The 144,179-nt window shown below is 43.6% G+C and overlaps 2 protein-coding genes, 2 long non-coding RNA genes and 1 pseudogene across 14 annotated transcripts; 3 read left to right on the top strand and 2 right to left on the bottom strand.

Annotated features, from left to right (window-relative positions):
* The first annotated feature begins 44,163 nt into the window (after positions 1-44,163).
* On the top strand, positions 44,164-44,874 carry LOC125754017 (basic salivary proline-rich protein 1-like). The gene has a single exon (XM_049103993.1). The coding sequence runs from the start codon at positions 44,164-44,166 to the stop codon at positions 44,872-44,874; it is 711 nt and encodes a 236-aa protein (XP_048959950.1).
* A 194-nt stretch (positions 44,875-45,068) lies between these two features.
* Positions 45,069-63,567, top strand: LOC112675816 (uncharacterized). Its single transcript, XR_003146088.3, has 3 exons — positions 45,069-45,232; positions 45,759-45,842; positions 56,311-63,567. It is a non-coding gene; the product is annotated as an uncharacterized LOC112675816 (long non-coding RNA).
* A 10,405-nt stretch (positions 63,568-73,972) lies between these two features.
* LOC112676232 (U6 spliceosomal RNA) lies at positions 73,973-74,070 on the bottom strand (annotated as a pseudogene).
* Positions 74,071-78,440: 4,370 nt separating this feature from the next.
* On the top strand, positions 78,441-143,417 carry C2CD4B (C2 calcium dependent domain containing 4B). 11 transcript variants are annotated; one of them, XM_049104458.1, is made up of 10 exons: positions 102,563-103,919; positions 104,705-104,791; positions 111,306-111,387; positions 111,802-112,201; positions 112,595-112,699; positions 118,404-119,814; positions 120,037-120,310; positions 128,119-128,232; positions 129,085-129,179; positions 140,607-143,417. In XM_049104458.1, exon 1 carries the CDS (start codon positions 102,563-102,565, stop codon positions 103,658-103,660), a length of 1,098 nt encoding a protein of 365 aa, XP_048960415.1. In that variant the 3' UTR covers positions 103,661-103,919; positions 104,705-104,791; positions 111,306-111,387; positions 111,802-112,201; positions 112,595-112,699; positions 118,404-119,814; positions 120,037-120,310; positions 128,119-128,232; positions 129,085-129,179; positions 140,607-143,417. The 11 variants fall into 11 exon arrangements, 10 of the variants coding, with proteins under 10 accessions (XP_048960415.1, XP_048960422.1, XP_048960421.1 ...); XR_007407481.1 differs by lacking the exons at positions 102,563-103,919; positions 104,705-104,791 and adding exons at positions 78,441-82,619; positions 86,217-86,287 and having other exon boundaries at positions 111,802-112,699; XM_049104465.1 differs by lacking the exons at positions 111,802-112,201; positions 112,595-112,699; positions 118,404-119,814 and adding an exon at positions 105,848-106,265.
* Positions 92,383-102,634, bottom strand: LOC112675819 (uncharacterized). The gene is made up of 4 exons (XR_003146091.3): positions 102,505-102,634; positions 93,436-93,538; positions 93,265-93,332; positions 92,383-93,155 (listed from the first exon to the last, which is right to left on the bottom strand). It is a non-coding gene; the product is annotated as an uncharacterized LOC112675819 (long non-coding RNA).
* Positions 143,418-144,179: the final 762 nt, after the last annotated feature.

Raw genomic sequence — 144,179 nt, 5'->3', positions numbered from 1 at the left:
GTTAGAAACACTTTTGTTCTCAGTTTTGTTGAATTTAACCGAGGATTGGATATTTAAAAACAAAGTCACCATCTGTTTTGTGATTTTTCTGAAGCCCGCTCACGGTATAAGCCTCTGCAGCTGGCTCCCATTTGCAGCACAGTTATAGGGTCTCCTCCACCCCAGTGTTTTCTTTGGCAGGCACTAGAATCACCCGGGGTATTTATTGAACATGTGTATACCTGGGCTGCTCCCCACACCTACTGAATCAAAATCTCCGGGTAGGAAGTGGGTATATATATATTTTTTAACAAGCTGCCCAGGGGGTTCTGTTGTAAAACAAGCTCAAGGGCACCTGGGTGGCTCAGTGGTTGAGTGTCTACCTTTGGTTCAGGTCATGATCCCGGGATCCTGGGATCCAGTCCCACATCAGGCTCCCTGCATGGAGCCTGCTTCTCCCTCTGCCTGTGTCTCTGCCTCTCTGTGTCTCTCATGAATAATAAAAAAAAGGGCAGCCCAGGTGGCTCAGCAGTTTAGCGCCGCCTTCAGCCCAGGGCGTGATCCTAGAGACCTGGGATCGAGTCCCTCATCAGGCTCCCTGCATGGAGCCTGCTTCTCCCTCTGCCTGTGTCTCTGCCTCTCTCTGTGTGTGTGTCTCTCATGAATAAATAAATAAATAAAAGCTTAAAAAAAAAAAAAAAAAAACAAGCTCAAACCAGTGACCTATAATAGAACGTGGGCTCTGGGTGAGAGGCTGAGGCTGTGGGCCTACCTTTGCTGAGTGACTTTGAGAGAGTTACTTAACCACTCTGTGCTCCAGTTTTCTCATCTTAAATTGGGGCTGATAGAACTTCTGCGAGGGATTGTTGTAAGGAATGAACAAAGAAATGTGTGCAATCTCTCCTAAAACATTGCCTTTAGGCAACAGATGCTTTATAAAGTAATTCTCAAGGCCTCAGCTGGTAAAGTGGGAGCTCCCAGGGTCCTGCCGGCTGTGATTAGGGGGTTTCATTTCCCGGAACAGGGTCTTTGTGACTGTGGCTGAGCTGGACTGGAAACAGAAGGTGGTGAAAAACCCTGCTTTACCTATATTTTTAAGTTTTCAAAACTACATATTTTTTCTTCCCACCCATGGGCAGCCCCCCTAGCAGGGTCTTGCTCTGCTCCTGTCCAGCCCTTTGACCCCTAGCAGAGGACACAGGAGAGTGATGGAACATAAGAGAGCTAGCTCAGTAGCCCTGGCGTTCTCCTCCTAGCCAGCTGAGGCCAAAACATGCCTCCCCTGGAATTTGAATACTTCCTGAAATAGCAACACCAACCCCAAAGCTCCTGTGCTCCTACCTCCTCCTGGTGGAGACACAGCTTGTGCTTGCTTTATCCTACAGTAAACTCCCCAGACCTGTGTTTGACCATATGGTGGTGACCCTGTGCCTACAACAGGCTAAGCCCTTCATATACGACCTACCTAGCAACTCCACGAAACAGGTAATGTCATTATGCCCGTTTTTTAGCCAAGAGAACTAAGGTTTTGTGAAGTCCTGTCCCTTTTGCCTAAGTCCACACAGCTAACAGAGGGTGGGGGAGGATTTGAACCCAGGTCTCTGACCCTAGAATCTACTCTTACCCACTACAGTCTGCCTGGCAGGCATTTGCCTCTGTGTCCCCTTGCAGCATGTGGCCAATGAGTGATGCTGCAGGATGTTCCCTGCTTGTACTTTCTTTTTTTTTTAAAGATTTATTTATTTACTTATTCATGAGAGACAGACAGAGAGGCAGAGACACAGGCAGAAGGAGATGCAGGCTCTTCAAAGGGAGCCTGATGCGGGACCTGATCCCACATCTGGGGATCACGCCCTGAGCCCTCAACCACTGAGCCACTCAGGGGTCCCCTTGCTTGTACTTTCCATCCTTTCCCGTCACCTCACGGAGGCACCACAGGCTTGTCGGTTACACAAAGCACCATGGTTTGACACAGCCTCTGGGTGGGCCTGAATCTCTTGCTAGCTGGGTGACCTTGGGCAAGTTAGTTAGCCTCTCTGGGCCTCAGTTTCTTCATCTATAAAATCAGATTCATAAGACAGGTCATCATGGGGCTACCATGAGGATTGTTATCCGGTTTAGCTCAGTGCCAGCACTAGGTATAAATAATATCACTTATATGTGTAGTAATTTATAACTATCCTACATCTTCATCTTTTAAGGCAGAGGTTGATAAACCACAGTCAGTGGGCCAAATTGAACCCCTCATGTTTGCATTATGGCCTGTGAGATAGGAACAGTTTTCACATTTTTAAATGGTTGAAAAACAATCAAAAGAATAATAATGTGGGTGGCCCGGGTGGGTCCGTGGTTTAGCACCGCCTTCAGCCCAGGGCGTGATCCTGGAGACCTGGGATCGAGTCCCGCGTCAGGCTCCCTGCATGGAGCCTGCTTCTCCCTCTGCCTATGTCTCTGCCTCCCTCTCTCTCTGGGTGTCTGCAATGATTTAAAAAAAAAAAAAAAAAAAGAATAATAATGTTTCATGACATGTGACAACATTATGTAATTTAAATTTCAGTGTCAGGGCGCCTGGGTGGCTCAGTTGGTTAAGCGGCTGACTCTTGATTTCATCTCAGGTCACGATCTCAGAGTCCTGGGTTCTGCATCTGGCTTCATATTCAACGGGGACTCAGCTTGAGATTCTCTCCCTCTCCCTCTCCCTCTCCCTCTGCCTATCCCCTGGCTCCCATGCTCTCGCTCTCTCTAAAATAAATAAGTAAATCTTTTTTTAAAAATAAATAAAAAATAAATTTCAGTGTCCAAAAACAAGGTCTTATTGAAATGTACCATGCTCAGTCATTTGCATACGGCCTGTGGTTACTTTCGCTCTACAGTGCAGACTTACAGCTGTAATGGAGAATATATGGCAGCAAAACCAAAAATATTTACTATCTGATCCTTTACAGGACATGTTTGCCAATCCTTGTTGGGGGGCGGAGCATAAGGGCTTATGCTAAAAGCTTCTGCGTAGTCCTGGCCAGGGCTGTCAGTAAGGACGAACCCTCTGACCCTGAGCCCCTGCCAGTACATGAAGACTGGCAAGGCTTCCATGGAGCTGCAGACCACAGTGGAAGGGGTAGGTTGTGGAGTATTGGACAATGTAGGTTTTGGACACAATGAAGCAGCTGACAGAGGGAGTTGGGGCAGAAAAAATAAGAAGATAAAGTTATCAGCTGGGATTCCAAGAGACCCGTCGTCTTCTCCCAGCAAACACACTTCATCGCTTCATTCCAAAACTTTCCAGCCTGCCTTCATCTAATGAGATGATGTCATTAAGTCCTGGACAAGGACCTGTAAGCCAAAGAGCAGGACCAGCTTCCAGAATACTTCCTTAAAAACACGTAGCAGGTGTTCTTCACCCCGCCTTGGCTCTCTACTCTCCCCTGTGCCTGGGAGATAGCTGGAGTTCTAGAACCTATTTTGGATCATGAAGATATGAACCACTTCCTAGGGTTGGCAAACAGTGATCTGCAAGTAGGCTGGATCCCTAGGACTTTGAGGAAAGGAGCCACCACTCTTGGCCTAAATTGCTTACCTCTGGACATTAGCGTAAGAAAGAAAAAACAAGGGGCGCCTTTGGCTCAGGTCATGATCCTGGGGTCCTGGGATCAAGTCCCGCATTAGGCCCCCCGCAGGGAGCCTGCTTCTCCCTCTGCCTATGTTTCTGCCTCTCTGTGTGTCTCTCATGAATAAATAAATAAAATCTTAAAAAAAAAAAAAAGAAAAAACAAAACAAACACAGGAAACCCTTTTGTCATTTGAAGCCACTGTTGTGTTGGAATTCTCATTCTAAGCCAGACTTCATCCTAACCAATACACTTCTCTTCTGGAGATGTCTTTCCGTGATAACTTCCTGTTTTCTTTCCTTTCTGGTTGTCCTTGACCTTCACTTTAATAGATTTTCCCTGTATCAACGTGTGGGGGAAGCTGTGTCCTGAGTGGACAGTGAGGAGCACAGGCATGCAGTTTCTGGACTTGTGTCCCTCAGCTTGGCCAAGAATGATGCAGTACCTTCCTTCAGTTTCGCCCTGAGCCTGGCACATACGGAGAAGTTTTCATTGGTTTTTTATTTTTATTTCTTAAGCTAGCTACTTGCATTATCAGCATCATTTATCTTACAATAGTTACCCAAATACTTAAGTCGAGCCTTGTCTATAAAATTGAGAACTGGTCATTTCCTCCACTACTCGAAAATATTTGTTAACCGAACAAATATCTGATCTGAGCAACAAAGAGCAATGTCCTTAGACTACCCACAAACTCCTTTGCAATGTGGCTGAAGCCAACTTCTTCATTTCATCTCCTACCTCTCTCAGAAAACCAAGTGCAGCCATGGCAAGGTGCCTCCAAAAGTCAGCCTTCCAGGGGCATCCTATTTGCACACGGGGTACTGCAGAGGTCGGCCACTAGAGGATACGTTCTCAAAGTTAAATACTAGAACGAGGGTGGGAGGAGGCTTCAAGGCTTGATGAGCAGCTTCCTTACCCGAGAGCAGGTGGTAGGAGATGCTGACCTGGATTGCGGCCTTGGGTGTTTATTCAGGCAGCTTGGATCAGGCCTGCGGAAACAGCAGGAGAATAGGGGTGGAAATGGAAGAGGGAACTCTGGAAAATCTGGTCCAGAGCTCCCTTGCTCTCCTAACACTGTACAAATTCAGGGACTGACTAGGCTTATCTTTTGCATTGGGCTCAAATTCTTTGCTATTCTAACTCAGAAATGCAGGAATTAAGTAGATTTAGCTATCATAGCATGCCTCTCCATCTAAACTCACTTCCAGACTCAGGGATCAAATGGATCAGAATGCAGGGGTAGTTATACCTTATATTTTAGGAGGAAAAAACATATCGAGATGTAAGATAAAATATAGTTTTTAAAGATCTTCTTTACTTATATGAGAGAGTGAGCACAGCCAGGGGGAGCAGTAGGCAGAGGGAGAGAGAGAAGCAGGCTCCTCGCTGAGCAGGGAGCCTGATGTGGGGCTTGATCAAACAGCTCTGAGATCATGACCTGAGCCAAAGGCAGACGTTTACCCAATGAGCCACCCAGGCACCCAAAATACTTCTAATCGAATACCTCATTTTATAGAGATGTAATTATTAGGCTTATAGGACTACAATTAGTACTTTAGAGCTGCATTTATTGAAATATTACATCTTTCAGGCTGCTTGTATGTTTTGTTCTATAAAATCAGAATGATGATATGATTTATAATCTTCGTTGTTTCCATGGCCACGTTTTGGCAACTCTAGAATCAAGTTCAATTTCCTCAAGCTGATGTTCAAGATCCTCAGTAATAGGACTTGTATTTTCCGCTGCAGTGAAGCAATCTCACCGCCCACCCACCAGTGTGTCTGTGCCTTTCTTTCCTTTGCTTTCTCAGCTCTCGGCACTCACCTCTTCCTCTTCCTTGCCTTCCATAATACCATCCCTTCTTTAGAGAGAAACTTTCCTGACCTGGGATCCTCAGTGTGGACCACAGAGTATCACACCGTGGAATAGACTCCATCAATTTGCTTTCTTTCTTTTCCCCCACATCTATTTGTTTTCTGAAGTTGTAGGTACGTAGTCTCATGTTTTAACAAAACTGTAACACAACTAAACATGAGGTCATTTTTTCTTTCCTTTTCTTTTTAAATTCTTGATTCTTTAATTCCTTATCCGGTGTCAGGCCAGTAGCAGACGTAGCAGACTTCCAATAAATATCTCTGAATCATTGCTAAATTTGCCACTTGCTCAAAGACAGACATTTGACTTAGAAGAGCACCAGGAGCAAATGGGAACCAGAGATAATAAAACTCTACGAAATGCAATTTCCTGTTTTATGTAATGCCAGAGTGAAACATTTCTACCATATCTCCTAGGAAATATAGAGTGACTCAAAATTGAAAAAATGGAAGGAAGCAAAAAGGAAGAAAAAAGAAAAAGAAAAAAAAATGGAAGGAAGCCACACTGAATGGCTGCTACAGAAATGAAACGAAAGCCTAGCATTTCCCGGCTATGGATGCCTACAGATGACACGTCCCCGAGCAAGGCCAGCCTTTCCATGCACAGAGCACCTATGGGGCCAGAGCCTGCCCACACCTGCGCAGGTGTGGCTTCTGTTAACATTTACACCCTCTGCAGGTGACAGGCTGCCTGACTGTTCTCTTAGCCGCTCAGGCAAGAGGCCGGGGCCCAGATGGCAGGTCCTACATCTGGAGGGGTCCAGTGTGGCTCTGCGTGGGGCCCTCAGCTCCAATCCTGCCCTTCCTGGAGCACCTGGCCTGGCAGAGCTGGGGACGCCAGCGATCGGGGTGGGGGAGGCTAGTGTTCAGACTACATTTCCCAGACTCTCCTCCAAGCTGCTTCTGGTGAGAGTCTGTCTCTGAGAGTCACAGTGGAGCCCAGAGCAGAAGCAAGTGGCCGACACCGTCTCCTGCCCATGCGAGGGCCTCTGGAAGCAACAGCAGCTGCAGGAGTGTAGGCTGCATGGCCTACAGCCCTGTTAGCAGCAGTGGTGAAGCTTCCAGTGGTCCAGCAGCCAGGGCATGTGGGCTCCAGCATCCTGACAGCTGGGCCATCCCCTTTTCCTGGTATCTCCCATTCCCCTCAAGACTGTCGCCATTGGATGGCTGCATGAAATTCCTCTCTGCACAAAACATGTGGACGAGGTGCTGACTTCTTGACTGGACTCTACTAACATGGATGCAAGTTAAACTGTCCAAAAGCTGGATGCTGTGGGTAGGACAAAGGGCCCAGGTATAGCATGGGCAGCATGCAACCTGGGCAGCAAAGTGAGGAAGTGCAGGGTGGAAGAAATATCAGACCAGGAGGAGGGCCACCTGCGGGAAGCTTCCTCCACTGTTCACAGACCAATGGGTGAGGACCTGAGGGCCAACGAGGGGCCCAGCTGGGTGTCAGGTCACCCCAGTGCACCTCAGAGCCTATCTCAAGAAGACTTTCAGAAGGAGAACGGAGGCATGGAGGGGATACAGAGGCAAGGAGTGGAAGAGAGAGGCCAGCTAAGGAAGAAAAGTGGTGGCCAGATTATCAAACACATTTGCCATTTCACTGCATGGCATAGGACTGGCCTTGTAGCACAGTCATGAGAAAATCGGATTTCATGCTCTAGCTTAAGAGCACACACTGGAGTCGAGGTAGATTCGACTAATGCACTCTAACTTGATAAGATGAATTTGATAAGTTTTAAAAATTCAAATTTTGTTTGGACTAGAAGTTTGGTGTTACCTGAATAGAAATTACTTTCTTTATTTTTGTCATGAAGCTGGGCTTACTTCTCACAACTAGCATGCTATAAAGATGCCTCTTCCAAGGATAGGTTACAAAAGGCGATGACTTCCATCTTGCTAGTACCCTCTCTGTCTGGCTCATCTCACTTGCTGGCTATGATGACACTAGCTACCACTTGTAATCTGCCCTATGGTCTGTGTGGCAGGAAACTAAATCTGGCCACTGGCCAATAGCCCACGAGTAACTGAATCTTGCCAACAGCCTTATTATGAATGAGCTTTGAAGCAGACACCTTCCCAGCTGAGTCTTGAGACATCTGCTGCTCTGGTTGACCCCTTGATTATAGAAGACCGAGCTAAGGCACACTTGAATTCCTGATGTATATACAAACTGTGAAATAATAGGTATTGTAAGCCTCTGAGTTTGGGGGTAACTTGTTACACAGCATAGATAGCTAATACAGACACCTTGAGGGCTTCTTTCCCCTTCTACTTTGTCTGCAGATCCAGAGCATGGGCTCCATTCAGCAATGGATGGACAGAGATAGACGACCAATGACCCACCCAGTGACTGACCGTAAGGAGAAGCAGGATTCTTTGAAAGGAGGAGGAGCACAGGAGATAAATAAACCAAGAGGAAGCTGTAGGGAAGGGAGGAGAAAGTAGGGGAGTGGTTTCAAGAGAAAAGGTCCTTGAGAGCAGAGAGCTAGGTTCACATCTGTTAGAGGAGCTGGGGTAGGGAGAGAGTGTCCACCAGGCCTGAATCTCAGCTACAAACTCAGGCGTAGGAGAAATATTACAATCCTTTGCTTTTCTTAAATAAACTTACTTCTACTTCAAAGTCTACTTCCTGCTGACCAGTCGTTCCTAGGGCTGTGCCACTTTTCCAGGGTAGGACGAAGGTTCTGGGTCATTCTTGGGGTGAGGTCCTCCCCACCTCGCCTCCACCAGGTATAGTCAGCAGGCTCCTGCTGTTCTAGTCTGTATCATGTCTTCAGGTCTGTCTGCCCTGCCGGTCCCTCCCCTACTTGGATGTGGGGAGTCTTTGACAAGCCCAGGGCACAGGCCTGGGAGTCAGCCTCCTTGGGCACCATGCAATGCTTCCCTCTGAGCTCCTGCCATGCTCTAGAATCTTCCACGGAGCAGGACACTGGTTCTGTCTCTTTATTGGGAATCTCAAACCCTTCTATCCTGAGTTTTCTATGAGTCTAAGGCAAGTCCTTCTGTCTTTTTTGCCTCTTCCTTCAAATTTCCCCATTTCTTCTCAATGAACACATGATTTTGGAAATAAAAAATGGGAAGGGGTGCCTAGAGATTACTACCACTTCCTGCCCTGCCTCACATCTCCCTGCAGTAAGGCTCAGAGTCTCCTACCTGTTCAAATGGGGGAAGAGGAACTATAGGAAGAAAATATAATTTCTCCAAAACTACTCCTGTCAGTGTTAAGCACGTTGAGAAGCTCCGTCACTTCTGGAGAATTCCTGCCAACTTGCCCTAAGCTGAATCTAACCATAAAATATCAGACAAACACAAATTGAGGAACAGTCTACAAAACAACTGCCTGTGCTCTTCAAAAAATGTTACTGTCATGAAAGAAAAAGACCAAGAACTGCTCTGGAATACCGAAAACTCAGAAAGACACACATATAAATGTGATGAGGACCTTAAATTGGAACCAACCAGGATCAGGAAAAAATGCTACAAAGGACATTACTGAGACAATCAATAACATTTGAATATCCTCCATATGTTAAACAATGGTATTTATATTGATAATAAACTTCTTCAATTTGTTAATTATATTATGCTTATAAGAAAACATCCTTGTTAAGATACTCTCTGGTGTATTCCAAAGTAAAGGTGTAAGATGTCTTTAACTGACTCTCCAGTGGTTCAGCAAAATGTTCATATATATGTAGAAAGCAGAATGAGACAAAATTTTAGCAATTGGTGACTCTAGGCAAAGGGCATATGGGAAAGTTGGATTAGTTTTAGCGGGGGAGGCAGATCCACAAGCAAGGTGATGGAACCGATAGGAGAACCAAAGTGGACAAAAGCTACAGTGGCAGCCACTTCTGAGGTGCTATGATGAGAGTCAGAGCAGGTGATGGGCACATCAGATGCTTCCAGGAAAGAGAAGCTTTTGTGGGATGCAGAGGTGGAGTGGGGAGTGAAGTGAGGAGGTGGCAGGAGTTAGATTCATTTAAGGAAAAGTTACAGAGACAGAATGCGTCTGAGGACTCTGGAAAATTCACAGGATTCTGCTGAATGGTGAGTGAGTTCATTGACTTATTGTGTGTCTGGGGTTGGCTTTGGATGGCATTTTTCAGAGGATAAAGAGCGAAACAGGGTCCCAAGTTCTTGACCAATTGACGAGTAGTGGGTGAAGCAATTTCTACTCATTTAATGAGATTTGAACAATCAAAACAAGGAACAAGGGGATCTTAGAGTGGAAACTGGTTGTGGTGTACACAGCATTGGCAGGAGGCCTGTCCAGGTAACTCAGTGGCATCCCTTCCAATGGAATCTTCTTCGTCAAGGCAGCTAGCTAAGATGGAGGATGATAAAATTCATTCTAGCTGCTCTTGGACCTGGAATCACATATCTAAAGCCAATCAGAGGAAGCTGTAATCAGACAAAGTATTGGCCATATGCTAAGGCAGCAGGGCTCATGAAGATCCAGGCCAAACTCACAGGCTTCTTTAACCTTCTGTGTGAATGTGAGCAGGATAAGCAGGTGACAGTCCATGGCTGCCTTCCGATAAAAGCCTCTGTGGTGCTGGGGGAGATGCAGGTCTGCAGGGCACTGGTGGGGAAAGAGTCTGGGGTCCACAGGCACCAGTAGGTTCAAACCCTGAGAGGCAGCTCTGGGCTCTCACCCCAGCCAAGCGTGCAAGGTTACCCAAGTGTTAGCTTGTCACTGGATCCAGCAGGCCGAGAGCACTATCGCATAACATTCATAACCTGAGTCAGGCATGCTGGTGCTCTAGGCTCCAGGAGGCTCAGACAGGCAGCTTCAGATCTCCACTAACCTGGTAGGGAGGAGTCAGAGAATCAGGTCTACAAAGCTTAAATCCAGAGCTTCTCCAGAACCAAGGAGTAGAGGGAGAGTTGAAAAGGATACCAATAAGGTAGCTCTAAGGTGCCTTGGAGTTACATCAGGTAAGTATTTGACTCAACAAATTCAATCCCTGTGCAGAAGGCTGCAGGAGAGGGCTGAGGGAGAAAGAGGAGTAGAAAGAAAGGAGAATGAGAGCAAGAAGCAGTATGAAAGAAAAATAAAGCCCTGCACCACCACCACTACCCTCACCATTCTCCCTGTAGCCTGGCCACACCTTTGAAGACAGCTCTTTCGCTAAACACATTTATTTACCTGTGGCACATGCCTTTTCTTCCTCACCAGGACCTTGATCTAGACAGTGGTAAGGCTTATTGGGAGCATATGTGACACTGGCACCCAATATATTTAGAGGAAAATATTATCCCAAAATTCCTACTTGGGCTCTGCAGACAAATGAACCTGTAGACTTAGTGAGCATTGGCTTTTATTAGTGGAACAGGAAAGCCAAAACCTGGCCCCACGCTGGTGACTGATGGCTTTCCTCCCAGTATCCAGGCATGCCCACTTGCCAGACATGCTGTGTGTGTGATATGTGTGTATGTGTGTGCAGTCTCCTAGGTTTATGGGTTCCCTCCTCACACCCAGGGCTCTCACACATAGTTCTGGATGCTGCATATGTGCTTAATGCCCAGCACTAAGCCTATGGCTGCAGACTAAACAAACCCCTCCCACGATACTAGCCACAGAACACGGAGTTTATGGGCATATTTGTATAGACAGAAAAAAGTCTAAAAGAGCATGTGCCATTCTCTTAACAGTGGTTACCTCTGGCACATGGATTTAGAGAGGACTTTTTCTTTCTACTTTGTATATTTTCTATCTTGGCTAATGCTTTTTAAAATGCTTACACTGCTTTTAATCATAAAAAATACGATATTACCACATACTGTAGGAACCCCTTGAAATTTTGATTCGGGTTGCATTAAATGTCTACATTTATTTGATCAAGAGTTGTCATCTCTAGAATAATTTATCTCCTTTTCCTGTACACAGAACGCTTCATTTATTCAATGTTCCTTTTTGTACTTTCCACTAGCATTTGGTTATCCTGGTGTGTGTGTGTGTGTGTGTGTGTGTGTGTGTGTGTGTGATTAAATACATCCAGTGACTTCTCTGTGTTAGCCACTGTTTATTCATAGGTCTCACTTGTAATACTATGAAGTGTTTATAAAGGAAGAAACACTCTCTGGGAGGATGGAATTGAGCTCCCAGTCCGGATCCAGATGATACAAAGCTTGAGCTCTACCAGATTCCCCATATTCTAGACTATATGAACTGGGTGTGGACTAGATAAGCTGCATGATATGCATTACATATTTCACAAAGATATTTCCCCTGTAGACTACTAATTACAACCTGGAATATTCTACAGATACATTCGTTCATATGAAATTATGAATTATCTCTTAAAATATGGAAATTCAACTTCATTCTGTTGATGGTGCTAGCCTAGATAAAGTACTCTTACTTCAAGGATCCAGGACTTTAATTAGCACTAAAAGTAATCACCCTCAGACACTTTTGGAATGTACCATAAATTTTTCCATTTCACACACCAGTAGTCATTTTGTCCTTAAAGTTATTTGTTTTTCATGGGTACAAAGACATTTTTCACTTTTTGAAAGAGGAGTTCTTAAAATTCAGGCCAGGTAAGTCTCTCTTCTCTCAGAGGCCTACGCCCGCTACCACGAAGCTCTTAGGAGGTAGGGAGAGTGGGCCTTCCAGAGTCAGACGGAGTTAGGTTTGGGTCCCAAGTCTGCCACTTCCTGCAGCATGTCCTTGAGGAATTATTTAATTTATTTGTCAGGAAAATAGAAACCCACTGGCTATCTTACCAGAGAGAATTTAAGACAGGGAATTGGCTGCATCAGTGTGGGAGGACGGTAAATGCCAGAAGGCAATGCAGAATAACCCCAGAGTAGAAGTGCAAGGGCAGCTACCGCCCCACCCCCTCCCCTGACCCCCATCCCCAACCTTGCATTGGGCTAGGGAGAGAGGGAGCTGCAGTTCTCAGGATCTAGAAGCTGGAAGGAAGGAACTCACAGAGCAGGAACCCAGATTCCTGAAGTGAAGGGCCATTGCCTGGAGGATGCTGACGAGGCTGGAGGCAACAAGAAGGGCACCCCCAGGCAGAGCCTGTCAGGGCAAAGCAGAAAGGAACTTTGCAGGGTCCCAGCCCCAGAGTCAAGGAAGCAGGGCAGAGGATGGGCATGTGGCCTGCACCTTCTCTAAGCTTCTGCTTCCTCAACAATAGATTAGAAACTTGGGCAGCCCAGGTGGCTCCGCGGTTTAGCACCACCTTCAGCCAGAGGTGTGATCCTGGAGACCAGGGATCGAATCCCACATTGGTCTCCCTGCATACAGCCTGCTTCTCCCTCTGCCTGTGTCTCCGTCTCTCTGTGTGTATGTGTGTGTCTCATGAATAAATAAAATAAAATCTTTAAAAAAAAACCCAATAGATTAGAAATGATTAGAGTACTTACCTCAAAAACTTGTGGGAAGACAAAGAGATAATTACTCTAAAGCACTCCATTTTTGGTGGCGTACTGTTGGTAAATCACATGAAGGTCAAGACGTATGCCAGTGAAACCCGTGTCAGAGAATAGCTGAGAGGCATTCCTCTTGCATGCAGATTGTTTACTCACATGTGGGAGGTGGTTGGTAGTCAGTTGTAGGGTGAGGAGTGATGGGAGGGGAGAGGAGAGCAGGAAAACCTGCCAGAAGTCTGGAAGCAGTGATGCTTCCCCATGTGCCTACTTTGGGTACACTGATTACCTGGCGGTGAGCAGAGGCCACGCGTGGGCTTTCTTCTTTGAGTGGGTATCAGTGTTTGGATTCTCCAGCGTACCCCGAGAGCTTGGCAGTGAGCACACCTGGCACACTGGTGGGCCAGCATCCTTTCAGCTGGGTCTCACCCAGCGATCCTCAGCCTGGTCTGACCTTGGAATTGTTCAGGGACCTTTGAGAAGCTGACACTTCAGCCCACCACCTGCCCCAGAAATTCTGATAGAATTGAAGGGAGGTAGGTAGAGCCGGGCATCAGGATTTCTAAAAGCCTTCCAGGTGATTCTGAGGTGCAACCAGGTCTGAGAACTGCTGCTGTAAGCAAACAAATCAGTTTGAACTGGTGTTGTCTGAGTTAATACCCAATTTTTTAAAAATGGTCAGTTTAATAAATAAATCATTGGTAATGGTCAGTTTTGCTTAACTTAAGAAAAAGAAAGAAAAATGGAAGAAAAAGCATGCAACACCTCCCTAAAGCAGTTCAAAATGAGAAATAAGTAAATACTAAATGCCCTTGCCCAGATCTATTCCCAGGTCTGTAGAATCTTAACAATATGGCTGGAGTTTTAAAAAAGTATGTCAGGTGATTCTGGTGGTCAGCCAGAGTGGGAAATGCTGCAGGGAAAGCACAGTTCCTAACTTTTTAAACATTCCTCTTGATATTAGTATCAGTCTTGGCTTAACAGGTCCTGGTGTTGCATTTGGGCTTCATTCGAATACATCTCCACACACCCTGCGTCTTTGTAGCACATCGTTCCCGGGCTGTCCCAACGTCCCCCTGACTTTTTTGCCATTGCAGGCTCTGCACACTTCACTAAGGGAAACATTTCTGTGGTGGCTTTTCCCCCCATAACCTGAGGCTGAAGCAGTTAGGGCAGATTTCAGCTCCTGGGGGACCCAATTTCTCCCCAACTGCAAGTGCTGATAAGTTGAACAATCAACAGCGCAGTCTTGGAAATGACCCAGTGTGGGTGTGTGGAGGGGGAGCCAAGGAGGTAAGGCTGAGGAGGGGAAGGATGAGGTAGCCCTTGCCCTTTGATTCTGAATCCAAGAGGCCAACATCCCATGTGTCTTTATTCACTGCTGGGGGGATGGTATGAAAAGCAGTGTTTCCTGAAGTGAGCCAGTGAACTAAATCAGGGCCAATTCCAAGGCCAGAAGCTGCTACAGATCCATTAGTTGGTCCCAGGGGCCCAGGCAGAGGCCCATCTACAGTGTCCAGATCACCTCTACGTACATGTCTAGGGTGTAGAGCAGAGCAACCATTAGCCATTAGCCATTTCGAAAAGCAACGTCTATGAACACACTTAGCTAAGTGTAGAGCAATTCTTGGATGAAATATGATTGGCATGTGTTATCAGAACCATCTCAACACCCACCTCAGTCAGAACAGAGTTGTTTTCTTCTCATCCTACAGAGCGGTGTTGTGGAAAAGCAAAGAGGGGGAAGAAACAAAATAGAAAAGAGTGCGAACTGTAAGAGTTGACTGTGTAGAAAAGTATGTGGCGAGGAAAAGGCTGGAAGGGTAGATTAAATAATGAAAGGCTAATAGCAGTTTCTTTGAGTGTGAGACTTATGAATAATTTAAAATTTCCTCTTTGCTAATCTACATTTTCTAAAGTTTCTACCAAATATATTTAGTCATCAAATTAAAACTCAAAGGTACAAGGACTGTCTTAGTCCTATTGGAGCACTGTAACAATACCGCAGCCTGCATGGCTTATAAACAACAGACATTTATTTTTCATGGTTCTTGAGGCCAGGAAGTCCAAAATCAAGGTGCTGGAAGATTCGGTGTCTGTTGAGAACCAGCTTTCTGGTTCATAGATGGCTGTCTTCTCACCGTGTCCTCACACAGTGGAAGGGGTAAGGGAACTCTCTGGAGTCTGTTTTATGAGGACACTTCCTTTCTGAGGGCTCTGTCTTCATGATCTCATCAACTTCCACCTCCTAACACCATTACCTTTGGGGACTAGGTTTTGATGTATGAATTCTGGGGATGGCAGAGATATTCAGGCATAGATGGGATGGCACAGCCTAGAGCAGTGACCTTTCTAAAAAGAAGTGAAAAGCTGTAGAGAAGTAGAGTTTCATGGCAGGTGAGGGACAAGGATATTGGCAAGCTAACATGTCTTTGTACAGACATAAATTCGCACAATTTATCAACATCAATTTGTTGGTTGACTTGTTTAAATCTACAAGAAAAAAATCAAATGGGGAGATGTCTGAGTGAACATAAGGAAACCATCCTTGAGTTTTTTCCTTCATTTTCCATGCAGAGTACTTCATAGGTCTCTGTACATAGTCTTAGATAAACACCTCTTTGATGTGTTTACCCAATGAGGGAAAGAGAAAAATTTTAAGTGGCAGCCCTACAAAGAGAAGGCTAATAAAATGCAGTATAAGTTAAATATTTGCATCCTGGCAGGAGCTTTTATTTTCTGAAAGAAAAGAAAGAAGAACAGAGCAAATCTTGTTCACTGTGACACTCCCCAAATGAATTTTGATCTTCATTCCTCCAAAGAGAAAATTTCCACAGTTTAGTTCTCTCTCCATTACATTTTGAGGTCCTTTGATCTCGCCAAATCCATCCTTTAGGAATAGCCAACTAATTAATCTTCTCCCAGAAGCAGATGCTTTGGAAAAATGATAATTAGGAGGTGAGTGAAAAAAGCTTTCATCTCAAATATTTACTAATGAGTAAGATGTTCATCCTACCTCAAAGACCCGAGACAGGTCCCAGAAGACCACAGAATTCTGTCCACCCAAAGTCTGATTTCACACAGCTCATCTTTATTTTTTTCTTTTTCATCTCAGTTTCTCATATGGCACCATGTTTTTGGTAGGCACTGGATTTTTGAAGTGGTCTTTGTTTGGATTCATGATTTGCGATCCTTATTGTAGCAATCAAGCCGGGCAATGACCACATCTTCTTTCATACCTAATTAGATAGCATCTGCTAACCAGTCGGGTGGCCATGGGAGAAGCCCCCACCCCCAAGGCCAAAGATGGGATGGGGGTGGGATGGGGTTGCATTGAGGTGGAAAGCATAGAAAATTATGTAAGCCTTATGTGTAGGAACTCCTCCAGCCTTCTGCACTCTTTCTAGATCAATTATTATTTTAATAGATAACACATGCTTCAGACACAAAATTCAAAAGGTACAAAAGGGTATACAGTGGTGCTTAGTTTATTTCATGCAGGCACATTACATCTGGGTATGAAACCCCATTCCCATGGTTCAAAATTTTTATGTATTTATATTTTCAAGATAAACTTTTTTCTTATTATATAAATGATGTATCTTCTTAGGGAAAGTGTGGAAAATATTGAAAAATCCAAAGTGTACAAAAATAAACCATAATCCCAGCCAACTAGCGATAACATCTGCCTACATTTGGATGTAGCTCCTTTCAGTTCTTTTAAAAACACATATATTTGCTAAGTGCATTAAATAACACAATTGCATTAACTAATTGCATTTCTACTCCCATCTGCTAGCCCCTTCAGCCTCCTCCTAAAGCCCAGCAGTAGCCAAGGCCCAAAGAAGGCTTTGTTTCACACAAATAAAACAATATTTGCATTGGGGATGCCTGGGGTAGTAAATCCAACCTTTCTGCTGTCATATCCTATTACAGCTTCTCAACTAACATTTCCATCAGCCAGAGGAGGTCAGGGAATGGAGGTGGGGCTTTGGGTCTGGTCAGCAAACCTCAGGACTTTCTGGCAACTTTAAGCAACTTCTAGACAAAACCTATTTCCTTAGCCTTCTAGGGTTTTGAGAGAGAGTGGTTACCAAATAGCACAGGTCTGTGAAGAGGTTTTATCTATTCATACTGAAGTAAAAAAAAAAAGAAAAAAAAGACAGTGCAATATTTTCAAAGAGTCAAATTTATTCAATATAAAAGGATTATCTTTCATAATGTCCTACTTTATGGTATTAAAATAGATTTTTCTTTTAGGAAATGAAGAGAGCCATTTTCTTAAAAATAGCAAAAAAAAAAAAAGTTGGCAATCCTTTATCAATGTCCTAAATTATTTTTGAAATTTTAATGACCTGTGAAATCTAGAACTCTCAGAATCACTGAACTCAGTAGGAATCTCTTATTGGATGAAGCCATCCCAGGGAAGGCTCTGTCACTCATTTATTTGCCTGGCTTACCCAAGGTGCTCAATGTATATTTGTCAAGCCGCTGGTCACCAAGCTGGGGAGGTTGGGAGGGAATAGGGTAGGATCGCGGGGATGTGGAGGACTGATTGGGCTGAGACTCCCTGGAACACTAGGCCTGAGAAAGGTATTCACATTGGCTCCCCCAAAGGAGGTGCTTTCAAGTCTTGATATCTCTCAACTACTCCTGAGGATATTATAAGTATCAGTGCTCTCATTTTATGAAAGAGGAAATGAGGACTTTCAGAGATTAAAACCATTACGTGTCTAAAACCACATAGCTGGAAACTGCAGAATCTAGACTAGAACCCAGGCTACTTGGATGCTGAAGACCTGACATCTCCTGATACACCAGATCCAGGTCACAGACCACCAGCTGAGGACCCCTGACCTGGGAAATTTGGAAATTTCTTTGTCCATCTCCCTCTTCCCCCACAAAAAACCCCAAGAAAAATGTTAAAGGAGAGGTGCCTTCTTAGTTCTTAGCACACTTTGGTTGATGACTCGGAGCCCCTTAGATCAGAGTCATAATGGTTCCATTTAAAAATCAAATTGAAGAAAAATCATAAAGAGTAATCCAATTCTACATAGAAGGAACAGATGAATTATCTCTGCTCACCCTCAGGGTCTCTTTCTGCATTCCCCCCACCTCTCTAAATTCACTGGCTTGCACCCTAACCAGCCTCAATTTGATTTAACAGAATCCCTTAAGACTGAGTAATGAATATTTATTCACAATTGTATGTGCAAAGCACACAGTTAGATCCAGGCTCTTTGAACTTTAAGGTGCAAAAAAATCTCCCATGAATCTGGTGAAAGTAGAGCCTGAGTCAGTAGTAAGTCTGGGGTGGGACCTGACAGTCTGCATTTCCCCCAAGCTCCCAGGAGAGGCTGATGCTGTTGGTTCTTGGTTGACCTACTGAGTGCTGAGTTTAGATGAATACTGTGTTAACTTTTCTAAGCTAGGTCCTACAACAAAACCTTAGGAACACTGTCTTTCAGGCATTTCACCATACCGTCAGCTCCATCCTGAGCTCTGTGAGATGAGAGCACTGTGCTCTGGGAAAGGAGCTTGAGGCCTCAGCAAACAATTGTGCAATATCATTTTATTTTATGAAAGGAGTCCTTGCTGGTTTTTGAAGTCACAAGAAGATACTGGGGAAAGCAAATTGCCTTAAGATAGAAGCAACCTCCAAAAATTTTTTAGCCCTTAGGTTGTTACTATCAGTTACATAATTAAGCGACTACAGTATACAAGATAAATACCATGCCTTCCTTCCTTTCTTCCTTCTTTCCCATCTACCCATCCACCCATCTGTCTATCTCTAGGAAATTTGGAATTGTCTGGAAATACAACTATGCTATATAGTGAACATTAACCTATATAACTTGCATGGAGCTATAATTTTTAGAGAATTAGAATTTTTTTTAAAGATTTGTTTATTTGAAGAAAAAAATAAAGATTTGTTTATTTGAGAGAGAGAGAAACCCTAAGCTGGAGGGGCAGATGGAGAGGGAGAATCTCACACTGAGCCTGACCCCGGGCTCCATCTCACAGCCCTGAGATCATGACCTGAGCCGAAATCAAGAGTCAGACGCTTAATCGACTGGGCCACCCAGGTGCTCTAAGGATTAAAATTTAACAAAACAGCTTTTCTCAAAGTATGTCCCATGGAACACGGCTTTCATAGAATAGACTGGTAAAACCAACTAACCAAAAGAAGAAGTTCTACACTCTTATTTAATGGGGGGAAATGTCCTAAATGTTGCACTTGGAATCTACCTCTTAGATATTGACAATGCTCATTAATATATTAAAATGTCTGAGAAGTACTTCAGTAACAAAACTTTAAATTTTGTTTAAACTTGAACAGGGTCTATAGAGTTGGTCTGCTGACTGTTGCTTGTTGGGTTGTTTTCTTACTGGCCTATAATAAATCCTGAAATGAACTGCGTAAGCATTTAGAAACTTTAGAGAAATTTGACAGAGTAATGTAATGCTTGTTGACCCTAATTATTAAAGAGTGTCTTTTTGTGTGCCTTTTTATTTCATTTACTTGGTAATTTGTTTTTCTTGTATTTTATTAAAAAAAAATGGTCTGAGACAAATTGGAAATCAAAGAAAAATTGGTCCTTCATCACAGAGAGTTTGAGAAGCCTTGACTTACATCAATTCTATTCTACATCTATTTGACCAAAGAAACCCTAATATAGGCTACCCTGTTAAATAGCTTAAAGAATTAGAGTTTTGCACACTGTATGTTTTTAAAATTTATTTATTTATTTATTTATTTATTTATTTATTTGAGAGAGAGAGAGAGAAAGAGAGAGAGAGAGCACAGCAGGGAGGGAGAGGGAAAAGCAGGTTCCCTGTGAGCGGGGAGCCTGACATGGGGCTGGATCCCAGGACCCTGAGATCATGACCTGAGCAGAAGGCAGCTAGTTAACTGAACTACCCACGCACCCCTTGCACAGTGTATTTTGAGAAATGTTATGCAAAAATTTAACCAGACCTAATTCTATCTTTAATCATTTCTTTTTTTTTTTTAATTTTTTTATTTATTTATGATAGTCACAGAGAGAGAGAGAGAGAGGCAGAGACACAGGCAGAGGGAGAAGCAGGCTCCATGCACCGGGAGCCTGATGTGGGATTCGATCCTGGGTCTCCAGGATCGCGCCCTGGGCCAAAGGCAGGCGCCAAACCGCTGCGCCACCCAGGGATCCCTCTTTAATCATTTCAAAAGCACTTCAGGATTTCCAGCATCTCAAATTCCTTATCCAGATCAACAATTTTTACTGTTATGTACAGTTGAGTTGTAACCTCAATTCCTAACACATACACCACACAAGCAACCAGGCTAAGTGTTTGCTGTGTGAAGAGCCAACCTCTGGTGCATACTAATGGCAGAGACAGTCTCTGACAGCATGAACAACAGAGAAAATTTGCAAAAAAAAAAAAAAAAAAAAGCAAAACCGCTTCAAAAAGGAGAAACGTGAAGTACTTAGTGCCAATTAAAATTTCATGCTTAGTCAAATCGAGTACTCATATTTTAAAGAAATTTAAGATTGTAATATAAGTTATGAAATTTTTATTTCATTTTATCATTCCTTTAAATCTGAGTCGAAAGGATTTTCTTTGTTAAAAACGTCCTTGGGATCCCTGGGTGGCTCAGCGGTTTAGCACCTGCCTTTGGCCCAGGGGCGATCCCGGAGTCCCGGGATCGAGTCCCACGTCGGGCTCCCTGCATGGAGCCTGCTTCTCCCTCCTCCTGTGTCTCTGCCTCTTTCTCTCTCTGTGTGTTTATCATAAAAAAAAAAAAAAACCAAACAACAAGAACAACAACAACAACAACAACAACAAAAAACGTCCTTAAGGGACGCCCGGGCGGCTCAGCAGCTGAGTGTCTGCCTTCGGCCTAGGGCATGATCCTGGGGTGCCAGGATCGAATCCCACGTCGGGCTCCCTGCATGGAGCCTGCTTCTCCCTCTGCCTCTGTCTCTGCCTCTCTCTGTCTCTCTCATGAATAAATAAATAAAATCTTTAAAAAAAAAAAAAGTCCTTATTTCCTCCCACATCACCTGACTTTAGTGCTAATTTCATCTCTTCATTATTAATTCAAATTTGCAGAGTTAAAAGAACCCAGTTTCTCTGTTGATCATGCGAAGGAGAAGGAAGGGCTTTATTTAAAAATACACCCACATGATTGCTTTCTAAATGCCTCGGTAAGTGGGCTGGTCCTTCGCAGTCTCCAGCTCCTGTCCTCTGCGGTTACTGCTGTGCCTCTGGGGAGGTTCATTTCCCAAACTGTCCCCTCGGGTGGCTCTCGGTTGGGCCCTGTCCCCAGAAGAGAGGCCCGGAGGCCAGAGCGCGAGGGGAGCCGCTCCCCCCGGGCCTCTGGTCCTGGGCCCTGGCTCCTGCGGCGGGGACCCCAACCCTCATGCTCAGCCCTCGGGCCACGTCCTGTAAGCTTTTAGCACCTGCCGGGAGCATCCTGGACTTGGCAGTTCCGTTTTTCCCCCTGGGTCCCTCCCTGGCGGCCCCCACGCTCCAGGGCACCCCCATCCCCCCAACACCGTTGATAATCCCTCCTGGGGCTTTGACTCCCCTGCACAAGGAGCACCTGACACTTGCCTTATGTCGTCTTTCCCTTTCCTTAGTTGTTCAGCACTTTTTAAAAAAAGATTATTTATTTTTGATAGACATAGAGAGAGAGAGGCAGAGGCACAGGGAGAAGCAGGCCCATGCCGGGAGCCCCACGCGGGACTCGATCTCGGGACTCCAGGATCACACCCTGGGCCAAAAGCAGGTGCTAAACCGCTGAGCCACCCAGGGATCCCCTGTTCAGCACTTTCAAGCATTTAGCAACCAGTTGCCCTTATTAAATCGTCTCTGAAATATCTAGCAAGTTGCTCATCAGAAAACCATTATAAAGAACAGATGATATTGGCACCCTATTTACCTATGGATACAGAGTGTGTGTATATACATATAAATGTATACATATGTATAATAATTATACAGTATAATGCATTATCTATATATACACACATATTTTATGTTTAATTATCCAATACACTGTCCTTGAAAATATATCTTAAAATCCCTCTACCAAACATTGTACAAAACTGCAGTTGATGATAAACTAATGAAATAGAATAAAGATAGCTAATATTAAATCGGAGTGAAAATCTGAATTTCATAGAATGTATAGAACAGATACTAATTAAAAAAAAGATTTTATTTATTTATGAGAGACAGAGAGACACAGGCAGGGGGAGAAGCAGGCTCCCTGCCAGGACCCTGATGTGGGACTCTTGCACCCCAGGATCACGCCCTGAGCTGGAGGCAGATGCTCAAATGCTAAGCCATCCAGGCGCCCCAACAGATATTAACTTTTAAAATGTATTACTTAATATCTTTCCCTATAGTTTCACTTCTGAATGGGTTGGATAATAGTTTCCTGGTCTTTATGTAGAAAAAAGAAGGCATTCTAGGTTAATGTAAGTCTGGGATTGAGAGCATATTAAACTTCTCCTTTCCAAGATTCACAATGTGTATTAGTGCCTTAATCTCTCTGGGATGCTATATAAAGTATCACTGGCTAGTTTATAAACAGTAGAAATTCCCTTTCACAGTTCTGGAGGCTGGAAGTCCAATTGGAAGGTGCCAGCAGGGTTGCATTCTGGCTAAGGCCCCCTGCTGGGTCGCAGCCTGCCAACTTCTCAATGTGTCCTCACTGGGCAGAAAGGGCTAGGGAGCTCTGCTGGGCTTCTTTTGTAAGAACACTAATCTCATGCATGAGGGCAGCAACCTCATGACCCAATCACCTCCCGAAGACCCCATCTCCTAACATTATCACATCGGGCACTAGGATTCCAGCATGTGCATTTGGGGAGGATACAGACATTCAGACCATAGCAATTCATGTATAAATAGCTCTGAGACATCAGAGCTATATAAAAATACTTGCTTAGGGCAGCTCGGGTGGCTCAGTGGGTTAGCGCCGCCTTCAGCCCAGAGTATGATCCTGGAGGCCCGGGGACAGGCTCGCTGCATGGAGCCTGCTTCTCTCTCTGCCTGTCTCTCTCTCTCTCTCTTGCTCTGTGTCTCTCATGAATAAATTTTTAAAAATCTTAGAAAAAATACTTGCTTAGGTTTGTTTCCATAAAATTTTTCAAAGTTTAATTGACCATGGCAGTTTTTTCTATTTATCAATAGTAAACTACCATATTTTAGAACTTATGATGGGCCAGGCATTTTGCAAGAATTGTTTTCTTTAGGGGAGCCTGAGTGGCTCAGTCAGACAAATGTCCAACTCTTGATTTTGTCTGGAGTCATGATCTCAGAGTCCTGAGATCAAGCCCTGCATCTGGCTTCATCCTCAGCACAGAGTCTGCTTGTTCCTCTTCCTCTGCTCCTCCCCCACTCACTCTCTCTCTTTTTCTCTCAAACAAATAAAATCTAATAAAAATTATTTTAATAATTCTTCCACTGCTTCAAACACACACATACATGCATGCACACATGCATACACCATGCACAATTTTTAAAAATTGAAATATAATTGACATATAACATTGTTTAAGTTTAAGGTGTACGACATGATTTGATCTATATTGCAAAATGATTACCACAGTAGGCTTAGCTAACATCTCCATCACCACATGTAATTACCTTTTTTCTCTTTTAGTGGCAAGCACATTCAAGATTTACTCTCTTAGCAACTTTCAAGTATATAATACAGTATTGTTAACTAAAATCACCATGCTGTCCATCAGATCCCCCGAATTCATTCATCTTTAAAAGTTTGTACCCTTTGACCAACTCTTCCCTACATCCCCACCTCCCAGTCCTCAGCAACCATCGTTCTACTCTTTCTATGATTTCCATTTTTTTAGACTTCATGTACAAGTGGGATCATATTTGTCTTTCACTGTCTGACTAATTTTACTTAGCATAATGCCTTCAAGTTTCATTTGCGTTGTTGCAAATGGCAGGATTTCCTTCTTTCTCGTGGCCAAATAATATCCCTTTGCATACATATAACACATTTTCTTTATCCATTCATCCACTTGTGGACACTTAGGCTGTTTCCATGTCTTGGCTATTGTGAATTATGGTGCCCTGAACATGGGAGTACAGATACCTCTTTGAGATAGTGATTTCATTTCCTTTGGATAAATACCCAAAAGTGATACTGCTGGATTTATTTATTTTTTTAAAGATTTATTTATTTATTTATTTATTCAGAGAGAGAGGAAGAGAGAGAGGCAGAGACACAGGCAGAGGAAGAAGCAGGCTCCATGCAGAGAGCTGGGACATGGCACTTGATCCCGGGTCTCTAGGAGCACACCCCAGGCTGCACGCGGCGTTAAACAACTGCACCACCGGGGCTGCCCTACTGTGGATTTATATGGTAGTTCTGTTTCTAGTTTTTTGAGGAGCCTCTCTATTGTCTTCCACAGTGGCTGCACTAATTTACATTCCCATCAACAGTGTACAGGGTTCTCTTTTCTCCACATCCTTAGCAACACCAGTTATGTCTTGCCTTTTTAGATAATCGTCATTCTAATTGGTGTGAGGTGATATATCCTCATGGTTTTGATTTGCATTTTTCTTTTCTTTTAAGATTTTATTTATTTATTCATGAGAGACAGAGAGAGAGAGACAGAGAGAGAGAGAGAGAGGCAGAGACACAGGCAGAGGGAGAAGCAGGCTCCCTGCAGGAAGCCCGATGTGGGACTCAATCCCAGGTCTGCAGGATCAGGCCCTGGGTCGAAGGTGGCACTAAACCGCTGAGCCACCCAGGCTGCCCTTGATTTGCATTTTTCTGATGATGAGTGATGTTGAACAACGACCTGCTCGCCATTTGGATGTCTTCTTTCGAAAAAATGTCTATTCAGGTCTTCGGATCATTTATTTGTGAATCAGATTATTGTTTTGTTGCTGTTGTTGTTCTTGAGTTGTATGAGCTCCTTGTATATCAGATATACAGCACCTTGTATATCAGGTTTGCCAATACTTTTCCCCCTGCTCTGTCGAATGCCTTCTCATTCTGTTAATTGTTTCTTTTGCTGTACAGAAGCTTTCCAGCTTGACACAGTAGTTTTGCTTTTGTTGCTTGTGCTCTGGCGTCATATTTTAAAAAAATCATTGTAAAGATCTAAGTCAAGGAAGCTTACCCCTATGTTTTCTTCTTTCAAGACAGTTTTAGGTCTTACATTTAAGTCTTTAGCCAATTTTGAGTTCATTTTTGTGAGTAGTGTAAGGTAGGGGTCCAATTCCATTCTTTTGCAGGGGATCATCCAGTTTTCCTGATGCCATTTATTAAAGAGATTATCCTTTCTCTACTGAGTTTTCCTGGCTCCCTGGCCAAATATTAGTTGACTGTATGTGTGTGCACACACACAATTTTGTCACGGTCTCTGAATAATCTGTTGATGGTTCTTTAGATCAAAGGAAATGTTAGGTTAAAAGATGAAGATTTCATCACATATTATGCTTACTCCTTATACATTTTACTTCATAGTGAATTTGACTTCTTGGTATTTTAATTATAAACATTGTCTTGTTCAATATAAATTGCACACATAGCAAATATATTATTTCCTTTAGTCAAGGCTGGCAGCATAATATGATTGACGATAGTTACCCAGAAGCCGATTTCTTCACAAAATATCCTGGGATTTAGTCAGAGAATGATGTAGGCACAAAGATTTCTTTGGTGGTTTCCACATTCCTGTTTAAATGTAACACTCTTCTTAACATGATAAATAAAAATAATCAAAGTCCTCAAGGGAATAAGAGAAAAGCACAGCTTAACATCCTTGTGCTTTAAGCTGCAGGATAATAATCGGAGTAGTACAACATCCTGTGCGCCAACTGGCCTCCCATGTTTGGAGCAAACCTGAACCAGACCCCGTTCAGATTGCGGGAAGCTGTCAGGTTTCCAGGTCAAGGTAGAGAACCACCGCAGCAGCACCAACCACAGGGCAAAGGGGTCTCTTCTTTTTATGTTAAAAGTGAATCAAATGTTGGAAAGTAGATTTTTCAAATGTGCTCATGTACAAACAAACTTCAGTACGTCCTGTGGCTCTGGAGATGTAAACACAAGTTGGGATTTAAATCTGGATGGTTCCTAATAAGATCCGTGATGTGGATTGGGCTGAGAATTGCCAATTTGGTTGTCCAGGACAGGCCAACGATGGCTGCTGCCGGGTGTCCGGGACAGGCCAATGACACCTCTGCTGGGTGTCCGGGATAGGCCAACAACGGCTGCTGCCGGGTGTCCGGGACAGGCCAATGACACCTCTGCTGGGTGTCCGGGACAGGCCAACGACGGCTGCTGCTGGGTGTCCGGGACAGGCCAATGACGCCTCTGCTGGGTGTCCAGGATAGGCCAATGACACCTCTGCTGGGTGTCCGGGTCAGGCCAACGACGGCTGCTGCTGGTGTCCGGGACAGGCCAACGACGGCAGCTGCTGGTGTCCGGGACAGGCCAACGACGGCTGCTGCTGGTGTCCGGGACAGGCCAACGACGGCTGCTGGCCAGCACTCAGGCCTGGCCTGGCAAAGGCCGCTCTCTCGGGTCCTGCGTCCCTCCGTTTGCTCGGCCTCCGAGATGCCCGCTGGGTGACAGCTGCCGGAGGGCAGGAAGGCCTGGCAGGGACAGGTGGCCCCACCGGAAGAGTGGTGCCAGCTCCCACAACTGGCCACCGGGTCGGGAGAAGGGCAGTGGGGCCGAAAGACAAACCCGGGGATGAGGGGAGGGGCACAGAGCTGGAGGGGTTAGAGGCGCCGGTGTTCAGGGCTTGGCTGCCCCCGGGGGTTTGCTGGCATCACTTAGCATCTGTGAATCAACACTTCTCGCTGGAAAACAAGGCCAGCGAGGCAGTCTTGTTGAATCCTCTGCTCCCGCGGTCCAGAGCCGAGTTTGAACCCCGCAGCTCCGTGGACTCCGGCAAGAGGCAGACAGCAAGGCGCTGCCCGGCTCGGGCGAGCTCCCTCTGGGCGCCGTGTGCAGAGGCCCAACCGCCCAGCAGGCTCTGGGCCTCCCCGGGGTGGGGGGACCCCGAGAGCCCGGGCGGCAGATGTAAGGGACAGTCCCAGCAGACTCTGGCTCCCGAAGCGCCAGGCAGGATGGAACACTCTGGAGCTCGCTGTGATCAGTTTATGCCACCTGCCACCACGCAGCCCAGCTCGGGTGAGCTGGCACTTCAGGGACGTGTGACTCCTTTGGGGGGACTGCCCTGGGCTACTGGACACGTTCGGCCACCTGCGCAGAGAGCCCAGAAGGCCTGGGAGGTTCCCGTGCCCTTAGCCAGCCTCGGGGCCCCGGTTCCCTTGCTACGCTCAGGCCTGACTCAGAGGCACAACTTACCCTCCAGGGCCGTCCTGCAGTCGGTATCAGATCGAAGCCAACTGAGATCACTCCTGTGGGGGTGGGGGGTGGGGGCCAAGAGAAATTTCCCCTCTATCACTCTAGATTCTTGGCAGGGACCCCCTGTGATAAACGGCAGATCAGTAAGAGAGCAATTTTAGTTGCATATCCACGTGAATATTTACGGGAGGCCCGCAAAGACGTGAGACTCAAAGAAATGACCAGAGCAGGAAACTTTTGTACCTTCTAGTTGGTAGAACAATACATTTGTGAACAATTGACAAGGCAAAGGGGGTTTAGGGCAGGGGTAGTAACGGGGTAAAAAAGAACAAGGTTAGTTTGTACAACCTTTTGGGCCTAAATTTCCTGTCTCTGCTAATAGGGAAGTCTCCCTCCCTCTTGGCCCAGGGGGATGCCTTTCGCATCAGAGATTTATCTCCTGCTCCCAGGGGTGCAAGGGCAGAAGCATTTTCCTGTTTCTGCTAGTTTCTCCAACTCCTGCTTAAGATACGCAGGATGCCTAAGTGCCATATTTGGGGTACGTGTTCTGAACTTCATCACACCTTTCCCTACCTGCCTCCCCCTCTCCTTCCCAGTACCCCCTGGAGGCACTTTGTTACGAATTCGTCTGCACCGGATCTCTCCTCTCCGCGTCTGCTTCTGGAGAAACCAACTCAAACCATGCACTGTGTAAAATCCAGGCGTTCCCGAGAGGAGGAGTGCTTTGAGGAGTAGTGGTTTTAAGGCCTGAGTGGGCTGGCTCTGATGGTTTAGTAAGAACAGTCCCACTGAAGAGCTGCCTTTGGCAAAACTGAGCTTGACACAGTTGAGTTGCAGCTTTCTTTCACCTGGAAAAAGTCTTAGGGTAGGGGGATAGCCAAAGGCTCTCCTGTGTTTGTGGATTGGAGGTCAAAAGAAGACCTTTGCCTAGGGCTGCCTCTGCCCAGGGGGGTGTTGAACTCTGTGCAGGGGTCCTGACGCAGGCGAGGGGCTCAGCAGCAATCTGGGGATAACTAGGCTGGCCAGTCAGGCTTCTAGGCTAGGATATCTTTCTTTCTTTCTTTCTTTTTTTTTTTTAAGATTTTATTTATTTATTCATGAGAAACAGAGAGAGAGAGAGGCAGAGACACAGGCAGAGGGAGAAGCAGGCTCCATGTAGGGAGCCCGACATGGGATTCGATCCCTGGTCTCCAGAATCAGGCCTTGGGCCGAAGGCAGCACTAAACCGCTCAGCCACCCGGGCTGCCCCATAGGCTAGGATTTCAAAGCAACATTTGCTACCTATATTTCTGGCAACTTTTTATCACTACTCCAATTCTCTATATAATGAGAAGGCAGATTAGGAGAAAAATCGGGCTGTATTAATGATTTTAGCAATGTTTTCCATTATCTGAAAAGCATAGCCTATAGCAATAATGAAAAAATTCCTTTCAGGTGCATCTGGGTGGCTCAGTGGTTGAGCGTCTGCCTTTGGCTCAGGTCATGATCCCAGGGTCCTGGGATCGAATTCCGCATCGGGCTCCCTGCAGGGATCCTGCTTCTCCCTCTGCCTCTGTCTCTACCTCTCTCTCTGTGTCTCTCATGACTAAGTAAATTTTTAAAAATCTTTCAAAAATTCCTTTCAAATGATCTTTTCCTCTAGGCATACAGGTACTCTGTTCTTAACTATATATATTGCTGCATTACGTATTTTGAAAAGCTATGTGTACACAGATACCATTTACTGGATATAGAGAGGAACCATTTGATGGAGCAGGGCAGGAAATGTAAACAATATGCACCTTCAGGCATAAATGAGAAAATATGATAGAATTGAAAAGTCTAAATAAATGGAATCAATTTACATTTATGTTAAATAATCTGGGACCAATGTACCAAGAACGTGGCATTAAGTTCTTAGGGCTGAAAATATAGGGTTTTTAAAAAAATTTTTTTAAATTATTTATTCATGAGAAACACACAGAGAGAGAGAGAAAGAGAGAGAGAGAGAGATAGGCAGAGGGAGAGAAGCAGACTCCACGCAGGGAGCTCGACGTGGGACTCGACCCCGGGTCCCCAGGATCAGGTCCTTGGCTGAAGGCGGTGCTAAACTGCTGAGCCACCCGGGCTGCCCAGGTTTTTTGTTTTGTTTTGTTTTTTTAATATGAGGAAATCTAGCCTCAGTTTATCTGAAAGTCCTAAATGTACATGATTACTCACACTTTTTTGCTTAATAGGAGGCTGGGAAAGAACATGGGTATTAACAGTATGTGAAATCTTTGTAGAAACTATATTCTACAATTGTCGTTGTGTAAGTATAGTAGAGCAGAGAAGGTGATGCATGTGTTCAGTGTGAAGAATTAATGACCCGTACACCCAGTGCACTGTGTACACTGCCTTCAGCGTTAGCAATGGGATGTACTAACACTTTCGAAGACTCCATGAATCCTCCCCTCTCCTCCACTGCATCTTTTCCTTTAAGACATAATAGGCATCCTAAAATTTGTATCAATCATTCCTTTGTTTTCCTTTACAGCTTTACAAATAGGCATGGAAACTTCAATAATACGTTAAGCTTTGCATGTTGTAGACCTTTATTATAAATGGCATCACAGTGTTTTTCTGTTACCAGCTTTTGTTTTCTTTCCTCTTTGCCTTTGAGATATGTTAGCTGCAGTTCATTCATTTTCGTTGTAGTGCACTATTTTATTCCATTGTGATTATACCATCAATTTTAATTCATCCTACTCTTGACAGATTTACGTTGTTTCCAATTTAGTGAAATCGTAAAATTGGCTCTTATGAGTTTTCCTGGTGCACATTTTTAGCTTCTCTAGGGGACACATAGGAGTAGAAATACTGGGTCCCAGGTGTGTGCATCTTTATAGACGATATGTGGGTTCCAGCCAGCTTATGACGAGTGAAACAGACAGTGTGAGCCTCAGGACTGTGGCACTACCTCTTACCTCCTTTCTTGGATGCTTCCCTTGGAAATGTGGGGGAGGCACCACCTTCTGGGGCAAGCCATCCGACTTCTGCTGGTGGCTGAAGCCAATGGAAAAATGCTTCCTCCTTTCTCTTCACCTGTATAATCAGAGATACATTTCATACAGCTTTTCCAGCGAGGACCCAGAGCACCTCTAGTAGCAGCACAGAATGTATCCTTACCCATTCTAACTCCTTTCCTGCTTCCATTACCCCCCTCCCTCTCCCCCTCCCCGACCCCCACCACCCTCTCCATTGAATGCTCTGTTTAAGCAACCCGTATTCTCTGGGAAACCCAGGCTAAGACACTTTTATTCCACTATAAACTTTTACAGCTATAAATTTTCTTCTGAGTACCCTCATTAGTTGGATCTCAACATGTTTTGGTGTTTTTTGTCTTTTGGGTTTTTTTTTTTTTTTTTTTTTTTTGAGAGATAGAGGGAGAAAGAGAGCACACACTTATGATAAGGGAGGAACAGAGTGGGAGGGAGGATCCCAAGCAGACTCTGCCTGTGATTGCAGAGCCCCTTGTCACCCTGAGATCTGCCCTGAGTGGAAACCAAGAGTCGGGCACTTAACCTACTGAACTACCCAGGTGCCCTTCAACATGTTTTAATATGCAGATCTTTTTTAGATGAACAAGGGAATTCTAAGACTTCCCCAGTTTTCACTATGATTTTGTCATTGACCTGTGAATTATTTATAAACGTGTCTTTATATTTTCAGTTGTACAGTTTAAAAAGTTATCTTTTTGTTATTAATCTCTAGCTCAGGCACATTGTGTTTTAACGGATCTGTTCTGTTAGACATTGATTCTTTGAAGTTTATTGAGACTTGCTTTATGGCTCACTGCGGGGTTAATTTTTATAAGTGTTTCACTGGTACTTAAAGCCATTTCTTCAGTTTCGTTTTTTCAGTGTTCTATGTTATTGTTCTTTCTAAATCTTCTGTATACTTGCTGATGGTTTTTCTGCATGGCTATTCTTTCAATTAGGGGAGAAGGATGTTAATGTCTCCTACTATGGTGGCAAGTTTGTCATTTTTTCTTGGGCAGCAAATTTTTGCTATATGTATTTTTGCTTTATACAGTCAGGAAAGATTAGTCAGGTCTAAAGAATGTAGTGGAGGTTAAGAAAATGACTGCTTCAGCTTTTCAAATTCTCCTAGGCTGTTTGAAAAGGACAGAACAGGGTAAACCTGGCTGAGCTAGTTGGGGTTCTTTTGTTTTGTTTTGTTTAGTGTTCAACAATTTATCAGTTGCATATCACACCCAGTGTTCATCACATCACATGCCCTCCTTTATGCCCATCACCCAGTTACCCCATCCCCCCACGCCCTTCCCCTCCCGCAACCCTCAGTTTGTTTCCTGTAGTTAAGAGTCTCTCTTGATTTTTCTCCCTCTCTGCTGACTTCCCATTCAATTTTCCCTCTCTTCCCTTATGATCCTCTGTGCTGTTTCTTATATTCCACATATGAGTGAAGCCATATGATAATTGTCTTTCCTGACTTGTTTCACTCAGCATAATACCTTCCAGTTTCATCCACATTGATGCAAATGATAGATTATCCTTTCTGATGAGCTAGTTCTTTTTAAAGAAAGTAATCGGTGAACAGGTAAGGAAAACTTCATTTGTCTGTAATAAGTTGTTCTATATGAATATCTGGAGTTTCGACAGAACTGAAGTTCGGGCCAATTAAATGTCTAAACCTCCTGAAAAATTCATTATTTTCCCTCCCCATCTTTTCATCTTGAAAAATTTCAAATCTATGTAAATTTGAAAACACAGCATAATGAAAGCACATAAAGCATGTACACCCTTCTTCTAAATTCACCAGTTATTAATGTTTTGTCATATCTGCCTCCCCCTCACCCCACATTTATTCTTTGAGTTGAGCCATTAGAAATTAAATTGCAGACCTCATAACTCTTCACCTCTATATATTTTGCATGTGTCTCCCAAGAACAAAGATATTCTCCTAAAGAACCACAATACCATTATGACATCTAAAATTTTAATATAATCAATTGAACCATCTAATATATAGTCATATTCACATTTCTCAAATTAAACCCCCAAATGACATTTGTACTTAGTTTTTATTTTGAAAACCTGAGTATTTAGTTAAAGTCCTCATTGCATTTGGTTGCCATATTTCCTTGGTCTCCTCTGATGAAGACAGCTCCCTTCTCCAACCCTCTTTTTGGTCTTTTAAGACATCAACATTTTAAGAATCTTATAGCATGTCCTGTTGGCTGGATTTGTCAGAATGTTTCTCCATGCTAGATGTAGGATATTTTTAGCAAGAATACCACAGAGGTAATACTTCCCATATTTGATATTTGGGAGCACATGATGTCTTTTTCTGCCATTACTAGCGATGCTAATTCTTTGATTAGGCTTATTAAGGTAAATTTACATCTTAGTGTACATAGTTACATGAGTTCTGGATAAATGTCTACAGTTATATAATCACCATTTCAATCTAGATAGAATATTTCCATCATTTTCCAAAGTTGCCTTATGCCTTTTTGTCCTCCGTCTCTTCCCCTACCCCCAAAATCCTGGGAGCCACAGATCTGATTTCTGTTCCTATAGTTTTGCCTTTTCATTAATGTAATAGAAATGGAATCATACACTCTATAGCCTTTTGTGTTTGGCCTCATTCATTTAGTGTAATGCTTTTAGGATTTAACCCTGTTTTTTAAAATAATTTTTAAAAAGGTTTTATTTATTTATTCATGAGACACACACACACAGAAAGAGAGAGAGAGAGAGAGGCAGAGACACAGGCAGAGGGAGAAGCAGGCTCCATGCAGGGAGCCCGACATGGGACTTGATCCCGGGACTTCAGGACCATGCCCTGGGCCGAAGGCAGGCTCTAAACTGCTGAGCTACCCAGGGATCCCCTTAACCCTGTTGTTGCAACTATCAATAGTTCATTTCTTTTTATTGTTGATTAGCTTTTCATTGTATGGATATAACAAAAGCTATTATGGACATTGGGTTATTTCTAGCTTTTAGCTATTATGCATAAAGCTGCTGTGAACATTCTTGTGGACTTGTTTATAATTCTCTCCAGTAAATACCCAGGAATGGGACTGCTGGATTATATGGTTAAGTGTATGCTTAACTTTATATGAATCTCTCAAATTGTTTTCCAAAGTGACTATATCATTTTGTACGTCTGCCAACAATGTATAAGAATTCTAGTTGCATTACATATGGGAAGCACTTAATATTGTCAGCCTTTGTAATTTTAGCTGTTCTAGTCGATGTACAGTAAAATCTCATGATAGGGTGACGCTAGGTGTAATTATGTAGTAAGACAGTGCCCATCCCATCTGTCCATTGTAAATATTCTTTTTGGTTTCTCTGTCATGAATACATGATTTTTACATGATGCTTTGAGTTCTTGCATGTATTTTCTTTCCTTCGATTGTTTTGGCATCTAGTGATAAAATTTTCTTGAATAAATTTTAAGATGGTAATTGCAAAATAATGACTTAAGAAAAAATTGTTTTTCTACATTAGCTGACCCTCTTTGGAAGAAAGATTTTCTCCCCTTTTCCTCCCACCCCTTAAGTTTCAGTATCTACACACAGATTCTTTGTTATGTAGTCCATTTTAATTCATTACTGATGCTATTTTGATGCCCGCATTGTCCTGGATTTGACCATAAGAGCCTCTTCAAGTTGGCTCCTGTGTCCTTTTGACATGTCTCCATCCAGTTTTTGAGCATGCCCTTCCTTTCTAGAACAATAAGCCTTCCAGACTCATCTTCTTTCCTGGAACTAGCTATTTCTCTAAGGAGCCCTGGTTTCTTTTAGTGAGGAATCCTATTTAAAAAAATTCTGGATATCCTAGTTATGGAAGTATCATTGTTTCTAAGGCTGTTCAGTGGACGGGTCTGTGGAATATATACTGTATTTTAAAAAACAGGGCCACCCAGATGATTCAGTCAGGTAAGCATTGGACTCTGATTTCAGCTCAAGTCATGATCTTGGAGTCCTGAGATGGAACCCCACGTCTGACTCCATGCTCAGCACAGAGTCTGCTTGGGATTCTCTCCCTCTGGTCCTCTCCCACTCCACTTTCTCTCTCCCTCTCTCTCAAATAAATAAATAAATAAATAAACAAATAAATAAAACCTTTAAAAATAGTAATAATATTGAGTATATATTGATACCTTTAATTCAAATCTAATACCATAGGGGTCTTTTTCACCTTCTTGCATTTCTAATTCTCCCACAGTGAGAATTTTGGTTCCCAAAAATATCAATAGATTTACTTATTTTTCTATCCTACAGTTATACACAAAATAGTTTCACAATTCTCACACTGATTGTTTCACTAACAACAAAGTTATTAAGTAAATTCGCGACTTTCTTTTTTCTTTCTTTTTTTTTTTTTTTTTTTTGCAATTTTGTTGCCCTCAGGATGTTTTCAACTCAGTCAGATTATATTGTTTTCAAAAATCATTTGAATTACTTTTTCTCTAGCATTATGCTAGCAATTTGATATACGGTTAAATTGATTTATGTCTAAATTTAATTTTAGAGTTTGATTCGTTTGTCCTTTTAAATTTTATTTTAGTTTTGAATGTGGAAAGACATTGTCTTGGTTTAATAATATAGGCCTTGTTTTCAACATAACAGCTGCTAAATTTCTCTTGGTAACTTCAGAGACAATTTTTTGTAAAGATTTTATTCATTTATTTGAGAGAGAGATGTGCCTGCAGGAGCAAGGGGAGGGGGAAGGGCAGAGGAGAAACAGACTCCCCGCTGAGCAGGGAGTCTGATAGAAGCAGGGCTTGGTCCCAGGACCCCAAGATCCTGACCTGAGCCTAAGGCAGCCACTTAACCATATGAGCCACCCAGGTGCCCCAGAGAGAGTTTCATCTATAGGGCCATTGCAACCAAATAATGTTGGAGTGTACGTTAATGTAATCTTATTTTATTTTATTTTTAAAATATTTTTATTTATTCATGAGAGATTGAGAGAGAGAGGCAGAGACCTAGACAGAGGGAGAAGTAGGCTCCATGCAGGAAGCCTGATGTGGGACTCGATCTGGAGACTCCAGGATCATACCCTGGGCCAAAGGCAGACGCTCAACCACTGAGCCAACCTGGTATCTGGGTTAATGTAATTTTAGAGGAAGGTTTCTAGTGACAACCATAGGACCCTGTGACATTATGAAAATAGTTATCAGTTCCCTCTCATTAAATGGTAAGCTTCTTTGGAACACGGACAATGTCTCTGAATTCCCAGAACCTAACAAATGATAGACACATAAAAGTTGTTCAGTAAATTTTTGCCATATGAGTGGAGGGATGAACAAACAGCTGAGTAGAAGGAAAGACTATCTCAACAAACTAAAATAATGTGCTTGCTCCAAATAATTTAAATTTATTAGGACTGAATGAAGTGTGATACTTACGTTTTACAAGAGAAAACCAACACGTGTACAAATGTATAGAATATGGGATTCCTGGCTTAACAGCAATGTAAACAGCCTGAGGCTATTAATGCTCAAAAAGCTCAAAACCCTGATAAATTTTTTTAAAAAGATTTTATTTGTTTATTCACGAGAGACACAGAGAGAGGCAGAGACATAGGGAGAGGGAGAAGCAGGCTCCCTGCGGGGGAACCTGATATGGGACTTGATCCCAAGACCCCAGGATCATACCCTGAGCCAAAGACAGATGCTCAACCGCTGAGCCAGCCAGGGGCCCCACCCTGATAAATTTTTAGACCTTCTTATATCTGTACAATATCCAGATAGTCCCGATGCCCATTGCCCTGGCCAGCTGATCCGTAAGTGCTAGATGCAGTTCTAAGTGACACACTTTTAAAACAGGACATTGATAAAAAGGAAGGGTTTTTAGGAGGATGACCATGATGAGCCTGAGGGGTCTGAAAACCATATCACGGTAGAAGGTGGTGGAAGTTACTGGAGAAGATTTTAAGATGAAATAACAACTCATCAAATTTGTGAAAGACTTGGAGGAAAAAGCTGAGACACTCTGAGGACTTCCGAAGAGCAGAACTAACACCAGTTCATGGACGGTGTAGAGGCTCACTTTAGCCCACTTTAAGAAAGCACTTTCTTATAGGCTTGAACAGGAAGGAATGAGTTCTCTCAAATTTGTGGGGTGCAAAGATGGTGAGGTCCAGGACATCACCCAACACTGGCTGTGATTATCTTTTAGGAAAGCTAGCGGGGCATGCCCTGCTTTGAGTTATTACAAATGTACTTGAAGGAACTGTCCATCTAAAAGATTCCACACCCTGATCCTTTGAGTCAGCGTCATCATTAAAGATTATTATTGGTGTTTTGTAATCATTAGATTCCTCTAAGATTGGAGGAATATTTCCAATATTGATAGGTGTCACTATGTCACCATGTGGCTCTCAACTGTGTATCAAATCTAGATCACAGGGATCCCTGGGTGGCTCAGCGGTTTAGCACCGCTTTCAGCCCAGGGCCTGATCCTGGAGTCCCAGGATCGAGTCCCGTGTCAGGTTCCCTGCATGGAGCCTGCTTCTCCCTCTGCCTGTGTCTCTGCCTCTCTCTCTCTGTCTCTAATGAATAAATAAAATCTTTAAAAAGATTTAGATCACAGAATGCCAATCCTTAAGATGCTTATGTAAAAAGGGATCCCTGATCAAATTAATTTCTAAAATATTGCCTCATGAGTACTCTGAGAAATTCACAATCATACAGAATGTATTAGAGGATGTGAGAAGAAAGTTGTTTTAACTTGAATTCAGAATTTCCTAAACTTATTTGCTAATGAAACACTACATTCTTTAGCCAAATAAGTATCTCATCTTCCTTGATAATGCTGCCTGCTTTCCTTGTTTTTCTGTCTCCTCCTGTGGGGGTCATTCTCATTTAATGTGGAGACTGCAGCCGCAAACATAATTTTCTAAACCAACCACAAGGTGTCTCTGCTTGTCTTACAAAAAGAAGCCTTCAAGCAACTTCCCAGCCTCTGCCACGCAAGGGTCTTGTACTGGAAGGGTTTGAGTCTGAACTACAAAGGGGGCTGAGACCCAGAAAACTGGGGTGTTAGTTGCATACGCAGGTTAAGTTAGAAATATCGACATCCGACTCAAATGGGTAGTTTGCAGAAGAATGTCGTAAGAGCTGGAATTCTCTGTCCTAGTTTTTGTTTTGAGGATAAATTTCCATGGAGTTCACTAATGGGATTCTTCTTCTAGGTCAGTGAACAGCAAAGCACCTGCAATCTGGCAAGAGATTTTTTCCTGAGAAAATAACTGTTTCCAACTAAGCATATTTTCATTTCCCTTCAGATATTTGAGAACAAAGAGATGTTGAAGCAGGAAGCCAGAGCTGTTGGCACTGAGCTCTTTTGCATCATAACCTCCGGCTTAACCCTCCATCCTGATGAATTCATTTTAATTAGCAGCAGCAGGAGCAATTGAATGGTGCTCCAATCCTGATTGCACCGTTTTTGAAGAATTGATTTTTGCAGGTGTATGCATTTCTAATGAATGGAAGAAATAATTGTCCTCAAGGCTAAGAAAGGGATATTTCTCACTGGGTTGAAAGATCCTCTGTGGGCTGTGCTGTTGGTGGGCAAGAAGGGTGAATGATTTTCAAGGGCTCTCAGTATCCTGTGGTTGCTTATTCTAAGGTCTTGTGTTTGTGAATGATAACCTCACATAGCTCCAGAAAAATCTATCTTTTCGTATCAGTTTTTTTTTCTGTGTTGCCCACTCTGTCCTTTCTTTCAAGTCCTCTCTTACTTTCAGGATTGCATTCATTCATTTATTCAAAATATTTAGCCCATATTCTATGTGCAGCACATACACTAAGTGCTATAGGATATTCGAAGATGAATTCCCTTGACATGGAGGCTGGGAGAGGTGAGATAGATAAGAGGGAGCAAGTTATGAGCTGAAGGTCCAAAAGGAGAGAACATAGATGCTGAATATGGAACTTTCAGCCTATAAATTCTAAACTAGAATCTTGCATCCTGATGTGGAAGAGATTTCTCTAAAATCCACTCCCAGAGGATTATTTGTGCTCAGTCACCATTTACCTTTTTACATTGTCTACAAGTTCTCAAATAGAGAGGGACAGGAGGATCAGGGCTTGTGTCATTGTAGATCCTCAGGGTTCCAAGAAGGATATTACTGACAAAAAGCTAATAATATCTACAAGAGGACTTAGCAAATGTAAGTGACAGAAGTGTAGGCTGCTATTTTGGTTGATCAGAGACGTTTTCTTGGTATTATTGTCCAGCAGGACAGGATGTTTGATATAGAAATATGTTGCCTTTTTCCAAATGGCATTTTCATTCCAGTTTTTGTTAGCAATTTTTTTTAAACATATAAGAATAGTACAATGAATATGTATCTCAATACCAAGCTCCAACATTTGCTAACATTTTACCATATTAGCTTTATCTCTGTGTATATTTCCAAAATGTCTTTTAAAGATGCTTCCCATCAAACTAGGATCCAATTAAATCTCATGCATTGCCTTTGCTTATGTCCCTTTAGTCTCTTTTAAGCAAGGAGAGTCTCCCTTTTTAACAACAACAACAACAAATGAGTTTTTGAAGAGAACACACCAGTTGTTTTACAGATTAGGAATATCCTGACTTCTAGATTCATCTTATGGTATCCTGTTGATGTTCTAAGACTTGCTCCACTGTTTTCCTGTATTTCCTAGAAATTTCAAAGTTAGGTGTAAAGGTGGCTCTGCATGTATTCTCTCTGGCTTACATTTTCTGGAGCATTCATCTTTGGTCCTTCCATCTTCTGTCTGGTTAGCAAAGGGAGTCTGGGATTTTGCTACACCTTAAAGACTTTTAGCCACTAATGGAAAAGACAAAACAGCAAGTGTTGGCAAGGATGTGGAGAAAGGGAAACCCTGATACATTGCTGCGGGGAATGTAAAATGGTGCCACTTTGGAAAACAGTTTGTTTCTTAAAGTGTTAAGCATAAACACACATATAACCCAGAAATTCTAGTCCTAAGTATCTACTCAAGAGAAATAAAGCACAGGTCCACACAAAGATTGTTCACTGCTGCATTACACATAATGGTCAAAAAGTAGAACCCAATGTCCATCAACTGATGGGTGGATAAACAAAATTTGGTATACCCAGACAATGGAATATTATTCAGCAATAAAAAATAATAAACTACTGCAGTTCCTCAAAAAATAAAAATAAATAGAACTATGATGATCTAGCAATCCCACTTCTGGGATTTAAAGTGGAATCTTATTCTGAATTTAAAGTGGAATCTTAAGGAGATATTTATAGATGTTTATAGCGGCATTATTCACCATGGCTAAACAGTGGAAGCAACCCAAATGTCTATCAGTGGATGAATGGATAAACAGAACGTAATGCACACACACACACACACACACACACACACTGAAATGTGTTCAGCTTTATAAAGGAAGAAATTTTGTCATGTGGTATAACATGGGGATGAGTTTTTTAAAAAGATTTTATTTATTTACTTAATGGGGAGAGAGAGAGAGCACAAGCAGGGGGAGCAGCAGAAGGAGAGGGAGAAGCAGGCTCCCTGCTGAACAAGGAGCCAGGACCCAGGGACCCAGCATCGTAGAATCAAGACCTGAGCCCAAGGCAGATGTTTAATGAACTGAGTCACCCAGGTGCCCCACCATGAATGAATTTTGAGGGCATTATGCTAAGTGGAATAAACTAGTTACAGAAAGATCCCACTAACATGAGGTAGGTAAGGTAGTCACACTCATCAATACAGGAAATAGAATGGTGACTACGTGCCTCCTCAACCTCCGGACTCTAGTTGGATTCAGCCAGTGGGAAGCTCTGGTAGGAGACTGTAGGCAGGAGGAGAGTGAAGTAGGGTATGGATTGCTGCGGACTGGATGCATCTCTCCACCAAGGTCACGGCTCCTATCCGGTGGCCCTCTCCATAACGATTCTCTCTCAAGATCCCAAGACCTGTTCCTTTGCTTTGTTCTTTCAGATCCAAGAGTAATAACTCTCCAGGGCTACTGCACTGTACCTTGCAGATTTCTTTAAACTCAGCAATCACACTTGCAAGTAGTTCATTAAATTCTATTCAAATTGCTTGGTGTGAGTGTACAGTCTGCCTCCTGCCTGGATCCTGAGTGCTTCATTGGCTCACACCCTCATCTGGTGGAACTCTACATGAGTAGCTTCCTGAGAAAAAGTGGGAGTGTGAGAAATAAAAATTTTTAGGCTTTATGGATATTGTGGTTGACTAGACAAACATCCATTCTACTCTGGATAATTAGTCCAAGCCAGTAATGCAAATTCTACCCTTGTGTCAGTGACTGGGTCAAAAATGAACATGGGACCCAAGCTAGGTAAATAAGATGTAACGAGAAGTCTTCCGGGGTGATTCTGGTGAAAGTTTTCTTGTTCCTAATAGAGAATCACAAGAAGAGACAGAGTACCAACTTCCTCTGGATACTAATGTGCCTGGAGCACCTGTGTTTATCTTGCTTCTAGATGGAAGATAAAATCAATAACAAGGATATGAGTGGAGAGATGGAAAGAACCTGTGTCCTTGATGTCATGTGGAACTAGTGAATTCGTGAATGCTGGAGCCAACCTTACTTCTACACTTTCTTTATATAGGATAATCTTTTTGAAAAGTGATTTTTGATTAATCTAGCCTGAATCAGTGTCTCTGTAAATTGTAGCCAAAGGATTCATTGCCACGTCTAAAGTCATCTTTATTTTATTCTCAAACTTCAACGAGAGTTTAGTCAGCTCTATAATTCTAGGCTGAAAATTTTCATCAGTAGAGTGTAGTAGTTCAGACAGACTCTGAAGTGAGATTTTCAAGGTTCAAATCCTGGCTCATTCATTAATCAGCTGTGTCTCTAGACAAGAACACCATGCGTCAAAGGTTCCAAGATTTAACAAATAAAAATGCAGGATGCCTAGTTACATGTAAATCATTTCTAATTGCCTATGCAGTGTACACTCAGATAAAAGAAAAATATTGCCTGCAGTGTATTGAAACTCAAAATTTTTAAAATCTACCTGAAGTATATGAAGTATCTGAATTATATACCTCTTTAATTATATTTTCCTGATGATTTGACTGTTCTCTGGTGGATCTTTTTTTTTTTTGTAGAATTTGCTTATAAGATTCCTTACAGGGGGATGCCTGGGTGGCTCAGTTGGTAAGCAGCTGCCTTCAAGGTCACGTGGTGATCCTGGAGTCCTGGAATCAAGCTCTGCCTTGAGCTCCCTGCTCTGGCTTGGTGGGGAGCCTGCTTCTCCCTCTCCCTCTGCTCTTCCCCCAACTTGTACTGTTTCAAATATATAAATAAAATCTTAAAATAATTCCTTACAGGCACAGTCTAAGTCCACTGCATTATAACATAGCTTCCTCAGTGGTCACAGTTAACTCCTGTCATTCTTTTGTCTTCTGAACATTACTGAACATTAAAGAGCAAATCCACTCTGTATGTGTTATGAGCCAGTTTACTGAGCAGATATTAGCATATAGAGTTACTAATAACTCTGAGAACTGCCCTTCAAATTTATTTTGGTGAAACACATAATACCATCCTTTCTGCCATAAATTGCTTTTCCATTCTTCAGGATTGCATCACATCTTTTGATCTGTGACCCAGGGGCACCTGGGTGGCTCAGTTAGTTAAATGTCTGCCTTTGGCTCAGGTCATAATCCCAGGGTCCTGGGATTGAGCCCCGTGTCTGACTCCCTGCTCAGTGGGAAGTCTGCTTCTTCCTCTCACTCTACTGCTCCCCCTCACCTCGTGCTGTCTCACTCTGCTGTTTCTCTCTCTCAAATAAGTAAGACTTAAACAAAAATGTTCACTGACCAAAAAAAGAGCATTGTCATCAAATTGTATTCCATTCTTCTTCAACACATGAAAATTTTACTTGCTCCCATACTGAAAGAGTATTCAGTAGCTCTATGAAAAAGAATAAAATTCTTCAAGAGATGAAATCATTTTTTAAAAGAGTTGTGGCAACTCACATAATAATTATCCACTTCGAGTAGGAATTTACCTATTCATATACACTTTTGTTCCTTCTAAGAGAAGCACTGACATTTAAATGGATTGATATTTTGCCAATATTTTCTTCAATGCGTTCAACAATGCATTCAGCAATGGGGTTTTATAATAAAGCTGTTTGCTCTTCTTTCAATATGCATAATTCTATTGCTAAAGAGATATTGAAAATTATGAGCAAGAAAAAAGTAGGCTCGGGATTTTTGGAGCCTTTAGCACTTAACTATTATTTCAGTGTTTTAAATAAACTGGTGCCTTCACAACTACATTTGTTAGGAGAGTCAATGGGGCTTTGAATCCTGGAGAACTGAAGAACACTGAATGACAAGTGTGTCAGGGGTATGCAAGACCACCCCTACTCTCAGAAACTTGTTCACAGAACTCCTGGGACTCCACATACAGTTGTATTCATTACTAAGACATATAGTGACGTACGGAGGCGACATAGCCAGATCATATGGCAAAAAAGACACCAATAGAGGCTGGAAGGATCCACACACAGACTTCCTTAGCCTCTCTTCCTTTTTTGGGGGCCACACAGAGTATATACCCTTCCCCTACCTACACAAATGCAACATTTCTGTCCAGGGAAGGCCATTGGTGTCTCAGTGCACAATGGTTTCTTTTTTTTTTTTTTTAAGTAAAATTTTAAATTTTAGAATAACTTTAGATTTACAGAAAAATTATGAAGATAGTAGAGACTCCCCACATACCTATTCTTTATTAACATCTTACCCTAGGTTGGTAAATTTGTCACAATTAATGAACCAATACTGACACACTCTTTTTAAAAATAATTTATTTATTTATTCATAAGAAACACAGACAGAGAGAGAGGCAGAGACACAGGCAGAGGGAGAAGCAGTCTCCATGCAGGGAGCCTACCGTGGGACTCGATCCTGGGTCTCCAGGATCAGACCCTGGGCCAAGGGCGGCGCTAAACCGCTGAGCCACCGGGCTGCCCCGACACACTCTTATTAACATATACTTTATTCGAATTTACCTTAATTTTTAACAAATGTCCTTTTTCTGTTCAAGGATCTCATCCAAGATGCGTTACATTTAGCTGTCATGTCTCCATAGCCCTTCTTAACTGAAAGTGTCTCAGACTTTCCTTGCGTATTGATCTGGAGTCATTTCTAATTAGCGATTACTTTCTAGACCTCGGAATTTGGTTAAAGGATAGTTTCCCCAATGAATAAGTTATGAGAATAAAAGGCACCACACAGAGAATACAGTCAATGATATTATAATAGCATTGTATATACGGTGCTTGTGAGCACAGCGCACGTATAGAGAAGCCGAATCACTATGCTGTACACCTGAAGCTAATGTAGTAACAGTGTGTGTCAACTATACTAACATTTAAAAAAGCATTTTAATAAAAATAATAGTTTTTCCCACTTGTGAATATGAAAAATAAGTTCTTTACTCATTGTTCTCCTCTTTTGGTCTTCCTTTCGCCAAAGTTGCAGGAGAACTGTAGGGTATTGTCCATATGCTCATTTGGGGGTGAGGGGGTTAGGATTTCAGCTAGTGTTACCATTTGGGGGTTGTATGCAACAATAACTGGCAGAGAAAAAAAGCTTTGCTGAAATTTTGTAATTAATTGAAAAAACTGAATACAAGACATTCAGGGCATTATGACAAGGTCAACATAGGAGATGAAATAATACAGGGAAATATCTTCATATTCAGGACATCCGGCAGCCCTCCCTTGGGGCCACGGGCCGGGGCCTTCCCCTGGCCCAGGCCAGGCTCTCGGTAACCCTGAAGACGGGGGACAGCCCGGGACGCAGGGCAGGGGGGCCCCCCGGGGCCTCCACTGACGGTGCACTTCCTCTTTTCTGGACTTTCTGGCCCTCGAGTGAACCTTGCTGGCGCCAGTGGGCTTTTAATATTTTCCACTCCTGGCCGTCCTACAATGTTTCACCTCAAAAATGCATCCTGCCCTCCCGAAGGGCGCGCCTTTGCAGGGAGGGGACGGGGCTCCGAGAGCGAGGCGGGAGGAGCGAGCTCCCGGCCACGGGGACCGGCCTCCGCCGAGCGGGGCCCCTGCCGTGACCTCCCACGGGCGCGGCCCTCGGGCTGGGGAGGACGCCGCCGGCTGCCGGGGCGCTGCGGGGCCTGGGTGCGCCCGCGGGGGTCCCAGACGCCGCCGGGACCGGGCGCGCGGGGTCCGCCTTTCCGAGCTCCGGGGGCGGCTCCCGGCGCCGCTGCACCTGCTCCCCGCCAGGCCGCCGGGTGCGGGGCCGCGCGCTGAGAAGGCAGGTGCGCCCCGGCCCGCCCCGCCCCGCCCTCGGTCCTCCCGGGGGCCCCCCGGCGGCGCATCGGCGGCCTCCCCGACCGACCCCGGCCCCGACCCCGGCCCCGACCCCGAGGGCGGGCAGCGAGCCGGAGCCCCCCTCCGCGTGTCGGGCAGGGCCGGTGGCCCGGGGCGGAGGGGGCCCCTGCTTCCCTCCCGAGGGCGCAGCGTCCGCGCAAGGCCCCGCGGCCCGGGGAGGGCGCCCCGAGAGCCGGGCGCTGGGCAGGGCGCCCCCTCGCCGCGCCCCCGGGCTCCCCCGCCGCCCAGGCCCCATCGGAGGACCGACCGGTTCCCTCCAGCCCGCAGCGCAGCCCCGCCAGGCCCCCCGCGGAGGCCAGAGCCCTGAGCGCCCCAGGCCGGAGGCTCTGCGCCGGGCCTGGCGGGGGGGGGGCGGGGGGGGGACCCCGAGTCCCCGGGGAGCAGCGGCGGCCTCGCCTCCGGCACCCCCCGGCCCGAGGAGCGGTACTTCTGGGGGGCACTCGCGGCCCGGTGTGCCTGGCTCCGGCCTGGGGGGGGGTGGAGGGAGATGGGGGGGGCCTTGAGTAGGGGCTCCCGACTCTTAGGAGGGGCTTCCAACCTTGTGGTTATGAACCCCCAAGGGATATTTTATTTCCCCTTGGAAATAGACAATTTAAGGTACGTCCTTTCCTTTGCAGTCTTTTGGGAAGAGCAGTGCTTCTGGGCAGTTCATCCACTTGCCGAGGGTAGGTATAGTCCTTTTGGGTTCCTATCTTATGGGGGGAGGGGTTGGGGTCTCATGTTAGACTTTCCACCTTGAGTGCCCTGGTCTCTTTCCTACCACCCCATCTCCATGAAGCTGTGAAGACTGAAGTTCAAGTTCACCTTCAAGACTGGGAGCTCTATCACCGTTTGGCTGACTTGATAAAATCCTTAAAAGCAATTTCGAGGCTTAGCTTGTGTCTCCAGATTCTTGGGTTTGGGGCCGGAGTCTTTCTTCTTTTCTTCCCAGCTCATCAGTGTATTTAAGAAAATTTAAAAATTTTATTCAGAATTTGTTTTCAGAAGGAAGCTTATTCAGGGTACCTGGTATGCTCAGCTTCTTATCTAGAAGTTGAGGTCCATGGACTGGAAAAGAAGGTCCTACAGTTTTGGGGATAGACTCTTGAAAATTTGAAAGAAGTTGGGTCTGGGATTGACTCTCCTTCCAGGAAAATATGCACCCCCCCCCCTCCCCATACAGCGTGTGCACATGTGTTCCCTTGATTCAAGGTTAAGAACTCAGGAGCCAGCTGTTCTCGGAGATGCCTGCCAGGGCCACCTTTCCACAGCCTTGCCGGCCGTGTTCTGCGTGGGGTGAGTGCAGAGAGTTTTCACATCTCCTTTTGATAGGTCTGAAGAGCACAGACTTTTGTTTCTGGATCAGAACTTCCAGGATCTTTAGGACCTGATAGAGAATGGAAAACAGGTCTGCTGGCTAAAGACTCACACAGAGCTGAAGCAAAACAGCTTGTTGCTCATTAAAAAAATATTTACTAAAATTGTTCTAATTATTATTTACTAAACTTGCTGCATAGCAAACTGCCCCCAAAACATAATCACTTAAAACCAGAACAATTATTTTTATCTCTCGTGGTTCTGCTGGTGACAGGGCTTAGCTAGATGGTTTTCACCTAGGATTTTTCTTGTGGTTGCAGTCACACAGTGGCTGGAGTTGTCTCGAAGACCGAGCGTGATGTGATTGATGGCTAGCGGCTGATATCATCAGCTAGAACCTTGGCTGGCGTTGTTAGCTCGAACCACTCACGTAGCAAAGGGCTCCTCGCAGCCAGGTGACTGGTTTAGGAAGTTAAGTATCCCAGGAAACAAAGCTGGGTAAAAGTTCAATTACCTCTGAAGACCTGGCTTTGGAAGATACATGACACTTCTTGATGGCAGAAAAATGAAAAAATATGCAGGCATGTTTTTAAAACTACCATATAACCCTTCTGCATGCCAGGCACTGGACAAGGCACTTGGGACAGAATGCGGAGTCCCACAGACCCTGCCCTGGTGGTACTTGGGTCTAGTGGTGAAGATAACCACTAAGAGAATATTATTACAAATAAGTACACAGTTGTGAACATTGATGCGTACAGGGAGCCAGAGAAATTATATCACACATTTGTATGACCTAGACCAGAGACCCAAGGAAGCATTTCCTCAAGAGGAGACCCCAAACTGCCAGCAACTATTGTTGTTTAGATCATAAAATATATCTCAAATCTATCCACTCCTTTCTATTTCCACTGTCACCACAGCCACCAGCATCTCTTACCCAGATGACTGCTTCAGGATCCTAAGGACCCCCACCTTCTCCTCTTATCCCCCCCAGTCCCTTCACACAGCAGCTAGACTGCACAAGAAAAACACATGAAATTAGATCGGGTTGCATTTTTATATGTCTTTATTGAATTACAGTTGGCATACAATAAACTGCACATTTTCAAGTGTAAACTTTGATGAGTATTGACCTATGGACCTACTCAGAAAGCCATCACTATGATAATGAACATATTTATATCCTCCCAAAATTGCCTCATGACCCTTTGCTCTCTAAACTTCCCTCACATCCCATGTGCAGGTAATCCCTAATCTGCTTTCTGTGGCTAATAGACTTGTTTGCATTTTCTAGAATTTTATTACATAAAATTTTATTACATAAAATTCTAGGGAAATCGCATAATCTGTACTATCTGGTAGGGTTTAACAATATTCTGCTATCAATAGTTGCTCCTTTTAATTGCTGATTAGTGTCCCTTTATATGGACATACCACACTGTGTTTATTCATTTATTTTTTGACAGACATTTGGGTTATTTCCAGTTTTTAGCTACTACACACAAAACTGCTATAGCACTCATGTAGAAGACCTGTGTGGGCATATGCTTTTATATCTTTTCAGTAAATACTGGACAGTGGAATGAATGGCAGGGTCATATTGTTGGTATATGTTTAAATTTAAAGAATTACCAAAATATTTCCCCCAATTAGTTGTACTATTTTACCTTCCCACCAGAAGTGTCTGAGCTTTTCAGTTGCTCCATCTGTTCCCCAGCAGTGAGTATAGTACGGCCAATTTTTTTCATTCTAGACTTACTAATAGGTAGGTGGTGGTATCTCACCTCTGGTCTTAATTTGCATTTTCCTGATAACTAATGATGTTGAGCATCTTTGCATGTGCTATTGTCAAGCTCACACACAGGCGACAAAGCCCAGACCTGGATGATTCAGCTTATAAAGATACAATGAGCCACTTTTCAGTTTAGACCAGTTCTCATACAATGAATACAAAAATAAGCCAAAGACGCTAGCTCCCTATGGTTCTTGCCCCACACAGCAGAAAGGATAACATGGAAACAAAAGAGGCCAGATGACTACAACACGAGATGTGGGAAACCTGGCTGAGGAGCCAAGTCTAGACTCCAGCTAGGAAGCTTTAAGCTTTATATTCTGCAGCTCCATCCTGGGGGGTAGAGGGTGGGGTGGGGGGAAGAGAGCCAGATCAGATCCCAGGAGGAGGGGAGAAGCCATCTCATGAAAGCTTCTCAGGGGAGACTGCCTTGAGCCCCTCACAAGCCTCTCACCCTCTCCTTTTCTGGGAGGATCTGCCTCTCACCCTCTCCTTTTCTGAGAGGACCATGAGGCATTTTGTCAAGATTCAGGTTGTGGTTCAAGCCTCTGTGGGGTTAGCAAGATGCCATGGCCAAGCAGCTGCTCCCCTATGCTTATTTACCACTTGTGTATCTTCTTTGATGAAGTGTCTGCTTATATCTTTTGCCCGCTTTTATTTTATTTTTTTAAGTTTTAATTCCTGCTAGTTAACATAAGTGTTATATTAGTTTCAGGTGTACAATATGGGGATTCAACACTTCCATATATCACTATCTTTTGCCCACTTTTAAAATCGGGTTGTCTTATTGAGCTGTAAAAGTACGTTACGTATTCTATACACAAGTCCTTTGTTGGATGTTATATTTCCCAAATAATATTTCCCAGTTGGTGGCTTACCTTTGCTTTGTGAGTGGTATCTTTGGAGAAGTTCAAGTTTGAAATTTTGATGAAGTCTAGTTTGTCAAGAATGTTCATGTATTGTTAGTATTCTTTGTGACGTACCTAAGGAATCTTTGCCTAGTCCAAGGTCACAAAAAATTTTTCCTATGTTTTCTTGTGGGTTTCAGAAGTGTTACAGTTTTAGCTCTTAGAGTTTTGTGATATGTTTGGAATTAATTTTTGTGTATGATGTGATATGAGTTTTTTTTTCTTTATCCACATAGATGTCTAGTTGTTTCAGCACCGTTTGTTGAAAACATTTTCCTTTCCCTATTAGATTACCTTGGGAAATCTGTTGAAAAACAGCCACATATATGTGAAACTACGTCAATTTTTTTTTTTGTATTCCATTGATCTGTAAATACCACACTGTCTTGATCACTATACTTTACACTAGATCTTGAAATCCAGCAGAGGAAGTCCTCCAATTTTATCCTTCATTTGAAAAATAATTTTAGCCATCCTAGATTCTCTGCCATTAAAATGATGCTTCTTTAAGAAAAAAAATGGTAGCTGTTCTTTTTCTAAGTTGTGGACCTATTAAAACAGTTTTCTACAGTTTGCACAGAATTTCTCTATGAAACCATCTAGGCCCAGTGTGATTTTGGAAGATAGTAGTTGCTTTCTGACAATTTCATGGAAAATTGTTCATTTTGCCCACATTTTCAAATATGTTTGCCTACAGGCAAGAAGAATCACTTGTAATTCTAGTTATTATCATTTTTTTTCCGTTGGTGGTTGATTTTATTATTTTGGATATTTGTGCCCCTCCTTTTTCTTGACCAGGTTATAGAATTTAATTTTCAAAGAGTTACTCTACTTTTCAAATAACCAGCTTTTATATTTATCCTTTTCCTGTTTTAATATAATGCTTTTTTATTGTATCTATTTATTTATTTATTTATTTATTTTTAAGATTTTATTTATTTATTCATGAGAGACACAGAGAGAGAGAGAGAGGCAGAGACACAGGCAGAGGGAGAAGCAGGCTCCAAGCAGGGAGCCCCACACCAAACTGGGTCCCGGGTCTCCAGGATCACGCCCTGGGCTGAAGGTGGCGCTAAACTGCTGACCCACCTGGGCTGCCCTGTTTTTATTTATTTTTTAAAGACTGTATTTATTTTAGTTGAGAGAGAGAATGAATGGGGTAGGAGCAGAAAGAGAGGAAGAAGCAGACTCTATGCTCAGCAGAGCCCAACGTGGGGCTCAATCCCAGGACCCTGAGACCATGACCTGAGCCCAAGGCAGACACACCCCCAGGTGGCCTTATTTATTTTTAGTAGGCTCTATGCCCAACATAGGACTGAAACCCATAACCCTAAGATCAAGAGTCACATGCTCCACCAACTTAGCCAGCAAGGCCCAATGCTTTCCCATTTTAATCTTTATTAATGAATTATCTCTTTATCTCTTTCTGCTTTCCAGATTTTTGAGCAGAACGCACTAGATAATTTTTATTTTTATTTATTTTAATTATTTTTTATTTAATAGAAAAACTTAAGGCTAGGAATTTTATTCTGAAAAAGGTTTTTGCTGAACCCCATAAGTTATGATATTTGATGTTTTCATGATTATTATTTTATGGATATGCTGCAATTTTAGTATTCATTTCCTGTTGTGCTCAAGAGGTAAGAAAGTTCAATTTTTTTCCAAGTAATAGTCTTTTTTAGTCTCTTAAGTTTTGTTAATCACACCCAGTGAATACTGTCTATAAAATTTTCAATATAACATTTCTACTTTTGGGAATTTATTGAGGTTTTCTTTTTTTTTTTTAAGATTTTATTTATTTATTCATTAGAGACAGAGAAATAGGTAGAGACATAGGCAGAGGGAGAAGCAGGCTCCTGCAGGGAGCCTGATGTGGAACTTGATCCCGGGGCCCAGGGATCACACCCTGAGCCCAAAGGCATACTCTTAACCATTTAGTCACGCAGGCGTCCCGATTTACTGAGGTTTTCTTTATGGTATTATAGATGGTCAATTTTGTTAGTGTTTCAAGGACAAAGTGGTGTGGTCTCTCTCGTTTTTCAATGAACAGAGTTATTGTATATCTATTAAAATTTACCTATCTTTAAATTTAAAAGTTGAGAAGATATTTTTGTGATTAGTAGTAATATACTAGACTTTTGCCTCACAGATCTTTAGAAATCTAGATTTCCCCCCACTTGACTGTTTTCCTCTCTCATTTATCTTCTGTCCACCTTATGTGAAATAAGAAAATTAATTCTATGTTTTTATTAAATATTTTATTTATTTATTCATGAGAGACACAGAGAGAGGGGGTGGGCAGAGACATAGGTGGAGGGAGAAGCAGGCTCCATGCAGGGAGCCTGATGTGGGATTTGATCCTGGGACTCCAGGATCACGCCCTGGGCCGAAGGCAGGCGCTAAACTGCCAAGCCACTGAGGGATCCCCAGAAAATTAATTCTATTTTTATAATTATTTTAACGACTGAAAATAAGGAAAGTTCTATGTTCTTAATTCAAAGGGCATGTGTTGAGTGGAATAGTTTATAGAGTTCTTCCTTTATAAGGGAAAAGTATGTATTGAGCAGTTGGTTTAAATTCACAGAGCTTCTCGGGTGCCTGGCTCAGAGGTTAAGTGTTTGCCTTTGGCTTAGGTCATTATCCTGGGGTCCTGGGATCAAGCTCCATGTTAGGCTTTCTGCTCAGTGAGGAGTCTGCTTCTCCCTTTCCTTCTGCCCTTCTCCCTCAGCTCATGCATTCTCTAGCTCACATAAATAAAATCTTAAAAAAAATAAAACTCACATAGCTTCCCACTCCTTCTTAAGAGATAATAGACTTGTACATGCGCAAAAAAAAAATAGACTACATAGGAGGATGGCCATTGTGTTGATTGTAATAGAGTGACAACCTAACAAACCATCAGCATGCTTATGGAATAGCATGCATCTCCCAAGAAAGAAGGAGAAAGACCCGTATATACAAACATACAGTCATCCCAAAAATATGAGTGAAAATGAAACATGTACATTCATGCATGTATGTAAAGACAAAAGAATTGAAAGATGAACAAAAGGTTTTGGCAATTGCTACTTCGAAAAGACAGGTGGGTGATAAATGGGACATTTTGCTACTCTAAATCCTTTCTATTTTCTTGGATGTTTATATGAAACCACACAAATACTGTTCTTTGTTATTTAAAAAAATGGCCAGGCCTTCAAAAGTGGAGGATAAAGGTGTTTCCTACCTCTAGTCTAGGTACAGCACATATGGCAACACTATGGAGTAGACATTCTCCTTTCTCCTTTCTTCAAAAGACCTTCCAACTTCTTTTGCATATTCCCTTTCAGAAAAGTTGTGGCCAACACACCACTCTTCCAATTGTCTTTGGCATCCAAAAATCATTGATTTTGATGTCCTATTAGTGAGGGTAAGATCCACCACTACCTCTTCTAGTAGAGTTTATCCGCCCTTATTCTATTCCCCTAAAATTTATGTCTTATTAAGTAATGATAGGTACTAATATATACCAAAGACTACCTTGAAGCTTTTCAGAAATAGTAATAATCCATGAATATTTTGTGAAAAGGTAAATAATGAAATAAGCTAGGTAACTTATTGCTACTCTTAGAAAATTCAACTGACCCAACTCAGTATGAATGAACATTTCTCAGAGGTTTCTGCATCCCTTTCACTCCAGCCTGGAGAGCTAAGATGCGTGGCAGATCCTGCAAAGGCACAAGCTCTGCTTTCTTTCCCCAGTCTCTCATCCCGCTATGTTGAGTAGTGCTCTTGGATGTAGACTTACATGAGTATTGAAGTGTTTGCAGGGATTTACTGATGCTCCACAGCTGCTCTACTGATCATGTGAGTCTGAGGACACAAGCAGGCATCTCTTGTGGTTCTGGCACCAATTGCATGGTGATGTATGAGGAGAGTCAGGGCACGAAAGGCCATGCCTTGTAGAGATGTAATCCTGACAATTTGATCGTGGAAGTCCAGTCTGGTTTAGTGGAGTTTCTTGGAGCAGTTCTTCTATTTCCTTCCCTTTGGAACTTTCTGAGCAGCAGACTCACTCTCAGAACATTATCAGGGATGAAGTCCCTGGAATCTAGAAGTCATCGGCACAAAGAACCTTTTTCTCCCAATCCTTTTTCATTTACTCAAAGGATCTAGATCTACCGTCATCTTGCTTCCTAAGAGAATTATGTTAGCGTTGTTGAGGAACTTTGGGAAACCATAGTTCATCTTCTCATTTTACAGATGAGGTCACTGAAGGTCAGTGAGGGGAAGGGGCTTTCTCAGTGTCAAACAGCTGACAATAATATAATTTTGGCCGAGTTACCGCTCTGTCTTCCTTCAACTTGCAGGCAACCAGTTAATTTTTGCCAGTGAGCACGTCACTGATTTTCTCTAATGTTTTCATTTTCAAAAACTCTATCTTACCATCAGCCAACACTGTTAAATTTGCTAGAACCTTAGACCCACTATACGAGGGTGATGATGAAATCAAAGGCTTAACTCTCAAATTCTGAATCTGAAACTTTGTAGATGTTGGAATCTCATGGGGAATCTGAATACACCTATGAATCTTCTTCCTAGAAAAATCCTACTCACACATGCAAATGCACTTTTGCATACAATTTCAAGGGTTTTATATGCCTGTCTACAAAGTACAGGTTCAGAATGTCTGATCCTACAAGTAGACATTGAGCTAATGATTGGGAAGAATGGAAGAGACAAGGGTGTGCAAGCGGCAGCTGGCAGCACTCAAGCCGGATGTACTACACCAACAAGTAACCTTACTTGCTTCACACCCCACAATGAGCCTTTTAACTTCTAACCTCCCACCACCGTGTGGTGGGTAGTAGTATACCAATTTTGTCTATGAGGAAAGAGGATCAAAAAGTTCAGGGAACTGTTCCCTTTTGCTGGGAAATGGCAGAACCAGAAACAAAACAGATCTTTGTCCCAATCTAGCACTTTCTCAGCTATACTACTTGCAGTTTTGTCTCCAGTCCCTTCCTGAACAATTGAATACCAACTGTTTTTAGATACAGATCTCTTTAAAGTCTCATTTTAAAAATCCTTGGAAGAGCAGTATCAGAAAGAGGCTTATAAAACAATCCACAGACAATAAACCTGTGGCTATCTTTCTCTAAGACTCTGGGGCAGTTCCCAGAACAGATTGTCTATGACTCAGGATGAGTTCTCATGATCACCAGGGCAGATTCCACCAAGGAGAGTGACTGAGGATCCGACTCACAATTGCACTTCCTCAAGAGTTATCCCAAGCAGTGGTGTCTGACATGCAATCATTAGAACTTTGTTACTGTGGTCCAAAGAACTGTCATTGCTTTGAAAGAAAAAGTCAGAACTTTTCTATCATATTCTGAGTTATCTCATTCTTTTCTCCAAAGGAAAAATGAGAGATGGGCTTAAAAGTGGAGAGGAGATAGAACACCTGCCACAATCTTAGAGAAGGTGAGGCAGGAGAACAAGAATATAAATTTGAATTATTTCATAGAGGGAAAGGAGTCTAAAATAGAATAGTGGACAACATAGAAGTCCATGTATTAAGTCAGAGATTTCAAAAGTGGTACCAATGACCTTTTCTAGAATACTGCTCACCCACCCCAGGCAAGTGGGAAAAGTTCAAGTCCTTTGTAAAGTTCAGGTCTCAAAGGTTTGTCCAAGTTATAATCATTGGACCTGTCACTTGTACAATAACTTGAATAGACAAAATGGGGGGCTATATGCCTTTTTCACCTTAGTGTGAATTATTCTGGCCTTATGCCAAAGGACAGCTGAGAGTTTTATCAGGAAGAAGCCAGCAGACTAAATTACTGTAAAGCTCTTGTTAGGAGAATGGAAAGCAGCACTCTATGGGGAGGTGGAAGACGCAAAGCTTCCTTATTTGGGAAAGAGATCAAGGGTGGTGCCTCAATAAAGATTCTATGCCTAGAGATTCCCCTTCCTGCACAGGGTGGCAAGTCCCAAAGTAGAGAGGGCGAGGACCCAGAAAGTTTACCCAGAGTGAGCAATTTCAGAAGTGATACATTGGTTGTATCCGGTAAAGGGGGAAAGCACAGATGCCTGTATACTTCAGGCGGGATTCTCGGTGATTGCACTCTCCATTGGCAACAGCCTGGAAAGGGAGAAAGAACAGGGATGGGGGACTTTGACAGTCTTTTTCACTTTAGTTATCCTGTCCCTTCTCTGAAAAGGGACGAGAATTGGTTTTGATAGGGGCGGAGGAGGCAGACGTGAAGGCTCTGGGCCCCCGGAAGAGGGCTGTGAAGAGTAATGCAGCATCAAAATGGGAGGTGGAGAAGCTGGAAAGCCATTAGTCAAACCTCCTCAATAGGTCTAGGGCAGGCCGCAGGAAGGCCCCACCCAGAATTCTAGAAATGCCCCCTACAAAGAATATGGCAAAGCGTTAAGCTTGCAGGACAGGATCCTATAATCCATGAATAAGTCAGGTTGTCTCAAAAATGACCCAGTTAACCGCCCCTCCTCAAGAATGGGAGAAAACACAGACCCCCCCAAGAGCCTCAGGCCATATGCTTATCATCCATCCATCCATCTCTCCGTTGGGAACCAGCTCAACGAATCACGAGTGGTCAGGGAGGGAGCTACGGTCTTCACCTTAGTGAATCCTCTGGCCTCTTAGAAAAAATAACTGGGGAGTTGATTTTGCACAGGTAGGAGAGAGAGAATATCAAGGGACTGGATGACTACACCGAGGGGGTGACTGCCAAGAAGGTGGCAGGGGGCGCATAGGCAGTAGCTGGGAGAGCAAGCGGCCAGGCTCCTGTGTTTCCTAGCAAAGTCCAGAGACAGTCATGGGACCGAAGATTCCAGCACCCCAGAAATACCTCCCACAGGGGAGAGGGTGGTGTGTTCCAAAGCAGGTGGGGAGGGGGACGCAGGACATCTGTTCTATCAGTCAGGTTTTTTGAAGGGGCGCCCCCTACCTCGCACCCAGAGAGGAGAAACCCTGGATCTGTGTAAGCCTATTGTGAACTTGAACGTGGATTTCTCCGGCGGGAGGCAGAGAGAGCTGTGTGACACCCAGGTGGCTCCCAGGGGCTAGAGCTGGATGAGTGGAGCGGAGGCCATCCCGATCCAAAGAGTGAAGAGGACCCAGGAAGGCATTTTCCCTCGGTGCAAGCGAAGGAGGAAAGAAGGCTTTTCCTGTATTCGGACAGGCCTTCTCTTTTTTTTTATTATCAAACTTTTTTTTTTTTTTTTTTTTTTAAACCAAATGACCCGATAAGGCAAAGTGGCTTTGCCTCATCAATTTTTGTTACAGTTTTCTTCCTGGATAAAAAGTTGTCAGGCCCACAGTCGTTCTATTTTTTTTTTTTTTTTTTTTATGTTTCATTTGTCCACGAACTCTGAGACCAATTGAGCTAATTCACAGCATCTTCAGCTGAATTTTAACATCACATCAGAACAAGGGTTGTGGGGATCAGGGAACATTTGACAACTTCTCCCATATCAACATGCGTCTGCCCTTCCCTTTGTTTTTCCCCTTCCGTAGGGAATGGGTTCGTGAGCCCAGGACTGGTTTGGAAGTGTCTGCTGGTCCTTCAGACACCCGGGGTGCCACCCAGGCATGGACTCACCCCACCCCTCCCCTCCCTTGCCGCAACAAACTGTACTGCGTTTCCAAATTATTCTCCTGAACCTGCCCTGTCATCATTGCTCTCTCTACAGTTCATATGTAGATGGATGCTGCTTAACATTTTTTCTCTTTTCACAGGGACAATGGGATAATTTGGAGATTGAGATAAAAAGAAACAGGAACCAAGGGGAGGAGAAGCACCAACTACCTGCAAGAATAGTTCCCTGATGCCTTGTGGAGCCCATTCCTTCCCTCCCTGGACTTGCTCCCAGGTTGAAGGGCTCATCCAGAGAGTGATCCACATCCAGCTGTGCTGGGGTGCAGGCCAGGCTCAGAGCATTGAGGTGCCTTCAAATACTGTCAACGGGAGCAGATAACATCAAGAGATTGCTAAGGAAGGAGTTACTGATGTGACTGCCTGACTTTACAACTTTATTTCTCAAAAGTGCCTCTTTAGGCACCGCCCCCTCCCCAACCCCAGTCCCTGACTGTGGCCAGTATCTGCTTCAAACCAAAATGTAACACAAAATTTGAATCTCTCAGGAGACTGACTTGTTTGAACACCTTCACAGAGTCCCAACCCATCCATGAAATTGCATGGATGTCTACAAGGGAGACTCACAATAACATTCCCATACCCCCAAATCCTTCTCTTGGAGGGGTGAAATCAAGGATAACTGACTGCCCACCACATGTTTCACCCTAATAAGAGTATTAGTAACCCCATACAAGACCCTGTGAGAGCAAAGATTCTTGACCAAGGGTCCATATATTAGGTTAGGGGCCTGGGAATAGGGCTCCAAGTGTAAATTCGTAGTTTCTTCTTTTTCTCTTTAGAGTACTACTTTCTATGAGTTTGGGTTCAACTAATCTTTATTTTCTTCTTTTTTTTGTATTCACCAGGTTTTCCAAAATTTCCCTCCCCTATTCTCCTTCATTCAGGAAAGACCAGACAGTAGAATGGCCAAAAGAGAAAGGACCAGAGGAGAAGTAGAACTTTGCAGGCCCCCTAGGAAAGAAATACAGTTGAAACAGCATAGCACCCTCCGGCCTCCATCTCAGTCTTTAGATTTGGAAGTGAGAGCAGGAGACAACCATCACCCTGTCCCCCACATGGGCCCCTAACACAACAGCCTGAAAAGTCACCCCAAGGGGAACATCAGCACCTTTAGAGGTCTGACCTTTCAATTAACACCTATTATCACTAGCCATCCTGCCCATACTCTTCTATCACCTAAGAAGATAAACACAGGCTTCATTCTAGCATGTGGTTAACCCGTAGTCCTTCTTCCACCTCTGACGCACACACACAAAAGAGGCCATCTTGGAAGAGGCCCCTCCCTCTACCACATTCTTATTCTCAATTTAGCCTGAAGCCATCCAAAAGCCAAAGATTACAGAAATAATACATTGCCCCTTTCCTGAGATGGGGGGTGGGGTGGACATCCAGCCACAATCTTGGTCAAAAAACAAACAAAAAAATAACAAAAGAAGAAGAAAAGGAAGCTGTATTCCTTTTTTTTTTTTTTTTTTTAACTTTTTTTCTAAGAGTGATATGACTGCATCCCAGAGGATGACCAAGAGCTGGTGTGAGTAAGGGCAGAGACAGAACACAAAAGCTCTGGACACCTGAGAGGATCTCAGCAAGATCCTTTGAGGGGCAGGGAGAGGGGAAGCCAGAAGACAAACACCCAAACTTCATGGAGGTCTACAGCTGACCCTGGGAAATGCTCCAGACATAGCCGTGAGAGGTGCCATCTGCCACAGAGGACAGGGGTCAAAGCAGAAAGGATGAGAACCCATAATCCACCCATAAGTCAATGGTTTTGGAAGTGACAGTTACTCCTCTCTAGGAAAAGGGAAAACATGGGGATCCCCATAGACGTCTGGTGACATTCCTAATTCCCAGGGAACTCTTACCCTGGGAAACAGGTTGTGAACAAAAATGGAAGCCTGGTGGGTCTCTCTGACCCTCGTGCTAATTATCTAGCCTCTTGGTGTACAGTAGATTTTGACAGTTTGGAGCTCTGGAGGACATCGAGACACTGGGCGTGAAGGAGGAAGCTGCTAAGAAGATGGAAAAGAGAGGTCAGAGGGAAGGAGAAAGAGCAAGAAAACAGCCTTGCACATTCCTGAAAGAGATTTAGGGAAAGTCCTGGGGGAAAGATCTAACCATACTCTACGGATATGAGACCGCATATCACAAAGCAGGCGTGATAAGAACAGTCCATCTGTGTTTCAGAGATTTCAAAAACGCATCTGTCCCGTCTCTCCGGGGAGGGGAGATGTGTGGATCCCTATAAACCCAGGCAACATTCCTCTTGGCCATGGAGCCCTCCTTCGGGCCCTAGGCTCAATGTCAGAGGAGTGACTGTGGGTCTTCTTCCCCTTGGTGTGATGACGTACCCGGTCCCTTGCAAAAGATACCCGACCTTTGGCTTTGATAGGGGAGCAGGAGACAGACTGTGAAGGCACTTGTTGACTAAAAGGAAGACTTGAAGAACGTTCCAGCATTCAAAAGTTACCCGGGAGAACTAGCAAGTAATAACCAGCCACACTTCGCACAAGCTCAAGACAAAAAGACCCTCTGTACGTGCGTAACTGGCCCCAAGATGTCAACAGCAGGAGGCGGCACATCCAAACGCAGGCAGAATGAGAACACTTCATAAGACAGTGATTCAAAGTGACGTTAGCTGCCCGTCTCCTGAGCAGGGGAAGCCACGTCCTTGTGAGGCCTACACCTCCATCTTTGGCCCTGCGCCCCCATGGGACAGTGGCTTGAAAAGGCAGCAACAAGGAAGGGTTTTGGGGTTGTTGTTGTTGTTTTTTTTTTAAATCTCATTTACTGTGAGTTATGTGGCCTCTGGCCAAGGAGAGGTAGGAGGGATTCTATAAAGATCAAGGAATGGGCTCCACAGAGGGGCCTGCTGTGGAGAATGCTGACTGCATAACAGAGGCAGAGCAGGAGCTGGAATGCAACACCCAACCTCATAGACTCCAGGGCCCTCTGGGAAAAGCTTCCAATGTAGGCCCTAGGGAACCCACTCAGAGCAGAGCAGAGCAGGCGAGCTCCAAAGAACATGGGGTGTACACCACAATTTGGTGTTGAAATGTCCTATCAAATGACAGTGACAGCACACAGGGCTCTGTGTGTGTGTGTGTGGGGGGGGGTTACTCCTCTTACTAGTTACTGATTCAGGAGAAGTGGAGGAAATCTCTTAATTTCTCCCACAACGTTATGTTTGTGAGGAGGCCACAGCCACCTGCCCAGCGCTCCTAAAATACTCAATTAACCTAACACTTTGAGGGGAGCTGGAAACTTTAAGGGTCTGAATCTTTAGCTGCCACCCACATCACTGGGTTCCCCAGTCTGCAGCACAGTCTCAACCAACAAGGCAGTTTGGGGTGATCAAAATCAATCTCTCTCTAGTATACACACAGAATGCCCTGCTCCCACCAAGCCTTGCCTTGCCCCCCACCCCTCAGCCAGCCCAACTCCAAGTACACCAGCATTACCCCCTGCCTTTTGCAGGGTACCATGTAATTCCCTAGCGGGGAATTTAAGAACAAGGAGATGGTTTCATCATCTTTCCCTCCCTTGTTTCTAGCAGGGCATTTTTGGGCTCTGCTATTTATTAAGGAATAAAGGGAAGAAGGAAGAGCTGGGAGGGCAGAGGACAGACAGAGACATGGAAATGATAAAGGGAGGGAGGGTTCGGCTAAGTGCGCTTTCCCCCTCTCTTCCCCTCTTTGACTGGGTGCCTCCTTTTTCTTTCTTTCTCACCCTTATCCTTCTTCCAGTAACAAATTCTCTTAACTTTCCATGTTGCTTAATCTCTTCCTGTGTTTGCTTTATTTCTACCCCTATTTGCATTCTAGATAGTTCTACTTTTTTTTTTAAGATTGTATTTATTTATTCATGAGAGAGGGAGAGAGAGAGAGAGAGAGAGAGAGAGGCAGAGACACAGGCAGAGGGAGAAGCAGGCTCCCTGCAGGGAGGCCGATGTGGGACTCATCATGCCCTGGGTTAAAGGCAGGTGCTAAACCGCTGAACCACCCAGGGATCCCTACTTTTCTCTTTTTTATTCTCCAGATATCTTGTCTGTTTCTCTGAATTTTTTTCTCTTTGAGCTTTTACCTTATCATCTGGTGACTTTTTCCCCCCTCTCTTTTAAATAGCAGCAGTGGGGTCCCAAGAGAGTGAAGGAGGGGAAAAGAAAGGCTCAGAGAAGGGCATCATCTAATCATTTCCCAAAGATGCAAAGCCAGTTCATCCTTCTCCCCCTGTCTCGTCCTGTTGAATCAGAAAGGACCATTCAAGGCTTGTCCCACCTCCATCTCCCTCTGGGCTCTGTGTGGCTGCCCTTGGGATCCACCAGTTACCATCAACAGGGGAGCTAACCCTTCCAGCCACAACAACCTGGCCTTCTGGCTTCTGCTGCACCGCCTCGGGGAGGCAGCCCCTTGCCCTGTTTCTGAGCAGCATGAGGACCCATATCCCACAAAAGCCAAGAGAGCTCCCTGTTTTTTCCAGTCTTCTTCTCCAGAAACTGACATCTGAGAACTTCACATCCCCACGTCTAACTTTGGTTCAGAAGTTTCTAGGCAACTTTGTCAGACTTGCGCAGAGGCTACCTCCCCCCAGGGGGTGTCTCTGAGTTCCAGCTTCCAAGTCCAGCTTCCCCCTGAGATAGCAACACTGGCTTGGAAGACCCCTGACAGAGTAATGGCTATGTCTTGTTCATCTTTGAATCCCAGCCTCACTGGGGAGTTCCTCGCCACGCTAAATTCTCTAAGAATAATAATACAATTTCCCGAAAGGTATTAACATTTAAAGTTCATTTTCTGAAGCATTATAATACAGAATGAGGCAGGGGAAGGCAGGGACAGTGGCTACTAGTCCCAGATGGAGGTAAAGGCATGGCTTTATCTGGAGGCTCCAATGACAGATTTTCAGACTGCCATCAGTGGTCGCCGGTGACACCTATGAGTCTGGGTTCCAATGACGTGGAGGAAGGTGCACAAAGGGGTCTTTTCCCCTTTCAGAACCCTGGATGTGTACCTGGGAAGAGGACCTCAGCAGATAGGAAAAATGTCACCAAGAGTCACCACCCACCTGATATTATTTACCCTCAGCCCATGACTCTTGCTGCTCAGGCTCCAACCCCATGAAAAGAGTTGACAGTTCAGCATTTTCCCAGCTCTTAAGGAGACATCTGAGTAGCTTTGTTTCCAACTGAAATGATGTTTGTGGGTTTACCTCTCGCACTGTTGTTTACATTGTCACACATTGGTTCTACTGACTTGCAGGGGGGTCCCACAGCATCCTGCAGACATAGGGTGGAATGACGCAACTATCTCTTCAGTTTCCACTCCCAGACTCTTGTGGCTTAGCTCTTGTCATTTGTTATTAGAATTTCAGCGCCTTCTGCATTTCCATCCTCTTCATAGTTGCTTCTATTTTGAAGAGACTCCAATAGTCTTCAGTCATTTTGCTCTTTGGCCCTGAACCCCAGAGCAAGGGGAGACACTGGGGCCGGGCGCACATGGGGCTCTTTTCTGATCGGTTAATAGCTCCCTTCAAGTCGGCTGGGTCTGAAACTTTTCCTGACCTTTCCTTAGATCCCTAAGGGTCTGTTCAGTCTGGGCACTGTACGGAGTGTGAGTGTGCTTTTGATGGCCAGCTCCTAGAAGGACCAACAAAGTTTCCTTTCTTCCCCCCTAAAGATCAAGGAACGGGCTCCACAGGTGAACTCTAAGGCCAAAATCCCTTATCCTATTAGAGAGTAAAGTTAGTTGCTCCACTGGACAGGGAATTCTTTGAGGCCAAAACCTTTGTTTCAGTCCTTATGCCTTGCAATGACCCCAGTAAACTTTCTGTAATTGATTGAAATGATTTCTCCAAATACATAAGAAAAAAAAAAGTTCAAAGTTTTCTATAGTGTTTTAGCTAAGTTTGGTAAGAAATTAAAGGGAAAGCATATGCTGCTGCTACGTGATCCAAAGTGTAGAATGAGTGGGGTTTGGTTAGATAGTGAGAGGAGAGAAGGGAAAACAGATGAACCCCAGACAGAAAATACTCATGCTGGCAGCAGAATGTGAGTGGACACAGATGTTCATTTTGATGACCCCAGCTGCATCTGGGAATAAAGAAATCTGTGACCTAAAGGTCCCTAAAAAAACAAGCAGTAGGTCTTCCCCAGTTACTCTTTTATGTTTAAGAGAACTCTTATTCAGGGAGAAAATGGCCTCAATATGGAATTAAACAAATCATCTGCCTTTCCTGTGACCTATAGTCAGCATCTATTAAATTCTGTTATACAGTTTTTTTTTTCTATAATAAAGTTTGAGTTTGGAGGTTACATTTGAGGCCACCATACACTGACTCCAAGCGGTTTCACAGATTTGAGCAGCTTATACTTACTCTCACCTGCAGACCACATCTGACACAGCAAAGGGTGGGGCCCGTTGCAATTCAAGGTTTCAGCTACCAACCAAGTTGGTTTCCAACTTGCTATTTTCTAGAGGATCCCCTTTATCTTTACCATCCCCTTTGAACCAAGAGAAACTGAAGTAGCAGACACGTTTCTGGAGAACACCACTCCTTAAGGTCTGACAAGGTGGGAGTCCAGAATTTTCATGATCTTTTGGCAGGTTTCCTGGCAAGAACATCAAATGTCTAAGAGGTATTGTCAAATTTTCCTTTTAGGGTCACAGGGCTTCTTGACTAGTTCTGGGCATGGTGGTTCATTCAGCAAAGACAGGCCCAGCCCCTCTAACAGTTCACCCTGTCATTCCTAAAGCTTGCTGTGTATGGGAGTACCTACGACATGCCTGTCCCTGAACTTGGCAGCAGGCATGCAAGAGGACAAAACAAAGGAGCAAATGGTTGTCACTAGCAATAGCACCCAGGGCTTTCTTCTGTCTGAGGTAGTTCCCAGAAACTGTACCTTCTAGACTTTTTGAACAACACCAAGTTCCTGCCTTGCCTAACTTTTTTTCTGCCCTGTGTTACTAGATCCTTTCTTAAAATTATGGTAAAATACACATAGTATAAAAGTGACCATCAGTGACGTATAGCACATTCCTAGTGGTATGCAACTACCACTACCATTGGGTTCCAGGCCATTTCCACCACCCCAAAAGGAACCTCTGTACTCATTAAGAGCAGTCACTCCCTATTATACGCTGCTTCTCCCTCCTCCCTACCACCTCCCTTTTGCCTGCCTCCCTTCTTCTCCTCTCCCTCCCCCTCCTCACCCCCCAGCAACCACTAATCTGCTTTGTCTCTTTGAATTTGCTTGTTCTAGATATTTCATAAAAATTAAATCATGCAATATGACCTTTTGAGTCTGGCTTCTTTCAAGGTTCATCCACGTTACAGCATTTATCACTATTGCCTTGCTTTTTATGGCAGATAGTGTTCTATTGTATGGATATACCATATTTTGTTCATTTATCCATTCACCAATTGATGGGCCTTTCAGTGTTTCTAACTTTTGACTATTATGAATAATGCTGCTATGAACATTGGTTTGCAAGTTTTTGTTTGGACACCTATTTTCATTTCTTCCAGGTAGATGTCTAGGAGTGGGATTGCTGGTTATATGGTAACTCTCTTTAACTTATTGAGAGACTTCCAAACTGTTTTTTTTTTTTTTAAAGATTATTTGTTTTGAGAGAGAGAGAGGGAGAGAGAGAGAGAGAGAGAGAGCACACACGAGCGATTGGGGGGGGGAAGGGGCAGAAAGAGAGAGAGAGAATCTTAATCAGATTCCTTGCTGGACTTGGAGCCCTGTGCAGGGCTCAGTCTCAAGACCCTAAGATCCTGACTTGAGCTGAAACCAAGAGTCAGATGATAAACTGCTTAAGCCACCCAGGCACCCCTTAAACTGTTGTTCACACAGGCTGTACTATTTTACAATCCAACCAGCAATATGTGAGGGTTCCAATTTCTCCATTCTCATCAACACTTGTTATTCTTTTTAAAATTATAGCCATCCTAAAGGGTGTGAAGTTGTACTTCATTGTGGTTTTTACTTGCATTTCCCTAATGAATGATGATGTGGAGCATTGTTTTATGTGCTTTTTGGCCATTTGTATATATCCTTTGGCTTTTGCCCATTTAAAAATTTTCTTGTCTTTTTTTTATTGAGTTATATAAGAGTTTATATATATTTTTGAATAATAGATTCTTATCAGATATATAGCTTTAAAATATTTTCTCTTATTCTATAGGTTGTGTTTTCACTTTCTTGATAGGGTCCTTCGATGCACCAAAGTTTTAATTTTTTGATGAAATCAATTTATCTATTTGTAAATTCTTTTATTGCTTGTGCTTTTGGCATCATAACTATGAAACCACTGCCAAATCTAAGGTAATTGAAATTTACCTGTGTTTTCTTCTCAGAGTTTTATGGTTTTAGCTCATTATTAGAGCATTGATCCATTTTGAGTTAATTTTTGTATAGAGTGTGAAGTAAGGGTCCAACAGCATTCTTTTGCATATGGCTATCCAGTTGCCCCACAACCATTTGTTGAAAGACTATTCTTCCCCCATTGAATGGCTGTGGCATACTTGTCAAAATCTATTAACCTTAGATTTATGGCTATATTTCTGGAACCTCGATTCTAGTTCATTGATCTATATGGGTCTTATTCCAGTAATGCATTTTTTTAAAAGTAGGTGCCACGCCCAGCATGGGGCCCAATGCAGGACTTGAACTCATGACTCTGAGGATCAAGACCTGTGCTGAGATCAAAAGTCAAACACTTAACCAACTGAGCCACACAGGTGCCCAGTCCTGCATTGTTTTGAAGTAAGTTCTGTACTAAGTTTTGAAATCAGGAAGTAAGCATTAGTATTCCAAATTTGTTCTTCTAGCTCGAGATTTTTTGGCTATTTGGAACCCTTCCAATTCCATATGAATTTTAGAATGAATTTTTCTATTTTTGCCAAAAAATATTCTTGATTTTGGATAAAATTTGTATTCAATTAGTGGATTGCTTTGGATGTAGTGCCATCTTAAGTCTTCCAATCCATGCACATGGGATGTCTTTTCATTTATTGATGTCTTCTTTTATACTAGCAATGTTTTGTAGTTTTCTGGGTACAAGTCCTGTACCATATCTTGGTTAACTTTATTTCCAAGTATTTTATTTTTCTTAATACTATGTAAATTAAATTGTATTCTTAAATCCTGTTTGGATTGTTCATTGCTAGTGTATAGAAATACACCTGATTTTTGGTTTTGTACTCTGGGACTTGACTGAATTTATTTATGAGCTCTTCTAGAGTGGAGTTTTTGTTTTTTGGTTGTGTGTGTGTGTGTGTAAATTTCTTAGGAATTTCTGTATATAAGATCATGTAACTGTGAATTGAGAGTTTTTGTTCCTCTTTTTCAATTTGGATACATTTTTTTTCTTGAATAATTGCTCTGGCTAGAACTTCCAGTACAGTGTTGACTAGCAGTACTAAAAGTGAGCATCCTTGTTTTATTCCTGATCTTTGTGGAAAAGATTTAAGTCTTTTACCATTGAATATGATGTTACCTGTGGGTTTTTCCATAAATGTCTTTATTATGTTGAGGAAATTTCCTTCTATTATTCCTATTTTTCTGAATGTCTTTTTTTTTTTTAATCACCTGAAGGGTGTTGGATTTTGTCAAATGCTTTTTCTGTATCAATTGCAGTGATTATGAACATTTCCCCTTTATTAATGTGGTATATTACATTGAGTTTTGTGTGTTGACAAATGTTAGCATTACTGGGATAAGTCTCTATATACTTTTAATATTCTAATCTGTTTATCTTTCATTTATATTTCTCCTATTTATTTCCAGTTGTATGTTTGTATTTTATTTCTGCATCCATCTTTCTGTACATTTATCACTCTCTCAGTCATTATTCTGTTTATCTCTTATTACTTGTATGTTTTGCTATCATTATCTCAAATAATTGCCTTATATTCCATTGTCACAGACAGGTAAGAACCAAATTAGCAATGGAGGGCAGAAGGACTCAAGAGAGAAGACACTGTTGACCAATCACAGGGGCAGAGCCCACTGGCCTAAGTCAGGATGAAGTCACAATGTCCGTCTTTCCCATGCACAATCCTTATGGATCAAGAATGTTGATCCAACTGGAATCTTTTAAGGTTTTGCTCTAGAGTAATGGGGGTGGGGTGGGGAAGAGCTACCATCTTTAGGGTCTTATTATAGACTACTGACAGTCTCCTTGACCCATGAGAAGATGTCTACATAAGAGCATTTGGGGAAGTTTAGAAGCATTAGGAAAGCCTCACTCCCTGAAACAACTAGACCAACCCCTGCTAATAAAGCTTTAGAGTGTAGCATTGGAGCTTCATTTTCTTAGGTGAAGAGATTGGCCTTTCTCAGAAATTTAATGCTCTGGCAAATCAGATATTTTATAAATGTACACGAACACATTCAAAGAAGGGGAGAGAGCAAGAAGTTCAGGTGTACATATGAAGAGGTTCTAGGAAAAGGGAGGGGAGTGTACAAAAGAGTAAGTTGGGAAATCTGTAAACAGATTTCCCCCATCGTACAAATGGGCCCAGGGTGAATTCTGAGAAAAGGATCCAAAAGACAGAAGTTTGGTTCTATAATCAGAATGTGAGTTCCCCTTAAAGAACATAAATGCCCAGATTTGTCCAGGACAAGTCATGAGACAGATTTTAGAACAGACTAGAAAAAAAATCTCTTCCAAATGAATTACAATTCAGTTGCTAGGTTCCAGCTAAGTTACACTAAGGTCTTTTCAGTTTCTATTAACAAGGGAAGGAGTTGAAAGTATTTTCAAGAGTCTGAATTCTCACCTACCATAGTGCTACCACCTCTCAGCCTTTCAACATAAACCTATCAAGGAGCATGTTTCTGGGGCAGCCTGGGTGGCTCAGCAGGTTTAAGCACCTGCCTTCGGCCCAGGGTGTGATCCTGGAGTCCAGGGATCGAGTCCCATGTCCCACAGGCATGGAGCCTACTTCTCCCTCTGCCTGTGTCTCTGCTTTTCTCTCTCTCTCTCTATCATGATAAATAAATAAAATCTTAAAAAAAAAAAAAAAAAGGAGTGTGTTTCTGGCTCCCATCCGAGGTCCCACTTTACACCCCTACAGATTTGACTTTATGGGAAATTCCTGTCCATGTTTTTTCTCCTAAAACTTGATGTGGGTCTCATCAAAAACTCTCAAATTCTTATAAAATTGTCATGTCCTGAGAAATACTAACCTCCAAACCAAATGCATCAGCTGCAAAAAATATCAGAAAGATAATATTTCAGTCAAGTTTTCCTATTTGAAATTGCCTTTACCTTCCAATTTGCAGTCATTCCTTGTCTGATTTTAGGTTATTGAGCTACTTTTCTGCTGGCAATTGGATCTGGTCCCAAGGAGGACTTTAGTGATAAATGCCACAATGTCTCCATCTCTGCCAAGCCCCTGTCAACCAGGGAATTGAACATTCATCCCCACAAGGAGAGATGGAGAAACCAAAATGATCCCATCCATGCATATGTGTGATCTTCAGGTAGGAAACTGGAAGGCCTGAATCCCTGTGTTTTGAAGGTAAGCCACCTCCAGAGCTCATGATTTGAGAATCTTTCTCTAACATAGCTTTTAGTTCAGTGTTTAAAAAAAAAAAAATTCACACAGTCTTCAAGCTTGTTGTCTACCTCAGTGTGATTTTAGATCCCTTCAGATGATCGAGAATGGAAATCTAGAGGAAAGGGTTGGCCATGGGTACCTAAGAAGTGGAAAGAGGGTGCTGAAGGAAGCAGCAGGAGGACACTGACAGAGTTTCTCCGACCCATCTGCTGATGACACCAAGAGGAAGCCTCCATTCATGCAGAGCAGGTACGACCAACAACCAGAGGAGACCCTCCCTAAGGCAGCCAAGACCAAGGCCTATTTCAAACCTACCATACAGGTAGGGAAGGGTGTCAGGATTCAGAAGTGACACCAGGACTCTTCTCCCATGTTAAGCCTAATTGGGAACATTCTAATGATCTCCAAGCCTCATTTTCTTCACAGTAGAGCCACATAGCAGTATCTGCATCGTTTCAGGTCATTTAAATGGTGCCCAAAGTGAGGGCTAGATTTCAGCTTTGTAGCTTGACTAAAGAAGGCAGGTGGGGAGCACGCCAGTTACCCCTCACCCAGAGCAACTTGCACAGAAAAGAGTTAACATAGCAGGCCTAAGACTGCACTCTAGAAAGGCCTGTGTGCAAGGTTGGCCCTTGGCAGGCACATAGGAATGTATGCTTTGGGAACTAGGATTTGGGGTTCCCACCACCCTAACTGCTAAGAGCAGCCCACTCTGCCTAAACTGTATAAACAATGTGACTTGTGCTGAACACCTGCTTTCCTTCTGTGAATCTGAGATTTTTGTACACAGTAGGCAGAGGGTGTCTATACACCTAGCATTCAATAAAAACCCTGGGCCCTGAGTCTCTAATGAGGTTCTCTGATAGACAATATTTCACATGTGTTGTCACAATTCATTGCTGGGGGAATTAAAAACATCCTGTGTGATTCCACTGGGAGAAAACTCCAGACTTTGTGCTGCATTCACCTTCTTTTGCTGATTTTGCTTTGTATCCTTTGGCCGTAATAAATCACAGCCACGAGTACAACTGTATGCTGAGTCCTGCAAGTCCTAGAGAGTTCATCAAACCTGAAGTTGGTCTTGAGGACCCTCAATACACCATCCAGTCAGATCTTCTTTTCCTATTAGTTCTTATACCTAGAAACACTTTGGTTGGGGGGGTGGGGGCGGGGAGAGGAGGAGACAAAAATATTTCTTTCAATCCCAATATATTCCCCCTTTCTCCATTTCTGCTCCCTTCAGACAAAACCCCTTAATCCACTTATCTTTTCTTACACCTCCTTTCAAAATTACAGAAAGAAATTCTTTTAAGGAAGCTTGACAATCATGACAGAGACTCCTGAGGTGTTGTTCTTTCTGGGGGACTATCTTCCAGTTGACAGAAGCGTACTTCCTGGATGTTGGTTCCTGATCCCAAGAGCCTTGATTTCTCAGTCTTTACTGCCTCCTTTTACTTTAATTGCCCTCTTTTAAATTTGTTTTTCCCTTTCCCCTCTCCTATAGCATCCATCTATGATTTTGGTCACTTCAGAATCTGTATCTCTGACACAGTCTCAATATTGAATGTTGGTGTGTGTCTTCCTCTCACACAGCTGAATACATTTCAAAGAATTTTTTTTCCAGGGAAGCCTAGAGAAAGAAACCATCTGAGTTTCTGAGTGCATGAGTAGAAGTACTTGAATCCTCTCTCTGTGAACAAAATTCGATATTCTCTGCTGGACCCCACTGGGTGAGAAATAATTATGTAGATAGTACCTCATCTTGTTAATGTCTGTGCTCCAACCCGCTGCCTGCAAGCTCACTCACCTTCAGCAATGAAGTGAATATTTATAAAGGGGATCTACATCTTGACCTGATACACTAATCCACACAGGCCAAGACCTCCATCGTTCAACCCAAAACATCAAGAAATGACTTCAATATATTTGGCCAGTGACAAGGGCCAACCTTCCCAAAGTCCCACCATCTTGACCAAAAACCTGGAAACTCTACACTCTATCCTTTTTGGCTGGCCCCTCTGGGTCGAGGTAACTAAGACACAGCCACTGGTTTATTTTAAAATAAAACAACAATAATCTTTCTTCCCATTCCCTACTTCAATGAGAAGTATTGTTGCAAAGGCAGAGATAATATTAGGATAACATGCATACTGCAGTCTCAACCCCAAAAGGCTGCCTGTCACTCCTGGCAGTATTTCCAGGATGCCATACAGGGCAGGGCAGGGCTCCCAAGGCCTTCTGGCAGGGTTTCCAAAAATTTCAGATGGGGGCTTCCAGACTTCCTTTCAGAGGTTTGAGGACTTTATATGAAGATTTTAGGGAATTCTTTGTAGGAACTATAAGACTTGTCAGTTTCCAAACTTCTGCACAGGGGTTATGGGGCTCCCTGGAAGAGGCCATAGACTTCTTCTATGGGCTACTCAGAAGTTGCAGTCAGCAGCTCAGAGCATTGTCTTCAAGGACTACTTCAGAAACTACTTCAAGGGAGTAGGGGATTATATTTATAGTCAAGGAGGCTTCTAGAGGGTCCTATCAGCATATGCTTTCCTCAGCCACCTCCTTTCATTCTTTCATTCAGCAAACATTTAGAGAGTATCTACCACAGTGCTTGGCACTGAGCTGTGTCAGACTTTTGACACATAGCATCAATGTCCAGGAGCTCACAGACAGAGCTGCTCCTAAGGCTCTTCTGCTGGTCGGGGCTGCCACCATCTCCGCCTGCCTTCAGCTCCCATGAGGCCCATGGTCTTTGCAGCTTTGGTTCTCTTCCAAGCTGAGCAGCTCAGGGTTATTAGTCTTTCAGTTGCATGGTTGGGGAGGAGCTATTCATGGGGTCTCCAGCCTCAGTGTTGTTCCAAGCTCTTTTAAAAAGCTTCCTAAAACCTCCTATGGTTTCCTCCTGGAGAGGAAATCTCTATCAACCCACCAACTACAATTCTTAGGCCCTCCCACACTTCTTGGCTGTATTCTGAGGCAACAGTAGGACCCTTCATAGGGTAAGAATCTGAAAAGGCCATTAAGCCAAACACCAGCCCTACCCAGCCACACTTTGTTGGCCTGGTAGTAACACCTTTCACCACATTTTTCATACTTATTCCCTGGAACAGATTCCACAAGCCACACCTATAAAAGAATATGTTCTCTCAGGAAACACATGGAGAGTTCCCCGGTGAAGCTCCTCCCATCTTCAAGAGTTTTGCTCAGCCAGAACCTTCTTTCATACCAGCTTCCATTTCAGCCAGCTTCACAACTCTATTCAAGGGACCGACTCCTATTAAAATGAAAATCCCCAGAAGATGTCCAGCTTCCATCAGACTATTTCACACTCCTACTGTGAGTGATCAGGTCCCTTCAGAAGAGGCAAGTGAAAGCAGATTTTGCCATTTGAAAGGGAGAGAGAAAAACAAGTTGCAGTGGATAACTGAGAAGAAGAAAGAGGCTGCTTAAAGGGGCACGAAAAGACAAGTAGATTACTCTGTTGAATTGGTGGCTGTTGGTTCAACACTGAAAACAAGATCCAAGTGAGTGCTAGAAGTGATACTACAACCAGGGGACACACTCCGGGAGAGCAGCAAGGCCAGGACCCAACCTGCATGGCAGGCAGCCTTCTGAAATGGTAGTAGGTCATCTCTCCCCTCCAAATATCCAGTAGAGGGACCCCTAAATCCATAGTGATACCCATCTCTGTGCCTTGTGTATTTCCACATCTCTCCCATCCAATAGATAAGAAAAGCCCTGAGGGGGTCTTTGAAAGTGAAGGACATCACAGAGGATACTGGTACGGTCACCGGTATCCTAGGTAGTAGGCTCCAGTGGGGGAATAATAACAGCTAACGTCCACAGTGGTGTAACACCTAACTCTACTAAGCATTCCCCAAATTGAACTCACTTTACCAACCCAGTATCCTGGAGGTTGGTCCTATCTATTATTTCATTCTCATTTTACTGTTGAGGAAACTGAGGAACAGATTTTAAGTAACTTGTCTGACGTCACACAGTTGGCATAGTAGCAAGACTTGATTGCTGGTGGTCCCGCTCTTGACTCGGCTCTAAGGCCGCACCTCTCCATGGTGGCTGGGAATTTCTCTGACAAGACTTATTTCCCATTACTTTTTCTTCCCTTTAGGTATTTCCCCCATCCTATGAATTTAGCTGCTGAAGACCCGCCCTTGGTCCCCTCATCCTCCTGGGACAAAATTTTCCATCTTCCGCCTATTTCGTCAATCCCTTCTAGCAGCCTTTGGTCTGCTACCCCCTCCCCAAACTTGGAGCCTTGCAGACACCTTCCTCCCCCCTTCTTTGGAGCTGGGAACTGAGGCAGAGTCTGCAAGGGCAAGAGACCCCACCCACACGGCCAGAGGCCTTATGTGGTCAGCAGGGTGTGAGTGTGCTCGCCTCTCCAGCTTCTTGGAGGCCTCTCCACTGTCCCTTCCCTTGCCTCTTCCTCATTGTTGCTCCTGGCCTGTCCCTCCCCCCACCCCATCTATTGTCCTTCCCTCCTTTTTTTGCTGCTGTGTCTGTTTTTCTCGGCCTTGTTTTCCTTCTGCTACAGGTCAATCTCTGGAATACTATTTTTCTCGGTTCATGTGTTCAATATCTTGCCGAAGGTATCTCTGTGTCTGTTTTTATTGTGCCTCCCCACCCCCCTTTTTTTCTTTCAGGCCTGCCACGAGAGTAGCTCACAACCCCAGAATAAAATCTGTTCTTTTTAAACACGATGTAGAGGCCTTTGTATCTGTCTCCAGCATCAACTCTGGCACTTGTGCTCCAATATGGTGCTGAAGCCATAGGAACTTACTTTTTCCCCTAAATATGGTCTGCTCTTCACAGGTGCCATTCCTGCTCCTGGAGAGTCTACAACCTGGAACCCAGTGCTCAGCTAACTCTCACTTCTTGATAAGCCTCAGACACTACTTCCTCCCCCAGGAGGCATTCCTGGCTGAGGCCTCTCTCCTAAGAGTGCTTCCACCCAGTGTTTCTACTGCCAGAGCAAAGATCACGTGGACTGCGTTTGACTTTTGCTTATACCTTTCTTCCTTAGATTTAGACCTTTGAAGGCAGAGCTTTACTTCGAGACTTACTTCCTTTCCACACAGGACAGTAAAAAGGCTGCTGCTGGTAGCCTTCCCTCACGGCTATTCCCTCCCCACACCGTCCTCTGAAATGTTGGCGCAACTTTGCCAAAGTTGAAAATTCTACAAATCCTATCTGGGCTTTTTCTACCCAGTCTCAGGAGACTTCCATACCCTTGGGGGGTGGGGTGGGGTTTCTTCTGGAGCTTCTCATGTCAACCTCTTATTTTTATTAATCATGGAAGAAAGCGAGGTTATCAGGTAGAGATTTTGTGGAGTCCTTCCAATAAATGTGTGGGTGGCTCCACTTAGAGGTAGGAAAGCTGGAGAAAACCACTGGCCTGTCAGTCACCCTATCCGCTGTCCCTAATAACAGTGTGTGCTCCCCCCCTGCACCCCCACCCCCGCCGGCCAGCACAACATTGCATTCTTTTCCTTTGTCCAGTGCCCTGAGAAACATCTGTTGAAATGCCACATTCATATGTATGTGTGTATGTACATGTGTGTACATGCATGTATACACACTAGCTACATGTATATAGGTAGTTCTTTGACATATGCAGGTTTCATTCACACACACGCACACAGAGTTTAGGAGTATAGGATAGGGACGGGATATAGGTCCTAGGTGACAGACAGCTGTTGCCAGAGATAAAAAAAATACATCATGGCCTGACAGGATACTCTGCCTCCGGGATCTGTTTATTAACGGAATATTTGGACACCGTCCAATCAGTTCACGTCCTCTCATTTCTCTGCAGGTTCCCCAACCCTGGTGGGGTGCTGTGAGCCATGGTATGGAGAATTCTCCATTGCTGGCTCCCCACCAACCAGAGCCTCTGGCTGGGCCCTCCTGGCAGAGGCAGGGTCCTACAGCTGAGCCTTCATGCCCTCTCCAGCAGCTGAGAGCTCAGTTGTCTCTGTTGTGGCACAGCGGTGCCCGGGCTGCCGAGGCTGAGCCCTCCCAGGGACCCTCCTCTCTGCTCCAAGCCTTTGTTTTCTAGTAGCTTTCTTAGGAACTTATGAGCTATGGTGATGGAGGTAATTCCTCAATCGTCTTCTTTTACATGATCTTTCTTTGCTATGTTACTTATTTTTCATTTTTTCTAAAAATATGCTTCCCGAATTTGTGTGTCATCCTTGAGCAAGGTGCATGCTATCCTTCTCTGGATTGTTCCAATTGTAGTATATGCACTGCCAAAGTGAGCACTTTTCTTAGCTTTTTAATTTTTTTAATTTTTATTTTAAATTTTTTTATTGGAGCTCAATTTGCCAACATATAGCATAACACCCAGTGCTCATCCTGCCAAGTGCTCCCCTCAGTGCCCACCACCCAGTCACCCCAACCCCCCCCGCCCACCTCCCCCCCCTTCCACCACCCCTTGTTCATTTCCCAGAGTTAGGAGTCTCTCATGTTTTGTCACCCTCACTGATATTTTCACTCATTTTCTCTCCTTTCCCTTTATTCCCTTTCACTAATTTTTATATTCCCCAAATGAATGTGACCATATAATGTTTGCCTTAGCTTTTTAAAACATTTACTCCCCCACATGAATTCTAGGGTCATTGCAACCAATTTTGGAACAACAAACAAAAGGATTCATAAGGAGGTATTTTTTCAACTCCCCACATATAATTGTATTTTTAAAAAAATCAAGTTCTCCTTGTCTAATAGTTTTTGCTTGCTACACTTAGCTGCTGTATTGCTAAGTGTATACAAATTTTTGACAACTGGGTCAGCCTAGCGCATAGTAATACTGCTCTTTCTGTCTTGTATAAATGCTTCATTTGTCCGTTTATTTTCAAGGTTTTGGAAGCATTCTGTTTCAAGTAGATTTCTTGTTTAATGGTATATCACAGGGTTATTTTTTAAAAACTAACAGTCTATTTTGGTAGGAAAATTCAGCCCATTAACTTTGCACAATAATTGTTATACTCCCTTTTAGTCTTTTTATCCTACTTTATGTTTACCATTTATATAATTGTATTTTGCGTGTTTCCCTTTATTTGCATGTTATTTTTCCCCTTCCCCTGATTTTGAAATCCGGTATTTTTCCATTTTTCTGTCATTACCTGCCAGTACCTGACATGCACTATCAAATGCATGTTTCTTTACTTGTGAATTAAAAAAAAAAAATCTAAATAATCTTCCATTCCTCCCACCCCAATTCCACACATGTTGTCATGGAGAGATGACCACACCCAGCTACTCAGGCGTCCCTGGCTGGGGGCCAAGCATGTGGGGTGGGCTTGGACCTGAGACTGGGACTCCAGGGGCCCCATCAAGTCCCTGTCTCCAGGGCACTGGGGACAGTGCCTTAATTTGGAATCTGACCTTACACTCGCCAATGGGGAAGCAGCCCAAAGAGTGAACAAATATGGTGACAGAGCAACGTGTTCCCAGTTCACCTCTATACTGGCTTTTCTTGCACACACACACATGCACACACAGGTGTGCAAGGCGGGTTGGCCAGTCGCTCCCTTGGGAAGGTACAATGAATCGTCAGGTTCCTCTGCCCTCAAACCATGCTCAGAACACCCACTAATCTTTTGCGCACCAGCTTCCTGCACCCTGCCCTAAGCTAAGGTGCCCATGCCTCTTCTCCTTTCCCTTAGAACCGCCCTGTGGGAAGAGTATTAGGGGAGGTTCCCCTGAAGAGTAGATAGTCCCTTAATCAGATGGTCAAAAGGGTTGGTCTGTTCTTCCTGATTCCCAGTTTCCTCACGTCTCTAATCCTCTTTAAAATTGAAAATATAAAAAAAAAATTGAAAATATCTTTTAAAATATAGGTACAGGGTAGAAAAGACAGTTGATAAAAAGGACAATGGAAAACATTCATCTCATCACCTGCAAATACCCCACTGGCCCCATTTTGACATCGTTCTCTCTCCCTCTTTCTCTCTCCCCTTCCACCCCCGGAAAAAGAGTAAGTGTAAGGAACAAAGCTTAATTGTTTTTTTTTGGGGGGGGGGAGGGCAGGGCTGGTTATAAAATTATCACAGTTTTCGGAAGAAATTTGTGTCTGCTACTTAAACCATCGAAGCGTTCAACAGGCTCAACTATCCTAAGTTTGTTATAATTTAAAAAATTAAACTGTCATCAGTGAGTAAATGCTTAAGTAATGTTTTTTAAAAATGGTATGTATGAAACGGAGGAAGTTTTTTTTTTTTTTTTGAAACATGGAAGTTAAAAAAAAAAAAAAAAAGAAACATGGAAGTTTAATAAACCAACCGCAAAGGGTCATGATAAAGTGGTGAGCATTGCTCTGTGTGAGCATAAGCCCTTTGGATCTTAAGAGCAGAGGTGAAGGATCTGGGGTTAAGTGACGCGACGCCTGGGAGAGGGCGGTAAAAGGACAGCATGGAAAGTACCAGAAAGACCTAGAGGGTGCAGAGTTAGAACTTGGCAGAGTCACAGCAGTTAGGCCTCCGATGCCTCAGGCCACGGGGGCCACAGGTGGGAAGGCGGCAGGACGGCCTCTACACCCTGGGGGGGGGAGGCTAGAAACAGGAGGCAGGGAGGAGGGCAGCGGGGAGACGGGGCCTGGCCCGCCCGTGACCCAGAAAGGCCTCGGGGTCCAACCGACCGAGGAAGGGCAGGGGCAGGCAGGGCCGGCGGAGCGGAGGGCGGCGGCCCCTGGGTCCGCGCGGCGCCTCGGGGCCTGCCCGTGTGGCCCGCCAGCGACAGCCACCGCGCTAGAGGCCACCAGCGCGCTGCCCGGGTCACGCCCGTTTGCCGCAGCGCCAGCCCGACTAGGCGGGGAGCAGGGGGCGCGCACCGCGTCTGATGCAACCACGCACGGGGGGCGGGGCTGCCCGGGGCGTGGCCGCCCGCCCCAGCGGCCCCAGGCAGCCCTGCCATTGGCTGGGCCCCTGCCCGGAAGCCCCGGAAGCCCCGGAAGCCCCGGAAGCCCCGGAAGCCTTGCGGCTGCGGCTCGCCCCTGCCCGGTGGCCTGGGAGACCCCGGCGCTCGAGGCCCCATCGGCGGCCGTTGGGAGGCGCTGGCCGCCGGGCTCGCGGCCCGCAGGCCCGGGGAGGGGGGGAGCGCGGTGCGCCTGCAGCCCCGCAGCCCCGCCCAGGCCTCGTGGTGACAGTGGCCTTATGGGTGTGGGACCCAGGAAATTTAACAAAACCCCCTACCCCTGGACAAGCAGAGCAGGACTGACCCCATGTTGTGCTGCCCCCGCCTTGTGCCCCTGCTTGTTGCTTAGGGCGCCGCCCCACCGCGGTCGAGCCCAGGGCACACCCTAATTGGAAATCAGCTCAGTGATAGGCCGGTTCAAACGGATACTTTAGGGTAAAATGTGATTCAATCGGCCACCTGCGAGCGGACCACGGGACTGTGCGTCTTTCTGCGTATCCCACTGGCCGCGGGTCCCCATAAAGCTGCTAGGCCTCGTAGCCTCGGGTCCAAGTGCCGGCTCGCTGCGTCGGGTACGCTTGGACCCGAGCTCGAGCGTGTAATAAACCCTCGTGTGTTTGCATCGGTGTCGGCTCCTCGGTGGTTTCTCGGATTCGCAATCTGGGGCACAACAATGGGGAGGGAAGACACTTGTGCCTGTAGGATGACTGGGTCCGAGGCGCCCAGGCTTTCGTGGGTGACGCCGCCGGCCCGCCTGGCGGCCTTTGGGGGGACTGCGGGGAAGCTCGAAAGCCTGTCGTGGGAAGAGCTGGGGTTGGAGCTGCCCGCTGGCCGGTAACTTCCCTTCAGCTCAGGCTGAGGATTCGTAGCCGGACTCGCTGCAAGAGGGGAGCAGACCGGGGCCCCCCCCTGCGGCTCAGCGGCCCAGCGCCGCCTGCAGCCCCGGCGTGACCTCGGAGACCCGGGATCGAGTCCCGTGTCGGGCTCCCTGCATGGAGCCTGCTTCTCCCTCTGCCTGTGTCTCTGCCTCTCTCTCTCTCTTTCTCTCTGTGTCTCTATGAATAAGTTAAAAAAAAAAATCCTAAAAAAAAAAAAAAGGGTTGCTGTGGGGGGTGGGGGAGTGGGGGTGGAGTTCCCTCCCTAGTGCAGACACTCTGGCTTAGGAGGTGAAGTAGGGTGTAAGAGGGAAGCATAGCTACAAAGTTTGTTAAGGAGGCAAACCTTTGTGGCAGTCCTAAGTTAGAAACCCTGAAAGGACATTAGGCCGAATCTGGATGTGGGCTCTCGTGGGGTTAGGTGGGTGTCTTTTCCTGAGGTCAGAATCTCGGGAAATAAGATACCAACTGGGGTGTTAAGAAAGGCTGATTTTATGGTCCTGTGGTAGGGGCACTCTTAAACTCCATTTTAAAAATAGGTTAAGCCTCTATAGGAATGCTGATATCCATGGTGGTAGTAATGAGAGAAGACTGACCAGCCAGTTGTCAGGGACCCAGAGGGAAGAGTAACTATCACTGGATAGTCACTACTCCTGACCCTAAGGGACACGGGGAATTAGGAAGAAAGTTACTTCTTCCTTTCTCCTGAATTAGCATCCTATCCCTGTAAGGGCCCTGGAACATAGAAACAATATTGCAGAAACAACTAAAAAATGGTCCAATTGTATTTTAAGACCTTTAGGATTTGGGATCTAATCTTGAGGCTGAATACCCTTCAATAGGCTTAATACCCCTTCAAGGTTCTGGCAGGGGTATCAGAGTAGCAGGAGTCTTTGGTGGAGGATGATACAGATATTGTGAGGCAAGTAGTCACCGTAAATGGCATCCCCATGGTCTGCTTAGATGCTCTTAATATAGGAGAGGTACTAGATGTATATTGTGAGTTACACATCATGTTCTAAAGTGGAAAAAATCTTTTTTTTTTTTTTGGTGATTTGCTTCTTTCACCTTTTAGCTCTCTCCTCCACGTTAACATCACCGAAGTGCCTAAAATTAGGATAAGCTGTTTGTTCCACACTGAACAATCACTGCTCTCTGTGATGCTAGACTAGGTGGTAAAGAGTGCTGGATTCTGATGGGATCCTGGGGTTGAATTGCTAAGTATCTAAATGTTGTCCCTCCCTGCAGTTGTGAAATTGTCTGATGAAGCTAAAAGCCTCCAGAACCCAGATTACAGCTGGTGAGAGGGAGCTTGCAGAGGTATCAGGCCCATGGGAGACTGGATTATGATCAGAAAATGGGCAGGGACTTGAACTGGCAGTGGAGTAAAAAGACTTGTCCCTAAGCTCTGGGTGCCGGTTGGATCCTTTGCAATCTCTGACAAGAGGACATAGAGCTGCCTCTTTAGAGCAGAATGCTGAAAGACAAAAGGCCAGTTGTTCCCATGTTAGGTGAGGATACATACCCTTGAAAGTGCCAGTTCCTAGGTTGATGGTAACTGGAAGAGCTTTTAGAGTAACTTTGAAGAAGTCAGAGAATAGGTTAGAAAACATAGGAATAGAAATTGCTTGTCATTTGGGGTAAGTCAAGTGGGAAAGGGAATTACTTGTATTAACTGGATTTGCGGACCTTGCCTTTATGGGTAGTCAGATGATACTCTTCTTAGCTTTCTACTTGGGCAGAAACTATATGAAAGATAAGTTAACAGTGAGGAAGCAGAAAAAGCTTAGAAGGAGAAGGCCATGGCAGAAACCAGAGACAAAACCAGAATGAAACCTCCTTCCTTCTCTCTCTGTGCTTTTTTCTTCTTTCCCTTCCTTCCTGCAAACACTTGAGTGTCTACTGCATGCCAAGTTCTAGCTAGGAACTGAAGATAAAAGATGAACAAGACTCATTCCCTGCTCTGGGAGAGCTCATATGTAGTGGGAAGATAAAATCATGGCTGACTATAGGGCATGAGGGTGAGAAATGGGTTTCTAAGGACTGCCTTTTCTGTGTAGGTAAGGAGGGAGCTAAGAAAATAGAGATGCTCAGAATGGGTTCTGACATTACCTTCGTAATTGCCACAGAGCTGAGGGCGGAGGACCAGCTGACACATGTAGGCTAAAGATTCACCCCATCCTCTCTCTGGGTAGTGATACTGGTCGGGGGTCTGAAGAGAATCAGGAATAGGATGCTTCCTGTGTCCCCTGTGCCACACTCAGGCACTGTGGCAAAGGTAATGTACCTTTGTGTTGCTGTGGGTTGTCCAGCTGTAGCTCATCTTGAATTTTCTCTCTTGGTCATTATGTGCAAAAAGGGAGAACAAGGAAGTTGTGGGAGTTTGGGAAGATACAAAACAAAGAAGAAAGAAGAAACATCCTTATCCCCAAACAACAACAGCCGCAAAATTGAAGAAAAACATTTTGGTATCCCGTTTATGGGTCCCCAGAGTCCAGGAACCTCAAGGAACAGCCCAGGGATCAGAGAACAAACAATGCTCTTATAAGAGAATATTCTACTAGCATTTAAGGACAAGTTGAGGGTCTCTGCTGAGGCTAGGGGAGGAACAGAACAAAAAGCTGCTAGGTTTTCACCCTTTGATGAGAGGACCTCTTTTGGGGAGGTGGTTTTGTGCAGGTATTTACTAAACTTCTTATGGGTGTAGGGTCAGAGAGTTCCTAGAATGTAGGCCTTCTGAGTGAGTCACGTTTGTCATGAATCTAGGTTTGATTTGTAAAGCAGGCATTGAAAAGTAGCTGTAAGTTTCCAGAGTTTTGGGGTAACCAGATTGGAAGGTCCTAGCTAGACCTGGGAGAACTTTCCTACATGGTTTATTCTGGAAGTATTTGCTGTTGCTGAAGCTCACTGGAGGAGGGATGTATAGTTGCTTGGCCACAGCCTGAAAGAACCTGAAATTAAGGCACTGGCTGGATAGATACCCCAACCCATAGACACGAAAGCCAGGTGAAGGACATTGACTCTTATTACGGTCATTTTACCAAATATTTTGAAGGGTGTTTGGTGTACCGAGGTCCTGTAATGGTAGTCGGGGCTCTTGGATATCTTTACTAAACAACAGCACCACATTTTTCTCATTTGCCATGGGCCATTGAAAGCTTTCACAAAATTGCCACAGTCCTTGGACAGCATTTAATGCCCACTGATCTATCTCTGCTCTATAGCCTCAACTACAAGGGTGTGAGGTCAGTAGCTTCCCCATCTTTGCTGCTTTGAGCAGATGGCCGAGGAAGGAGTTCTGCATCACCAAGAATATGGCCAGAGACTTTGTGAAGATTCTGAAATGTCTGGCTTATGGATTGATTAGGGGTTCTCACCCTGCTTTCTTCTATAGGACGTGCTTCTCTACGGCCGTTTAAGCAGATTTCATAGCATCTTGATCTTTTATAAAGTTTGGAAGTTTGTTTTCTGGCTTCTCATAGTTCCTTTTTGCTGTGTGTACTGCCTTTTTCTCAGATGATGTTGGCTCTTCTCCCAACGGACTGTTCTTTGGGAAAAGGCCAGACAATTTACAACTACAGTGAAAAACAACAAACAAAATAAACCCCCCAGAACTGTGTGTCTTACCACTTTTGGCATCTGGTTTTGTTTTGTTTTCCTTTAAGTGGTGGTTAGTTTCTGTACCCAAAGGGTTGCAATTCTAATGACATACTTTCTGGTATCCTTGCCTGGGAATAGTGCATGATGGGTTCCAATCTGTAGTCTCTCATCAACCCCTCACACTTATTTAATTGTTAGAAGAACTACTTATTGAAAGGCCATGCCATTGAGTTTCTCCTGGGTAGCTGGCAAGGATACCAGCTTCAAAACTGAAAATATTAGATGTGAAGATATTTTGAACAAGGAACAAGAATCCTGTGTTCTAGTCCTGGCACTGCCATTATTATCCATGAGAACTCTGGCAAGTCTCCAGATTTCTTTGGGTTGTGGTCTCGTCATGGGTAAAAATACCTACCTCACAGGGTTGTTGTGAGGATTAAATGTGCTCTGTAATCTGTTGTACTATATAAATATTTGCAATTTTTTATGATTTAAGAGCCATTTAAAGATATTCCCTGGCCACATGGCAGACATGCCAACATTTGTGCTATCCGATCAAGGGTTTTCATGGTCATGTACTGCATATTTAAATCGCTGAAGCAAAATTTTATGTTTTTACATAAATATTTTTGGGTGAAGAGGGTCTGTAGCTTTCACTGGTTTTCTAAAGGGGGTCTCTTATCAGAAAAAAGGTAAAACCCAGTGCTTTAGATTGAAAAGTGAGATTCAGTAATGGGAATAAATTTGCTTCCAGAAGATCCCTCTTAACATGTTTACAGTAGTAGTTGCAATGCTTTTTTGATAGTGAAATTCTTAATGTGACCTAATGATTGGGTGTACCAAACATTTGAAATTGGGACAGAAAATTTTTGGCCAAGTGGTCATGATAGCCATTAGGTTATCCAACTGTCTATAGTGTGAAGGTGGAGGTAAAACAAATTATTAGCTATGTGGCCCTAAGAAAGTCACCTTATCTCATGGAGTCTGTTACTTCATTTGTAAAGTGAAGGATTTGACCTTGAAGATTTCCAAGGTTCCTGGTTTGAATTCTCTAGGGAAGTGAGATCAAAGCTGGACTTGGATGCAGCCTTGTTATAGCAGAAGTGAATCAGGTTTTGTGTAAGAGGAAAAAGAGGGAGTGTCAGGGAGAGGAGGAGGGGCAGAGCAACCAAGAAACCCCCTTCTTGATAAACATGGCAAACAAGAGCCTGCTGCGGTGAAGAGCCAGGGTAATTGGGGCAGAAAGAGAGTTGGGAGGCTACTTCTGAAGATCCAGGAATTTGGTGGCCAGAGACTCAATCTCCAGAACAATCTCCAGAACAATCTCCAGTGAGCCAACACCCCATCTTCTCTGCACTCACAGAACTTCCAGTTCTCATAGGAGCAAATGCCTGGAGTCTTCCCTCTTCCCATATCAGGTCTGTACTGCAAGGAGTATTAGAATCCCCAACCCCACAAGAGGAATTTTAGGGGAAATATCCTGATTTTTCTCAACTATCCTGATATTATTATGACTAAAGTCCATAGTTTATATTAGGTTTGCTATCTGTGTGTGTATTTTAAAAACTGGGTTGAGGGCAGCCCGGGTGGCTCCAGCAGTTTAGCGCTGCCTTCAGCCCAGGGCATTGATCCTGGAAACCCGGGATCGAGTCCCACATCGGGCTCCCTGCATGGAACCTGCTTCTCCCTCTGCCTGTGTCTCTGCCCCCCTCTCTCTCTGTGTCTCTCATGAATAAATAAAATCTTTTTTTAAAAACTGGGTGGAAAAAAAAATAAAAAAATAAAACTGGGTGGAGGTGTTTTTTTTCTTTTCTTTTCTTTTTTCTTTTTTTTTTTTTTTTGGTGTTGAATGGCTGGCCCATCATATGCTGGGTTTATATTCAACTGCCAAAGAAACTATCAGACTGTTCTCCAAAGTGGTGGTACCATTTTACATTCTATCACCATTGTAGTAGAGCAGTCTATCCTCACCAACACTTGACAGTCTTTTAAATTTTATCCATTGTAGGGCAGCCCGGGTGGCTCAGCGGTTTAGCACCACCTTCAGTCCAGGGCGTGATCCTGGAGACCCAGGATGGAGTCCTGCATTGGGCTCCCTGCATGGAGCCTGCTTTTCCCTCTGCCTGTGGGAGAGCCTGCTGTGTCTCTGCCTCTCTCTCGGTGTCTCTCATGAGTAAATAAAATCTTAAAAAAAAAAAAAAAAAAAAAAAACCTTTACAATTGTAATAGGTTTAGAGATAATTTATTGTGCTATAAATTTGCAATTCCCTAAAGATTAGTGGTGTTGAGCATCTTTTTTTGTGCTTTACCATTCATATATTTGCTTTGGTGAAGTGTCCATGCAGTTCTGTTCTGCTCTCTTTTATTATTGATTTTTTAGAGTTTTTATGTTTTAGATATAGGACCTTAATTAGATACATCATATGCAAATATGCTCTTTCAGTAAGAGATTTGTCTTTTCATTTTTTAAAAAGATTTTATTTATTTATTAGATAGAACACGAGCAGTGTGAGGAGCAGAGGGAGAAGCAGACTCCCCACTGAGCAGGGAGCCCAGTTTGGGTCTCGATCCAGGGATTCCAGGATCATGACCTGAGCTGAAGGCAGATGCTTAACCTGACTGAGCCACCCAGGTGCCCCTTGTCCTTTCATTTAACAAATAAATGTCTTTATTTAAAATTTAAAGTCAGTTAGCTGACATACAGTATATCATTAGTTTTAGGTGTAGTGTTCAATACTTTATCAGCTTTCTATAACAAGATCTTTTAAAAGCACAGAAATATATAATTTTGAAAAAGTGTGTTTCATCAGTTTGTTTTATGGATTGTGTTTTGGTGTAGTGTCTAAAAAAGTTGTCTAACTCAGGGTCACAAAGTTGTCTTCTGTATTCATCTAGAAGTTTTAGATTTTATATACAGCCCTATGATCCATTTTGAGTCAGTGTTTGTATATGGTACAAAAATTCATATATGGTACTTCAAAGTATGGCTCAAAGTTTTTGTTTGTTTTGCAACACCGTTTATCGAGAAGACTTGTTTCTACACTGCTTTGCAACTTTGTCAGAGATCATTTGTCCATATATGTGTGTTTTCATTTCTAGATTTTCTATTGTCTTCCACTGATTATTGATTTTTATGTCAATACCACAGTATTTTGATTACTATAGCTTTATAATAAATCTTGAAATCACATAGTATTTCTTTGTTTTCTGACTTCTTTTTCAAAGTTGTTTTGGCTATTCTAGGTCTTTTGCACTTCCACATGAATTTTAGAATAAACATCAATTTTAGAGTTAACTTGTCAAAAAATGCTTCCTGGGATTTTTATTAGGATTATGTTGAATCTATACCTCAATTTTAAGAGAATTGACATCTTAATACTGAGTCTTCTGAATTATGAAACATTTAATAGCTCTCTAGTTAGATTTTCTTTAATTTCTTACAGCAACATTTTGTAGTTTCAGTTACAAGTTTTACACATCTTTTGTCAGATTTATCCTAAGTAATGCATATTTTTTAATGCTGGTATAAATAGTATTCTTGAAATTTTCCATTTCTGATTGATTGTTGCTGGTATTTACAAATACTATTGGCGTTTTGCATATTGATCTTGTATCTTACATATTTGCTAAGTTCTTTTGAAGACTACATCTGATTTTCTATATAGGCAACCTTGTTTTATTCCCTTTCCAATATGGATACTCTTTCTTTCTTTCTTTCTTTCTTTCTTCTTTCTTTCTTTCTTTCTTCTTTCTTTCTTTCTTCTTCCTTCCTTTCTTTCTTCTTTCTTTCTTTCTTTCTTTCTTTCTTTCTTTCTTTCTTTCTTTCTTCTTTCTTTCCTTTTTCTTTCTTTTCTTTCTTTCTCTTTCTTCCTTTCTTTTTTTTCTTTATTGGACTGGTTAGAACTTCCAGGGCAGTATTGTATAGAAATGGTGAGAGGGAATATGTTTTTCTTCTTTTTGAACTTAGGAGGAAGGCATTCAGTCTTTAATAATTAAATATGGTGTAGTATATAGATTATTTAGATGTCTTTTATCAGGTTAAGGAGGTTCTCTTACTAGTTTGCTGAAAGTTTTCAATGCAGAATGGATTTTGTCAGATGTCAAATATGTTTTCTGCATCCTCTGAGTGATTATATGTTGTTGTGGTTGTTTTGAAAAAACAAAATAGCTCTGTGGACTAGGAAAGATGGGAATGGAGTGTTAGAGTTTTTAGAATAATACTCTGACCTTGTGATTCTCTAGGATAGGGGTTAGCAAACTTTTTCCGTAGCAAATATTTCATTTAATCTTTTAAGCTTTGTAGCCAAAATGTACTCTTTGTTGTTGTTGCTGTTTTTAAAAACATGTCTTTAAAAAATAAACTAAATCTTTAAAAAAATAATAAACTAAGCTTACCTTTAATATTTTTGGTCTGGTGGTGTCTGGGTGGCCCAGTTGGTTGGGTATCTGCCTTCAGCTCAGGTCATGATCCCAGGGTCCTGGGATCGAGCCCTGCATCAGGCTCTCCACTGAATGGCAAGTCTGCTTCTCCCTCTCCCTCCGTGATCTCTCTCGCTTTCACTCTCCAATCAATCAATCAATCAATCAATCAATCTTGTTTTAAAAAAATAATAATTTTTGGTCTGGCCAGCTGAGCTAAAAAATGATTTTTACATCTTTATAGAGTTGGCTGTATAGTTGCAAAAAGAAGCAGCAGCAGCAGGGAGAGAGAGAAGCACATGTGGCCAGCAAAGCCTCAAGTATCTACTGTTGGCCCTTTACCAAAAACACTTTGCCAACTCTCCATTCTAGAATATTGTCATAAAATACTTCGAAGGAAAGACTACATTTTCATATACTGTATATGGCTCAGATTCAAGTAAGCCACAGGTAGCAGCTTCTCCTCATCTGCACTACTGGTCCCTAAACTGGGAATTTTGCAGTAAGAGTATAATTATTAAAATGTGTCCTACGAAAAAGCAACTGAGGATGTCAATCTGGAAATTAATTGATGGCAACTGTGCTTGCTTTCTCAGTATTTGGAAGATGTGGCTCCTTGGTTTGGAAGCAGCACTGGCTGAGACACAGTTCTTTGGAAACTGACAAGGTATGATCTTGATTGTGTGGATGTTGGGTCCCCTCACTCCCATAAGTGCATTTAACTGACACTAATATAGAAGTAATTCTGTTCCAGGCATTATTCTAAGGGTGTTATCCTCTGGGTTTCTCTCCTTGTCTAATAATTCCTTGCTCACAGCAGGTTGCTGGAGGGATTACACGTGGTTCAGTGACTTATCTAAGACACTCCTACAGTGGTGGGCCGGAATCTGGCTCTGAACTCTCTACCATAATGTTTCTCTAATACACTGACTTGTCCATTCTCAACATCCTCTCTCCCATCTGGTCTTCCTCCTCAGGTCTTCTAGTTGCCATAAAGACTGATGAGACTGAAATATGAATGAAAAGTCCCATTTGAGTGAACTAGAAGATTTATAGCACTTTTTAAGAAGTGAGGGGGTCTAGAATGTTTTAGAGAGGGAGAGAGAGACAGGAAGTAATAAAATTAAAGAGACAAAGAACTGAGAGAGCTTCCATACTGAAAACAGATTTGAAATTTGGAGGTAATCAAAGAGCTTTCCCTAGCTTTACTTCGTTTGGATCAATTTTAACCAGTTTGTGGTTGTTCCTAATGAACTCCTCTGGGGTAACCACTGACTGCATGTTAATAGTGATACTGACTACCTTTATTTTATTTTTAAAAAAGATTTTATTTATTTGATAGAGAGAGAACATAAGCAGGGGAAGAAGCAGGGGGGAGAGGGAGAGGAGCCCAATGGTGTCAGGGTCAATTCCAGACCTGAGCTGAAGGCAGATGGCCAACCCACTGAGTCACCCAGGCGCCCCAACATTGAGTACTTTCAAAGGTCAAGAAGTGAAATAACCAAAATCAAGGCGACATGTTGTTCATTGTAAATTATTTCTCAAATCCATTCCTGCTAATGTGCACATCCCCCAGGGACATAGCTTTTCTTCCTTGGGGGAGCAGGCAGCAGTGCGTCTGTCCAGTGCTCTGTCCCACGCAGATTCATGCAGCTGAGCTCCTCCCCAGCTAGCTCCATTTGCAGCCCTGGGGGCCTGATGTAGTCTGCCCACTGACTCATGGTTCTTGGTTTCCCCCTTTCAACATAAATGCATTACTTTCTTATATATATTATACCAGTTAGGTAGTATGGGTCTCTTTCTGCAAGGGGCCCAGCATTTGACATGTAAGGGAGCAAGGGAAAGTGACACTTAATAGACGCAGCCTTTTCATTTTTTCTTGAGCTTTCAGGGAACTCCTGCCCTCCTGGGAGTCCAAAGCCTTTTCTTTTACCCTGATTTGTCCTTTCTCAAATACCCAGACTCTAAAGTGGCAACATTAAATATGCTAACTCCATTTAAAAGTGCCATTTGAGGGCAGCCCTGGTGGCTCAGTGGTTTAGCGCTGCCTACAGCCTAGGGCGTGATCCTGGAGACCTGGGATTGAGTCCCACGTCGGGCTCCCTGCATGGAGCCTGCTTCTCCCTCTGCCTGTGTCTCTGCCTCTCTCTCTGTGTCTCTCATAAATAAATAAATAAATAAATAAATAAATAAATAAATAAATAAATAAATCTTAAAAAAAAAATAGAAGTGCCATTTGATGTCTTCATCTATTGATGACTCAATCAAGTTTATTATCTACTTTAAGTTGCTTTAGCTCTGTCTCCCAGCAGAATTATCTTTTTCTTGAGGGGAGAGAGGTTGGTTCTACTGTAGAGGTAACACATCTTCGTTTTGGAAAGTTCGGAAAATACAGATGAGCAAATAGAGAAGGATCAGAATCTTCTGTAATCAACTATCCAGAGTCAACTTGCTGGTACGATTTTAGTGGATTTTTCTCACAGTGTTTGCCCACGTGCACATTTTTTTTTCCTAGACATAGGATCACTTAGTACAATTGTGTGTTACAGGCTTCTTTTAATTTTTCTGAACTCACAGTCTTCTACAACATTGATTTTAATGATCTATTCCACAGGTGTGCTTTAATTCATTAACAAGTCTGCTCTTGTCCGCAGGTCCCATTCTAGGCGAATTTTTATGTAAAAGATGGACACCCCCTAAAGACACTGAGAACAAGGGCCTCATGATATAGCATTTGGCTGTCTCTTAATGGGGAGGGGAAGGTTGTCTTTGTGGCCAGATATGGGATAGATGGGTTCAGTCCTGTGGGGGTTTCTTTGAAATTGCACATTTCCATTCAAGGAATAGATGGTGCCACTCTATGCCTAGCTCCCATTACGTAGCACTGTCCACGTGTCAGGCAAGAGTATTCTAAATAATTTATATGCTTTTATGCATTTAGCCCTCAAATAATCCTGCTAGGTGTTCTTACCCCAGTTATTACAAATGTTGTGAGTACTATGGTTATATTATTTGCTCAAGAGCACATGGTTAGGGCCCCTGGGTGGCTTGGTGGTTGAGGGTCTGCCTTTGGCTTAGGTCATGATCCTGGGGGCCTGGGATGGAGTCCTTCACTGGGCTCCCCGTGGGGAGCCTGCTTCTCCCTCTGCCTGTGTCTCTGCCTCTCTGTGTGTTTCTCATAAAAAAAATCTTTAAAAAAAACCCACATGGTTATTCAATTTCTATTTTATGTAATGAAAGGAATGTAATTATAAAATTGAAAATGTTTGGGAAAGAGCCTGAAATGTAATACTTCTGTTATAATCTTCATGAATTCAAGTTTTCCTGTTTATCTGTTACCTGTTTGAGGGTGGTGTAGGCCAGAAAATCCAAGTTCAGGGCAATTTCAAAATGTTAGCTTTAGAACTTAGAAGTGTCAGGGAAGTTCTGCAAAACATGGGAAAGGTAGCTTCCCTCCTCTTCCTGCAAAGAGTAAACTTCATAATCTGTTTTCCTCACTAACTTTTGGCCACTGCTCTTTGGGAAGCCTATTCCCTCGCCCACTGCTCTCTCAAAGAGCCCCTTTACAGCACATGCATGGAAACTTTTACGAATACGCAGGGATGTGGCCAATTGTGCTTGCTGATACTTTGAAGAAATTGTATTTAAGGTAAATACTATTTGTAGAGACAATCTAGCACCTTAAGAAAAAAATTCCTCTGAGCTGAACCAAGTTTTGTCATAATGGTTGTTATGATGGAAAAGAAAATTTTTTTTCCACAGCCCTTACAATTTCCTTAAGCAGCAACTGTTTTTTTAAGCAAATCAGGGGTGGAGCAGAGCCTTGCCCATACTGGTGAGCTTTCACATCTCCCCAGGGAAAGAAACAGATTTGAAGAATACTCTAGTCCAGAAGCAGAGGTGGAAAGGTGCCCACTTGTTGTGATGGTGTGGACAGCTGATTCAGCTTCTGTAAGGGTTCCTGTCTGTGGCCCAGCACTGAAGTAGTCCCATCTTGATGAGTGGACATTGATGACAGTAGTAACACCCAGAAGAATCACATTCCATCTCTCCCTGCCACATAGTTGAACCTGGCTAATTTTTTTTTTTTTTTTTGGCTAATTCTTTTACCACTAATATCCCAGACTAGATGCCACTATGTCCTGTCGTGTTTCTTGTTTTCCCCAGACAAAAATGACCCTCTTTGGATTTCCCAAAAACGCTTGTCACATGCCCTCATGCCTTGATTTATTAGCTTCTAAACTGAGTTCTTTGAAAGCAGAAACTAAGACTCCTCTTTGGCGTTACAGTACCTAGTAGCAGGTTATGAACTAAATTGTTGAAATCTAATACCAAGGAAGATGGTGACATGACATCTGTCTGTGGGAGGTTTTCACTTCAGTTTCCCCAGGACTACCCTTTATCCTATGCTTTGTCTCCCAAATGGCAGTGACCATCTGGTCCTAAATTCTTTAACTTGGTCAAGGCTTTTCAGACTTCCTATAGAGACATCAGAAATACTAACATTTTGCTAGCTTGTATCCCTCAAGATCTGGAGATTTGGTGGAAGTTGAAATTTTGGGGGATTTCTCAAAAATCCATTTACATTTTATATTTTGTATGTCCTACAACGTCTGAAAAGTTTTCTCCTAAAACTTCTGAAAAATATTCATAAATTCACAGTTCCAGAGAGGGTAGTTTGAGAAGCATGGTGCTAATTACAACCCGTTGTGAGCCCCTTCCTAGTAAGGCATCGGATGGCGCTCCTGGAATTTCTGAATGAGGAATTCCTGAAGCCTGGAAATTAGATTTGGGGGGCAGTCTTCCGGCAGCAATCTGCCTAGCAAAAAGTTGTTACTGTTAGGGACTTAGACATAATTTAAGCCCAAGTTTTGCTCTGGTAATTGCTGATAAATTGCTGAAAAAATGCCTCATATCTTGCTAAGAAGACAAAATTGTGATTGAGATGTATCTACGTGCTCTCTGAAGTTCTGTATATATCACCTAACATTTTTTAAAAAGATTTTATTTATCCACGAGAGACAGAGAGACAGAGACACAGGCAGAGGGAGAAGCAAGCTCCATGCAGGGAGCCGGACTTGGGACTCTATCCTGGGACTCCAGGATCACCACCTGAGCTGAAGGGGGTGCTAAACCACAGAGCCACCCAGGCTGCCCTATATCACCCAACATTATTTAAAAAGTGTACGCAGATTTAGATTGATTTGCAGGAATTGTAAACCAGTTTGTGCTTTTCAGTACAAACCTCTCAGGTTGGAGCAACCATCGACTACATCTTGATTTTGGGCACTGACTAGCATTGAAAATCAAGAAACAAATTAACCAAAGACAAAACTATATTTTAAGATACAAGATTTTCTTAAGATTATCTTAAGATATACTGATTTTCCTCCTTGGGAATAGGTCAGAATACTGACAAATGTTCAGTTGAGCTGAAGTCACCAGCTAGTGTGTAGGTGCAGTGGGGCAGCTCCTGTGCAGCAACCCTGTGACAGGTCCAAGGGCTTTTCCCAGAAGAAGGCATTAATGGCTTTCTACAAAAATGCAGTGTTTCCTTAACTTGCTGGGGGGTTGATAGATTTCAATGATAGAGATTTGATACTTATATTAGTTGTGTAGGGTGCATTTTTGCCTTGCAGCACCCAGAGTTCATCTGGCTGTCATTTGTCAACCGACTGCACTTTTCAATTGTTGTCGTATGAAAGCACCAAGTGAAACTGTAAGGTTAGCAGGGATCCTGTGTAGCAATTATTTTGTCATATTGCTTTTACTTTGTGGAGGTATTTCAAACCTCCTTTTACCCAAACTTGTCCTTTCTTCAATCTCCCAGGCTCTGAAGTGGCCATTGTTAATATACAAACACCATTTAAAGTCTTTTTTTCTGATTAATGTAGCCACAGGCCTACTTCTTACAAGGTGTATCTCATGGGAAAAAAATTTCTTCTATAATCTTTAGAGAAAAAAATAATTTTTCCCTGTTACCAAAGTAACATATTGGGTTGATCCAGAAAATATACTTAAGTAAAAGGAGAAAGATTAGAATAATCTATAATCCCACTACTCAATTTTCATGGCCATTCTTCTAGACTCTTTCCATATGTCTATCTTTTCCCAGATATGAGATCATACAGTGCACGCTGCTTTATTCTCTTACAGTCTTCTACAACTTCGATTTCAATGACCTACCCTGTGGATGGACCTTGGTTTATTTAACCAGTGGGCTGTTGCCCACAGGTTACCAGACCTAAGAACCTACCTCTAGAAAGGGACTGGCTATCACCTGGATGCACCCTAACAGCCCCCACAGTATGATGTTCTCTTGTCTCCTATTGGTCAGGGCATGAGTACATTTGTGATTAAATGAGGGATTGGTGGATTATGTCACATGAGGGAATCTTTGGGATTAGATGTTTCTGCTAATGGAGCAGAGGATACCAGCTGAGTGGCCAAACCCTGCTTGGAGCATCATCCCATGTCACTCTGGAGTGAGAATGCCATCATGGTGGAGGCTCTGGTGTGCTGCTCTGACCACCACCACCCCTGCAGTTTCTGGGCACTCATTCCCCTCGTTGCCAACAGGTCATAGATAAAATTCATTTCCAGAAACTCCTTAGCTAAAAGGACCCACCATGATCAAGGTCACGGCCCTTTCCCTGGGGTAGTTTTCATCCAACGATTGGATGATGAGGAGCTATAATTACCTGCCCTCTTACCCTCAGTTTGGGACAACTCTTCAGGGCTCTTCCAGTTCTAGAGCTCTGTGTGGCCTGTGCTGAGGCCTGTGTTGGGACTGTAGGGCTGCTCTGCTCTCTCTACCCAGCTCTGCTTTCCTCTTTTCACCCCCAAAGGTGCATCTCCCACCAGGACCTTCCAGTAACCTTCCTCCTTGCACATGGCCCGCTCAGTGTCTGCTTCCGGGGGAACCCAATCTGTGGCAGGCACTAAGTTTACATTTTTGGCCTGACAAAGAGTTTATGTGCATAGTGTGTCTTACAGAGAGACAATACAAGTTAAAAAATATCAGTTCTAATTGCAATACTTACAGGTTTCTCCACAATACTTACGTGGCTACATAGCTTGCCTTTCCAAGTGGAGTCAGATCCAGCCTGGAGCTCTCACTTGAGGAAGTCAACAAGAAGTGTTCTGTGTTTGCCATTTCCTAGGACTCTTACCCCATCATTTGGTTGTCCCAGGTCTGAGCCCGGTTGATGGGGTGGTGGATGGGTCCCTCCCAGGCAGGCCCTGCATCTCGGGGCGCCCCTCACCGTGTGCTGGCTGTGGACCATCTGTGCTCCCTCGGTACTGATACGGGTCCACGGCCCCCTGTGTGGCCACACGTGCCCTTCTCTTTATGGAGGAGGAAAAAGACTTTTACAACCTATTTCCTCTCTTGAAATTTGAGGCTTTATTCCACAGTTTCCTTATTCACAACGAGGGGATTTTATCCCTTACGCAGCGACGCTGGCTCCTGGCCAGTCTGGAGCAGCCTCAGGAGAGTGCAGGGCCGTGGCCCAGCTGGCTGACTTCACGTTTCCCTGGAGAGGAAACAGCTGTCACCTTCTCCACTCAGGGAGCACAGGTGTAGAAGTGACCTCTGATTCCTTTGCTGGGGGTCGGCGACTCAGTTTTTAGGAGGATTCCTACCTCTTTTTCCTGGTTTAGGTTCCAAGATGGGCCCCCTCCTCCCCTACATTATGTTGGGTACAAAGCCACTGCCAACAGAAGGATCAAAGTACAGTTTAGCTACCGTTATGGGTTCAGTTGTGCGCCCCACCCCCCATCCCCAAAGATATGTTGAAGAATTAACTCCAGTACCTCCGAGTGTGACTCTTTGGAAATAAGATCTTTGCAGATGTACCGAGTTCAGAGGAGGTCATCCCGGAGAAGGGTGGGCCCTTTATCCAATAGGGTTGGCATCCTTATAAGAGAAAGAGAGATCCAGAGACACAGACTCAGGAGAGGAGAACGCCACGTGATGCCGAAGTGGACCCTAAGGTGCTGCAGCCGCAAGACTGGGAACCCCAAGGACCAGAGTAGGAGGAGGCCAGGAAGGATTCTCCTTTATGGGTCTCAGAGGAGCCTGGCTCAGCTGATACCTTCAGGTTAGACTTCTGGACTTCGACAGCATAAGACAATAAATACATTTCTGCTGTAATGTATTTCTGACATTCTGTCAGAATTCTGTATCCCCCTCATTTGTGGTACTTTGTTACCTTAAGGAAGTCAGTAATGGGAACATCCCTAAGGAAATGAATACAGCCATTATTGCAAAACCTTTAACTAGATAGCTCTGGTTTTCTCTCTTGTGGTCCAGAGCTTGATCCAGGCACTACTCCAAAAGTAGCCCACTTATAACTGCTTAGAGAGGCCTCCTATTTAGATCTTCTGAGAGGGATTATTGCAGCTCTAATAGAGTTGAACACATGGGCATGGCTTAGGCACTGAGAGGTCCAATTCTAGCTTAGTGAGGCTGAAAGAAAAGCTAACAGGGTAGCTGGGGGACTGTGAAGTCACTGTTTAGATTTGGCTGGGGCCCGGGAGGGGCTTCCTTGTAGGACCCTATGTAGCTGTTTAGTAGAGCCTTTGGATTCTGAGAATGAAGCCCTGCAAAGGAATTTGAAGATGACCTGGTCTCATCGAGTGTCCTGTTTTATGTGGAGAAAACAAGATCTGGGGAGGTTAGGTGGCTTACCCAGGGGCCAGCTGATAAATAGTAGAGATGGGCCTGGAGTCCAAAGCACCCTGAGATACGGGCCAGTGTGCTTGTCCCAGCTCTGGACTCCCCTGTAAGCCTGTCAAAACATTGTGCAAGGTCATGAAGAAACTCTGAGGAAACTCTGCACTGACTTCTCGAAGCTACTAAGGTCAGCAGCATGGCCTTTGGGGACAGGTCTACCAATTTTTCCGAGCATCAAGTAACTTTTAAAGGCAGTGTTTCTTTTTTTTTTTTTTCCTTCAAAGATTTTATCCATTTATTCATGAGAGACACAGACAGAGGCAGAGACACAGGCAGAGGGAGAAGCAGGCTCCATGCCGGGAGCCCGACGTGGGACTCGATTCCAGGACTCCAGGATCACGCCCTGGGCCGAAGGCAGGCGCCGAACCGCTGAGCCACCCAGGGATCCCAGAAAAGTGACTTTAAAACTGAAGATGTAGGGATCCCTGGGTGGCGCAGCAGTTTGGCGCCTGCCTTTGGCCCAGGGCGCGATCCTGGGGACCTGGGATTGAATCCCACGTCGGGCTCCCGGTGCATGGAGCCTGCTTCTCCCTCTGCCTGTCTCTGCCTCTCTCTCTCTCTCTCTCTGTGTGTGTGACTATCATAAATAAATAAAAATTAAAAAAAAACTGAAGATGTAAATACCCTATTACCAGCTATTCTATTCCTGGAGATGTACTCTAGAAAACCTGTGTACAGGTGGCCTGGAAGACATGGATACAAATGATCACACCCACACTGGAAACACTGGAGACAATCCAAATGTTCATCAGCAAGAGAAATGAAGTACATTCATACAGTAGAATTCTCTCTGGTGGTGAAATGAATGAGCTAGAGCTGTACATGTATATATAAAAGAATCTTATAAATGGAACGTAGAATAAAAACTGCAGAAGAATATTTGTAATCTTACCATTTTTTAAAAAGTTCAAGAACAGAAAATAAACAATCATTTATAGGGACATATATACATATGGCATAAAACTAATATCTAGAGAAAGACAATAATAAGCCCCGAATTCAGGATAGTACTTAGCTCCGGGACAGGAAAGAGACAAAAAGGTGATCCAGAAGTATAATAGGGGATTTCGACTGTTTCAAAAATATCTTATTTCTTGGGATCCCTGGGTGGCGCAGCGGTTTGGCGCCTGCCTTTGGCCCAGGGCACGATCCTGGAGACCCGGGATCGAATCCCACGTCGGGCTCCCGGTGCATGGAGCCTGCTTCTCCCTCGGCCTATGTCTCTGCCCCTCTCTCTCTCTCTCTGTGTGTGACTATCATAAATAAATAAAAATTTAAAAAAAAAAAAAAAACAAAAAACAAAAATATCTTATTTCTTAAGGTGGTTGGTGGGTAAACAGATGTTCACTATATTATGTCTTGGGGGCTTGTTTTTGCATACATTAAATGACACATAATTTAAAAATACCTAAAAAGGAAAAATTGAAGAAAACATGAGTGGGGTCTAGATATTGTGGACAGGGAAACAAAATTAAGTGCTCAACACGAATGTTGCTTTTGTTCAACTTTGTAGTAGTACTGGGAAGGGTAATGGAATACTTAAAACTTTGGTTACTATTCATAGAGAAAAGACAAATCAGTGACCAACTAGAATGAAGATGTTGGTTGGGGATGATCAAGATGGAACCATTTGTTTTCTAGACAGCCCGCGAGAAAGGAAAACCATGCTACATGTTAACTGCTGTGTTCATCAATTTAATAAGTCATATCAACTACTTGATTTAATGAGTTATTATAATAACTTACTTTCATAATGTGAATGTACCTACATGATTGAAATTGTAAAAGGCTATTTGTTGACCTAAGGAGATTCAAATGACGTTAATGACAATGTACATAACTCGAATTAAGCAATAATAGTTCTTTTTAAGACAGGCATCATGGGAATTAAAACACTAACTTCCTTAGAGTGATAAGTTAATACTAGTTTCTCACCTGGTTCCTCTTTAGGCAAAAATATGAATAATTAAGGTAAATTCTCAAGGGGGAAGAAGACAGATATAAAAAATGATTCTTAATCTCAAATGAACCTAAACATCTGTTTGAAAAGATGCGCTCCATGAGCACATAGAAAAACATGCAGTTAAATAGCAGTGCGAGACTGTACCTAATTTCAGCAAACATCTGACTACCTGCGTGCCAGTCCTGTGCTGGGTGTGAGTATGGAGGTGAAACAGTGTCCTTCAAAGAGACCTGTGGGTGGGATCCCTGGGTGGCGCAGCGGTTTGGCGCCTGCCTTTGGCCCAGGGCACGATCCTGGAGACCCGGGATCGAATCCCACGTCGGGCTCCCGGTGCATGGAGCCTGCTTCTCCCTCTGCCTGTGTCTCTGCCTCTCTCTCTCTCTGTGACTATCATAAATAAATAAAAATTAAAAAAAAATTTAAAAAAGAGACCTGTGGGAGAAACAGACAGGCAAACAAACATTTTTAATATCACATGAGAAGTGCTGTCATAGCAGAGGGCATGGCCCAACCTGGGGAGGTCGGGGAAGCAATGATGAGGACTTCTGAAGGCAGATGGCAGCTGGGCTCCTCAAGTAGTGAGAACAGCATGAACAAAGACCTGAGGGGTGCCTGGGTGGCTCAGTGATTGAGCATCTGCCTTCGGCTCAGGTCGTGATCCTGGGGTCCTGGGATCGAGTCCTGCATCATGCTCCCTGTCTGCTTTTCCCTCTGCCTATGTCTCTGCCTCTCTCCCTGTATCTCTCATGAATAAATAAATAAAATCTTTTCTTAAAAAAAAGGAAGACCTGAGGTGAGCAAATATGTGCTTTCAGGGAACAGCAAGTACAGGGACTGGGAACAGCAGCATTTCAAGGCGGGCAGAAGCAGAGGAGAGTAGACAGGAGATACATGTAAATTTGCTTAAAACTCTAAGTTACTTCTCACTTCCTCATGACAATTTGTGTCCAAGCTGCTTTCGCTAAGAAATAAGCTTTCCAGTATATTTTATAGCCACTCCTCCCCCTGAGTCATAAGCAACCGAAAACACTATCTTGGGAAAAGAACATAAGCTCTGGAGTCAAGACCAGGGTTTGAGTAATGACTCAGCCAAGTGCTAGTATCCCAAAGAAACATTGAGTCTCAATGTCCTTATCTGTAAAATGATCGTTAGATTGACATGATTGTTATGAAGAGTAAACAAGTATATTAGTAAAAATGGCTAGAAGTACTGCACACATTGAGTATTAATGTGTACATAAGACTCATCTCTGACCTGAAAGGAGAAAGCCCAATGAGCTGAAGATTCTTAAAAGGTAACCACAAATTAGTCTAGAAAGTTGCTTGGAGAGAGAAGCAAACAAGAGAAAGAATCTAGACACTCCACCTCAGGGGAAAAAAAAGAAAGATTGATAAAATTAACCTTGATTTTCATCCGTTAGGTTGATAAACATCGAATTGTGCTACTATTAAATATTCTGCAATCATTTCAGTGTGGACAAGGAATTGGTTTCAAGTTGTTCCGTATGTTTTTCATTAGAGGTCTTCAAAAGCTTTCAGAGGTAAACACCGACTTAATATGTTTTAGCAAACTAAGCAATTTTGAAAGTTTTGGATGGGAAACTTAATCCAAGAAATTATTTCAGTAATAGGAACCAAAATTTACTGAGCCCTATTATGTTCTCTGTGCTTTCTATGTCCTATCTCTGATCCTCACGCAATGTTGTTAAGATTAACAGATAAGGGTGGGCTAAGAGGGTTTTACTAACTTGGCCAAGGTCACGCGTGTAGAAAGTGGCAGAGTGGGAATGGGAACCCACATTTGAGAGACTCCGAAATTCACAGCCATGTCTTGCTTTCGCTCTGAAGGAAGACCCCACAGAAAAGGGGCCCATGACCAAACCTGGGCAGTCCTAGAGGGCTTTCAGGAGGACATGATGCTTGAACAGAGTCCCAAAAGGAAGAATAGGAATCTTGAAGGCAGTTAGCGGAGTGGGTATGAAAGGACAGGAAACAGGGAAGCTGCAGGAAAGGCCAATAATAAAGGACTGATGACACTTTATGTCTTACAAAGTACTTCCACGTGCAAGTTCCCATTCTATTTCCAGGAAAGAATTTCCAACTTTCCCATCTAATAAACAAGTCATATTGGAGGTACAGTGATTTGCTCAAGGACACAGAAAAAGTAAATGTAGCACCAGAGCTCAAAGTTGGCTCTCCAGTTGTTGGATCCTGGGCTCACGCTCTAGTGCTGTGGCAGCTACAAACGAAAAAAATCTTCATTGCATATTTTCCATTATAACCTCATTTCTAACTTTATCATATCTTCCCTACCCTTATTGTTTTCTGTGTCAGTTACTTCACCTACTTCTCTTTCTTTCATTTTATCATCTTGTTGCACATATATGTGTAGGCTTGCTCAAACTAATTTTCAGTGAACTAGGGCATAAACTGATAAAAATTTCAATGCCCACAAAAAAGAAATTGTGTTGATGTTTTATATTCCCATCTAGTTTTGGGCTTTAGGAAACCACACCTTTATCCAGTTGTGATGTTAAGGGATATAGAGTCTTGCAGATTGTTAACTTCATCGAATGCTCCAACAGAAACATGTCTGCGTGTTGCTAGTCTTCTTGATCATGATTTTCCATGACTCTATTTTTTTTTTCTGTAAAGGAGACATGGCCATACCCACCTGACTGGACATTCAGACTGGTTCTTCACTGGTTTTTCAAGGCTAGTGGATCATGAGGGTCCTGTAGGATTTCTCACTATGATAAGCTCTCCCACTGCAGCCTCTTCCACTGCCATCACATCTTGTCCATACCATTCTAGGGTTATGGGTATTGTACAAGTCAATTTGGGACCTCATTCAGGGTTCTTAACTCAGTTAATTGCATGTCTTTTCTGTTTTATCGGGCTCTAGCCTGTAAGTTCCCTGGGTCTTGGTTACGTAAATCATCTCAAATCCTGTTTTGGAACAAGGTATGGTATAAAAAAGAGAGTGAATGCACTTCCTGGGAGGATAAGTTCACAAATGGTACAGCACTTCTGTGCAAAATTAATGATTTCCTGCTTATGACAATTGTATATGTTAATCTATTAGGTGCTGATATAAACAATAAGGTGTGTAGTTTCAACCCAAGGCTTTGGAACAAAGGTTTCTTTTTCTTTTATCTAACCACCAGAGAGGATATGGATTCTCGAGAAATCTGAGGGAGCCCTGAGGGAGGCACTCTAGGGAAGCAGTTATAAGCACACAGTATAATGAGCCAGATGGATCCAGATTTGACTCCCAACCTTGCTTTTAATGGCTGTGAGCCTCTGGACAAGTTGTTTATCCTCTATGAGCCATAGCTTCTATATCTTTACCTTCTTTAGAAGGTTGTTTAGAGATTAAATAAGACGCAGTATATAGTGAGGGTTCAGTAAATGTTAAGATTATCATTGGGATAATTTCTTTGAAATAACAATTTTAAAACTTTGAATACAAAATGATGGTGGACCTTACATGGTCATAAGGCACAAATAATGAACGAAATGGAGTGATCAGAGTTTCCATGGAGGTCTTGTTTTTCACTTTTTCGCAGTGTGATTTCACTGGGAAGAAAATTAGGCCTCTAACTGTGGATACAGCCTGCAGCTATGGGCTTAAATGAATGAATGACTGGAGCATATTCTTGCCAAAGTAATTTAATTTCCCTGTATCTTTCTGTTCTGTAGAAAATTAACTCATGGAAAACTAGTGGTTTCGGAAAACCTTCTAGATAGAGACTGGGTTTCCAGTCATGCTTATGTTATTCTATGAACATGAAGAGCGCTGGCTGTATAATGACTCCCATCCCACGTCCTGCTTTTGGTAGCATTTACCCACTGATGAAATGTTTCTGTATTCCTGTCATGAAGCCCTTGAAAGAGCCATTGTCATTGAGGTCTAATCAGAAGTGAATGGGCACACTGACAGGACATAATGCTGGTGTGCTCTGCTTTAGAGAAGACCATTTGCCCACTAATTTGCAGATTGGTGTGAAGAATCAGAGGAAATGATTCAGTGAAAGACTCCAGGGACTCCTCTGCCTGGAGTTTGGCTTTGGTAGGAATGGTTACTGCTCCCTGGTTGCTTGATTCATGCTTGTCCCATAAAAAAAGAGCATATACTAACAGAGAACAGTGATCAATTAAGAATGAAAATATGAATTACTAACAAGGGGAAACATTCACTCTCCTTACCTGTAAGGATTTGGAAATAATGACACTCACTCCAAAGCAAGGATAGTGGAAAATACTTAATAGCAGCATGAGTTGCTTTAATAACTAACATTCTGGGTGTAAAGTGCAATACAAGCCACACACACACAATGTCTGACACACAACAGACTTCGCGAGTTATATTGAACCGAGTGAATTAAAAAGAGAAGGAAGGATGATATTAGCAGAAAGCTGGGGTGCGGGAAACTGGGTATGATTCCTAGTTTGAATGACACTAGACAGGTCTCTTAGCCTAAGCCTCAGTTTCTCATCTGGTAAACAAGCAATGTCCACCTCCCTGGTTTGCTGTGAGAAACTGAACAATGCAGTTTGAAAGCTATCTGGTTAAAAGCACCTGACAGTCATAAGACCTGGATCGTAGAGCAGGCTCAGTTCAATATAATTCACTCAAATATTTACTGAGCACTTATTACTTGCCCGGCATTGTATTCCAGGTGCTGGAATTGGATAAAAGATTAATAAGACAGCTAGGTTTGTTCCTTGTATAGGGCAACTAGGATGGAGGCAGACCCAGATTTTGAATCCTTGCACTTTTATTTTACCTACATTCAGAAGAGGTCCCTCAGACTCCCTGAATGAGTTGTCCCAGTCCTTGCCCTCAAGAAACCCAGTCTATCAGGGGAGACAAACCCATAAACCAGAAATTCCAAAGCAGCAGGCTAAATGCAGCCATGGCGGTACATAAAGTGGGGGGTGGGGGGCTGTAGAGGGGTAGTTGGGTGAAGGGGATCTGGCTGAATTATGAAAAATAAACAGTAGTTCCTACAGAGAGAAAAAGCAGAGGAAGAGCATTTCAGATCCGGGAAGCATTACATGCAAAGAAAGCCAAATAAACAGGAAGTTGCTAGTCCCAGGTTCTGCCATTAACTGGCTTTATTTAACTTTTATGGAATTTCCTCAAGTCTCTCTGGGCTTCCAGTTTTCTCGTACTAGAAAATGAAGGTTGTTGAGCGGAGGGTGATGTGTGGAATGATGAGGAAACAGGTTTTCTGTAAGGCTCTTAAAAAAAAAAAAAAAAAAGAGTTTGAAGATTTTATTCATGAGAGAGGCAGAGACCCAGGCAGAGGGAGAAGCAGGCTCCTCGCAGGAGGCCCGAGGGGAGCCTCGATCCCAGGACCCCGGGATCACAACCTGCGCGGAGGGCAGGCGCTCAGCCACCGGGGCCCCGCTGCCCTGGAAGGGGCTTCCTACCTGGTCCCTTCCTGCCGAGCAGAGAGAAAAGGGGTAACCTTGGGAGTAATAAGTGTTATTTTTACGGTATGAGCAGAGGCCCCACCTTTTATGACCCAACATGACAGGCTGCGTTCGTCCAGCAGTTTTGCCCTGTCCCCCCCCCCCCCGCCCCAGTGCTGCGGGCGCTGAGCGCGCCGGGGACGAGGGGCCGCCGTCGAGCAGGGGGAGGCGCTCCGGAAGGTCCAGGGCCTGAGCTCCCCGCCACAGGGAACTTCCCCGCTCCCAGAGCCGCCAGCTGCCCCCGGGCAGGGCCACGCTTCCCAGGCCGGTGTACGCGGCGCCCCCCGCGGAGCGGACGCGGCCCGGGGGCCACGGGGGGTCGCAGCGGGCGCCCGCGGCGGGGCCCGGGCAGCGGGCAGGGCGGGCTCGGAGGCGGGCGGTGGAGCGCCCGCGGGGGCTGGGCCCCGGGCCGGCTGGGCGGGACTCGGCCGCCGCTATAAGACGGGGCGCCCCTGTCCCCGCCCGCGGGCTGAAGCTGGCGCGCCCGCCCGGACCGGAGGCGCCGGCCTGCGCTGGCAACTCGCGCCCCGGGGCGGCCGCAGAAGACGGGAAGGTCTGACTGCGAGTCCTCCGGGTGCCTGGTACCGGTGACTGGAAGGCGGGCAGGCCCGGGGGAGGGAGAGTCGGCCCGGGTGCCCGTCCGTGCCCTCCGACGGCCCGGGGCGCTGCCGCCACTCCCCGGGGCCCGGGCGCCCACACTCACCGACTTCTCTCCCCCGCAGGAGCGCGCCCCGCCACGCGCGTCCCCGCAGCCTCCGACCATGCGGCTCCTCGGCAGACTCCGCCCCGCCCCCGCGGAGCCCGCCTGCTCCCACGTGCTCACCCCCGCGCGCATCCCCGAGTTCTGCATCCCGCCGCGGCTGCTCCCGCCCTGCGCGCCCGAGTCTCCGCCTCCCGCCGCCGCCCTGCCCCGGCGCTGCGCCGCGGAGCCCGACCTGTGGCCGCGGGGAGCCGACGCTGCGGCCGGACACACGGACTGGGACCCGCGCTCGCAGGCCGCGCTCTCGCTGCCGCACCTGCCCCGCGGCCGCACCGCCTACGGCTTCTGCGCGCTGCTCGAGAGTCCGCACACGCGCCGCAAGGAGTCGCTCTTCCTCGGCGGCCCCGGCGCCGCCCCGCCCCCGCCCCCGGGCGCAGCCCCGGCCGCCGCCGCCGCCCCCGCGCTCCCCGCCCGTCCCCACCCCCGCCCGGCGCCGCGCGCGCCCGCCCCGCCGGCCCGCGCCCGCCGCCTCCTGCGCGCCCCCGAAGGGCTGCTGAGCCGCGCGCTGCGAGCCCGGGGGAGCCGCGGCCTGGCCCGCGCCCGCTCCGCGTGCGGCGGGGACCGGGACGAGCCGCCCTCCCGGGCCGGGGCCCCCTCCGCCTCCGCCTCCCCGTCCCCGTCCCCGTCCCCGCCGCCCTCCCCGCCGCCGCCGCCTGGCCCCGACCCGCGGCCCGAGCGCCTGGAGGCCGAGGGCACCGTGGCCCTGGGCCGCGCCGGGGGCGCCCTGCGCCTGGCCGCCGAGTACAGTCGGGCCAGCGGGCGGCTCCGCGTGCGGCTGCTCGGCGCCGAGGGCCGGGCCGGGGGGGCCGCGGGGGCCGCGGGGGCCGCCGAGCCCCGCGCCGTCGGCTGCCGCGTGAGCTTCGTGCTGCGGCCGCCGGGCCAGACGCGCCCGCAGCGCAGCGCCGTGGTCCGGCCGAGCCGCGCGGCCGCCTCGGAGCAGGACGTGTGGCTGGACGGGCTGTCGGAGGAGCAGCTGCGCCGCCTGGCCGTGCGCGTCCAGGCCGAGGAGCGGGGCCGCCTGCGGGGCCAGGGCGAGCTGCTGCTGGGCGCCCTGCTGCTCCCCGCGGGGCCCGGCCTCCGACCGCCGCCGCGCGCCTAATAACTGCCTTTACTCGTTTTTCTATTTGAAAGCATTGTTTTCTGTTGGAAGCATTTTTCCATTGCTTTATTGACATCTCAGCCTTCAGGTGTCTGTTTTTGTCGTTGTCTGTTGGTAGTGAAGGAAAAGAAGTTCTTCTCTGTTCACAGAATCCAATCCATGTTTGGATTTTTCCAGACCATGTTTACATTCAAAGGCAAAAAAGTATCGGCTTGTGGCTGGAAGGGAGCAAAAGACATTCTGTCGTAAGGATACCTTGGTAGGAAAAGAATTTCTTTCTCATTAAGAAAACCGGTTTCTTTTGAAAGTGAAATCTTAAAAAACAAAAAAATGCTAAGGAAAAGAAAAAGGAAGCAAAGGATCTTTCAAAGGATGGTCATGGGGGGAGTAGATATTCCTAGCATCCCCGTCTTCCTTCTCCAGAAGGGGCCCTGGGAAAATCTTGCTGTTTGAGAAATCTTTTCTGCCTCTGTAAACGTTTGATAATTTTGTGGCATTATCTCCACCTATTTATGTATTTAAGTTACATAGTAATTAATGCCTCTGTGATAGGGTTTCCTAGATGAATTGAAATGTAAACCATCAACTTTTTGAGCACTGGATTTAAAGAAAGGGTTTCTTAATCCAATTTATTTTCATTTGTCGATTCAACAAATAGACCTGAGTCCACTGGAAAATGATTGTATCCCGGAGGGTTTGCCCTCCACTGTAGGCCTCTTTGGTGTGGTGGAAAGCACAATGAGGGGCTGGAGGGGGATATAGATTCCAGTCTTTCTTTGGTCACTTGCCAGTTGTGTCAACTGGGGCAGATTGGTTCACGTCCCTGAACCCCATTTTACAGCAGTGAAATGGGGCTGTTATACTGACTTCACAGGATTTTGTAAAAATACAATTTAATATCCAAACGACCCTTAAAACATGTGAAATGTGTTAAGCATACCTGAAAAGACTTGAACTGTACTGGTGAATACATAATGTTGCAGAAAATGATCTCCTGTACTTATTTTTTTTTTTCTTTCCAATTGTTTCTCCCTGGTCCTGGAGTGGAGCCTAGCAGTATGGATAGCTACCTGATATGGAAGATTTATGGGAGCCAGGAGTGGGAATATAGAACCCTTCAGGATTCCTGTGGTAAACATCCCTATAAGCAATAGTTTGTGCTCATTCTGCATCAAAAAGCCCACCAGCACTGATACCAAAATGAGGTTCTAGCTATGAATTTGGTCAGAATAAGCCAACAAAAAACCCTGGATTTTACATGATTGCAAAGTGGAAAAATGATCCCTTAGAAATCATTTAATCAAATGACTTCTGAAATTGAGAAAATAGCGCAGTGGTGGTGACATGCCTAAAGTCGAATAGCTAGGGACTGGCTAAGCTCAGGTAAGAACCAAATTGCCCTGACTTCTCCAGAGGACTGACCTCCCTTTGGTTCCCTCATCTTATTCATTCATTCATTCATTCATTCATTCATTCATTCATTCCTCATTCAACAATGATTTGTTGAACCCTGTCTCTGTGACAGGCATAGTACTAAGCCCAGGGGATGCAGCTATGAAAAAGATGGACAAGATTACTATTCTCGCAGGACTTAGTTTTAATGGGGGTAGCCAAACAATAGCCAAGTTTGGTTATTACAGATTGTGGTGACCATCATGAACACAATAAACTACAGAGGGTAAGAGACAAGTGGCAGATGGGATTCTCTCAGAGAGAGAGAGTGGGCAGGGAAGGTCTCCCTAAGACTGGAGGAAGGAATCATACCCAAGAGAAACTTAATCTATACAAATAACTACTTAATGTGTCCAAATGACCCCCCTAATGCATCAAACCAGAATTCTTGATTTTTCTCCTCTCAAATCTCCTTTCCCCCTGGTCTTCCTTATTTCAATAAATGGCAATGTCATTCTTCCTTTTTTGCAAGCCAAGAACCTGGAATCATCCTTAGCTTCTCTCTCACACATTCCATTTTTCTTAGGTATAAATGTCTCCTCCTTAGAGTATCCTCCCCTGCCCATCCTATCTTTAAAAACATCACTGTTGCTGTTACTGCTTTATTCCTCATAGCACTTATCACTACCTGGCATTATATTATACCCTTATTTTGTGTTGTTTGTTTACTTCTCCTCCACCAAAAAGTATGCTTTCTAACGCAGGAACTTTGTTGATTCATTGCTTTATTTTCAGGGCATAGAGCAGAGTCTGGCATCTGGTAGATTCTCAATACAATTGATTGAATGTTGAATAAATATAGAAAGAGATGGAATAAACATAGAAAAGTAGAGGACCTAGGACCAGGCCTTGAAACAAGTCAACATTTAGAAATTCAATACAGGAGGAACGTCAGTGTAGGAGAAAGAGAAGCAGCAGCCAACGAGACAGGGAAAGACCAGGGGACTGTGGAGTCATGGAAGCTAAGAAAGTATTCCAAGCAGGCGATGTCCACCCCACTGAAATCCTGCAAGGAAGTAAAGAAAAATGAGAACCGAGAAATGCTCACTGGCACTGGCAAGATGAATGAAGGTCAGAAGTGAAGTTGATAACAGTCCTATGAGAGTAGTCATAACAGGAGCTGGACTGGAAGGGGTGAAACTGTGAATGGAAGGTGAGAAAATATACCTGGGAAGTTTTAGAAAAGGGGGAGGGGCTATAGGTAGAAGAAAATATAGAATCAAAGATTTATTTTCTTTTAATATGAAAGAATCCAACACATGTTTGAAATATCCCAAATAGAAGGAGATGTTGATAGTGACAAGAAAGAAAACCAGAAATAAAACTGTAGGAACAGAGTCTCTGGAAAATAAGAGAGGATCCAGAACATATGTGGGTAGAAGCAGTGATCAAGAATTCATGTTTCTGATCCATACCTTGTTCCAATCTCTATTCTCCCATCCATAGCATCATTCCATCCTGAGGAAGGTCATACTCGTACTGTTAGGATATTGGCCAGGAACAGCTGGGATCCTGATCTCAGGGTCATGGGATCAAGCGCTGCTCCAACTGGGTGCCAAGGGTGAAGCCTGTTTAAATTTCTCTTTCACTCTCCATCTGCCCCTTCCCCCATCTCAAATAAATAAATACATCTTTAAAGAAAAAAAAAAGGGAAGGAAGGAAGGAAGGAAAGGAAAGAAGGAAGGAAGGAAGGAAGGAAGGAAGGAAGGAAGGAAGGAAGGAAGGAAGAAAAGGAAGGAAGGAAGGAAGGAAGGAAGGAAGGAAGGAAGGAAGGAAGGAAGGAAGGAAGGAAGGGCTGGCTGCAGTACTAGAAAGAGCAGAAAGTTTGACGCCAAAAAGAGCTAGCTTCAAATCTAGGCTCTGCAACTAGGTAGTTGTATGATCTTGGGGCAAATGCTTAACTTCTTTGTATCAGTTTTGTTTGTCCTTTCGAAAATATTGGGTGTGAAGATGACCAGGGTTAAAAGATAATTGCATTTAGTTATAGCGAGATTCATATTAACAGGGGTAGGCACTCTTTAGATATCATTTGAACATCCCCTCTTTCGTTCATGCAAATGAGTATAATTTTGCGGGATGGCCTTGTACACATCCACGGGTTCAGTCTTAAGGCTGTACAAAGGGCAGTCTACTGGGAACATAGCTGGGTGACTGCACTAATTGACACAAACACAAAGAATTACATCTTTCCATTCCACTGGTTGTGTATTTCAGGCTCCATCTGTCATGTTCCAGAAGGAGGAACAACAGCTCAGCTGATGTGTGCTAACATCCAAACATTACTACCAGGGGTTTTTCATCCTTTGAATAGCAAGGCTTTGATAAGATATCCTTATGTGACCAGACACTGGTATTTATCCTAACATGGAAAATCCATGTTTTATTTTCTTTGGCAAAAAGAACAGTGTTTATTTTCCAGATTGGCAACAGTTCCTGATTTTAAAAAGAACCAGTGTCTCCTTGTCCCTAGCACCAGGAGATGGTGCCTGATTTGTCTAAATTGTCCAAGTGGTGCTCTGGAGCTTCATTTATTTCTCCTCCTGGTCACCTAGACCAGAGCCACCATATCGTCCTCCTTTGCTCAATCTGCTCCATACTGCTCTCTTCACCATTATCACATTTTTAAAGAGTTTTAAATAATGGAAGGGATATAGAACAGTTGCCAAAGCAGTACAAAGAATTCCCATAAGTCTCTCAACCATATTCTCTAAATATTTATTTTATTATCATTCTATCTATCTATCTATCATCTATCTATCTATCATCTATCTATCTATCATCTTCTTTTCCTGAAATATTTGGGAATGAGTTGCTGACATGTGCCCTTTTATCCTCAAATATTTGTGTATTTCCTAAAAATAAAGCTCTTCCCTTATAAAAATCAGGGAATTAATGTTGATTCAATAGTATCAGACAATGTACAGACACTATTCAAATTTTTCTAATTAGCCAATAATGTTTGGGTGTATCTTTAAGAAGAAAATCCAGGATTTTCTTCCTGGATCACAAGTTGCATTCAATTGGCATGTCTCTTCAATCTTCTTTAATCTCAGGCTTTCATGATCTTGACATTTTCTATAAGGTCTTAAGTTTATTTGTCTGATACTCCCTTGTGATCAGATGTAGGCTATGCTGTTCGGGCAGAAATGGCACAGAAGCTATACATCTTCTCAATGCACCATATCAGAGGCACGCTATATCAATTTGTCTTATTACTAGTGACATTAACCAGACTTCTTTACTGTAAAGATTATTATTTTCCTCTTCATATTTAATAAATCTCTCATGAGAGATATTGTGAGACTCTGTAAATAGCCTATCTCTCATCGTCCTTTTACTTCCCAGATTTAAGCATTCATCAGTGATTCTTGACTGAAACATTTATTACTACAGAGATTGCCAAATGGTAATTTTAGAATTTCATCTTTTTAAAAAAATATTTGTTAGTTGAAATTTTAACTTTGCTTATTTATTTATTTATTTATTTATTTATTTATTTATTTATTTATATCTGTATGGACTCATGCGTTTTTAAATTTATTCTATGGGTTATAACCCATTGCAATTATTTATTTTGGTTCCACATTTGACCTGTGGGAGCTACTTCAAGCCGGCTCTTGTGTCCTTGTTATATCTTCATAAAACACTTATTTTCTGGATCTAAAATTTATTCCAGGTTCATCTTACACTTCTGATACCCCAATCCTGGAATCAATTTCTCAAGGCATTTTTGATTTCTTATATTGATTGATGGTACTTAGAAACCAAGATCTGAGTGCTAAGTACATCTATGGCTACTGGGGTGTCATTGCTTCTAAGCTCTAAAATGTACACACACACACACTCTCCTATCTATATTTGCACATTTTTTTTAAAAAAGATTTTATTTATTTATTTGACAGAGAGAGCACAAGCAGAGGGAGTGGCAGACAGAGAGGGAGAAGGAGAAGCAGGCTCCCTGCTGAGCAGGGAGCACAATGTGGGACTCAATCCCAGGACCCTGGGACTCAATCCCAGGACCCTTCAGCTCATGACTTGAGTTGAAGGCAGACACTTGACCAACTGAGCCACCCAGGTGACCCTGCACATCTATCTTAAGAAGAAGAAGAAGAAGGAGGAGGAGGAGGAGGAGGAGGAGGAGGAGGAGGGAGAAGAAAGAATTTAAACTGAACCATCATCTAATTTAATTTCTTAATACTCTGCTTTCACCATAAACAAAATCCTCCCACATCTATACCATACTCAAAATTGTTAGTATTAAGATTTAAGATGCACTGTAGTCTATACCAAACCCAGGTCCTCCAGCCTTACCCTCCTGAATGTCCTTCCCTGCTATTCCTCTGCCATGAAGAGAGTATCTGCTTTCTGTGCGATGACTATGTCTCTATGTTATCCTGAACAGATTTGTACTGTTAGAATTATTCATTGTGAGCATAAATTAAAACTAAGATATTAGTAACAAGACATCAAGCTTGCTAAATGCCTAAAAGAAAGGATTAATCAATTTAAGTATTTGACATAAAAATTTATACACAAGAACTGACAGCTGGGGTGTACAGGTGATCACATAAGGAGTTTTATTCTGATTGGAAAAGACTGGTCTTGAAGAAAACATACTAGAAAAACGTGGAGTTTGTGAAGCTTTGCTAGAGCTGTAATCCCTCTGCTGCGGCCTTAGCATTTGAAAGGGCTGTAAGTCACACTTGGCTCTTGGAGAAGTATGACAATGATACCCAGCATCCAACTTTGGACTCCCAGTCACCCACTTGTCCACATTAAGCCCCCTCAGGTGGTGAGAGAGAGAAAGAGAGTCTCTCCCAATCTTCATCTTCTCCCACATCCCCTGAGGGTTGTATTTCCTGCTCTCCTATAAATGGATCTAGGAAAGAAGGGCCAGGGACAGATAGAAAGAAGAGAGAAAATATTAAAAGAGAAGCTGAGGCATTTTATGAATTTTAGGAGTTTATTTGAGCAAAAATCCATTCCAATCGGACAGCACCAAATTGGAAGCAACCAGAAGCAAGAGGGATGACTTCTATGGAGAAGGTGCAGAAACAAAGAAAGGACATTATTTGACTGGCTATAGTGTCAAGCCTAGTTGGCTGTTTGTGATTGCTTGTCTTTATGTTTCGGTTTTATAGCCTTGAGGCTTAGATTTGGGCTTGTTTATGTAGGCCACCAGGACATTAGAGTCACTGCAGTCTAGTGGCTTTCTTGTTTAATTTAATGAGAGAGAGAGAGAGAGAGAGAGAGAGAAAGAGAAGGAAAGCAATAGAAATAGATGTTATTTTTTTTTTTAAATGTGATTTAACCTTTTGTGATACAGCAATTTAAAAATTCGGATTCAAGGACACCTGGGTGGCTCAGTGGTTGAGTGTCTACCTTTGGCTTAGGCGGTGATCCTGGGGTCCTGGGATTAAGTCCAGCATTGGGCTCCCTGCAGGGAGCCTGCTTCTTCTGCCTGTGTCTCTGCCTCTCTCTCTCTCATTCTGTGTTTCTCATGAACTGGTAAAGTCTTTTAAAAAAAAATCACTTAAGAATAAAAACATTATTTTCAAAATGTTTTCTCTCCAGCAGGAGTTTCTTCTCTAGGAAGGCAGTTACTTCTTCGCTCACTGGCCAACTTCTTGTCAGTTCATTAAATTTTTTAGTGTTTTTAATCACGTCCGGTGGTCTACAAAGAACTCAGACCACGAATATGAAAAGTATCAGATTGACTATGTTCTTACTCTTGATCATGTTTACAATATAGCATTTTACTGATCTGACATTTCTTTGCATAAATATTTCAAAATTCACTATCCATTTTGTGGTGGTTATCTTTGTCAAAATTTAATAATATAAAATGTCAATCAATGAAACCAAGCACCAGCAAGTGCCGTTGACATACTATGCTGAAAGCAAAGGGCTGAGGAACCCTCCTTTTTCCTGAGAATCTTTTACCATCTGGACCAACAAAGGGCACTGTGACAGTGCTCATTGTTAATATTGAGAAAACTTAATTTCTTGCTTTTAAGATAAAAATATAAACAAATGTATTGATATCTTTTTTCCACACCGCAATGGATTATCTTGCATGTAACACATTCTGAAGACAAATATTCTAGGCTTTTAGTTGTTAAGGAGACCAAGTATCTTATTTGGAAGATAAACCTATTTATTAACTGAAAGAAATTAATTTGGTCCTTAATAGAGAAATCGAAGAATTTGAGATCAGAACAGATGATTTCACTGAGAATGAGCAATACTCTACGTAAATGCTGGCCCTTTTTGAGGTGAGTAAATACAGTAAATGGTTGAATCCTTGTACCTGTACCTTGTCTGACAATTGGTTTCTGACCATTCTCTTTCAACTGACTCTCTGAATCTTTATTCAAATCAGTAATGGTATTTATTGGTTGTCATCACCTGGTACTCATTGTTCTGTGTGTCTGATTTCTTATGTGGAATCACTCTTCCCATTCGCTCAGTCCTTATGTTTCAGACAGTGTTGATTCCATATCAAGTTTCAGGGGTGGGTCTAAGACAAGCCTGGCCAATAAGAGTATTTCATACATTCGGTCACAGTGATTAATTAGTATCAGATACAAATGCCACCTAATTTGGCCCACTGAGATTCAGACTTGGGAGTTGCTTTTAAATTTTTGAGACGGAGACAAAGTATTTTCTGCTGAATTTGCTCCTGACAGGACAGGTCTGGAGCTCTCAGGAACGACCTTGCCAATCATAGAACCCAAGGATAAAGCCAACATGAAGAAGAGCATAGCGATAAATGAAGAATCAGTGTTCCAGTGACATCACTTGCATTCAGAAACAAGATAAGAGCTAACTGTGACTGTAGCCAGCTTACCCCAAAACTTTTAAAATTTTAAAAAAGATTTTATTTATTTATTTATTTATTTATTTATTTATTTATTTATTTATTTATTTATTTTTAAATTTATGAGAGAAAGAGAGAGCACAAGCAGTGGGGAGGGGTTGAGAGAGAAGCAGACTCTCCACCCAGCAGGGAGCCTGATGTGGGGCTCCATCCCAGGACTCCAAGATCATGACCTGAGCGAAAGGCACTTAACCCACTGAACCATCCAGGTGCCCCTCATTTTTTTCTTTATTCACAATGTATTTTATTTTTATTTTTATTTTAATAATAAATTTATTTTTTATTGGTGTTCAATTTGCCAACATACAGAATAATACCCAGTGCTCATCCCGTCAAGTGACCCCTCAGTGCCCGCCACCCAGTCACCCACACCCCCTGCCCTCCTCCCCTTCCACCACCCCTAGTTCGTTTCCCAGAGTTAGGAGTCTTCATGTTCTGTCTCCCTTTCTGATATTTCCCACACATTTCTTCTCCCTTCCCCTCTATTCCCTTTCACTATTATTTATATTCCCCAAATGAATGAGACCATATAATGTTTGTCCTTCTATTTAAAGTCGAGTTTGTGGTTTACAGAACTAAAAACACTCCATTTGATTTTACAGAGATCTGTCTTAGAACCTAAAAAAAATTTTCCTTGGCCAAAGTACTTCATCTGCGTAAGCCTCAGCTCTATGTTGCAGTTATTCTAAAGATGAAAGGAGATGCAGGTCCGTGTATAATAGCCTGGGAACTATGGTGGGGCAGCTGGGAGGACTGGGGGCTGTCAGGGGCCTGCCCTCATGCAGGGAAACAGGTGAGAGAAAGGGTGAGAGGCAGGCCAACTTGGAGATGTGGATTTGTGGACGTTCATAATAGAAATGAGGGTGATGTAGATGACCAACACATATGGTGTCTCTGCCTCTCTCTCTCGTTCTCTCTCTGTGTCTCTCATGGATAAATAAATAAAATCTTTTAAAAAAAATACAGATCGTGCAGGGTAGTCCTTAAGAGCAGGGATTTTGGAATTTGATTGTCTTTCTTCTAGCACTTAGGTATGGTGACTCAGAGATTTACTTTTTCCCCTCTGTGCCCGGGTTTTCTCATTTTCCTTTTTTTAAGATTTTATTAATTTATTTATTCATGAGAGACACAGGGAGAGAGAGGGGCAGAGACACAGGCAGATGCAGAAGCAGGCTCCACGCAGGGAGCCCAACGTGGGACTCGATCCTGGGTCTCCAAGATCATGCCCTGGGCGGAAGGCGGTGCTAAACCGCTGAGCCACCCGGGCTGCCCGGTTTTCTCATTTTGAAACAGATGTAGCATCCTCTACTTTGGAGAGTTCTCGTGGGGATTAAGTCAGTTAATGGGTAGTAAAGTGCTAGCCTATTCCTAGTCTCGATGCAGACACACCAAGCACCTGGTCCAGTTGCTCCCATTCCACTGGGACTGAGGTGAAAACACCTGGGCACCCCAAACCAGCGCAGGGCCTCATTCCTAGCTGGAAGTCTCAATGGCCAGCTCTTCCGGCTGACTTTGCCCGAGGTGGACTTCTGTTTCAGTGTCTGACGTTTTCAAGATGTTGATCCCACAGCCCCAGCCCCTGACTCGGGTAACTCGGGGTCTGCCCTGCCTGACCCTGGCCCGCTGCAGAGATGCTGAGGCGAATTCTGCACACCTGTCAGGTAGGTCCCTGTCCTTGGAGTGATCAATGGTGCCGGAGACTGCAGGTCTCACTCCTGCGATTGAATGTTCCTGTCTTTGGGAGGATGAAATGTGAGGAGAGAAGCTCTGTGGGGGCCCCCCAGCTGTTGGCACCAGCAGGTCAGCAGGAGGCTGGGAGAAGGCGGGTGGTTGCTGGAGAAAACCGCTGAGCCAGGTGAGGGACAGTTTTAGAGACAAGAGCCCACCTGCCCCGGTTGGCGCCCTGGGCTGCACCCCTCCACAAGGGGAGAGGACTCCGTGATGGGGGAGTCTCGTTGCTCGCTGGCCTCTCAGGTAGGAAGGCTTGGACCCTGTCGTACGTGATGAAGGCCAAAGCTCTCGCCTCTACAAGTGAAGTCCTCTAGGACGAGGAGGGCAGAGGCCCAGGCTCTCAGACTCTGCACAGAACCAGCGTTGGCTTCAGAGGGTCAGCCTTGGAGCGCACCTTCCTCCCCGCTGCCAGGTAGGAGGCCTGTGTGGAGGCCTTGCGTGAAGGCCCGGCTTAGGAAGGACTTCTCAGTGGGCCAAGCTGGTGGCTGTGGTTCCCACCCAGAGCCGCGGGGGAGCAAAGGAAGGCGAGGGGGCCCGTGAGCTGGGAGCACTGGCCAAGCAGTGGGGGTGCATGTAGACAGGGGAATGGACAGGGCAGGGCTGAGCAGCAGAATGAAGGAGCCCTGGACCTGCTTGCTCTCATGCACGGCCCAGCTGTAACTGGCGTGAGGATGAGAATAGGAAGGAGAAGAAAGTGTGATTCCGGTTGGAAGACCTGGACTCTGCTAAGATGGTTCATTATTGGTGCTGCTTCTGGAGGTTTGATCTGGCTGTTGGCGGGTGCTGCAGTTTTTAGAAGTATTATTATTTCTCAACTCATTGTGAGTGCAAAGCATCGTCCTGGATGCTTTAAATTTTTTTTAAAAGATTTATTTATTTATGATAAGAGAGAGAGAGAGGCAGAGACACAGGCAGAGGGAGAAGCAGGCTCCATGCCAGGAGCCCGATGTGGGACTCGATCCCGGGACTCCAGGATCGCGCCCTGGGCCAAAGGCAGGCGCTAAACTGCTGAGCCACCCAGGGATCCCCTGGATGCTTTAAATTTAAGAATATTTCATTCCCATGGGTTTGAACCCAGGCAAGTTAGCATGAGAGGTCAAACTCTTCACACTAGATCTTCTCTGTGGAAGACTCCAGTCTGGAGGGCTGGGGTGCAGGCTGCAGGCAGGGAGGGATGGCCTGGGAGGTGAGGGACATGGAGATGGTGAAGGAGAGAGGCTTTGAAGACAAACTCCACCTGTCTCACTTTTTTTTTTTTTTATTTCTAGCACTAGCCTGGAAGTATAAATCCTGCACAAATCATGTATTAGAAAGAATGTCTTTATGCAGTTTACCCTGAGGTATTAGTGCTGTAAGCACACCAGGAATCAAGTCTATGCCCACCTTCCAGAAACTTTTCCTGGAGAGAGTTTCCTAAGCACACTTAAAAAAGTAGGGACGCCTGGGTGGCTCAGCGGTTGAGGGTCTGCCTTTGGCGCAGGGCGTGATCCCGGTCCTGGGATTGAGTCCTGCATCCTGCTCCCAGCAGCGAGCCTGCTTCTCCCTCTGCCTGTGTCTCTGCCTCTCTCTTTGTCTCTCATGAATAAATAAAATCTTAAAAAAAAAAAGTAGATACATTCTTTGAAAAGGGACAAATAAAAATAATGGGTCAAACAGGCAGAAGCAGAGGATAAAACACTTTAAGAGCTGTGAATGGAACAGCTGATGTGATCCTGGGTCCGGGTAGATTACGTGACAGGAAACACCAAACAGCTTAATCAGCTCTGTTCTTTGTGTTTCCATTCACCATAATGCGGTCATGGTCACAGTGATTTCTGTTCCAATGAACAGAAAGCCGGAAAGGGAAAGGATCAGGTGAGAAAAAGAGGAGAGGGTGGGGGGAGGGAGGAGAGGAAGTTATGTGATGCTCCGAGCTTACCACTGAGGGGCTTAGACTGGGCTGTGTTTTCCTGTAAGAACAGGCCACGGCTGGGTTCCTCCTCTAATGAGAGAATGTTTATGCAAGGTTAGAGGAGGTTTATGGAGCACTGACTCTCTGGTGCCTTCAAGGAACTTAAATCTTGTGGAAGAGAAGATGTGTCTGCAAGGCAAGACAAAGTGGAAGGTGTCCACAAGACACAGATGCAGAGATGAAAGGCTGCTAGACCTGACTGGACCTGACTTTCAAGGATCCCCTCAAGGGCAGGGCTGATGGGCAGCTCTTAGCATCTGCTTTCTCTCTCCTGGCTCCCCAAGTGGGAACATAGCACCTGAGACTCCCCTAATCGAGTCTAACTCCATTGACAGGGTGCTTTTCTCCTGTACCTCTCAAGGGCACGATGAGGGAAGATGGTGCAGGCAGAGAATTTGATTTTCCTAGAGGTTAACCAGAGGTCTGGGTCTGCTCAGGGCCTGGGGAGGCCTGGACTGATGGAATGGCCCCGGAGTAACCTGCCTGTACCTGAGACACTGGGTCCAGGGCCAAGACTGAAGATGCAAGGGAAGAGGTTGCCATCCTGCTGGAAGACTGGCTTACTGGCATCTAGAGAGGGCATGAGGAACAAGGGGAGACAACATGAGGAGAGGGCTGGAGGGAAGTTTCTAGGATAGGATCTATGCCCACACAATGGTTGCACTGGGTCTGCTTCCCTGTCTCCTCGAGATCCCTCCTCGAGATCTCCCAGAAGTTTATATGGGAACTGAATGTCCCTAAAATGGATTCTATTTTTACACACCTTCCTATATTATGCTTCCTGAGATGTCTTATTTCTGTTTGGTCTTCAACTGTCGGTGTTTCCACAAACTTTAGCTTTAACAAACTGTAGCTTAGGAACACCTGGGTGGCTCAATGGTTAAGCGTCTGCCTTTGGCTCAGGGTGTGATCCCGGAGTCCCATGTCGGGCTCCCTTGCGTGGAGCCTGCTTCTCCCTCTGCCTGTGTCTCTGCCTCTCTCTCAGTGTCTCTCATGAATAAATAAGTAAAACCTTAAAAAAAAAAAACAACTGTAGCTTAAACAAACTTTAACAAACAAGCTTTAACTCTATTTCTACTTCTATCCCCAGGCCAGTCTTTTCCCTAATTCCTCCAGCTTACATCTATATACTCTTGAATGTAAAGGCAAAGTTTGAGTTGAACACTCTAAGAATTCCTACTTATAATTTTGCCTTTCCTGTTACGGATTTCCCAACTCTTTGTAAAGAGAGTAATGCTAGACCATCTGAGTCCCATTAAGGCTCATCTACTTAATGTCTGTGTGACCTCAGATAATTTACTTAAATGATATCAGGCTCAGTTTTTTCACTTACAAAGTGGGGTTACTAATCACACAACAAGTCCACCTAATTTAGGATTGTGCTCAGAATTAGCCATGATTCATACAGAGAGCCTGGCATGGTGCCTGGCACATCGTAAGCATTCAGTAATGAATAACTATTTATGTTGTCTTCAAAGAGGTCATTTCTGTACTACTTAATACCCTGATAAATAACCCACAGCACAATCTGGGGAATTTGTACCTCTTGCATCGTGAGAACTACTCAGAATTTACAGAGCTTTCAGGCAAGTCCTGTTTAGGGGAAGTTTAGTATTTCATGGAGTGTTCAGACGTAAGAATCAAAATAAGCTCAGTTTTCATTGTGAAATGAGACCCTGTTTATTGTCTGACTTGACACATTAGAATCTAATTTTCATGAGATCAGGATTCATGTCTCATCTTGCTTATCCCTGTATCCCCGGTACCTAGACTAGTACAGTTGACCCTTTAACAACATGTCGGTTAAGTGTGCTGACCCCAACACAGTTGAAAATCTGCATACAATTTTTGACTCTTTAAAAATTTAACTATTAACCTACATTTGGCTGGAAGCCTTACCAATAACATAGTCTAGATTAACACAGATGCTGTATGTTATTTATATTATGTACTGTATTCTTTTAATGAAGCAAACCAGAGAAAAGGAGATGTTATTAAGAGAATCATAAGGAAGAGAAAATACATTTACAGTATTCTATTTATCAAAAAAAGTTTGCATATAAGTGGACCTATCAACAGTTCAAAACCGTGTTGTTCAAGGGTTCAGCTGTGCTTGGCACATAGTAGGCACTCAAAAAAGATTTCCTTGTGAATAAATGTGTAAATGTTAGACTATTCGTGGTAAATTGTTTAAGGAAGCAAACATGTGCCCGTCTATATCTATGTATCTGTATATCCTTCTTTTATCTTTGTTTTTTAGTTTTTTCCATCACAACACATGTACTTTTGAATCCTCATCTCCTATTTCACTCATCCCTCCACCCACCTCTCTTCTGGTAACCATCAGTTCTCTGTAGTTAAGAGTCTATTTCTTAGTTTGTCTCTCTTTTCCTTCCCCACCCCCTTTAGTCATTTGTTTTCTTAAATTCTACATATGAGTCAAATCCTATGGTATTTATCTTTCTCTTACTTCTTTCACTTGGCATTATACTCTCTAGTTCTATCCATGTTGTTGCAAATGGCGAAATTTCATTCTCTTTTATGGCTGAATAATATTCCACCGTGTATACCATAACCTCTTTATCCATCCTCTCCATGGACACTTGGCTGCTTCCCTAGTTTGGCTATTATAAATAATGCTGCAATAAAACAGCATGTATCCCTTTGAATTAGTGTTTTTTGGGTAAATACTCATTTATATGATCAACATCCTTTTTGCTTGTTTTCAGATCTCTAACAATGTTGGTAATCATACTAAATGTAAATAGATGAATCCTTATCTTGGGGCCTGCTGACGGAGGGGTACCAGTCTGTGGACTCAGGGCAAGTGTGTGTGTGAGCTGCCCTGGGAAGCACAAGAAAGCATCACATCATTTCCACATGGCACCTGAAGAGGGGATCCGACGTGATTGGGAGTCAGGTGGTCCACCGAGAAAGGCCTGGCATCAGAGCCAGGAAAAAGTAGAGTGAAGGGGCCCAGTTAGCAGGACCCACAGTGAGGGTGACCGTCATAGTGTGGCCAGTTCATAAAGATAAGGACCAGAAAAGAACCACCAAGCCACTGCTCAGCAGAGCCAGTAACCCCTGACAATGGCTCTTGGGTACAGATACCTCCCCATTGGAAAGAGGGATGAAAGGTAGAGAAAGGTGGAAAAGCTTGGAGCTGAAACTCTGAATTCACCTTGTTGAAATATGGAACTACTGAACTACCTTGAACCGAACATGCATGTACACATACTTTATGCAGGAATCTGGCCAGACCAAAAGCTTGTATGATACCTACAGCCAAGTGCTTAAAACCACGTGATTTCAAAAATAGCGTAAGAAAACAAGATTGGAAAACAAGTGCTGTCTAAAAACCTGGTGAAGTGGTTTGCCTGGTAGGTGCCAAGGTCACAGTTAATTTGGTAACTAATTATTTATCAGAGATGCAGCTGCTTGCCGGAATTATAACCAGGTTGAACTTTGGTCTGAGTTGGCGGTTTCCAGAGAAGCAGGTGGCTGAATGGAAATCCAGGCTTGAGTTACACGAACCATTGTCTGCCTTTGTTTTCATTGGGGTATTATGACTTAGAGGGCAATGATATGCAGCTGCTGCAGTGGGGTCATGATGCTCACATGGGTGACATGAGACCCTTGACTTTCAATGGCTGCTGCACCCTATAATTTTGTTGCCCTTTGCTTTTCCACAAGAGCACCATAGGATGCACCACTCAGCTGTAGGGAATCTGGGTTGGGGGGATACTCAGGAGGTCAGGAGGACCAGTGGGTGGCCTGACTAGAAGGCTGGGGACGGGGCCTTCTAGGCCTCTGAGTGGAATAGGAAATCTACAAGAAATGAGACCAGAGCCAGAATTAGGGCGTTCCGAAAGGGGACTGGCTGACACCAGCAGTATCCCAGCTATCAGACCTAGAGCTAATCTAGATGCTAAGAAGGCTTGATACTGAACACCACATTATGTGGCTGGTCAGATTAAATCTTTTTGCATTGGGTCAAGATAGGACCTGGAAACTGGAAGCGAGGGTGATGCTGGAAGTGCAGGTCCTGCAGCCTTGGCCAGGAAACAGGCTAATCCCGGAATCTGTACCAGGAAACAGGCTAATCCCGGAATCCCGGAATGTGCTGCCTTGACTAGCAATGTAAGTTGTGTGACAAGAGTGTCACATACCTCTGGGTCCTATCACTCCAACCAGACTGGCCAGCAGGGACCATTTGCATACTTCTTTGCATCAGGTGCACCACTCACCTTTTCATTGGTGCTCAGTAAACATCCGCTGTGGGTTGATAGCTTTGGTCAGGTGGGAAGGCTTGATTCAAAGGCAAGCCTTTGAAAGGCATTCTCTCTCTCTCTCTCTCTCCAGAGAGAACCCAAAATTCTGACAAGACCGTGATTCACTGTCCTCAGAAGGTGAAGATATAGTCGAGATGTACACCTACATCAATCCTCTGTTTGTAGCCTCCGTATTGTTGCCATAATACCTATGAACCCCCGGTGTGGCAACGTGCAAAGGGGGCTTGATCTCTTCATTCGGAAGCTGTTTCTCTCTCTGAGCCTCAGTCCACTGATCTGTGAAATTGGACAATAATGACGCTCTCAACGTGCTGTGAAGATGAGTTGAAATAAAGTAATTAAAGGTATTTCTTAAGTTCAAGAGCTAAAACCATTTTAAGAGAAATAATTATTGATTTTTCCCAGCAATGGGAAGATATGGATTTGAAGAGGTGGTTGTGCATGGAGATCTAAAAATAGATATTTTTAATCTATTTTACATGTTTTTTTCTCTTTTGTGTCAAATAATAGTAGGGGCCTCTACAGCCAAGTTTTAAAAGGTAAAGAAAGACATCAATGAAATATTTGATAGACTGTGAGCAGAACCCAATCTCCTGATAAGATATTTACATTTCCACTGGATATTAATAGACACGTGTTTTAAAAGAAAAGGCTTTCCAGGCCTTGATAACAGTCTTCCTGAACCACATGTCTTAACTAAGCATATTTCTGCTTGCCCAGAAAAACAAGATTTCTGTTGCTATTGGGTGTTATTGATTTTTTTCTAATTATCTTGCTAATCCTGTCATGATTCCACCTCTTTATAGTATTTTACAAATAGGACCTTTATGGGATATTTTAAACTAAAAAGATTTCAAAGAATTCTGTTCACGTAGCTGTGCCAGTGTTAACAGCGTGGACCTGTATCAAAGTGGGGAGTGTGTGATTTAAGAGGGGCTTTGGCACTTAATCACAATTTGTCAAAATGTTAAAGAGAGGGAAAGAAGAGGTCTATTAATAAAATTAAAGATAGTTCTGAAAGAGCCGGGTTATGAATGAGAAAAAAATGTTTAATGTGACACCAGGGGGAGATATGGAGATATAAAAAAGACCAGGAATCCCAGTAAAAACTTTATGAATTAGGGTAGCAGTAGGGGGAATGATGCCTAGTAGAACAGCTTAAGAAATCAGCATCAGAAGTTTTGAGGGTCCCCAGTTGTAAATAATATGCTTTTATCAAAAGCACTATTTTATAAAAAATATTTTTTATCAAAATTATTTTAACCTGAAGACTATGCTAATATTTCAGAAAGATAAAAAACTGAGAGGGCTATCAGCCAGAGTTCTATCACTTTCTCACAATTAGAATTTTTTCAGATTCCCTCCCATCCTTCCTAGGTATCTTATGCTTTTGGGTGCAATTGTAAATGGGATTGACTCCTTAATTTCTCTTTCTTCAGTCTCATTGTTAGTGTATAGAAATGCCACTGACTTCTGGGCATTGATTTTGTATCCTGCCACGCTACCGAATTGCTGTATGAGTTCTAGCAATCTTGGGGTGGAGACTTTTGGGTTTTCTATGTAGAGTATCATGTCATCGGCGAAGAGGGAGAGTTTGACTTCTTCTTGGCCAATTTGAATGCCTTTAATGTCTTTTTGTTGTCTGATTGCTGATGTTGAACAGCAGTGGTGAGAGTGGACATCCCTGTCTTGTTCCTGATCTTAGGGGAAAGGCTCCGAGTGCTTCCCCATTGAGAATGATATTTGCTGTGGGCTTTTCATAGATGGCTTTTAAGATGTCGAGGAATGTTCCCTCTATCCCTACACTCTGAAGAGTTTTGATCAGGAATGGATGCTGTATTTTGTCAAATGCTTTCTCTGCATCCAATGAGAGGATCATATGGTTCTTGGTTTTTCTCTTGCTGATATGATGAATCACATTGATTGTTTTACGGGTGTTGAACCAGCCTTGTGTCCCAGGGATAAATCCTACTTGGTCATGGTGAATAATTTTTTTAATGTACTGTTGGATCCTATTGGCCAGTATCTTGTTGAGAATTTTTGCATCCATGTTCATCAGGGATATTGGTCTGTAATTCTCCTTTTTGGTGGGGTCTTTGTCTGGTTTTGGAATTAAGGTGATGCTGGCCTCATAGAACGAATTTGGAAGTACTCCATCTCTTTCTATCTTTCCAAACAGCTTTAGGAGAATAGGTATGGTTTCTTCTTTAAACGTTTGATAAAATTCCCCTGGGAAGCCATCTGGCCCTGGACTCTTGTGTCTTGGGAGGTTTTTGATGACTGCTTCAATTTCCTCCCTGGTTATTGGCCTGTTCAGGTTTTCTATTTCTTCCTGTTCCAGTTTTGGTAGTTTGTGGCTTTCCAGGAATGCGTCCATTTCTTCCAGATTGCCTAATTTATTGGCGTATAGCTGTTCATAATATGTTTTTAAAATCGTTTGTATTTCCTTGGTGTTGGTAGTGATCTCTCCTTTCTCATTCATGATTTTATTAATTTGAGTCTTCTCTCTCTTCTTTTTAATAAGGCTGGCTAATGGTTTATCTATCTTGTTAATTCTTTCAAAGAACCAACTCCTGGTTTTGTTGATCTGTTCCACAGTTCTTCTGGTCTCGATTTCGTTGAGTTCTGCTCGAATCTTTATTAACTCCCTTCTTCTCTTGGGTGTAGGATCTATTTGCTGTTTTTTCTCTAGCTCCTTTATGTGTAAGGTTAGCTTTTGTATTTGAGTTCTTTCCAGTTTTTGAATGGATGCTTGTATTGCGATGTATTTCCCCCTTAGGACTGCTTTTGCTGCATCCCAAAGATTTTGAACGGTTGTATCTTCATTCTCATTAGTTTCCATGAATCATTTTAATTCTTCCTTAATTTCCTGGTTGACCCTTTTATCTTTTAGCAGGATGGTCCTTAACCTCCACATGTTTGAGGTCCTTCCAAACTTCTTGTTGTGATTTAGTTCTAATTTCAAGGCATTATGGTCTGAGAATATGCAGGGGACAATCCCAATCTTTTGGTATCGGTTCAGACCCGATTTGTGACCCAATATGTGGTCTATTCTGGAGAAAGTTCCATGTGCGCTTGAGAAGAATGTGTATTCAGTTGAGTTTGGATGTAAAGTTCTGTAGATATCTGTGAAATCCATCTGGTCCAGTGTATCATTTAAAGCTCTCGTTTCTTTGGAGATGTTGTGCTTAGAAGACCTATCGAGTATAGAAAGAGCTAGATTGAAGTCACCAAGTAGAAGTGTATTATTATCTAAGTATTTCTTCACTTTGGTTAATAATTGATTGATATATTTGGCAGCTCCCACATTCGGGGCATATATATCGAGGATTGTTAAGTCCTCTTGTTGAATAGATCCTTGAAGTATGATATAGTGTCCCTCTTCATCTCTCACTACAGTCTTCGGGGTAAATTTTAGTTTATCTGATATAAGGATGGCTACCCCTGCTTTCTTTTGAGGACCATTCGAATGGTAAATTGTTCTCCAACCTTTTATTTTCAGGCTGTAGGTGTCCTTCTGTCTAAAATGAGTCTCTTGTAGACAGCAAATAGATGGGTCCTGCTTTTTTATCCAGTCTGAAACCCTGCGCCTTTTGATGGGGTCATTAAGCCCGTTCACATTCAGAGTTACTATTGAGAGATATGAGTTTAGTGTCATCATGATATCTATTCAGTCCTTGTTTTTGCAGACTGTTCCACTGAACTTCTTCTTAAAGGGGAATTTTAAGAGTCCCCCTTAAAGTTTCTTGCAGAGCTGGTTTGGAGGTCACATATTCTTTTAGTTGCTGCCTGTCTTGGAAGCTCTTTATCTCTCCTTCCATTTTGAATGAGAGCCTTGCTGGATAAAGTATTCTTGGTTGCATGTTCTTCTCATTTAGGACCCTGAATATATCCTGCCAGCCCTTTCTGGCCTGCCAGGTCTCTGTGGAGAGGTCTGCTGTTACCCTAATACTCCTCCCCATAAAAGTCAGGGATTTCTTGTCTCTTGCTGCTTTAAGGATCTTCTCTTTATCTTTGGAATTTGCAAGCTTCACTATTAAATGTTGAGGTGTTGAACGGTTTTTATTGATTTTAGGGGGGGGATCTCTCTATTTCCTGGATCTGAATGCCTGTTTCCCTTCCCAGGTTAGGAAAGTTTTCAGCTAGAATTTGTTCAAATACATATTCTGGCCCTCTGTCCCTTTCGGCGCCCTCGGGAACCCCAATTAAACGTAGGTTTTTCTTCCTCAGGCTGTCGTTTATTTCCCTTAATCTATCCTCATGGTCTTTTAATTGTTTGTCTCTTTTTTCCTCAGTTTCCCTCTTTGCTATCAACTTGTCTTCTAGGTCACTCACTCGTTCTTCCACCTCGTTAACCCTCGTCGTTAGGACTTCTAGTTTGGATTGCATCTCATTCAATTGATTTTTAATTTCTGCCTGATTAGCTCTAAATTCTGCAGTCATGAAGTCTCTTGAGTCCTTTATACTTTTTTCTAGAGCCACCAGTAGCTGTATAATAGTGCTTCTGAATTGGCTTTCTGACATTGAATTGTAATCCAGATTTTGTAACTCTGTGGGAGAGAGGACTGTTTCTGATTCTTTCTTTTGAGGTGAGGTTTTCCTTCTAGTCATTTTGCTCAGTGCAGAGTGGCCAAAAGCAAGTTGTATTGGGAAAAAGAGAAAAAGAGAGGAGAGAAAGAAGGAAAGAAAAGAGAAAGAGAAAAAAAAGGGAAGAAAAGAAACGAAAAAAAAAAAGAGAAGAAAAAGAGAAAGAAAAAGAAAGGAGAAAAAAAAGGGGGTGGGGGAAGGAAACAAATCAAAAAGCAAAACAAAACAAAAAAAAAAAAAAAAAAAAAAAGAACCACCGGGGAGTATCTTCTGATTCTGTGTTCTTTAAGTCCCTTGGCTTCTCCTGGAAGTTGTCCGTCTAGCTGGTGTTCTGGGGGAGGGGCCTGTTGTGCTGATTTTCAGGTGTTAGCAGTTGGGGGAGCTGCTGTGCCCCCTCCTGGTGCAGGGCTCAGTGGGGGTTGTTTACCCCGTGAGGCCGCAGGAGGAACAGCCCCAGTGGCGGGGCCAGGTCTGGAAACCTGGATTCAGCTCCGGCAGGAACTCCGTCTGCAGGGCCTGGAGGCTCCGGGGCGGGGCCGCTGATCTGCTCAGCTGGGGCAGGAGCGTCCTCGCTGTCCTGGGCCCTCCCGGCCTCTGCCTGTCCCGGGGGAGGCGGGATCCTGGGCTGTGTCCCGGCGCCCTGTGCTCCGGAGCCTGCGCTGGTGGATTCGCGCTCCCGGGCCGCGCAGCCCCCTCCGCGGAGCCGCCGCCCAAGCCCCACCGAGCTGCTCCTGGAACCGCGCAGCCCCCTCCGCACGGAGCCTCTTCCTCTGCCCGAGCTTCCCTCCCATCCTTATCTATTTGTTTATTTTTCAAGATTACAGTTGTACACTTTGTACCATGTTCTACATTTCCATGTTGTTCCAGTCTTCATCATTACAGTTTAAATGGACACATTTTGTTTTTTGCTTTCTTCATTGCTTTTTCCCCCTTGTTCCACAAACCCATTCATATTTCTTCATTGTAAAAAAAAAAAAAAAGTCTTCTTTAGCTCTTGGTTTTAAATAGAGTCAATATGTATTGTCAAGTGAGAAAAGGAAAGCTCAGGAAAAAAATGTGTATGGAATTTGCTTGGCCATTAGAAGTAAGACATTCTCTTTGATTATAGCAAGTATTGATTTTTTGAGACTCCTCTTATTAGCAAGAGTTATAACTCTACCAACAGCAAAAGCTGTTGTGCTCTTTTTAGCAATTCTTTGGCTGTTTTCTCTTTCCCTCAGGATTTCTTGTCTTCCCCATATTGCTTCTTAATCCATTGAAAAATTGTTTCTATTTTCTGCCCTTGGAGCCAGAGCTATAAAGTCATAGCCTCAACTTTCTAATGCAACATCTAATAGGTACCCATTGTTAAAGGATATACTGAGGCATAAAAAGATTTTACATTTATTTGGCCAAAAATTAATTCCAGCTGGTGGGTGGCACCAAACCAGAAGTGGTTAGGAACACTCTATCAACAAGAGCTCAAAGGGAGAATTGCATAGAGAAAAGCTGAAAGTAAAGTAAAATTATTGATTGAAAACCTAGTTGGTGGGCACCTGGGTGGCTCACTGGTTAAGCATCTGCCTTCAGCTTAGGTCCTGGTCCTGTGATCAAGTCTTGCATTGGGCTCCCTGCAGGGAGCCTGCTCCTCCCTCTCACTATGTCTCTGCCTCTCTCTGTGTCTCTCATGAATAGATAAATAACCCCCCCCCCCAAAAAAAAAGCCTAGTTGGCTGTTGGTGATTGGTTGTCCTTAGAGTTTGTCTTCGTGGGTACAAAGTATAAGATACTTGCAGGCTTACATTTCGGTTTGTCTGCATATGTCTGCCATTGTTTTAGAGCCACCTCAGTCAATGGCCTCCTGCTTTAATTAGTTTAACACAATTTAGAGGACCCAAGGAAGATTTGATGCAAATGCCTTAGACCTGAGCCCAGAACTTAACCTACTGCTGTGCTTCTAAATACAAAATTGTTTCCAGACAACAGCCATTTGTCTGCCTGAGTTCCTTTAGGCCTCTGAATTAATCTCTACAAATGTCTAGGGTGTGCCAATATTGTGCATTTTTATTTGTGTATCCTATTAATACATATACCCAGACCACTATTTCTTGAACCTAAGAGCAGACATGAGCTGACTATTTTAATGAGGTCTGTCCACCATTTAGATGAATTAGCATCAGTACTTGATGGCATCAATCAGGAGGTTGCTTTCACTTTTCTGAACCATTCCCCAATTTGGATGCCCACCCCTTCTAGCACCCTCCATTTTACAGCAGCCAGAGCCCTTGCTCTCTCTTGCCCTCCCCTCCTTGTAGAAATACACATCTGGCACTATGAACACTGCCTGGTATGTAGTAGGTACTCAGTAAATCTACCAAGTGAATGAATGAAAAATCCTGATTCTCACAGAATCCTTACTATGCAAGGTGTTTCACACCAAACCTCTTTTAAGTTCTGTAACCTTGCAAGGTATTATTATCCTCACTCTATGGAAGAAAAGCAGGAAGATTCCAGGAATATAGTGACTTTTTTCAAGACCATCTATCCATTTGTGGTGGGCTGAGTAAAAGCCCCCCAGAGATGTCCACATCCTAATTCCCAGAACCTACAAATATGTTCTCTTATATGGCAAAAGGGACTTTGCAGATAATGTTACATTAAGGATATTCAGACAGGAAGATTATCCTGGATTATTTGAGGGGGATCCAATGTAATCACAAGGGTCTTTTTTCTTTCTTTTTTTTTTGAGAGAGAGAGTTGAACATGTGTGAGGGCTGGGAGAGAAGGGCTGAGAGAGAGGGAAAGGAGAATCTCAAGCAGACTCCCTGCTGAGTAATGAGCCCCATGCAGGGCTTGATCTCACAACCAGGAGATCACACCTGAGCCAAAATCAAGAGTCAGACACTTAACCCCTCAATCCATCCAGGCATGTCCACAAGGGTCCTCTTAAGAGGGAGACAAGAGGGTCAGCTAGAGAGAATGCAATTTGACAACTGATGATGTGAGCTGGTGATGTAATCTGAGACCACCAAGCAAGGAATATGGGAGCCTCCAGAAGCTGGAAAGTGTATGGAAATGGATTGTTCCCTAGAGCCTCCAAAGAACATTGCCTTGATTTCAGCCTATAAACCCATTTTGGACTTCTAACTTTCCGAGTAGTCAGATAAAAATGTATGTTGTTTTAAGTCACTAAGTTTGTGGTCATTTGTTAGAGCAGTGACAAGGAGCTAGTACACCACCCTAATTGGTCACTGAAAGGGCAGGACTCACAAGAACAATCTTATAGCAACTTAGTCTTTTTTCACTGGCACCCTGTACTCCTGCTGTGGAGCTGATTCTTTCCTGGACTGAGATAAGATTTCATGCAAGTGCCATAACTTCTATGTAATAAAAGTCCCCAGTCGCCTTAGTCTTCCAGTGATATGAGATCCATAATTGAAATGTCCAGTGTTGTTTTTTTAAACACAATTATGCCATAAACTTCCAAAATAAAGCTGCTCCCTTTCCCCAGCCAGGACCTACTATAGGAGCCTGCTGTGGCCACTTCGGCTCTCCTGGTAATACTGCCTTTCCTTCCCTCGTCCAGACTTGCTATAAATCTCAAAGACTGCAAGGTTGCAGTGGAGAGAGGAAGAAAAGGGAAAGGACAGGAAAAGTCTTACTTGATGAGCACTTTTCTGGTCTAGTCTCCTCTGACCTAGTAAGTGTTTAGAGATGATTTTCTCTTTTGTGGGTTTTTTGATGATGTGCTTCCAATTTGAAAATTTTTCTCTTGTTTTTCCTTTATTGGGGAAGGATATGTATCTCCTGGCTGGTCACTTAGTAGCTCCTCCCTCTGCCCCTGCGGCCCTCTTTCTTCCAAGGCAAACCCCCTATTGCAGAGCCTCAAGGTGGCCAGGCAGGCCTTTCTGCCAGGGGCCCCATCTGGTCTTGGGCAAACACCAACACATCCTTGGACCTCTGGGAGTACAGTGACACCCCAACGGTGCAGCTCCCTCTGCTGCCCAAACCGCTGCTGCCAGCATGCCCTCTTTAGCTGTCTCCCGCATAAAGGAAGCCCTTGGAGTAAGCCCTTCATGCCAGTGATGATAGCATGAGGAGGAAGCCCCCAACACACACACACCTCCCTCTCTGCAGTGAGCGCTGGGACCCACAGCACGCTGGCAGTTCTCTAGGCACATGCTCCAACTTCTAATTTCCTTCCAGCTCTCTGATTTTAACTCCTGGATTTGCAAGTAGTGACAGGGTTTCAGCCACATGCTTTGAAAATAAAATTGACACTTTGTCCTGCTGCCATTTTAGGTAATGTGTATATAATTTTTTCCCCAATCAGACAGGGGGAAAAAAACCCAAACCAGATCGCACTGGGAGATAAGCCAAAAATAATAAGCTCACCAAGTCTGGTTCTGGTCCACTCATTAAGTGAAGCCTCGACCTTCTCCAGTCTGTTAGGTTTCCAGACTCTATAATCCCTACTTCTCCCAGTGGGGGTGGGGGCTGCCATTTGATTCCTAACCTGACTCTATCAAAAACTTTACCCTGACTTTTGCAGTATTGACATCTGACTGTATGTTATGACTTTGGAGGATATGATAATCATGTGAAAAAGTTGCTGCTTCTCTACCATGACAGGCTACTGTTGACGAGGTAAAGTATCTATCACGGATTTTATTTTGTAGTTTATTTTTTGTTTTTGCCAGTCGGTCCTTTTGAAGTCTGACTCCTTGAAAAAGTGAACTTCTTTTCTTTCCTACATGGTTTTGTCTGTAGATCTTCTTTCTTAAATCCTACACAGGCTGCTAGGATTTGGAATATGGGAGTGACGGGCACCTATTGGAGTCTCAGGCAAAACCGAGACCAACATTATTCTCTAGTCACATCCTGGCCCATGAGTCAGGGGCAAGCCTGGGATTCAAAGCTGGATGATCTGAAGCCAGTCCATTTTCTACCACACTTCGGTGTCCCAGCTATTATGGAGTTGAAGTGCCCTGGTTTCATTTAAACTTAAATGATTATCAACTTCATATAGGCTGCTATTTGCAGAAGAGGCTATATACAAAACTAACGGTAACCATATATCAAAAACCACTGAGAAACATGCAAGGAATAAAGAGAAAGAAATCCAAATATAGCAGTCAAGAAAATCAGCAAAACATTAAAGAGAGAAAGGCAAGAAAGGATGAGAGAAAATCTCCAGAAACAACCACAAAACAAGCAATAAAATGGCAATAAATACATATCTATCAATAATTACTTTGAATGCAAATGGACTAAACACTCCATTCAAAAGACATAGGGTGTCAGAATGGATAAAAATATTGTAAGATCCATCTATATGCTGCCTACAAGAAGTCATTTTAGACCCTGCAGATTGAAAGTGAGAGGATGGAGAAAATCTATGCAAATGAATGTCATAAAAAGCTGGAGTAGCAATACTTATATTAGACAAGCTACTTTTTTAAAAAAGATATTATTTATTTGAGAGAGCAGAGAGAGAGAGAGAGAGAGAGATAGAACCAAGTGGGAGAGAGAGAGGAAGAAGCAGATTCCCTGCTGAGCATGGAGCCCAATGTGGGGCGGCTCGATCCCAGGACCCTGAGAGCATGACCTGAGCCAAAGGCAGATGCTTAACTGACTGAGCCACCCAGGAACCTCCAAATTAGACTTTAAAACAAAGACTGTAACAAAAGACAAAGAAGGGCACTATATAATAATAAAGGGGATGATCCAACAAGAAGAGCTAACAATTATAAATATTTATGCACCCAACATGAGAGCACCCAATATATAAAACAACAAATAACAAGCATAAAGGAACTGATCAATAATACTACAATGATAGTAGTGGGCTTTAACACCCCACTCATATCAATGGACAGATCATCTAAGCAGAAAATCAACAAGGAAACAATGACTTTGAATGACACACTGGACCAGATGGACTTAACAGACATAGAACATTCTATCCTAAAACAGCAGAATATGCATTCTTTTCAAGTACACATGGGATGTTCTCCAGAATACATCACATATTAGGCCACAAAACAGGCCTTAATAAATACAAGAAGATTAAAATCATACTATGCACTTTATGACCACAAACTATTAAACTAGAAGTTGACCACAAGAAAAAATCTGGAAAGACCACAAATACATGAAGGGTAAATAACGTGCTACTAAACAATGAATGGATCAACCAGGAAATCAAAGAAGAAATTAAAAAAAAAAAAAAAACAAAAAAAACCCCAACAGTCTAAAACCTTTGGGATGCAGCAAAAGTGGTCCTAAGAGGGAAGTATATAGCAAACAGGACTACCTCAAGAAGCAAGAAAAATCTCAAACAACCTAACCTTATGTCTAGAGGAGATAGAAAAACAACAACAAGGATCCCTGGGTGGCGCAGTGGTTTGGCGCCTGCCTTTGGCCCAGGGCGCGATCCTGGAGACCCGGGATCGAATCCCACGTCGGGCTCCCGGTGCATGGAGCCTGCTTCTCCTTCTGCCTATGTCTCTGCCTCTCTCTCTCTGTGTGACTATCATAAATAAATAAAAATTAAAAAAAAAAAAGAAAAACAACAACAAATGAAACCTAAAGCTAACAGAAAGAAGGAAGCAATAAAGATTAGAGCAGAAATAAACGATATATAAACTAAAAAACAAAAAGCAACAGATCAGATCAGTGAAAACAGGAACTGGCCCTTTGAAAAAATTAATAAAATTGATAAATCTCTAGCCAGACTTATCAAAAAGAAAAGAGAAAGGACCAAATTAGATAAAGTCACAAAAGAGAAGGGAGAAATAACAACCAACACGACAGATATACAAATAATTTTAAGAGAATATTATGAAAAACTATATGCTACCAAATTAGACAATCTAGAAAAAAATGGATAAATTCCTAGAAACATATAAACTACCAAAACAGGACAAAATAGAAAACTCGAACAGACTGATAACAATCAAGAAATTAAATCAATAATCAAAAAACTCTCAACAAACAAAAGTCCAGGACTAGATGGCTTCACATTTAAAGAAGAGTTAATACCTATGCTTCTTAAACTATTCTAAAAAAAAAAAAAAAAGAAAGGAAAATGTTCAAATTCATTCTATGAGGCCAGCATTACCCTGATGCCAAAACCAGTTAAAGACACCACACACACACACACAAAGAACCATAGGCCAATATTTTTGATGAATATAGATGCAAAAATCCTGAACAAAATACTAGCAAACTGAACCCCACAATACGTTAAAAAAAAATCATTCACCAGGATCAAGTGGGATTTATTCCTGGGTTGCAAGGCAGTGGGTTCAATACTCACAAACCAATGTGATACATCACATTAATAAGAGAAAGGATAAGAACCATATGATCCTTTTAATAGATCCAGAAAAAGCGTTTGACAAAATACAGCATCCATTAATGATAAAAACCCTCAAACAAAGTGCATTTAGGGGAAACATACCTCAGTATAATAAAGGTCATATATGAAAAACTCACAGCTAACATTATAGTCAATGGTGAAAAGCTGAGAGCTTTACCTGTATGGTCAGAAACAAGACAGGAATGTCCACTCTCACCATTTTTATTCAACATAGTACTGGACATTCTAGCCATAGCAGTCAGACAACAAAAATAAATAGAAGGCATCCGAATGGGCAAGGAAGAAGTAAAATTTCACTATTTGCAGATGACTGGATATAGATACTCGATATATAACATCCGAAATACTCCACCAAAAAACTGCTCGAAGTGATAAATTCAGTAAAGTCACAGGATACAAAATCAATGTACAGAAATCTGCTGCAGTTCTATATACCAATAATGAAGCCGCGGAAAAAGAAATTAAGGAATCAATTCCATTTGCAATTGCACCAAAACAGTAAAGTATCTAGAAATAAACATAACCAAATAAGTGATTTATACTCTGTAAACTGTAGAGTACTTTTGAAAGAAATTGAGAAAGACACAAAGAAATGGAAAGATATTCCATGTTCAAGGATTGGAAGAATAAATATTGTTAAAATGTCTATACCAAACCTATCCACATATTTACTGGAAATGCTACCAAAATACCACCAGCATTTTTCATAGAGCTGGAACAAACAATCCTAAAATTTGTATGGAACCACAAAATACCCTAAGTAGCCAAAGGGATCTTGCAAAAGAAAAGCAAAGTTGGAGGAATCAATTCTGAACTTCAAGTTATATTACAAAGCTGTAGTAATCGAAATAGTCTGGTACTGGCATAAAAATAGACACATGGATCAATGGAGCAGAATAGAAAACACAGAAATGGATCCAGAATTATATGGTCAAATTGGTCATTATATGGTCATCTTTGACAATGCTGGAAAGAATATTCAATGGGAAGAAAACTGTCTCTTTAATAAATGGTGTTGGGAAAACTGCATATTAACATGCAAAAGAATGAAACTGGACCACTTTCTTATACACAAAAATAAATTCATGATAGATTAAAGACCTAAACATGAGATCTGAAACCATAGAAATCTTAGAAGATCACAGTAACTTCTTTGACATTAGGCATATCATATCTTTCTGTTTCTCCTGAGTCAAGGGAAACAAAAGTAACAATAAACTATTAGGGCTACATCAAAATAAAAAGCTTCTGCACAGTAAAGGAAATAATCAACCAAAACTAAAATGCAACCTATGGAATGGGAGAAGATACATGCAAATTATATGTCTTATAAAGAGTTAGTATCCAAAATACATAAAGAACTTATAAAACTCGGTGGCTTAGTTGGTTGAGCATCCAAGTCTTGATTCCAGCTCAGATTGTAATCTCAGGGTTGTGGGTTCGAGCCCCACATCAGGCTCTGCACTCAGAGCAGAGTCTGCTTGTCTTTCTCCCTCCCTCTCTGCCCCTCCCCCACCTCTCTCAAAATAAAATCTTTTAAAAAGAAAACTTATAAAACTCAACACTTCAAAAACAAATAATCTAATTAAAAATGGGCAAAACACATGAATAGACATTTTTCCAAAGAAAACATACAGAGAGCCAACAGACACATGAAAAGATGCTCAACATCACTCATTGTCAGGAAAATGCAAATCGTACAATGAGATAGTATCTCACACCTGTCAGAATGGCTAAAATCAACAACACAGGAAACAACAATTGTTGGTGAGGATGTGGAGAAAAAGGAACACTCATGCACTATTGGTGGGAACGCAAACTGGTGCAGCCACCCTGGTAAACAGTACAGAGGTTCATCAAAAAGCTAAAAATAGAGCTACCTCATGATCCAGCTACCTTATGATCTGAAGTGCTATTTACCCCAAGAATACAAAATTACTAATTCTTTTTTTTTTAAGATTTTACCTATTTATTCATGAGAGACAGAGAAAGAGAGAGAGGCAGAGACACAGGCAGAGGGAGAAGCAGGCTCCATGCAGGGAGCCCGACGTGGGACTCGATCCCAGGTCTCCAGGATCACACCCTGGGCTGAAGGCAGCACCAAACTGCTGAGCCACCCGGGCTGCCCAAGGCAGGTGATTTTCAATCAGCTTTAGCCTTGTGTTCTGAGCATTGAGACCCTTGCACCACCACGATGAGAAAGATCCTTTCCCCTTCCCATGTTTTGTTCTTATCACTGAGCCTCGACCTTGAACTCTCTATAGGAACCTCTCTCCTAGTAAACTGCCCAGAGCCCTGTCCTCTTCAAGAGACTGACCCCGAACCAAAGGAGAAACTCTGCTTCCCTCATATGAGGCCCCCCTTTGTCTCCAGATTCCACTTACTGGTTGGGAACATCCTGACAGTTTCACATGAGCATCCTTGCTTCTCCTCTGTTGCTGACATTTGCTTTGATTGTGCCGGACCAATAGTACACCTGTTCACCAGACGGAGCCTCCCCTGGTTGGTCTGGACAAGTCCTCACAGACTCTTCTCTGCCAGGTCCTAGGATCTGACAAGAAGCCTTTGTCTTGGGTGCTGATAGCGTGTGTCTCCATGACTTCTCACTAACCAAGCAACTAGTAGAGGCATTGCTTTTTAATATGAAGGTGAAGGAAAAATTAATGACCTTCCTAATGCCTAGCAAGGCACAATTGATATCTATTCCACTTTTCTCCCAACTGTTTTTAAAAAATTCATTGATTTGAGAGAGAGAGAGAGATACAGAGACAGAGAGTACAGAGGGTTGGGGGTGGAGGGACGTCAAAGGAAAAGGGAGAAGCAGGACCCTGGGATCATGATCTGAGCCAAAGGCAGATGCTTAACTGACTGAGCCACCCAGGAGCCCCCCAACTGGCTGTTTTTTTTTTTAAATTGTTTCATTTCCACTCACTGTTGCTGCCATAACTTCAATGAGCCAACAGGACAGGCCTCAATGCAAAGGGCTACTTGAAGGAATTATCGAGAGTCTTAGTGTCCCGTCTCTTCATCTCAGGCTCTCCTCCTACCTAATGGCTTCATTGCATGCACACATTGGCTCTGAGAGCGGTGGGCTGGAGGGAGCAGAACACCTTCAGGATGATGTGCAGCACGAGGACACTGGATAGAACCCAACCCCCTTGGAGGGGAACCATGGTCAATGGGCACAGACTGCCTCTCTTGTCCCTTTTCAGCCCAGATGCTGTCTCACCCCTGACCTCTTAGCATTGCCTGTCAGCTCTGCATGTTTCCATTTAGGGCTTTCCCCTGCTCACTGCAAGATGTCTCCTGCTGAACTACCTGTCTCAGTATCACCTTCCCACCAGCATCTGGCACCTAGCGCGCTGATGCATCTGATGCACCTCACTCTGGCTCTGCCCACTTGCCCTATGCACCCCCTCCTATGGAGCCTGACTACTTAAGAGTCCTGAGCATATTATTAACTGAGCAGAATTAATATGTTCTTGTGCAAGGCGACTGAAGTGGGAGTTTATCCATCCTCATGCCTCTCATACTCATTCTTTTTCTTTAAAATGTGTCTTAACGATCAACCGTATGCTAGGCACTGTGGGAGAGCTGACTAGCCCGCAGCCTGATGAGAGCAGCATGCCTGCAAGCAAATAATTGCTATTCGGTGTGACAAACTGCTGTCAAGTTTATCCACAAAAAATGGATGGTGACCTTAAGGCAGTCTCCTTCCCAGGGGAAGCACCGTGCAGTGTCAGGGACCGAGCTAAGTGCTTTGGCTATTCAATGAGTTTCCTAAAGTGGATTAGGCCCCACAATTGTTGTGTGGGTATGTGTGTGTGTGTGTGTGTGCGTGTATGTGCATGTGCACTCGCCTGTGTGAATACAATCACACACCACATCTTCTGGGGCTTCTCAAAGCCATCTATCCTTTCTGTGATGCCTGGCTGAGGGCCAACACCCCAGGATTTAGTCAGAAGTCATAAATTCAATTCCAAACTCTGCTGAGTGATCCGGAGAAAAATATTCAAATTCTCTGAATTTTAGTTTCCTCTTTGAAACAAAAATCAGATCCTGCCTTCATGGGGCTGTGACAAGGACCAAGAGAAGTGATATACACATACGAAAATAGCTTTGTACTCTGAAGTGTTGAAAACAGGTGACATGCAGTGACTCTGGCCCCGGTTTGAAAGAGATGCCTCTGGCTCTCAGAGACCTCAGAGTGGCCGTGCTCTGCTCCCATGCTTTGTGTCTTGCACTCACCTGGGTAGAGCCTACCTGCCCTACTGCTCAGGTTGCAGGGCCTGCTGGCTGCTGCTGGGAAACCAGGAGGAGGCAATGAAGAAGAAGGGGCGGCTGGCCAGGAAAAATAGGAAGTTGGTGCATTTGGATGATGATAGGGATATATATATATATACATATTTTTTGGCTGGAAGATAAGAGTGTTTTTGTTAGTTTAAGGGGGGTAAGGGAGCTCATGGCAGTTATCTGAACGGACCTTGTTTGTGGATGGCTCCAGACTTTGAGACCTGGCCTGTGCTGGCACCAGGCAAAGCTGAAGTGTTTTTAACCCAGAGGAAAATCCCCAATGTCTCCTGATGATCAGTATAGTGCTGAAGTCTGCAGAGGGAACAAGCACTCAGGCCAGGTTGTACCCACTTCAGGAGGTTGTGCGGATGCTACAGAGACCCTGTCATTTCTGTTGGGTTTCTTTCTTTCTTTTTTTTTTTTCTTAAGATTCTATTTATTTGACAGAGAGAGAGCACAAGCAGGGGGAGCAGCAGAGGGAGAGGGAGAAGCCGCTCTTTGTTGAGTGGAGAACCCAATCCCAGGACCCTGAGATCATGACCTGAGCTGAAGGCAGATGCTTAACCCACTGAGCCATCCCAGCGGCCCTTCTGTTGTAGAGACAAAATGGGGTTGGAGGTAAGGGGAGCCCCGAGAGTGTTAGGGTAGAGGCCTGTTCCTCTCCCTGCAATGAACTAACTGCAACAGCTGATCAGAGGGACAGCTAAGGTTTTTCCATGTTCCCAAGGCCTCCTGGGTGGATTCTGAGACACAGACTCTGTACCCAGATTGCTGATGAGCATTTTGGTCCAGAGTCAAAGTCCTTTATGAGCTAGCCCAGTCTAACCCTCTCTCAGCCTCGCATCTGTCCTCTTGACCACGTGCTCATCACTCTCTGCCATTCCCTGATCTTGCAGGTGTCCTTTTACAGCTCCGTATCTTTGCCTCTGCTTGCCAAACCTTCCTCTCTCCTAAGCCGTTCTTATTTGTGATTCAGAGTTGCTGTGAGGCCCTCACCGTGCTCCCAGGTGGAGCTCACACACCCTCCTGGGTTCCCAGGCGGCTTTGCACAAATCTGCTATCGAGCTCTTGCTGCAACCACACACACGGATGTTTGTCTGCCCCAATGGGGTTGAAGGCAGGGCCCAAGTCACTTTATTTTTTACATTAAAACTCTAATTCATGTTGGAACTCTCCTGATAATAGAGAAATGGATGTAATTTCATCTTCTTTCCATATAGCTATCCAGTTGTCTCCAATACTGGACTATTTGAAAGCCCAGGTCATCCTCACTGATTTGGAATGCCTCATTAGCTAATTTCAAAGGAATATTTAATAGAAACCATTGAGCTGATTCTAATGTTCACATGGAAGAGAAAACATGTAGACTAGTTCCTCCCTCAAAATATTTTTGCAGAAAAGAACAATAAAGGGCGGGGGACTTACTTTACTAAATATCAAGATGAAATAAAAAATTATAGCAAGTAAAACAGGATAGTATTGACGTTGAACTAGATTAGAGATCAAAGAACCTAAAACGAAAACAGAGCCTTGCGGGGATGCCTGGGTGGCTCAGTAGTTGAGCGTCTGCCTTTGGCTCAGGGCAAGTCCCGGGATCGAGTCCCACATCGGGCTCCTTGCATGGAGCCTGCTTCTCCCTCTGCCTGTCTCTCAGTGTGTCTCTCATGAATAAATAAACTCTTTTCAAATATGCAAGGCTCTGTTTTTTTTTTTAAATGAGGCTTATGATAAAGGAAATATTTTAAATCTTTGGGAGGATGGGTGGAATGCCTGGGTGGCTCAGTGGTTAAGCATCTACCTTTGGCTGAGGCCATGATCCCAAGGTCCTGGTATCGAGTCCCACATCAGGCTCCCCACGGGGACCCTGCTTCTCCCTCTGCTTATGTCTCTGCCTTTCTCTTTTTCTCTCATGAGTCAATCAATCAATCTTTAAAATCAATCTTTGAGAGGATGGGTAACATTTATTAAATTATATCAGGACAACTGGATTGCTATCCTTTTATAAAGAGAATGTCTTCCTGGCTTGTTTGTGTGCATATATAATGATAGAGTTGAGGAGATCTGGGGCTTTTCGTTTTGGTCCAGGGATTTGTTGGCTTAATACCTCATTTTTTTGAGATTGCTTTTAGAAGGTCACCCAAATAAATCTGAAGGATCTTAAGTATAATGATAGAAACACTTTTATTCAGATGGCACACAATGACATTAACATGAACCCAGAAGAGTGACTGATGGGAGTGAAGTAAAGAATTAAGCTTGCTGGGCATGTCTGTAAGTGTCAAGTTGTATCAGATAAGCTTTTGACCAAGGAAATGCCTTGGCAATGAGCAGCTCTCCAGCTATGCTAAGAGCTCTTGAAGTGCTGCCAATGCTGGCAGCTCTGGGTGCAAACACTCAATGTCTTCTAGGGAAAAGGCCATTCCTTACCTTCCCCGGGCCCGCAGCTGGTCTAGCTGAGAATACAGCCCCATAGGAGAGCTGTGCCTCTGCCTTCTGGCTTCCCTAACCCTACTGTTAGCTCTCTGGGTCAAGGGTCAGTGGAAGGCAGCAATAAGATATTCTTGGGTTTTTACTTCAACTGTTGGTGTGTGTCCTCTTTGTCTAGCCCAAGAGCGACAATAGGAAGACATATGGTGCTGGAACTGCAAAAGTTGGAAGACAAAGAGAAAGCCTTAGAAGCAGTGAACAGGAGGCTAAGGGGGAAAGAGGTGCTAACTGAGGGAGGATTTAGGGGAAAGAGAGTTGTTTTGGTTTTGTTGGTTGGCTTTGTTTCTGAAGATGAGAGTGATTGAAAGCTATTTATGCCAAGAGAAAGATACTATTTTTAAAAAGGGTTTAAGATGGTGGAGAAATTTCTCTCCAGAGTCTCACCAATGGCCACAGCTTCAATGACCAGTCAAGGACTATTCCCAGTCCCCTCCCTCAAGAGCTATATTTGCAACTACTCACCTGACTTCAACCTTATCTGCAGCATCTTAATTTCTTACACAGAGAATCTACCCATGTAGTTAATGAGTAATTGGAAATTAATTTGAAACCATAGTCGCCAACATAGAAGGGAAGAACTTCTTTCAAAAGATGAGGTCCAGAGCATAGATGATATAAAAGTTAGTCTTGGGTAAAGAAAACAGAATGGAGTGAGGATACAAGAAAGTTAATGTACAACTACAGGTATTACCGTTTTCTGTGAAGTGGTTTGCACATCCTTTCACCTGCTGGGCATCAGGGTAAATGTCTTTTTCTAACCTTTGCCAGTTGGGAGAGGGTGCTTTTCAGCCTTCAGTGAAAGGAAGTGTGACCAAACCCCTTGCCCTACCTACTGGTCAGTTGAATTTGGGAACCTGGTCCTTGATAGCCATCTCTGGTGACTCACCATGCTCAATTCTGTGAAGCCTCTTCTGATCTGAGCCTAGAAAAGCTGCTGGTGGATTAGATTGGCCTTTATGGACTGGAAGGGGCATAATGCACAGGTGAATCCACTTGGAGTAAAGGACTAGGAATAGAGTGGACAAATCAGAGAGGAGATCATCTGCTGAGTGTCAGGGAATATGGAACAGAGAGGGCAAAAACAGTATATAGTGGAAGTTGCTGACCAATTGCCTCAAAGAACTGCCTGTCTTCATGAAGGTCCCAAAGTTCTCAACCATTCTCTCCTTATATAGAGGGAGATAAAGAGTGATTTCCTGTTTCATTTTATCTAAAATATTCCAACTTCATTAATTCATTAATACTACTGAAAAATGATTATGTGTCTGAATTTTCCAGGGAACCATACATTTCAAAAGCCTACCTATAATATTCAGGAATAGTTAAGATTTGTACTGCCTGTCTTACTTATGGTTCAATTCATTGTCAGCAAAATACAAGCAATTTCCTAACCCCTTAATATGCTTTTTTTTTTCTGTTGCACAGTTTATTTTAGTCTTTTTGTCTAGAAAGAAGCCAAAGTGGAACAGTTACCTCAGTTACCTCTACCCAAAGTGGTTTAGAACTCTAAGAAACTCATTAAGAACTCTGAAAAAGAATCTCAGAGTGTGAATCCTGATTTCACTATTACACACTATTACAGTCACGTGAACTTGCAAGCCATTCAACTTCTTTGGTTTCAGGTTCCGCATCCTGTGTAGTGTGAACAATAGTAGCATGGGCTCCGTAGCATTGTTTTGAGGATGAAATGAGACAATCAATGGGAAGCATTTTATGTGGTGCCAGGGTCTAGTAAACTCTGAGTACATCCTGGTCATATACAACATGCATAATATAAATGTTAAAGGATGCTGGATAGTCTATGCACTACTAAAATATAATTCAGAAGCATAAAGCTTGAAAGGGATTCTTGAGATCATTTATACCACAATGGCAAATACCTACCCTATTTTCCATCATTCTTTCCACAGCACACATTGCAGATATCACTAATCCATCCCAGTGTTCCTTCTCACCAAACTCAACATGGTGTTTTAAGTGATTACTACCAATTGATTGGAGTTGATCGTTGAAATGAAACTCATGTGCCTCCCATAGTTGTACTCAACAGGTGAGGAAGTGACTTTCCTAATGCGACAGAATTTATTAGTTTTAGAGCTTGGACAAAGGTACTATTTCTTATTTCTTCTTGTACTGCTGATCATACCCTTGCTGCGTAACTTCAGCTTTATAGAATATAGACTTTCAAAAGGATCTTAAAAAAATCAATATCCTTTGAAGGAAATGGTATGTGGGTTAAATGGGAAATTGGAAGTTAATATTGTCTGTATTTTATCTCTTTACAATCCTGATAATTGGTCATGGTTTGTTTAATGGAAGAAACTTAGCTGCAGAAACTAGCCATGATGCATCATTTCCACAAGACTTTGTTCATGTACTTATTCAACAAAAAATACTTGGTGCCAGCTTTGTACCAGGCACTATACTAAGCACTAAGAAGAAAAGATGATCAAAATATGGCCTTGACTGTCAATCAGTACAAGGAACAGTAAAGGAGACAGACACGGACAAACCTAGATGCATCAGCAGTGTGCACTTCAATAAAGGCACGTACAGGCTGCCACAGGAACAAAGTAATCAGTTCTACCCAGGGGGATGGGAATCAGGAAGGCTGCTTGACCTGAATCATCAAGGAAAAAAGCAACCTCATAACAAGAGATCCTGGAAAATGTTAGTAACCTTTACTGGAAAGCTAGAAGTTGCATTTTTGGGTGATGCAATATTTGTGCACTTGGACTTCATTAAAAAATTGTTCTTTTTTAATTTTTTATTTATTTTATTTTTTTTTAAAAAGATTTAATTATTTCAGAGAGAGCGAGCATGAGCTGAGGGGACGGGGAAAGAGCAGAGGGAGAGGGACAAGCAGACTTCCCACTGAGCAAGGAGCCTGACTTGGGGACTTGGGGCTTTTTTTTTTTTTCTGACTTGTGGCTTGATCCTGGGACCCTAGGATCATGACCTGAGCCAAAAGCAGATGCTTAACCAACTAGGGTAACTAGGGTGCCACCAGGCACCCCTAAAAATTGCTCTTAATAGCCCATATGGTTTTGTTGAGGGATTGTTATAGTAAGGTTGCTGTCTGATATAAGACTGATGACACAAAGCAATGTTTGTCACAATCACATTTTCAGGAGCAAAATTTTTTGTATATTTGCCTGAGTGGCAAAAATACTTCCTAGTCTAGTAGACTCTCCTTATGTATCTGACAATGGAATTCAGTCTGACACTGGGTGAACCATGTAGGGTTCAAACCTGCTTGAAATCACCGGCACGACCAAGCTGATGCTTTACCCTGTTTGACGTCATGGCCTGAAAATCAAATATGCTTACCCTCATTCTTTTGTTGTTAAGCATACTTTGGTTATTGTTCTGCTGTTTAGGTAAGGGGGAAAGATAAAGAGCCTCTATCCTGAAAACGCTGCATTATAAATAAACACATGGTGGTGGCTGTGGACCAACCATCCAGATGCCCTTAGGCAACTGGTAGCCAATGAAACCCAGTGCTAAGTAGGTCGCCCAACCTGTTAAGGCTAATGTTAGTAGACCAACTTCTAAAAGTATTTTTCCACTCTCTCTGGCAGGGATGAGGGGAAATGTATTCATTTAGAGAGGTCAAAAAAATCAACCTCGCCTAGGGCTCCATGTCTAATGAATGGCTCTACCCCAACATCAATCATGGCAAAATGTCACTGACCTAGACTCTATGCTGAATCAACACCATTAAGAGCTTGAAAGGGATGCTTGAGATCATTTATACTATTTGACCCAGCTTCCACGTGGCCTTTACTTTCTCTTTTTACAACTTGAATTGCCTAGGTTACTGCAGATGTTAAGAGATAAAGTTCCCATTGAGTAAAAGACTGGTGTGAATTCCTCAATTAGGAACCTTTGAAATGAAATTTGAGGCTGAGCCTGGGATGCCCTTGCATCACACATAGTATCACACATCGATTGGACTCTTTTTCCATTTGGGGGAAATTTCAGTGCTAGCTCTTAATGCTGGAGACCCCCATGGGGTTGGGGGCGAGTGTGGAAGTTAAGATAGATTCAGAGGAATGACACATTTAGGGGTATAGTACAAGGGAGGGGACAGGATCGAACTGAGTGGCCTGGGCAGGGTAACAGTTTAGAGCCCATCTGGAGAGTCATTGGACATTCATTTAAAGGAGTGGCCTGCCTGAGGAAGAGCAATGACGCAGGTCTGTCACTACTAGGAGCCTCTCCTCTCTGGTTTGGGCAATTCTGCTCTGTATCCAGATTTGTAGACTTCACTTGGCAAAGCAAAACTTTGAAGTCAGCTAAGATATTCATTATCTACTGTTACCAGAGCGCACCCTTTGGGGTTTTATATCCTACATCAAGCAGCTTATAGCTACAGACCGTTCAGAGTTGCAGTAGCTATAAGGCATTGCATTTCTGGTGGGGTTTCAGGGTTTCTTATAGAGGACTACCCTGGGCATGATTGACTGGCTCATGTCTGTCATGCCAAGAGGAGAACCAGTAATGCCCTGGAAGAAAAGCCAGGATTCCCCGCTATGAGTCTTCTCTGAGTCTCTAATGGGTCTTTTTGTTCACCTGCAGGTGGTGGCCAGGGCCGAAAGCTGAAAATCCTGAGACTAGAAGGGTGGCCAGCAGGTTGAAACAGCCAATGGCTGTGGGATTGGGCTTGCCAAACAATAGTCCTATTGTGCTAAGTGGCCATGAAATAGAAAATCTGAAAATGTGATAAAAAATATAATTTTTTTTAAAGAAATGTGAGCCTTGACATTCAGAGTTTCTTATTTAGTGACAAACTCTTCCAGGTTAAATTTTGGACTTTGACTTCATGCCACTTTTCTACTATCCTGACCCTCTTGCCCTTATTTATTCAACACATGTTGATAAACATCTACTTCATTGCCAGCACAATTCTAGGCCTGGAACAGGGACGGGGAGAAACCAACCCGCTGCTCTATTGGACACTATGTTCTAGTGAAGGAACAGACAATAACAAATACAGATGTAAGTGTATATTTTATATATTTTTATACATATCACAATATATATTATGTTAATACATTTTTCAAAGTGGTATTAAGTCCCTCTTCCCCTACAAAGGAAGCATGGAGAGGCTAGAGAGACGTGTGCCTTGCATACTGTGCCTCCTTAGGCTTAGAGCCTGAATCCCCTCCTCTCCATGAAAACTTGGGCCAGGGGAATAAGTGTTCCTTTTAACAGGAATCAAGAAGTGTGTGCAAGATCAGAGGGTGACATTTCCTCTCTAGGTGAGACACACTGCAGTATTGCTAGTCCCTCAGGCTGGCCTTACATATCCCATTCCTTGTGCATGGTTGGGCCACAGGGAACCAAGCCATCCAGGGCAGCTCACATTCAGGGCTTCCTGTCCCTCTCTGAGTGCTTCTACACCTGTTAATGCTGGATGTCAGCATAAGTGAGGTCTGGGGGCTTCTCTGCTGTCAAGGGTGACAAGGTGCTGGCAGGGA

This window comes from Canis lupus, chromosome 30, assembly GCF_003254725.2.
Source record: "Canis lupus dingo isolate Sandy chromosome 30, ASM325472v2, whole genome shotgun sequence".
In the NCBI taxonomy this organism is placed as follows: domain Eukaryota; kingdom Metazoa; phylum Chordata; class Mammalia; order Carnivora; family Canidae; genus Canis; species Canis lupus.
Note: the sequence above shows the minus strand (reverse complement) of the source record. Positions and strands in the feature narration are given on the sequence as shown.

Coding starts and splice junctions, on each gene's coding strand:
- LOC125754017 (XM_049103993.1), top strand. CDS start 44,164: ATGCATCCTGCCCTCCCGAAGGGCGCGCCTTTGCAGGGAGGGGACGGG.
- C2CD4B (XM_049104466.1), top strand. CDS start 102,563: ATGCGGCTCCTCGGCAGACTCCGCCCCGCCCCCGCGGAGCCCGCCTGC.